Genomic DNA, 116,219 nt, shown 5'->3' on the forward strand with positions numbered 1-116,219 from the left:
CCGCGCCGTCGTTGACGCAGTGGTTCTCAGAGTACGCGATAGGTCGCCGCTGCCGCAAGAATGTGCATACCGGTTACAACTGGTTAACACTGGTCATACGTTTTACTATTGCATCGGCGGCGATGCACTCTTCGCCGCCACGGTCAATCGAGAGATTATGCAAACTCGATTCGTCCGCCATAATATCAACATAATAACATAATAAAGTGATAACGATTAACAGTGTGTAACATTATACACGTGTGTGTACCAATGTGTGCATACTTTCTACCGCCACGCCGACATGTTATTAGCGCGGGCGCGAGTCAATGACAATTTTTTTTGTTATTCCTTTGTAGAATAGTATAATATACTATATAATATAGGACTCTATACGCGTTACGCCTACGTCAAACAAGGTGACAACGTTTGGAAATTATCCGATTGTCTTACGAAAACAACTCGTGTACACATCACATTATGTGCGCGAGTAAATAATTTATAAATTTCACTTTCACGATGATCGTCGAGAGAGATCACCACGTAAATTTTTTTTTACATCAAATACTCGTATCAGAACATATAATATCATGAGATATTATTTGATGGTTAAACATAATGTAATATTACTCTGTAAAGAAATCGTAACGAATATTGCTTTATGAGTATGACGCGTTAGGAAAACGAGAATTTTCCAATGTGATAATAATATTGTTATAGTTGGAGCTTAAAGGAATTTCACATAGTGTTGTGCGCACACACATGCGTACCACATAATAAAATATATTAGAGGTCCAAAGTTGATAACTCTTAATTGAATGTTCTTTTGAGCGTATAAAAATGTCACTGAAAATAATTCATCTCTTTTAGAGTATATAAGTAATATAATATAAATATATATTTATGCATCATTTTTAACATCAGATATTGTGTAATATATTTCCAATTTGATATAATTTTTTTTTTTTGTAATTAAGTTATTATTTATCATATAGGTATATTATTTTAAACTGTGAATGCATTTAGAATAGAAAAAACAGTTGTCTGTTATAATTTTGTATTATTGTACAGTGAAATTCAAGTTAATGAGTTAATGAAAAATATCACACATCGGCGTATGGCTAATTGATAATAACTTCAATTAATTGAACCATATGGACATAACTGCAGGCGATGATTGAATTTTCACCGTAATAAGTTCATTTAAAGAGACTTAAGTAGTTATTTTATGCAAATTTGATCAAATTCAAAGCTGTTTGTTATGGATAGTAGTAGATATAGTTAATGATTTAAAAAAAAAATATATTTATTTTTCAAATAATTTTAAACATTTATAAAGTAAAAGTTATAGCCTTATATATAGCACTAAATGTATACTAAAAAGTATCAAATAATTTTTTTATTTGTATTCTTTATGAAATGTTGAATCATTTAAATGTTGACGTATAAATACAATTAATTTTGAATTCTAAAACCATAATATTTTTTTGAAAATGTTGTACAATTAAGGTCAATTCACACTAACGGTCATGGTTCCTCGATGGGTAAAATATATCTATGTATGATATAAATATTAAATATAGATATATTTTACCCATTGAGGGATTATGACCGTACCGTTAGTGTGAATCGACCTTTTTTTTATTAAGAATTAAGGCTTCGACATCTATGGTTATTAGCCTATACAATGTTGGCTTCCTCGAATGCTTGCTCCATGGTAGTGGGATGATTTAAAATTTTTCGTTCTTCGTTGTACATAGGTCAGTGAAGTGTGATATGCTCGATTGACGGAATTTCATTGCATTGATGGCAGATTGGCTGTTGTTCTGTAGGTTGAATAGATAAGAATAGGTGAGCCGTGTATGGCCGATTCTAGCTATAGTGGTGACAATGTTTACTTAACTAACGAATCGACCTTTATAGTTATATTTCCATCATTCTATTTTTTAAATTTAAATAACATTTCATTGTTTCAATAACTTATAACTTTTTTACTGTGAATGTTTTTAGAGCGCACTATAATTTACAGATTATAATAAAATGTATTTTGCTAAATTGTTACACGGCGCAATGTATAGGCAATATAGGTATATAAAAATTTATTTCAGATTAATATATTTTAAAATATCCATGTTCTTTTCACTTCTGATTTTAGTGAAACGTTTGATTAAAGTGATGTTATATACGATATAGCAAATATGGATTATATTGCCGTTAAGCCGTTCAATACAAGTAAAGAGTCTAAAAGTATTCACATTTATTTTGCAAATCATGCATTTTGAATAATATCAAAACATCATAAAATTTAATTTTCTTCATTGAACATTTTTAATTTAAGTCATATAAAAAGTAGACTGCCAAAACTTTTTTTCGTGTAAAAACTACATGTTATATTTTTTTTGCAATAATCATTAAATCTTGAATATTTTTGATTTTACACGAAACAAACTATTGAATTAATATATAAGATTGTTATTGATGTTATTAACGCTCATCTCACTTAATTTTAACATAGATGTGCCAAAAATTAATTACCTACCTACTTAAAATATCTGATGTAATAAATGTCGAGAGTTTTTACTTTATTTTTTGTGTTGTTTGTTTTCAAGGTTTATAACACCTCATATTAGGGATATAATATGTCTGTCCGTTACTTTCTAATAGGTAGGTATATAGTTAAGAATGTTGATATTATTTGATACGGTTTGATGTCGATTACCCTAAATCTTGTGGAATAGACAGCCAAATTAACATACGCCAGTTAATATTGATGCTAGTTTTATGCAGATAGGCAACCCAATACGCACCATTCAATCATGATGACCAGGAGTAGAAACAATTTATATTAATACATGAGATAGAGTTGAGGTTATTCATCCAGGAGGGGGGGGGGGTACTCTGTTGACCAATTCAATAAGGTGTTATACATAGTTCACAAAAAAAAAAAAACGAACAAATCCATAAAACTGAACTTAAATCTGCGATGACGACCCGTATCAAAAATGGTATACTATAAAAACTTTTGTCTAACTTCTGGTAACGAATAGTATCTATTTGTATAAAAATAATAATTATAGTTGTGTTACATTAACGGCACGATTTCTGGTCACAATGAAAATGTTGCCATAATGGTAGGGGCGATTATAAACTCTCATGATGGTAAACTCTCCCGGGTCTACTCCAGTACTACCTAACGGAAACGTGTAAACTCTCCCGGGTTTATTCCTGTACTACCTAACGGAAACATGTAAACTCTCCCAGGTCTAGTAAAAATCATAAAATAAATTTAATATACATTTAAGTTGCGTTTAAAAATAGTCGATCATATATAATAACAATATAAATTAATGTCTTTAGATGCTATGAGCTATAATATTATAGTCAAAATTGAAAATACAATGAAAAATAAAAATTTCAAAAAATCTAATATACATTTAAGTTTCTTTTAAAAATAGTCAATAATAATAATAATGATATAAGTTACAAATACAAAATATACGTACAAATGTTAAAATTATTGTTTTTGATAATAAGAACATACAAATTTTAAAAAAGTTAGGAAATCTATTTTTTCTCCTAAAAAAATGTTTTAACATTTAAAACAACTCGGGAGAGTTAACATACTTCCTATAGGTAACTATAAAGTTAACCCGGGAGAGTTTACACATTTACTTTAGGTAAACATAATTTTGACCTGGGAGAGTTTACACATTTACTTCAGGTAAACATTAACCCGGGAGAGTTAACCATCGGGAGAGTTTACTATTTTTAAAAATCGGGAGAGTTTACCACCGCCCAATGGTAGTTTTTGTTCCAATGACAATTCATTGAACAAAAACAATAAAATTATAGTATGACCTAACCTAACCTAACACGAGTTTGATGGGTGTATTGTTAATAAGTACAGTGTTCTTGAGGAATTTCACTTATTTTTCGTCAAAAATAATATTAGTGTTTAGAAGTGTTTTTGAATCATAAGTTTTATCGATAATGTTCAGTATCTTTACAAATAACAAAAAATATAAAGCTCTTGGGGTTCCAGACCGTCAAAAAAATATTTTTAAATTGCACATAATATATCAGATCCACTTGAACAGTGTTCATTGTATTCGTGTTTTAAATTGGTTTCATCCTGTTTGAATAATACTATTAAATTAGCTTTATAACGTAACTCATGTTTAAGTACTTTTGAATAACTCTGAGCCCGATAAAATATATCTATTTTATCATGATGACCTTGAGAACAATATTTCCTTTTTACGTTTTGATGTTCTCTGATAACATCGTCCAAAATAAAAATTTAACTTGGTAAAAGTTTCTCAAGTGAAATAACTTTATAATTTTTAGAAAAAGTAAAAACGATAATACCTGCAATACCATAGGTAATAAGTGTTAATACTTTATATTTTGGTTGTTCCAAAGTTCTATAGTCCTATAGAAATATAGAATATACATCATATACGTTTTCAAATAGAAGATTGTTTTCATCGACTAGTTGAAGATATATTAGATTGGTTTTCCCACAACTCGAACTCCTAAGTACTAACGATCTTATATCATATTTGGGAATAGCTCTCCGTGTCTAAGCTGTTGTGTATTGGGACTCGGGAGTGTCAACGTTATACATTTGAAGATTTTTCTCCAGCTCCATAAAGCTTATTTTTAAAGACAATTAATCGCTATAAATACAGATGTTTTGTTAATGAAAGCGTCAAATGATGTCTCACGTTCATAAGTGGAACAACAACCTAAATTATACATTTTTATGTATGTATGTATGTATGTATGTATGTATGTATGTATGTATGTATGTATGTATGTATGTATGTATGTATGTATGTATGTATGTATGTATGTATGTATGTATGTATGGTTTTAAATTTATCAGACTTGTAACCAAATTACAAGAAAGATTACCTCGTGGAAAACGTGCTTTAAACAACAGTCTTGATAAGTTGGCGAGAGCTCAAGATAATGTATTGGATATAAATCGGAAAACAAGTTATGGGAATTTAATGCCACCGCTAAAATCAAAGAAATGTTTCAACGTTTGTTATATCAAATATAATTATGAGAAATATATTACAACAAACTTCGGACACTTGTGTTTACGATTTGTATTGTGTATACGGTAACGTTAACAGGTTACTCGATTGAATCGTCTTGCGTCTTTTTCCCATCGTTAGAAGACAGTAAAAAAATTTGAAAATCTGTCTTTTGGGTTTTCGAACAAATATTTTAATTCCTAATGTAAACGATAAGTGTAATAAAATAGACTTCAATTGTAATAATGGAGTAACGCATGCAAGCGGTAACAATACAATCCCATATAGACTCTTATAATATAAAGGAAATTGAAGCTCTGATAAAAAGCATATTACATAATTTGGATACTTTAATCGAAAGTTGAAAGCGGATAATAATACACTAAAATCCACAAGGTTTTGTAGTGGAACTGTAGATTTTTATATGTCTTATAATATAAGAAATAGACAGTAGTTGGGATTTAAAAATCGTAAACATCATGATGCTAATATTAACCGTGAATCGAATACGTAGGTCAATAGTAGGTAAAAATTACCAAAATAAACTGTGTATGTATCGAATCAAACCTGGTTATTGATTCATTCAACAACGGAAAGCAGTGCCGTACAATACATGAATTTAATGCAAATGTACTTCAAGGTTATAAAATAATAGAGGTTCCGATAAATTTGGCATATACTCTCTTCATTCTAAATTTATAACCGGCTAAAGTATATTTTTTATATCAAAACGATGAATTGATCGATCTACGAGGTGATCCAGTAATATAAGATAATTAATTCCAGACTTATGATAAAAAAAATGGGGCTGCATTTTTATAATATAAGTAGGACTGCATATGAAAAACCCGTTAGTCGTGTTAATAACACCAACATGGTGACAACTTCACAGAAAAAAAAAATATTTGAAACGTGAAACAAGTTTAAAACAGTCTAACAGCTGATAATTTTGATTTTTTACGCTCGCTAAACGCGATTTAATATGGACGATATGTCACATTTAGATGTCATACCTGGATACACCATTGATTGTTCAATAACTCAAATTGAATATCATTATGTTTATCTTATTCGACGTTCACTATTTATAATAACGATAAGCTGCGTATTGATTTACATTAAACGAAATTTTAAACTTAACTATTTGAGAGTAATATTCACATCGAAGGAACGATTATCCAAACCTGAAAATATAACTGACGATTTTAGATTTATAAACAACAGACTGTCATTTATTTTCTCCAAAATGAAATACAAAATAAACGGCAATTGAATTCAAAACTCGTTAATCAAGTTATATGGATCTCATAAAAGGATATTGTTCGTATAATACATCACTCCACAACTCTGCTTGGGATTATGATATTAAAAAATGTTAGTAATGATTTTATTGATGCTTACTACTTTAATGGATGTATTAATATTTAAGATTTGTTTAGTTTTTCCCAATATTATAAATCTGTTTTAATAAACTGTAACTTACAACTTATATTTAACAGACCCACGATCGATATAAATGTAGTATATGTATAATATTAATGAAGTTGTTTTAAAACGCTCCTAAACTAAAAAAACGTTATAATAAACATAACTAAAATATTGTGGAGAATGTCTATTGTTATAAAATCAGTGATGAAAAAATTAAAAGTAATTAACAATCAGTAACCCCTAACATGCGCGTTTAGATCATTAGAATTGTTTGAATATCTATTTTTACTTCAAAACATGGAGTGTAAAGACGTCCAACAGATTAGAAAAGCTTCGATATGTTAATGTCAAGTTTCCAACTGTTAGGAAAAATTTCTCGAGAAAAGTAATGCTATATTTCGATCATTGTAAAATTAATAATTTGAAGGTCTATATTTTAAGCTTCAAAGCATTTATCTGTGAAGATTTTCAAGGCGACTTCATCAATAATACGATGGCTATTATATTATAATATCAAACATTATTATACTGAGCTCCAAAAATCTCACTATGGCCATAAGCTCATAACGACGTGACATTCCTATTGAATTGATCAGATTTCAAAATATTTTTCCTATATTATAGTTGTTGATATAAGCACACAGAACGCTGAAGTGAAAATGTCGACATTGGACCTGACTACCTGAGAATCGAACTTGAAGCCGAAGGAGCGTTTTTAGCTTCCTCTTCTGTCGATGTAGTTTAAAAGTAGTTCTAGCAGCGTCATCAATAATACGAAAAAAGAGCTTCTACTTTGGCATATTATTAAATATTGCATGATCAAATTATAACGTAGGTATAATCAATTTAGTGGTGAAGTGAAAGCCTTATAAATATTTAACTAAAACTAACTATAAAACTTGACATCCATATATGAAAATACTTTTATATAAATATATCATGTCTTTTTATCTCACATTAATATTGTTGTTTCCTATTAATATTAAAATATTTAATGCTATAAATCACAAAATAGTTCGGAGAGTTTGGCGAAATATGATTGAGATGATGGTAAACATTTTCTTCACTATATATATATCATACTAGATATTTTGGAAAAATCAGGTATAATAGAAATTATATTCACTTGTACTTCCGCGATTGATATAATGTGAAATATAATATATTGCCCACTATCAAGAATATAATCATAGAAAATCCATTGATATTTTTACGTATGTCACAATAAAGTTAATAAATTAATGATGAATTGCAATTTTCTGCAGGATTATAATTATTTTAGATCTCAAGAGAGATAAATTGAATTAGCGAATAATTTCCCCGGTCCAATATTCACTATTCACTATTCACTACTTCGGAACACAAACGACAATGGCTGAATCTCCCATCAACCTCAATTACGGTACAAGGCCATAGCGGACAGTGGATCGAGTATGGTTGGTGGTATATAAAGACATACTCTCAATCTACTTTCCGATCCGTTAACGTCAACACCGTTTTTGTACCGTCGTACGATCATTGCCGTTTTTTGAGCTATCACCGAGTTTACACCGTTCTACTGCATATCACCCACAGCGGTACCTAATCAGGTTTATTCACAATGTACCTAACGTTTTTCTATATAACGTGCCTATATTATTACAAATAGTAATACATCATCAGTTAAGTGAAAATAATTAGTACTTATTTTTTGTTTACAAAAATCAAGCGGTGTTTTTTCTGTCGATTTGATAACATGGACCCTGCACAATTACCAGCCAAGTCTTCGACAACCATCATTAGATTATTATTTGGGTTATTAATTATTATGCTGACTGTCCATCTAAGCATTCAAGAAGATGATTATCCAACGAGGAAACAGTGCAATGAAACTTGTATTGCAAACTGCCGAAGTGACCCCAATTATGAAGGCCGTTGGATGTGGTGTCTCAGAGAAGCAGGTAGTGAAATGATTGGTCTTTGGTATTGTCAATGCGTCGATTTCTAGTACATGCTTCATGTGCACTCCGAGCATAAATGATTTAAAAGAAATGTTTCTTTCTTATTATCAAATAGTATGCAATAATCGAAAAATTAATTTTTCTAGGGCTGTGAATTTTTAGGAAAATGCAATATTTTTAGCTAATGGTAAAACACAGCTTTCTTATCAACATGATTGAATTAAGTACCACGAATTCAATATTAAAATTTTTTCTTTGCATTTACAATTTCTATTGTTTCTTTTTGCTTTTGGTCATTTTTTTTTATTTTTTAGGAGTATTACTTTTTTTGATATATTTTTTAAAATTTTCATCTTACATACCTATTTTTATAAACTACTAAAAAATATTTTGTTTTTCAATAAAAATGTATAGATTATAAATTATTCCTACAATGAATTTTTTAAGGTTTTTATTGCATTAATTCACAGCCCTTTTCCAACCAATTCAATTTAACATGATTTAACTGATTATTTTCAAGAAGCATGAAACATGCAGATTTTATTTTTTATTCAAACACAAAATTTCAATTCCAAAAGTACATCAAAATGCTAACTCTAATCTTTGTTAAAAAAAAATATATTTGATTTCTTCTTAATATTTACAAAGGAAACTACCAAAATTACCTAATCTTTTAAACTATTTGTAGTTGGTTTAGTATAATAATGCTATAAAATTCTTGAAATATTTAATTTTAAAATCAGCAATTAAAGATGTGACCCTTTAATTTCTCCTACATGTAACTATGTTATATTGTTATGGATAGTAACGATAGCTATATGATCCGTTGGAAAAAGATTTAGTTGTGTTTGATGAAAAATATATGATTGTCACGAAGCACCTTTTAACATTTTTTATTTAAAATTTAGCTATATTAGTAAATATGTTTATTAAATAGATACCATAAAATATGTTATATTCATTATATTATCATTTATCACTCTTATTATCACAAGTATATCAATATTTATTATATTTATTATATTATATTCTCAATTATTTAATTTGTAAAGCTGTACTACAAAAACAGTACACCTACTATACATACCACCATACTGCAAATGTATTTATACCTCATTAACTAATAATTACCAAATATTTTTATTTATTATTTACGATACTGTTATATTTTGTGTCTTTGATCTGTATTATTCAAAGCACTAATTTATTAATATATTCTATATTTCAATATTTTGATTGTATAATTATTTTGTTGGTATAACATATATACTATAATTGTTGAGCTCTAATAGTTAAGTACTCGAAACTGATAAAAAAAAATCAATGTATCTACGTAAACATATTACTGAAACCTGTAATTACAAAAATGGATTAATACAAAAAATCATTGTATAACTATGCAAAACAATAATTCATGTATTATGAAGTTATGACAAATTTACTAATACGTAATATTTTTATAAAGAACTTGAACAAATTTTATCTTACTACAAAAACTCAAGCTTGGGAATGAACAAGTTAATAATTAATTGCTAAGTTTATTTTAAATTTTTCAATTTAATTTTCATTAATTTAATTTTTAACTTAATTGATTTTTATTGATATAAAATTAATAAATTATCAGTTACTCTTAATCAAATCCTAGTTACGTTAATTATAATTTATTTAAGAGTCAATTTAAAAAAAATGATTATTAATGATTATTGCATAAACATTTAATTTTTATTATCTAAAGCCGTATTTCTTGCTATTTATTAATTAAAAAAAAATTAATTAAAATAATTTAATTTTAGTTAATACATTTATTGTAAGTTTCCAAATAACTTTGAAACTGAGTTTAAAAAAAAAATAGAATACCTAACTTTTAACTTCAAATTTTTTAAATGTATTCAACAACTTAATTCAATTAAAACGTGTAATTAATTTACCAGGCTTTCGTATAAATATTAAATTGATGCACTTATTCGTGGATTGGATTGTTCATCTCCAACTAATACAAAACTCCAACATATCGGGTATTATATTTTCAGTACCTACCAGCGATAAACATCACAATTTACAATTCCATTTTAAATAATGTTTGTATTTTTTGTTATTTGTCCATACCTAAGAATAAACGAACAAGAAAATAATTAAGCAAATAATTATTAATAAGATTTGTATTCAAGTAATATTCTGTACGTTCCAGAAATACTCATCCCAAGTCATGAATTTTTTTAAATGATAAAGTATTTCACTTTACAATGTTATAGGTATTTATCAAATCGTAAGAATAGAATATACCATAAGGTTGATGTTGTATAAAGAACAACACTTAATCCAGCGATGCCACATGGTCAAAACCATAGGTGACTATGGTTAGCTTAAATAGGTCTACATGAAGTTCGTGTATTTAATGAACACGTCTAATTTGATTATTATAATAAAATTAATGTTTCACGAATTAAAATTATATTTATAAGACAATATTACATTTAATAATATTATATTAATTGTATAATAATAACTTCACACATTATTATTTTTTTTTAAATTTAATATTTACAATACTAGTAACAAGAGCAACAGCATTAATACGTATTTATTAACAAATGATTGTAACAATAAATAAGTATGAAAATAATTAATGAGTAATTTTATTACATTTTTTACTAAATAATTTAAAAATTAAATTTAACAATACAAGTAAATTTACATTTTCGGGTGTCTATTCAGCAGCAGTTGTTATTATAATAATTATTCTAGACGGTACACACACACGTGTACGGTTATACATATAGAATATAGTTTACAACGGTGTACCTAAATTGCCTAAATACGTTGTGCCGCGTAACACAATATTATTATTAGATTATCGAATATAATATAAATTTTATAATAACTTTTTATTGTTAACTTAATAATTACGTTACTGTATACACATTAAATGAGAAAATTGTCATACTTTTTGATCAAAAAATTGATCATTGATATAATTATAGAAAAAAATTTAAGATATTCTATACAATTTTCTTAAAATCTCTATAAATAGCTCTAATAGAGTCAGCATTCCATGAAAATTATATTATTGTTAGAAACTTATGGTAAAAGCTTCATTTATCTGCTGTTATTTGTTTAAATTACAAATTATAAAATTAACTATGTCGAAAACTGGTTTTTACCGCGAAAATCCCAGTTTTCCCTAATTTTTGTTTTCGTTTTTCCATTGAATAATCATAATTTATGTTTATGTTCATTTTTCTACTAGAAAAGATGTTGAAATTTAATTTTGAATCATTTTGTTTACTATAAAGTGTGTTTTCTGAGACACACAAAAAAGATATTATTGTGAAATTAATACTTACATTCATCGCTGATTTGCTCAGAATCTTAAATTTGGTTCTAAAAATTACTTTGGTGTCGACAAAATTGAAATAATTTTTGTGTAAATAGAATTATTTGGAGTAGTTTTTTGTTTAGGTACATTTGTAAATCATTACGTTCATATTAAAAAAGGTCGGTAAGTCGTGGATGTCGCTCTGCTGTACAGTAGGTTACAAGTGGGTTATTGTAATGGGTGGAATTAAATTTGAATCCAATGATATTATATCATTGTATACGAAAAACGATTCTGAGCGAAGACGGTTTATCTGTCTAGAATATATTATAGTTTATTAAAAATTTTCAAATCTTAGATTTAAAAAGAAAATTTTTTATGGATTTCTAGTTTAAAATAATGTGCGAATTTTTGTGCTTTTCATGATTTTTACGTATTTTGTCAAAATTCAAACTTTGAATGCTTATAAAAAAAAATTGTGACTATGTATTTCTTTTATTTTTCAACTGCTATTGTTTTTTTTTTTTTGTGTCTGTGTACAGCATAACTAGTCCAAATAATGCTTCAATTTTAAATTTTGGGGGTGGTTTCCGATGTAAAAGTGAATATCCTTGGTGCATTATAGAGGTCAAACGTAAACATTTTCCAAAAGTTTTCAAAAAATCGATAAAAACAAAAAAAAAATGACAGAAAAACGGGAATTTTTACACACAAACACGCAAAGTTTTCGACAAAATCGATTTTTTTATATGGTTGTAATTCAAAAACTAATCACTGTAAATACCTGAAATTTTCACCAAATGTTTATGTTAGTGTTATCTATATACAGTTTAATTTTCGACTTTTTTTGAGTTATTTATAGACCACTGAAATTTTCAATTTTTTTGAGAATTTTTTTTTTGAAGTGTCGGTAAAAAAATTTTGGACGATCAAAAAAACTTGAAAATTTAATACAAGGTTCCTTATGAGTTGTTCTTATTGTAGCTAAAAATAATTAAAAATCGTAAGTCACAGTTTTTTTTTATAATCGTTTATAGTTCAAATTTTTACGAAATCTGTCAAAAACGCGAAAATTTGCAAGTAATCTTGAAGTTGAAAAATCATAAAATTGTTTGTGTTTATAACTAAGGATTAATAATACAACACTAAGTTTTCCATAAGTTTTCCTTCTAGTAGCTATAGAGAAAACTTGAAGCATCATTATAGGAAATATTTTAAGTGCGTTTGAATTTTAAATTTTTATGAATTAGCGTAACGATTTATCCTGAAACGATTTTAAATATTTGTTATTGTTCAAAAAGTATAAGTCGTAGATACTTAAAAATTTTATCAGTTATTTAGATTGGCATTTTCTTTACATGATTTAATTTTCAAAATATTTTGACTTTTTTTGAGATATTTATAGACAACTGAAATTTTCAATTTGTCTGAAAATTTTCTTTTGAAGTGTCGATAAATTTTTAATTGTAATTTAATATTGTATTTTTAAATTTTAACTCTATCATTACTATGAACTATTCAAGACCAAGTAAACTCGAAACCTATTTCACAAAAATGTGACTTTTTCATAAGTTACTTTCTCAACACAAAGTCAGTATCATTTCAGTCTGGAAAAATTATAAAAATTTTTTATTGTAATAATTTTTGTTTGTACTGATTATAAATGTTCATAAATAAAGAAGACAAATTAAAAAAACCTATCCAACTTTAAATGGTTTACGATTGTTGGATGGCTGATCAGAAATCTTGAACGATATGTTCAATTGCTTGCTTGGCATCAGTAATTTCTAATGTTTGATATAAATTAGTAATTGCCAAAACATCAAAACATGAGCCTAAAAAAAATATTGATGTTTGATAATAATATTATACTTGTTTTACAATGTAGAAGTGTTAACAGTGGTGTACCTAAATTGCCTATATGTTATGCCGCGTAACACAATATTATAATATTATATTATTCTCACAAAAACTGTCGGTATCCATAACCAACTGAAGAACACGCTCACAAAACATATTATTATAATATGCGTGGAAAAAGTTTTAGAAATAAGTTTTTTTTTGGGCTGAATACATAATTTATGTTTCAGGGTGATTTTTTTAGGTTTTCGTTGTTGTAGTTACTGGTAACTGTTCTTAACAAAAACATATTTTTGATTAATATATTTTCCTCGCCGACTAGCGAGCGTACTACGGTTTTTTTACTTATTTCAATAAATATCATGGATTTTGTTCGAAAAAAGTTATTGATATAAAGGCAAATTTACACCATTAGATATTATGTACTAGTTTGTGCATTGTGTACTACTATTTATGTCCTAGGTACATAAACGACATTGTTGCATCACTTCTGCTATAAGGCTGTTAAGAAAGATTACGCGTAATTAGATTATGCGAATACTATCAACACAATATGATACGATGTTAATAAACTTTATGATTATACTGTCATCGAAATCATGGCATAATATTATTCTTTAATAATAGATAATGAAACAATAAAAATTATGATTTATATAATTCGTCATAATATATTGTATTATAATATTTGCTCATAAACATTTTAAGACGTACAATGATACAGATGGTGGGGTTACGTGGGTATTCCCATTTAAATAAATTTTAAAAATAATCGAACAATTAGTAAACAAAATCAATGCTTATTTTAATAGGTACTTTAACATTTTTAGATTTTTATATATTTTTTAAACACTTTTTATCGTCAATATACGCATGTTTGTACATTCTGTACATTATCGGTGAACCTTTTGAGCTGAACTATATCGTTCAAATCTGGAGTCCGTTATTTAGGTACCAGCCTGGTACTACAGCCAGGCGGCGTACGTCGTTTGCATATTTAATTCATAAAAACGTAAATTCATTACATCCACAGCATGAATAGAACAAATAAATAATCTAACGTTTTGGCAGAATACCATAAAATATGTTTAATTTTAATTAAATTTGGGTAAACATGCAGTGGTTAATCAAACAAAATACTATTAATCTTAACTCTTATCAAAAGTCAATAACATTCTTAAAAAACAGTGCTTCTAATACTAATAGCTGTTGAGCAATACAATATTTTCTAAAACTGTATTTTTCAAGAAAAATTATTTGTGTTCATTTAAAATAAAAATGACTTTGATCGTAACACTACGCATTGGTGGTTTGATCTTTGGCCTAAAATTGATATTATACTATATCATAAATAAAGCCACTTACTATTTATTATTGTTGTTGTGCAGTATGTAAGATTTGTTTCAGAGCATTATTATCTTAACATTATATGTGGTGCACATAATTAACCTACATTTTTACTCTCTATATTAATTATACTGTACGCGTCATTTTTGATTTTAATTCTGGGCGTGGTAAAGAGAAATAAAATAATACGACGTGACTTATCTTTCCTTAAACGCACCATTATTTGGTTGAAATCATGGATTGAAAACGTTTTTAATTTTTAACATAAACATATTTTTGTCGGAATATATATTTTTTGTTTCCAACCGATTTTTGTAAGGTTTTGGTCATCATGATTACTTAAGACATATTTATGATTATGATTCATACATTTCCGTATAGAGGAAAAATATGGAGTAGCTTGTTATGTTTTTGGTTGTTGTTATTATTTATTGATTTAAATAATATAGTTACGTTTTTAAAAAGTTTTTTTAAAAATTGATTTCAAATAAAATGTTCGTTAATTTTATTTTAAAACTCTTTTGATAGTAAATGCGCAATTTACAGTTAGGTACTTATTTAAAAGCTGAAATGAATTATTATTAATATTTAAATTTAAATCATTTAAACTTAATATAATTTATTTTGTGAAAATTAAAAATTAAAATGTCTCTAAATCCAGAAAAGTGCATTTATAAAGTGAAACACTAGTTCTATAGAAAAAATCCTGAACTCAGAAGTTTAACAATTTAACATACAATTATATGAAATATACTGTAACGTTAAAAGCGTTTTCCACCAACGATAAAAAAAAAAATGGAAATGTTTTTTAAAAAATAATTAAAAATGGAACTTCTCGCCACCGTCAACCGTCACGAAATTCGATTAGAATAATATTAATGTTGTTCGAATAATATTTTAATCACGAAAATTCGATAACTATACGAGTAGGTATTATATTATATCATCATAATATTTTAGAATCAATACCAAACTCGAAGGCTTACATAGTAAACTGTCACTAATAACTGTTGTTTAACGCATAATTATTGTAATCAAAACGCACATAATGATTTAATAAATTTTAATTATTGGCCGTGTGCGATGCATTTGGTTTTAGCATTTAACTAACACAATTCAATTTATTATTACTATGACCAACCCAAACGTGGCATTATTCAATCCACACAATATGATCGATGAAATATATTTTTATAATTATAAATAACTTCAATAATGTAATATATAAAGTTATATGATCACATTAAGTATTATATACTTTATTGTACTTTTTACATAATTTGAGAACTTTGTTAGCATATTGCATCATAAATGCCGCCGACAATGCAGGAAATTTGCTCGTGTTTCTATATCATTGTAAAATGTATTATATCATTTGAATTATCAATTCACAACATGTTGCACGTAAATTACGACCCAGTGTTTATTTCTAGATTGTTTGGTTGAACAATTTTCGTTGGCATGTGTTCAGGCATAACTATAATTTTGTCGAAACTATAAACATTTTTTACATCAATAATTTAATTATGTTTACATTTTATCTGCCAACAATTTTATTTTATCTTCAGCTAAAATATATGCATTATTTTTTAAACCCTGTTTTTAAAGTGTAACATGAAACATCACGCTTATATTATATCACGATAATGAAACATTTTTACCCTTGAAGCAGTATTATAATTTTACCATTATACTATATATTTATGATTGTTCATTTTCCAATAAGCAGTCGACAATAGCAAAAATCTTCATCGAATATATTAATTTTAAAAAAAGTCAACCATTTCCGGTCGTATAATACTTGAAGTTTCACATTTACAACAATTATGTAACGTGTAGATATTTAGTTTTTTGATTCTAAGTCAAATAAAAAAAAGTAATGGTTTGTCTATGGTGTAGTACATGATGCGAATATCACATGCCACTATTGATAGTGTTCAGAATGCTGTGGCGCTGTATATCGGTTATCGGATATTAAATCTAATAAAAAAAAACGGATAAGTGGGTATCGCTCTGCTGTACATTGTGGGGTGGGGTGGACCTCTGACTAGGGTAGGTTAAATTTGAATGCAATAATAGCTAGGTATCATTGTATACGAAAAACGATTCTGAACGGAGACGGTTTATCTATCTAGGATATATTATAGATTATTAAAAATTTTCAAATCTTAGATTTAAAAAGAAATTTTTTTATGAATTTCTAGCTTAAAATAATTTGCGAATTTTCGTGATTTTACGTATGTTGTCAAAATTAAAATTTGAATGCATGTAAAAAAAAATTGTGGCTATATATTTTTTTTTTCAACTGCTATTGTAAAAATATATTATGAGCCTTGTATTAAATTCTCAAATCTTAGAATTAAAAAGAAAAACTTTTATGAATTTCTATCTAAGATAATTTGACAATGCCGTAATTTTTACGTATTTAGTCAAAATTTGAACTGTAAATGCTTATAAAAAAAATTTGTATTAAAAATTTTGTATTAAATTTTCAAGTATTTTGATAGGGCCAAAAAAAATTTTATCGACACTTCAAAAGAAAATTTTCAGAAAAATTGAAAATTTCAGTTGTCTATAAATATCTCAAAAAAAGTCAAAATATTTTGAAAATTAAGTCATGTAAAGAAAATGTCAATCTAAATAACTGATAAAATTTTCAAGTATCTACGACTTATACTTTTTGAATAATTACAAATATTTAAAATCGTTTCAGGATAAATCGTTATTGTTACGCTTTTTCGTAAAAATTTAAAATTCAAACGCACTAAAATTTTTTCCTATAATGATGTTTCGAGATTTCTCTATAGCTGCTTGAAGAAAAACTAATAGAAAACTTAGTGTTGTATTTTTAATCCTTAGTTATAAACACAAACAATTTTATGATTTTTCAACTTCAAAATTACTTGCAAATTTTCGCGTTTTCGACAGATTTCGTAAAAATTTGAACAAAAAAAATTGTGACTTACGATTTTTAATTTTTTTTAGCTACAATAAGAACAACTCATAAGGAACCTTGTATTAAATTTTCAAGTTTTTTTGGTCATCCAACATTTTTTTACCGGCACTTCAAAAAAAAATTCTCAAAAAAATTGAAGTGGCCTATAAATAACTCAAAAAAGTCAAAAATTTGTGAAAATTAAACTGTATATAGATAACATTAACATAAACATTTGGTCAAAAATTTCAAGTATTTACAGTGATTAGTTTTTGAATTACAACCATATAAAAAAATTGATTTGGTCGAAAACTGGTTTTGCGTAAAAATTCCCGTTTTTCTGTCATTTTTTTTTTGTTTTTCTCGATTTTTTTGAAAATTATTGGAAATTGTTTACTTTTGACCTCTATAATGCTCCAAGGATATTCACTTTTACATCGGAAACCACCCCCAAAGTTTGAAGTTGAAGCATTATTTTGACTAGTTAATAGTTATTCTGTACACAGACACACACACAAAAAAAAACGCACATCATTGTAAAATCAATACATTCATCACTTCGTTCAGAATCTAAAATTTACCGAGCAATGATTTGACCTAGTTATTCTACTTTAAATTACCTATATATATATATATATATATATGTATAATGTATAAGTATAATTTTTTTTATTGATAAAAAATCTCGGCCGCCATGGCCATTAGTTAAAATTTAAGTAGGTGGGTATTAACAGTTATAATAAATATATATTTTTAGAAGAAAAGGTTACATTTTATAGTTAAAATATTTTTATATTGAATTGTAGTGGTCTAATTATAATATTATATTACAATTATGTGCGATGTGCACACGTAGTATTTTTTTCATGAAACCAGAACAATGATGATTATAATGTTTTGATAAGTTATGCAGTGTATAGTTGTACGTATACACATCGATACGCAGTTACGACGTCCAATTAATGCATCCTCTCTACACGCTAATTCGAACGGGACTTAAATGTTTTTCAATTGAGAACAATATTATACTCAGTATCATCGGTATTGCATTCAATAAGTTTTCGATCATTTTAAGACACTTGCACTCGGACGCATCATTTGTGAGTTAATTTGAGGCGAGTCATCCTGAATCGTACGCATATTGCATGGTTAAGATTCTATTTTATAATTCAAGCATGAATTGTACGCATTTTGCGTGATTAAGATTCTATTTTATAATTCAAGCATAGCATACCTACTCGTATCAAAAGTTATAAGTCAGGACTAGGGCTCAGAACTTTGTGCCTTCGTATATTTTTTAGAAAATCTGTTTAGATACAAATTCGATGCATGATACATGCAATCGAAATGAAAAAAATGCTGTTGCATATTTTACTTAATTTGTATGATGATGCATATTATTTATACTATTATATTTAATAATATAAATATTTTCTAATATTTTAAATAACTGATGATCATTATAACTTCGAAATCAATAATTAAATGTCGTTTGCCCTTTCTCACATACTCATTATATCTAATTAATATTTCTATACATATTTTTAATCTATGGACATATTGACATTTGACTTGTATACTATAAACGGACATGAATAAAAATATTCATTTTTGGACACATGCCATAATTAATGTAATACATTATGGTAAAATAATTTATTTTTTTGCAGTATGTACTAATACATTTTATAACGATACCTTATTCAAAAATAATTAATATATTTTTAGTTAGAATAAATTACAGAAATAACTTATTCATAGTCTATAGATAAGCATTTTATTTATTTATTAAACTTTTTCAATTTATTTTGATGAAATATATATTTATTGATTTCTGAATAGGCTGATACGCGCATATCAATAACGAAGTTAAGCTCGTACCAGCAGATTTACGAAGTTTCTATATATTCTTTACCAGTGCAGTGTTATTTTGAAATTTTTGAAACTGTTGCATAATTTACAAAAGATATTATAGGTCTACCTACTTACCTATTTTAAATTATACTGTTAATAATAAATGCGATCACGCAATTAAATTTTTTTTTAATAATACTGGTCGCATTATGATTTTATTATAAAGAATGTCATGGACATTATAATTTATTATTTATAGACAGCATTTCAGGGGTACTATGTATACTATATCATTTCGTTATTTTAATATTATAATTTATAATATATCCATACTGCGGAAATCGAATTAATTAGTCTATAATATTAATTTTACTTTGTAATAAACAAAACACCAAAATAAATGAAATGAAATTGGATCACAAAAAAGACACTATATTAAATGTAATACCTAAAAGTCACGCCAGATTTACTCACGGTTTCTTGGTGGCCAGAGAGGATGTGCTGAACCCGCCGAGTCGAACTTTCTGTCAAACACATTATCACAGATTGTATCGATACCGGATTGATTATAATATATCACATGACCTTGACATCACACTTAGGCCCAACCATGCATGAACATAACCTAGACTAATAAATTGCATTATTTGAGGAGTAGCAGTGTTCATACAGATCCTTCTCTGCTGTCAGTTTAAACGGAAAAAAAAATTGTATTATTTAAACTATTTTATATAATTATATTTGAAAAAAAATGTTATAATATATTTATATTCACAATATCACTGGGTAAAAATCATTATGTAAATAGTAGTGTCGATTGTTTATTTTTGATCATTACAAAATACAATAATAAAACAAAAAAGCAGATAAGTGGATGTTACTCTGCTGTACAGTTTAGTAGATTACAAGGGTTACGAAAAACGATTCTGAGCGGAGATGGTTTGTCAATTTAGGGTATGTTATTCTATATTAATTATATTGTTATTATTTTAATTAAAAAAAAAAGAAATAACCTATAAAATAAATTCCAAATTAATAAAATCGGATTCATTATGTACTTGCCTCTCTCAGTCATTCATATATTATATACAATATGCTATGAAGTATTAATTTAAGTCATTAACGACATTCACTGTTGCAATAATTGCATTAGAATATAAAATATTCTCTAGAAATTTCAAAAAACCACGAATAATATTTTTAAATTACAACAATATAACTAAAATCGTTATTCTTGGTTATTTAATATACAATATCATCCAAATATAAATTTAAAATAACTAAATAAAAATAAATACACATTAGTGTAAAATCAATACATTCATCACTCCGCTCAGAATCTATAAAAAAAATAATATTCCAATAGAGAATGGTTCTGAATTTGGCTCGTATCATGTACGATGTAAATAGATTAATAATGCACTCACATATACACGTGTTGTTTGAACATAAATATGTATTATAATATATTATGTATAAAATCATCAATAAAACAATTTATCAGTAATAATGGTAAGTAATAAATTGTTGGCAAATAATATAATGTCCGCTTGTCTAAGCACTAACAAGACGTAATAATGGACAGCTTAATGTAAGTTGATTATTTGTCAAAGTGGTCCGTTATTTTTATTTTTTTTTTTGAAAATGGCTTAGTAGTTTTTGAGTCATTAGCTAACAAACAGACAAACAACTATTTATATATATTATATATTCAACAAGGCAAATGAAAAATGACTTTGTGTATGTTGGCAAATATAGAAAAAAAATATTTAATACATTTATTTATAATTTACGACTATGATGTAAGTTTTCAGATGAATAGCTAGATAGCTTCATACGAAGGAGAGGATTTAAAACTATATTTTGTAAACAATAAAATATCGTTACAGTTTAAAATAAAGTCTCCGTAAACATGTAGTCGTATCAGAAGTGGGGAGAATGTCCTTTAATTAAACCCATATTAAAGTTTCAAGTCACATATATAAAACGAATAAGCACATGCATACATTAATAGACCATATTATTGTATATTATAATGTGTGGATGAGGATAATCTGATCGAAAATTTTAAAAACGAATGTCAAACGATCGCAAAATGTCATGCAATATTGAAAATGTGTTATTTTTTGCTGGGACCTAATGAAGTTAGATATTTTATAGGAAAAAAATTAATGATTACAATTATATGATTGTTAACAAATAAAAGTAACAATGATTAAAAACGGAAAATATATTAAATATATATTTGAGATAAAACAATGTGATCGAAAACTGCAGTCTTGTACAAGACGTTTTCAAAATCATTCAAGTACAGATGCAAATACTTATTTTGATTATACACAAAATTATTTGAGTACAAAAACTTTTAAAAAATATTCATAGTTATTAAATACTTTCTAATACCTACTTTCAAATTTTTTATTAATACATTTGTTTACCTTAAAAACAGTAAAAACGATTTCAATGTTTACGTCAAATGTATAAAGCATTTTACACTTATTCATTAAACTCATCTGGTTTATATGTTGAAGTATTAGAATGTTCAGTTTAGTATTACTCACTGTAAAAAAATAAAAATCTTAGTATTTTTTCTTTACGTTATTAAAATAAAAATAAAAATAGAAAATCTATGAATTAAAATGAATAAGTTATTATTTTTAAATTAGTATTATTATTTACTAACGATGACACTTATTAATACTAATTAGTAATTATACACATTATCACATTAAAAATAAATAATAAAACAATTATTATTATTATTCAATAAGTAATTACGTTTTAAGATCACACGGGCATTTACGGTAATCAATATTAGGAAACTTTAACCTTAAATTTATAATATAAATTTAGGTCATTCAGTAATCATAATGATTTGATTATGATTGTAATGTGGGGTTTGCAAATTGAACAACAAGTAATTAGTTCATGCCATTGATAGTGAAATTGGTTCATCTCATATATGTTGCTTATAACGAATATTATTAATTGGCTCGACTAATGTATAGATTTAAATGAGGTTATTTTGTGGTATGTACTCGATTTATAGTAGAAAAATGCTTAGACATTAAATTTTGTGAGTGGTTTTTACTCTGATACAGATAACATCTGGAGTTTTACCTGATACTATTAAGAAGTCAAAATTAAAAATTCCAAGTATTTTTCAACATAATTGTGAAAAAAATAAAATACTAATTATGATGAAATTGGAGTTTTTACAAAAATAAAGTTTTTGATGAGTTGATTTTTTTTTTTTTGTGTAACTCAAAAACGAATATCTGTAAATATTTGAAATTCCCCTCAAAATTAATATAATATTTATACTAAAAATATTTGTTACGTGCCATATTGTATTTGTATAAATATATATTAAATTTTCAATTATTTGTAAAAAGTTTTTAGATATTAAAGATAAACAGAGTGTCCCGTGAGGATTTACCCATTACGATATCTCCCAAAATAATGGTGATAAAGAAATTCTGTTTTTGTAATAAGTCACAGGGATAAGAACTATAATTATTTCATATTTTAATTTATTTTAATGTTTTTGTAAAAATTTATCATTAAGTTAAAATATAAAAAAGCGGGAAAATGGATGTCACTCTGCTGTACAGTAGGTTACAAGTGGGTTACTGTAATTAAATTACAGTAAACAATTAAATTTGAATCCAATGATATTATATCATTGTATACGAAAAACGATACTAAGCGGAGACGGTTTATCTGTCAAGTATAGCAAATGCTTATAATATAAACATTCAGTGAAAATTTCAAGTACCCTCGGTCATTTTTTTTTAGAATTACACTAAAATAAGAAAATCGCTAAATGAGACATTTAGTGATATCCAATGTTGTAAAAAATTAAATTTCAAACACTCATAAAAAAGTTTAATTTGACTTTCTGGTATACATTACTTTTTTGATAAAGGTAGACAAACTTATAAGAAATCTTGTATTATATTTTCAAACCTTAGATTTAAAAACAAAATTTTTTATGAATTTCTAGCTAAAAATAATTTATGAATTTTCGTGATTTTTACGTATTTTGTCAAAATTCAAACTTTGAATGCTTATTAAAAAAAAGAAATGGTGAGTATAAATTTATTTTATTTTTCAACTGCTTTTGTAACAATATGTTAGGAGCCTTGTATTAAATTTTTAAGCTTTTCTACCCAACAAATAAATTTTTATTTATATTAATTTAAATAAAAACTAATAATAATCGAAAATTGCATATGACTATAAATAATTTTTGAAAATTTTATGGTGGATATAAAATACTTTTATAAACATTCGATAAAAATTGCATGTATCTATTTATATTATCTATCTATCTATCATTTGTTTTAAAGTTACATCAAAAACCAAAATAGATTTTGTAAAAGATTCCCGTTTGTTCCTTAATTTTTAGTTTGTTTATCCCAATTATTAAGAAAAATGTTGGGATTATTTTACTTTTTACCCCCCCCCCCCCTAAAGTACCAATTAGATTCTCTTTCTGATCGAAGCACTTTTACTGACCCAAAACGTAATGACAGACACACAAAAGAAAAAATACACACATCATTGTAAAATTAATACATTCCTCGCTCCGCTCAGAATCTAAAATCCATTACAGCGATATGCATATTCAATGATGAGTTATCTTCAATTCCTACTGTATAGCAAAATGGTTACGATAACATATTTTATGGTAATATTACTTTTACTTAAGCGCTAATGATTCTACGGAATAGCTTTATTTTAACTATCGTAAATCAAGTAAAAATAATATTGAAGCATTATTCTAGAATATTAAATTAATGTCCCGACGATGTTGTCGATCAACGTTCAATTCAAAATGACATAGAAAATAGCTGCATGATTGTTTCGTTTGTACATATCCAGTCAATGTATAACTTATATTCGTACATATTTTATTTATTTATATTTGTATTAATTTTATTTATTTTTATTCATATATTCATATTAATTGTTATTAATTATTTACTTCCCCCCTTTTTTAAATTTAACAAATAATTGCAATGAGATACAAATTTAAGTATAACATACTATAATATTTTTATACGATAAACAAAAATAAATTGAGTCTAGATCATTATAATTTTAGGTTTTGTTTGACCAAACAACAAATATGAATGGTTTCAAAACATTAAATAAGTAATAATCCTTTTTACAAAAAGTATACATGATTTCAAATCTTATGATTCGACTGTAGCCAAACTAATTATTAATAAAAAAAAATACAACCTTGTTGAATACATTCATCAGTATAACTGTATAAGGCAATGGTTCTCGACTTTTTTCGGTTCAGCGCCCCTTTACTGAGATAACTGAAGGCTTACGCCCCCTTTCCAACAAAACATCTCATACCTTTATGTATCAGTTTTTTAAATTAAAGTAAAAACGCTTAATGTTTAGTTAAATAGTAAATGCGTATTTTAATTGGCTCTAATTTAAACTTTTTTATACTAAATGAAGGCATAATACGATAATGCGAATTACTTGACACTGGTGTTTTTGATTTTTTCCATTAATCTGCATTTGAAAGCTCACCACCCCCTTTAATAAATCAAAATACTCCTTAGGGGGCGGTACCACCCACGTTAAGAAACACTGGTATTAGGTATACTGTTGGGTACTAAATGGTACTCTGCAGTAAAATAATAATGTTGTTCTATCGTGATTGATACAACTGTTCACAATTAATAATACACAATAATCATTATAATAATCTAATCAAAATAACGGCTGTTCTTATAAACATTTCTTATTTATTTTTTATCTCAAACATATTATACCATATTTATCAAGAACGACATTATTATCGGATTTACTCTTTCTGAGTACTATACAAATTGCGATTCACGAAGAAAATTACGTTGTTTAAAAATAAGACTGAAAAAAATTGTTAAAATATTCGTATTAAATATAAATTATAAAACTATATTTTAGCATTGAAAACATAAGTATATGTACTTAAATGTTGTATTGAGACAAAAAATATTGATCATTTCAATTATAAATTGTATTAAAAGAATATTTTCATGAAATATAATATTATAACGTAAAATCAATCTACGCGACATAATTGTAATATAGACACTATATAAACGTCAAGGCTGAGTGAGTCAATAAATTGTTTAAAAACGGTTATAAACGAATGTTAATGACTTTCAATAGTTAAGTTATAGTTATACTCTTATACAACACCATAATATAAATTATAATATTCTTAAATATTTCAGTTTTAAATATATTTAAAATCATAATAAATTTTTTCCTAGTAAGGTATGACTTCCGGACGACAAATTTACTTGCCAGGTCGCCCAGGTATAATAATTTACGTGTATATTAGTAAAAGTTAAAAATTCAATAATTTAATTACCTACTGGGTTTTGGTTTAAAATTAACTAATTTTCTGGTATTATTATGCAGCCATATAGGAAGCTAGGAGGAATTATGAATGGTCCTCACGAATTTGAAAATAAAAATTAAGATCATTTCCAATTATTTAGGTACCAGCTACTTATTTCATTATTTGTTAATATAATAATTATTATAATAGTTTGAGTTTGCAATTATTATGAAATGCATAAATAATACTTACATATTATGATAATATTTTGTGATAAACCAATCCAACAAATCGATGGTATCAGGCTGAATTTTTATAGACAAATAAAATCACTGTAAATCTTGTATGATAATGTGTTCATTGGACTAATATACATAATAATATTATTCAAATATTCCCAAGGCCTTAGTGCGTAGTTTTGCGTTTTACTGCATAATGCATGTAATAAAATATAATGATGGCAAACGATGGCATTATACCACCGTTGCGAAAACAAAACATTTTACATACATTAATTAATACGGCATTTTTACAATAAATTACATAAAGGTGTATATCGGAATTGCATATATCTTAGTACGACGTATTATTATATCATCGATTTTGATAGCGTCAGTCCACTCAGTCCTATACCTCAAATTTAAAAATAAAAAACCAAATTTTTTTAATGAAAAAACAAAATCTGTTATTGCCTAAACTAATGATAGAAACTAAAAAAATCGTAAAAATACAATTGTAAGAAACCAAAACATATTTGAAAATAATCTAAAAAGAAAAATGTTTGTAAAAAATTGTCTTAAGAAAAAATCGTACCATTGATAAATACCAATTGAATCATAAAAAAATAAATAAACGTTTTAAAATGTAGTAAATAATAATTGTTATAAGCTTGTAGGTGAACTTGTACACAAGCGAGTTTATTTTTAAAATCGTTTAAATCAAATGTATTGACTTTGGAGAAATTATTGTTATCTTAAGCTAGTGTTAACTAGTTCATAAAATTGGCTAATACATAATAAATATGCAGAATTTACATAGTATTAACAATATATAAAACATTGTATTGTCTGTCTCAGTTCCGAGTAATACACTTATTAAAAAATAATTATAATAATAAAGGGTTTAAGGCTGAGTGGCGTAATATTATAGGCAGAGAGGATATATCCCTCTATAGAGACTGCTTTTTTTTAAATAACTGTAATTACATTTTTTAAAAATATTTATATACATGTATAATAGTTTTTAGCATAGTCCCTACTATTACAGTGATAAGAGTTTACTTTAGAACCAATTCCTAATTACACTACCTATACTCTGTAAAGCGTATGATTTATTTTGATAGTTTAATTATTTTTCTCTTAACAATTATGTACAGGTTTCATTGGTCTTAAACATATGGATACCACAATATATAAATAAAGTCCTGAAACAGTATCAGCAAAATACAGGTAATACCGTGGCAAATAATCACAACATCATCACATACCTTTCCTTTGAATCATATGTGATATTTTAAATGTTAAATACTTGTTAAACCTTTTCCCCTTTCCCCCCTTTTTTTATTCCTATAGTAGTTATAAATTAAACGATATTTAAGAAATGGTGATGCAAGTCATTTGACACTTGCATCTGCAAATGAAAAATTAATTTTGGGTGGTTACTGGTTATACTTGTGTTATAAATTCCAATTTTTGGATAACGAATTATTACTTATTGGTTAATAATTTTCTAGTATGGTTTGATTTCGATATTTTGAACTTGGGTCACCGTGTCGACGTAAAGCCACCACCAAAAAAAGGAAACACAAATTTGGAGGTTAAGACTTAGGTTAAAAATTATTACGAGTTGATTACTATAATGTTGTTAATATTTTTATTAATATTTATGTAGGTATAAAACCATAAAAACGAACAATTTAAAAAAAATGTTACATGATAAATTATTTTTAAATTAACAGATAACAGTTAAGTATTTCTGTTGACAATTAAACTATTTAAGTTCATAAGTTGATTAGAAAATTAAGTAACTAGTTAGCTCACCTTACCTACCTACAACCTAAAACTCAATGTAAACAATATATATATATATATAACTATTGAGTATTGATTAAAATATTATTTTACATATTAAAAATACTGTACCATAAGTAATAATACACAATAAACTGATAAAAAACTGATTTGTATACATTTTTATAATTATACCTTAAGTGTTATATGGTGTCTCTTGAGGATAAACTCATTAGTCGTAGATAGAGGGACTTGACATCCAGATAAAAACTAGTTTTTTCCGTTTTATCTGTAAACTAAAAGATATATTAAAAATCATATGGTTAATGAAAATAAAATTTTGAGAGGTCAACATTTTTAGCAAAATAAACTCTACAAAATAAGTATCTTTGATTTTTTTCAAAAATGACAAAAAAAATAATGTTTTAACTTTTACATCAGATAGGTTAATCATATTAAAAATAAAATACATATACCTAGTCCTTTTATATGTATGTCTAATAAAAAAAAACAAAAACAGATTTATGATATATTAATTATCTCAGGAGATAATGGGTAAATTCTCGCAAGACATCCTGTATAATATAGCTATACAAATTTTATTCTGAATGTAATTATAAATTTATTAGAATTATAATGATTTATGTATGTTTATTTTTCATTAGTTTTTAATAAACACAATGCTTCGTTTTTCAACTTAGTGGGTGGCTTATTGTTTAATGTGGGATGTATTTCGTTCTGTTAATATGGATTCAAAAGTAAACGATTTACAGTTCGCAACGACGTAGTTTTTAAGTTTCTCCGGAATTGCACTATCTATCATAATGCGCTTGATATACTCAATTATAAATTAATTATCATTATTTTTTTAATTTATTAAATTTTGATTGTTTCAACATAATATTTGCTTTTACAATTTTTTTTTTTTAAATTTATTATTAAATACTACAAACACAAAACAATTATTAGGAATATTATGAAAATTACATTACAAACGCATGTTGCAACAATACGGATTAATCGTTTAATCAATATTATCTTAGGACACGATGGTTAATAAAATTATATTCTTGATGTTATTTTCTCCATATGAGAGTTTGATAAGGTTGTAGGATTTACGAGGAGAAAGACTTTCATCCACTGTAAAATAAATTTTTATTGTAATTTATAGCGTTTCTATTCTCATAGTTATCGAGAAACTTGCATGTGTTCAATGAATTTTTTTTTAACTAGGTTTTTTTTTTATTTTATCATTATTCATTATAATTTATAATCATTGTTATACCCGTTAACATTGCATGGGAAGTCAAATAATTCACAAACAGTTTATATAACTCAAGTAAAGAATCTTTTATTTGTTCGTAAATTTTGTTGTTGTTGTTTTATCATATTCACAAACACAGTAATATTGTACCATACGGTAAAACCAATCTGAACGCTTATTTACAAAAAGCGTGTAAAACAATAGTACAAAAAAAAAACATATGATATCGAAAGTTTTCTGATATAATATATGACATATCGGGAAAGAGGATAAATTAGGAGGGGCCCTTACCATGTCTCTGGAGTTGTCCCTGTACGTAGTTGAAGACTTAATTCAACAAGTGGCAGATCACGACGTGAGCAAGAGTTTTTGACGTAATTGAGTAATTTTAATATTTTATGAATGTTGTAAAATTAAGCTGAACATGTTCACTTCCATTACAACTTCACACAGTATAAATCCTATATGAATATAATAATATATATCACTTATTAAGTTAATAAATTATTTTTTGTTGAAATTCCCCTTCCTCCTGGTTTTATACTACTTATCAATAGCTATGTAACCGTATTGTATCATAATCATACATGTATACCTACCGACCGAAATTTGCATGTCCGCAGCGTTCTCGATTGATCGATATATCGGTTTCCCATATTTATAATATGTATAAGTACATTGCCAGGTCAATGCGGTATCCACCACGCAACGACCATTTGGTACACAAGGCTTTTTACGGTTTTTGCGTCAGTATCCACCTGGGTTAATTATATTCCAAAAGTGCGGTATGGTATTAAACAAGCGGTTCGATCTAATTACACTGCAAGTACCTACAAAAGAGCCGTATAATTTTTAGATAAGATAATTTCATGAAAATGTATAGGTAGGTACATACAGTTTTACGATCTATAGAAATAATTAACCATCTGTTTTCATAAACATTATTACTAATATGATTAGTATTTGTATAATTTAAATGTACAACTTCAACAGCAAAAGTAATTAATTACAAAACTACAAAAGGTTTATATTTAAATTTGTGAGTATTTTTTTTCATCATATTTTTATAATAATTGTATGTTAGATATTAAAACTTGTATTATATGCTAATGGCCCCAGATGTCGAAGCCTTAAATTTAAAAAAAAAAACTCTTATTTTTTTATAATACTAAATTTTCATTTATATTTAGGTTCCAGGTTTTGTTGGTGATTATGTCCAAATGTGTCATCAAGGTATAGTAGATTGGTCCAATCTTGATCAGTTTATAGTATAAACTTTATACGCAGGTTTGGCATATTATAGGGCAGGGGTCACCAACTAGCGGACCGCGGTCCGGATACGGACCTCAAGCACTTTTTTTACGAACCTCGAGTTTGTTTTCATTTTACATTGATTAAGTTCATACGCGCCAAACCGGCGAGGGAAACGCGCCGTCGTCGGAGTGACGCGTATGAATTTGACCAATTTTTGAATTTTTCACATTAAAAATGAAATATTTCAAGCATAATCTTTTTTTTTTGCAAATTCAATTTAAATAAATAAATAAATATAAATACAAATTTAAAAATGTATATACCTATTTATTAACGTGTGTAAAATACAATATTAATAGATAAATAAATATAATCACAAATTTATAAATTATGTCATTGAAACTGTTTGGACCGCGTAAAGTTTGGTAAGTTTCAAAACGGACCCCCATAGAAATTAGTTGGTGACTCCTTTTATAGGGTGTCCTCTCTATAGCCAATACACGAGGCCTTTGCGTATAGCCTGTTTAATCAAATATTATTAATGTATAATATAATAATAAAATAATTATAATTATAATCAAGTTTTAAACATTTAATACGATTAGATCAATTAACTTATAATTTATAAAAAAAAAAAATCATAAGATTGATCGCAGTATCATTTCTAAAATGAAATATAATAATAATATTAACCATCTTCCACACACTTTTCATAACATTTTTGTTTTCACCACTGTTGCGTCTAACAAAAATTGTTTGTAAATGTTAGTAAAATTTATATTTTAAACTAGTATAGTTTTAAATATTATTCACATATTAATATATTAAAGTGTTTAAGAAGTTACGGCAAAACAAAATGATTTCATAATTTTCATAAATATAATGTAATAATTTTAACAATTATTATTACAATGAGTGAGACATTAATATCATAACTAACTACATCAGTTTAGCTGTTAATATATTATATTCTACAGCGCATAAAGTCAAACACCGATATACAATTATAATACGCTTACATATTACATAACATATATAACACTTGGGTATCTAGTTAAGTCTAAGCGAATAGGCGCTAAATCACATTTTGATGTGTAAATGAAAATAAACCATATTCCTTTTATCATGCTAGGTAAATCAAAATATACGTTACCGTCACTAAGTCTTACCGCAATAACTACTATTACTATAATGTTCTTAAATAACTCATAACTACACTATATCATTTCAAAATAGGACCAACCATTTACAGTGGCATATATAGGATTTGATTTTGTGGTGGTTGTGATGGTGGTGGGGGTGTTTTAATTCCTAAATTCCTTCCTATATATGCCACTGACCTATCACAAGCATTAAAAGTATAACCATTTGTAATCGATTCTCTTTTTCACGTAAGATACTTGTAAGTTGTAATATTATAAATTGCGTCGTAATTTACATGAAAATAAATACAATCATATTGGACTCGACATATGCAGTCGTATACTCGTATTCCAATATTATATTTATTTCCATAAAGATTACGAATTTACGGACCAAGAAATTTATAAAATAATAATTTTACGTAGATACCTACCTACAGCAACAATGATAATAATATGCATCGCTTATTAGTTATTATAGTATGCAATTATTACATATTACGATACCATTAATGCTAATGATATGATTGGTCAAGACTTTTGACAAATAGCCATATACGATTAAATTAGTCTTGTTAAGTTATTCAAATACTATTATTATTTATTAATTCAAAATTCAAATACTTTTTTGTATTTTAAATACTTTCAAAATACTATTTTTCCTTTTTACCACCACATTTCAATGAAAAATATTTTTGTTTCGTATAACACAATTTTAGAAATTGGTCTTAAAATGCATTTTTTAATGCTTCTATGAATTTTAAGATTTAATTAAATACGTAGATGACATAATGCGTAAAATCAATATCTAACTTGCTGAACTTTAACTTGATAATATGGTAGGTATATGAGACATCGGCAATGATTGAACCAACTAAAGAATATATTTATTAATTATTTAATTTAAATATTCATTAACTATTTTAAGTATACATCTCAACATCTGTGATTAACGTACAAACATTTTAATATATCACAAAAAAGTACCGTAAAAATGTATTAAATACATTTGTGTTTATACTCAAAAACTTTTGAAAGGCTGTAGTATTCGAATACATATTTCAAATAGGTATAAATGAAACCAAGTATTAAAGGAATTTTAATATTATTCTTACCAAAACTGAATTCTATGTTATTTAAGAGCACTATAGGAAGACTCAATATTAAATATTAACAACATATTTTGTTTGTTTAGCATTGTAGAAGAAATTTTAGATATCATTACGTTTAAAATTTATGTTTTCACAAAATGGAAGTGGGACAAGATTTTTGTTGCTGATTTGATGTCTTTGCGTAGGATTATAATATTATTTATTGTTACATAAACTTATAGAAACGTAATTACAGCACATTTGAAAATAAAAACACAATCCTAAGTTGGAAAAATCAATATCTCAGCAGAAGAGAAAAAATTATTATAAATCGTCTCCGAATAGGCCACACAAGGATGACACATAAACACCTCATGGCCAAAGAAGAACCCCCTCAATGTGCAGCCTGCGGGGTTACACTGACTGTGAAACATATAATAACAGAGTGTCATCAATATTTAGAAGTTATGGAGAAATACAACATTCCACCCAACTTGTATGGAGCTCTGGGACCGAACAACGAGACCACATCGAACATGATAGCCTTTCTCAAAGGATCGGATTTATACAACAAAATTTAAACGTATTGATTAAAAAAAAAAAAAAAATTGTAACATTAACTTAAATAGTAACCATATGTAGTTAGCATCATATAAACATTGTAATACCCTTAACATTGAATCTTAACAAAAACTAATAACCTTTGTTGTTGATGTTTTTTTAGTTTATTAAAAAATAAAAACAATCCCTGAGCTGAGGTTTTAAAATCAAACGCCTTAAGTTATTCGTAAAAACAATTTAGATATTTATAACTTATAATCATACCATATTAATCTTTTACCTAATATTATTAGCACTGCTATACTGTAAAGGGTTGCCATCGGTTAGAGAAGATAAAATAATTATTATTACTATACTGATTACATTTCATTATTTACTCTTCTATTAAGTATATTATGTTTGGTCAAAAACTCAAAACCAACCAAGTAGGTATATGTTACGTCTAAAATATGTAGATTGAAAATATCTCACATTTTAGATTCTGAACGAAGTGATGATTGTAATGATTTTACAATGATGTGTTTTTTTTTTTTTTTTGTGTCTGCGTACAGCATAACTAGTCGAAATAATGCTTCGATTTCAAACTTTGGGGGTGGTTTCCGATGTAAAATTGAAGACCCTTGGTGCATTATAGAGGTCAAAAGTAAACATTTTCCAACATTTTTCAAAAAAATCGAGAAAAACAAAAAAATAGTGACAGAAAAACGGGAATTTTTATGCAAAACCAGTTTTCGACCAATTTTATATGGCTGTAATTCAAAAACTAATCACTGTAAATACTTGAAAATTTCACCAAATGTTTATGTTAGTGTTATATATATACAGTTTAATTTTCAAAAATTTCTGATTTTTTTTGAGTTATTTATAGAACACTGAAATTTTCGATTTTTTTGAGAATTTTTTTTTAAGTGTCGGTAAAAAAAATGTTGGACGACCAAAAAAACTTGAAAATTTAATACAAGGTTCCTTATGAGTTGTTCTTATTGTAGCTAAAAAAAAATTAAAAATCGTTAGTCACAATTTTTTTTATAAGCGTTTATACTTAAAATTTGTACGAAATCTGTGGAAAACGTGAAAATTTGCAGATAATTTTGAAGTTGAAAAATCATAAAATTTTGTGTGTTTATATCTAAGGATTAAAAATACAACACTAAGTTTTCCATAAGTTTTCCTCCAAGTAGCTATAGAGAAAACTTGAATCATCATTATTGGAAAAATTTTAAGTGCGTTTGAATTTTAAATTTTTTCGAAATAGCGTAACGATAACGATATATCCTCAAACGATTTTAAACATTTGTTATTATTCAAAAAGTATAAGTCGTAGATACTTGAAAATTTTACCAGTTATTTAGATTGGCATTTTCTTTACATGATTTAATTTTCAAAATATTTTGACTTTTTTTGAGGTATTTATAAACAACTGAAATTTTCAATTTTTCTGAAAATTTTTTTTTGAAGTGTTGATAAAATTTTTTTGGCCCTATCAAAATACGTGAAATTTTAATACAAAGTTCCTCATAAGCTATTCATATAGTGATTAAAAAATTACAAAAATACATAGGCATGATTTTTTTTTATTAGCATTTTAAGTTCAAATTTTGATTAAATACATAAAAATTACGGCAATGTTCAAATTATCTTAGATCGAAATTCATAAAAATTTTTCTTTTTATACCTAAGATTTGAAAAATTTTAATTATCTATAATATATCCTAGACTGACAAATCATCTCCGTTCAGAATCGTTTTCCGTATACAATGATACCTATCATTGCATTCACCCCACCATCTAATGTACAGCAGAGCGACATCCACTTACCCGCTTTTTTTTTTTAAATTTGTATTTTATTAAAAAATAATTTCAGCAAAGCAATTATAAAATAATTATGTATCAAAACAAATAACAGACAATGTAATTAAATATTAGCGTTAAATGAGGAAGCCAGCGGTATGAATGAATTGGATAAGAGAACGGAAACGATAACTATTTATTAGTACTTGATTTGATAATACAAATATATTAATTATTAACCAAAATGTCAAGTATCCATAAAGGGTAGCTATTTTTTTGAAATAACCAAAACCGATCATATATTATAAAATGTAGTCAAATTATAATTTGTCCTTAACTTTTCCTTTTATGCTTAACGAAAATATAACAATACAGATAAATAGAAAAATAATATTATTTTAAGGCAACAGTAGACAATATTACAACTGATTAAAATAAAATAAAATATGATGATATTTACGTTGTATACAGTACAAATATAAACGAGACAGAAAAATTGTTTGGGCCCGATTTTGCACTGGAAATATTCAAGGTTTTCTGATGACATTCTTACAAAGTTTTTAAATTTTCCATTAATTTCGAAAATGACAATAGGTCAGTAATAATACGAGATACTGCTTCGTGTTGCTTGAACAAGTGAATGCACCACTATCTTTACGTTTTGTTGTTGTTGTTTTTTTTTTTAATTGACTATAAAATCGTGAATGCATTAATTTTAATTTATGATTCATGTACAGTCATAATATTAAAGTATTTTCCTCGGAAAACATAGTTCATCGATTAAACTAGAATGATTAAAATGACTGACGAGTGACGAATTGTGGTTGATCAGAACGTTGAACAATAGATAAATATCGGAAACGTGAATTTGATGCATACACTAATGGTTTTGTGGGTAGAAACTTCCAATCGAAGCTCACAATTCCACCTCTAGAACAGGGGTCGACAACCTTTTTGATGCATAGGACAAAAAATAGATACAATATTTTTCACGGGCCATAATTTGAATATACTTTATTGTATTTTAAATAAAAATGTATAGTCATATCAAATGTGGTTTATTTGAGGTCATCACCTGTTAGGTTTATTAATTTAACAAGGTATATATAAGCAAACAACTTTTTGATCTGCGATTTCGCGCATGCAAATTGTAAATTTTACTTGCGGTTGGATAATGGGCGTATATCGATTCCGCCGATTTTATATCAACTCCGCCGGCTATTGATCCCGCCGGCTACTGTTTATAATATCTACACATCGATTCCGTCGGACACTTTTCATCCCCCCCCCCTTCCCCATTGTATATGTATTTTAAAACGTATAGTCTAATTAGAAAGTTTCTAAGTTCACTTATTTAAAATACGTGTCCAAATATTATCAAAAGTAGTTACTTATATACATTTTAATTTTATACCTACATACAATTATTACTATCAGTTTATTCAATTTAGACATGTGACCAAATTTGATCAAAAGTAGTAACATTTATTTATTTTTATTTTGAACTACATAATTATTTTAATTTTATAAAATTTAGATTATACATTTTATAATATATTCACATATTAATTAGATTATGCATTTTCATTTTGAATTATATAATTATTATAGTTTTATTCAATTTAGACATGTGATCAAATTTTATGAAAATATTATAAAATTTGATCAAAATTAGTTACATTTATACATTTTAAAATAGACATACAATTGGTGGTAGGGGGGATGAACAGTGTCCGGCGGAATCAATGTGTAGATATTATAAACAGTAGATGGCGGAATCAATATGTAGATTTTATAAACAGTAGCCGGCGGAATTAATAGCCGGCGGAATTAATAGCCGGTGGAATCAATATAAACCTTTTTCCTAAGCAGGTAATTTCGGCGGAATCAATAAATCCCTGGTATAATAGTATCATGAGAGCCTCATGGGACCTGTCGAACCCTGCTCAAAAACAATACTCCCATTTTTCCTCCCATACCTCAACACTTATAGTTTTAATAAAAAAAAATAAAAAACTTAAATACTTGCAAACATGTATTACTATCAGTTTTTCAAATATAATGAAATTCTCTAAACCATTTACCACTTTTTAAAGTAAATACAAGACTGTCATATTTTGAGAAGTACTAGTAAAACATTACTATTTATAAATAGTAGTTGTAATTCGTATTGAAGGCGCAATATCACCACAATACAAAATATGGCTGTTTTACGTTCAAAGTAATCACTCGATAATTTGTTTTGCACTAGATCAATATTATGTTGAATTCGGCAGTCCCGTATTATACAAAGCTATTTTTATTTACTATTTGAAAGTAGGCATAAAATAAAAATTGATGAATTTTTGTATTGTGACAATCTTGTTCTAGAGGTGCGAGCAATGTTCAGCTTGTGCGTGGCTATTATGTGGATGCAACTCAAATGCATTTGGTTGTCTAGACGAAATATTATTTCCATCTGCATTGACTTGACCATACCTAATATTATGTTGCAGTATGGTCATTTATAAAAATAGATCCTAAAACAATGGATTGATTTACTGTGACAGATGCGTGGGTTTAAAAGGTCTAAATAATTTATAGTTGCCAAGTTATGGTGTGAAAACATGTACACTAGTATATGCTTAAGTTTTAAAGATAATCGTTGGAAATGTTTGTAATATCTTAGTACTTTTTATTATAACTTAATTTAATATTTTACCACAAAATACAGCCATTTTTAATATCACAAATAACATAATATTAAATAGTAAAATGCTATTCGACCGATACACAAAGGAATGTATGAACTTTTGTGTCTTGCCGTGAACAACTGAAATGTTCTTATATTTAATAGACTTAAGCTAACATAAGCAAAACATAAGCATTATTCATTATTTGATACTGAATAAAATTATGATTATGTTATAATATAAGGTTTGAGGTTATCTAAGAGTTCATCCAAACTTAATTTTAAGTTACAACAATTACTTTTTAATTTTTAAATTGGTTATTCCTCTTTCACATTGAAAATATGTTTTAACTTATTTCCAATAATTTGTGTTAACAAGTTTTGACTGCGATTTCAGACCGAATCTATTTCAGTTATCAACAGAAAATAAATTTAAAATGTATAATAATTCAATAATCAAAATTAATTATTCGTTTTTATAAAATCGATTTGCTGTATATGTATGAAAAATTCCACATGCAACCAACTAAATAGTTCTATAGTAGATACAGTAACAGTAGGATAAGTTTAAGGCCGTAACAGTCTAAGATTAAAAATAAGTTGTATAGATTATCAACCATTGCTCAACATTGAAGACTCGCTCATTGATATATACAATATACATATTATATTTATTTATATAATACTTTTTTCATTAAATTTCTTACCAAATGTATATTAGATAGATAGTTTTTGTTTGTTTTATGAATAAATATGAATAATAGTTAGAACTTTATTTATAAATTATGATGTTTGATATACAATAAACTTAAACATTTTTCACCAGTTTTTGATGCCATACTGTATAACCTCTTCGTAAGGCTACTGAATTGATCGATCTCGGAAATTTTCTTCAGTAAACTATAGTACACATAAACACATATAAGTTTATTAAAAACACAAAATGTATGCAGGAGATTTCATTAGATAAGATTTTACGACCGCAATGAAAACGCTTGTGACCCATATGCAACGCGTTATTGGAATAAATAAGTATAGATAATAGATATTAATAAATAATAATAATATTGATATGATTGGAATAAAAATATTAGGTACTATCCCAACGACCGTTCACATAATATTATTATTTATTTCTATCATAAGTCCGAAGTCCTGAATAAAATGTTCAACTAGGTATGTTTACTCGCCTATACTGAACGATGTTCACTGGTACGATTTCCCGAGAAACAAGTCCCGGGCGTGACTTATAGCCTCCAAAAAGAGTAGGGCCTCGTACAAATTACCTGCTTTATTATAAGTAAAATCGTAAAAAAACGTTTTATTAGTAAGTATACTGCATTGGTATATTATTATGTTTTATGAAAGACAATATAAGTTTCTATCGAGTCGTTTATTATACAGGATGATAAACCAAGAATGCTCACCGCCTCTTTTCGTCGATAATTCAGCTATTCAAGATTGATATTTATATATTTAAAATACAGGTAGGTATGTACTTTAAGATCATATTTCAAAATGGTAGACCTTTTTATATTTATTATAAGGGGTGTCATGTGCAGATACAAATTTCTGTATTTCAAATACGACCCCCTCCCCTTCTTTAACAGCAAAATTATTAAGCAGACGATTTTCTTAAAAATGCTGAAGTATCTAAATATTCAAAGTATATTTCAGTAGTTGTTATTAAATTTTAAGTACTTAAAATAAAGAGGCTCTTGGTCTATCAACATTTTAATTTGTAAAAATGGTTTAAGTATAATGAATGATAGAATCAAAATTATATACATTTTATAAAAATAAATAATTTTTATTATCCTTAAAATAATCATTTGAAACTGAAAAACTAGTATTTGATCTTTGAGTACATTTGAAAACCTCTAAAAATTAGAACTCGAGTGAATGTATCATTAAAATATGGAAAATGAGGATGAACGTGGTTGGTGAATCACACTGTACATTATAATAATATAAAACATGTATTATAAATGTGTGGGACGTATAGGTATATAAGAAAACATATTTTTCTGGTATAGTGGTATGTGGTGGCCCGCGTGGTTCAAGGGACAAGTTTTCCGTTTATTAATTTAATGTTACAAAACGCGAGGCTATTTATAACATATCATCACTGTAACTTGGCATTCAATTTGGGAAGATTTTTACAAAAAAAAAAAACCATAAATTCGTCTTTTATATAGTTAAATTTATTTTAATAACATTAAACGGTTTAATATATGGTATATGGTATATAGCAGGGGGGTATAGACCAGTAGTCTCCATTAAGCCAACCCTACCCACTAACTTCCTCGCCACATAACTAATATGACATACTATATATCGCAGAGTACATTTTTCAGTGTCGTTCCAAATTGGTATGTTATACTATGTATTTGAAAAAAGTTTAAAAATACAAAAAAAAATATTTTTTTTACATCAAAAGATTTGTAATGATTCCCGTTACGCCATGGCGTTTTTTCTTTTGTGCATTATTATAGCACCAGGGGCAAGTTAATAATATAAAACCATATTCAGCTTATCAGTATGCATGCCGTGGTCATGTGGCGTGGAAGTAATGATCAACTTGCGGTCGCAAAAGTATAAAATTTGAAAATTACAAATAACCGCAAGCGGCCGCCGGCCAATGTGATAATATTATTATTATACTTCATATAAACATTAAAAACTTGTACGTATGTTTAGCATCATATCACTAGGAGTTATATATGTTTAGGATATTGATATAAGGAAATAGTATTTTATTCAACAGTATAATATCATTGTAATATAATATTATAGTATCGTCGAGAAACTGAACGTATATACTTGAATTTGGTATAGTTTATAACACACAAGCGGCTTTGTAGTTAGAATATATGAGTAGTAAGACTTCAGAGCACTAATGCGCAAGTATATACGTCGTGAACACTGAACATCTTTTTCGTGTAGTTTGACTCACATAATAATATAATATATTATTACAATGTTTTATTATTTCGTTGGTATTATTATACTAGGAACATTATTATTTCACATATCGCAAGACCGTGACGAATATCCGCATATTATTATGTTGATATAGACACTCACAGAAACATTATATTACATTAATATGTGATTTCTATCGTAAGTACTAATAAATAATAATAGGTTACTATAATATTACTCACGGCGATCTCTATAAATAAATATATTTAAAAAAAACCATTATTTAGTTGATCTCTGAGCAATGATGTAAATTTTCATGACAATGTTCAAAAAGTCGAAAAGTATGAAAATTGTATAGTTATTTTTTCTCATATTGTTTATTTTTTATCAAAAAAAAAAATAAAAAAATAATGATAATAATAATAATTGCATCATAAAATAATATTTACAATAAGTAATGTACCTACTTGATAAAAAATAATCGATACTGTTCCAATAAGCATAGTTTGTGTTTGGGGAAGGCAAATTCAAATACAGAAGTTTTACAGATAATGTGTATATTAAATTAGATCATTGGTTAATTTAATTATAGTTTATATTAAACCTACATAATAATAATTTTTTTATTGGAATTAAGGCTTCAACTACTAAGGTCATTAGCCTGGCATACTGTGTGAGGAGAACGATTGGTTGGAACACATTTTGCATATGTTTGGCAAGAATTTGTTACTAAAAACTCAAGTGGTCACCCATCCGGGAGGGGAGATAGAAACAACCGTCCGGTTCGTACACTCGGAACGTTTTCGTAGTTGTGCCACACTAAACTACTACAATGTAGTAATAAAAATTATTATTTTGTTTAAAACTGTGCACTTGTATCGCCATTTACTCATTTTACTATTAAATTACTAAACAAACACATAATATAGAAAATCCAAAATATAAATACATTTTTTTTGGTATAAATGTGGATTTTTATCCATTCTTAAAAAAGCTTTAATACATTTATTGTTTTTTCCATTTTTTTATTTATTATTTGAGTTATTTCCACTATTTTTCACTAATTACTTTTTATGAGTAGTTATTAAAAACGAAATTACATTGTACCTAGTTTTAACACAATAACATAAGTCCACAGAACTATTTTTAATTGATAAATATATTTTATATTTTTATTTGTAACCACGTTTATTTATTTTAATTGATTGTAGTTTACAATCACTGTCATGTAATTTCTTTTTAAATAATCAACGTTTAACGTACCAACCGTAGAAATTCAAGAATTAATTATGTTAAGAACAATGACACTAAAAATCAAATTTTCAAAGAATGTTGAAAATATTAATGGCCAAACTGTGTATAGCGGTGGTATTTTTCAGTGATATCAAAAAAATAATAAATTTATAACATTGATTATATATTATTATGATTTTTGTCATTTACTTTTCAAGTACAGACACTTCGTCTCTTTCATCCGTGTTCTTCCTCCCCTAAATTATACGTATCATCTATAGGTATATGGTACATGGTACATATTTAATAATAATAACGGAGAGTTCACACACAAGTTTGAAGTATGTCTCAAAGACTCGATCATTTGACGCTTCCAAATCGAGTTCTCGTGAAAGGCGTTATAATATAATAATACACTTTCTCGTATCGAAATCACATATTTTATGAAATTACGAGCGTATTAAAGGTATGTGTGGTCGTTAAAATCGCATTATTTACTGGCTTGTCCAAAATGGTAGTACAAAATTTTCACTCGTGTATGTGTATACTTACAATCTATACATATATTACTATAAATACTCAACCGTCGTGGTCGTATAACATGTACAAAACATACATGACACATATTAAACCTACACTTAAATATATACATATACATACATATGTACTTGACAACTGGTCGACCTCTCTTGTTTATAATATTATATGTGGAATGATTCAACCTGCTAGCATGCTCACCATAATACTATTTTCTTCCTTTATTAATAATTAAATTATTCATATTTTTACAACAAGAATTCGTAAGTACCTATATTTACCTACTTAAACACTTATTTTAAAATACTTGAAGATTATTTCGTTGAACCTGCAGTGATCCACAGTTTTCTGATTCCGAGCTGAACGATTAATGCACTATTGGTGTTACTGTAGTGATGTGTGAAGTGAGTTGAACGTTCGTGAGTGTGTGTGAGTGCATGTACACATTTATATTCGAAAATCCAGTAGATCTTCAACTCTGACGCTATGTCCTAAGTGAATTCAGCGAATGCGGCGAGTGCGGACGAAATCTTTTCTAACCATGCTGTTCGTCCGACGCGGCGAAATACATGTTGTTTTGTTTTTCGCCGTCCTCGCCGGATAAAAAAATTATAGAAAAAGTTTTACTCAAAACCATTGTTTGAGAAAAAAGATTTTCTTTGTTTAATGTTGTCTAAAAATAAATAATTGCAGAGAATTTACTTTTCATTAGAAATTAATTTTTATTAAGAAATTATATAATTATCGACATATTTTGAGTTTTTTATGATTATTACAGATAATTGAAATTTTTGACTTTTGAATTTTTTGTTGATTTAAGTTTGATCATATACTTGGTTTGTGTGTAAAAAGCCTTGTTAATTTTTAGTACAAGATTCCTTAAGAGCTTTTCTTTCAATAAATATAAACACATTTAAAACATTATATTTCAATATATTATAGGTACCTAGGCATTATTTTTTTTCAATCATTCAAACTAAAACTGTTTACAACCTTTATCAAAATTACCAAAACTTGATAATACATTGGTCATAAGCTTATTTTATAGATGTTTAAAAAAATGTATGTTTAAAATTACAATAGATAAATAATTTAAAATTCGATGTTGAAATTTTTATAACATTAAATATTCAAACGTAGGTTGGTATACAGCATAATGATTTAAGATTTATCCTCAACCGATTTTTGTTATTTTATTATATTCAAAAAATATTGTTCATAGAAACTCTAAACATTCCGCTGTTAATTTAATAATTTTTTCAATAAAAGCCTTTTTTAAAAATATTTAGACTAGCTAACTGTAAGCCGTATATGGGCAAAATAATTTTTTTAAATATTTTGGTTTATTTATTGAAAATGTTGAAACAAATGTTTAGGCTCGACAAAATAGCTTGAAAATATAATACAAGGTTTCCATGGTGAATAAATAGCAATTAAAAAATATTTAAAATACATATAGCTACGATTTTTCTATAAAAAATAAAAACGTTTGCATTTTAAACATTGAAGAAATTCGTTAAAATCACAATGATAGTTAGGTTATTTTGTAATTATTATAAAGTAATAAAATGTTCAGTTTATATACTTAAGGCCTAAAAATATAATAGATACATTCAAAGTCCCTCATAAATAGGTATTAGTGGTATTACTGTAACCCAAAATACTTAAAATATTCTCTTAATACTTTATTATAGATATTCTAAAGTTATTGATGAAATCGGATATTCAAACGAAGAATAACGATTTTATTTTTTTTTTCGTAATAAAAATACATTATTCATGCAAAGGTACTTTAAAATCGAAAGTTGTACTTATATTATTTATATTTTTCAATACACAATAACTTTATAAAATTATTTAGATTAATTTATTTTAGGCTACTATCTATTATTATATCACGGAACTACTCGAATTTCGATTTAGTTGTAAAAATATTTATAAAAAAATTAGCCAACTTTACAATTCACAGTACAAAACAGTGGTTTTCATTTGAAAATACGTTTATATCAGCGCTGCAGGTACTCATCAATTAGGTAATGATATACTCGATTATATAATCGAAGTGTTTCAAAAATAAATATGAACTTTAAAACATGTACCTACTTGCAAATTCTTGAAATCAGAATATGAATAAATTAATTCACTAGTACAGATGGCCAGGAAAGAGCTATTATACACTTGGTATATCATAAAAAAAATTAGTTTATTAATAGGTAGTTGTTTTTAGATTTATAATATAATATTATTAATATTAATATATCTACATTAATATGACTTCATATTATGTATATTAATTTATATAATTTTTATTATTTATTTAAATTGTCTTGTCTTTTATATTTTTCATACCTACTATGTAACTATACACGTCCGTTTTCTTGAAATGTAAACTTAAGCTGTTAACTTATTACATTAGTATATAATATTTATTTCTGAAGTACTACTCTCTACTTCATTACAAGCTATAGCTTAAATTAGAAAATTTATTTTATTTTATTATGTATATAAATATAAATTTCATAAGTGTGATATTAAATAAAATATTTAAAATTGAAAAATTAAAATTCCGAGTATATAAATATAGTTGCATAATATTATATGAGTATGGTAAATCGGTGCCCTTATAAACACACTGCACATGATATACCACGGTATATGTGCTATGTTTTTATTATTTTAACACAATTGACTGCCCTGGATTATTAGATCAAATTTTAATTTTAAAATAAATACAATATGATTACGTAATAAATAATATTTTTTATATTTGGAAAACATTACAAAAAATAACTTATTTAAGTCTAAATGTTATATCTTAATGTCCTTATTGGTGACAGTAGAAAATATCTCGATTTTTTCAATTTATCTCTCAACAAACTTTAATTTTAATGATTTATAACTATTTAAAACTATTATCTTTGTGTTATTCATTAGAATATTGTATTTCTTCATATAGCTTAATATTATGTTTTTACACACTTGAATATTTTTTTTTCACTATCCATTATCATAATGTGTTACGTATATTTTATATTAATATTATATTTGATTATGTTTTAATTTGAAATAAATTAAATATATATATTTGTTAAATTGTTAAATATTATAACTATGTTTATGACACTGGCTTGGCACAGTTGGATTTAGAATCTTATTTTGTAAAGTAAAGATTATTATTATTTATAAATTATAATTATAATACATTTTGAGCTCGAAATTTAGAACAAAAAAAAGTGAAATATGCAATGTGAGAAGACCTAAACAATATTGAAATAAGTGTAATAATATGCTATAAAAACATGAAAAATAGCAAAACAGAAGTTTTTTCTCAGTACAATTAAAAAAAAAAAAACCTTAAATTAATTAAAATAATAAACATTTGTACGGAGAACTAATTTTTGCTGAAATATGGGTGACAGAATATTTTAGACGAAAACAAAAAAATATTTAAATTCAATCGATAAGAAGGGATAACTGTATATATTGTTCAATGGGCCATCTAAAAATATATAATAATATGAAATGTAATAAAGTGGTTATGTTTCTCGTGGATTCACATAAACGACAAATTGTTTCTATTATTTTTCATTAAATATAAACAAGATTTTGATCCAAAATAACTCATTATATCACTCATATTAGCAAAAACTAGCGCCAAAACACAAAAACTAGCACTAAAAGTCTAAAACGCTTTAAATAAGCAATGCGTATATAAAATATGCTGTTTCTAGGGAATAAAACTAATTTTATAACCCACACCATTATTTATATTTGAATTTTGTTAAAATTATAAAATTTATAAAATCTGATCCTTGAGAAACTCTAAGTATTATAAGTTTAATAATAATAAATTATTACAACAATATTTTTTTGCCATGCCGAGTGGATAGACAAAAATTATAAACATTATTTCGTAGAATATCTCATTTTATAATGTATATAGGTATATGTTTAATATTTCATTGCATAAAATGCAATAATTTATTGTATTCAGGTATATTGGTATTTGGTAAACACATGAACGTATTATGTAATAAATTATGTGCATAATAATAAAATATATATTATATACAGAGTAATTTTTTAAGCATGCTCGCCCTATTTGTATGATGCTATCAAATATGCATATATTCAAATTTTGATTTTTTGAATTTTTAAACATACATCTGAAGACCATATTTTCTAATCTTTGTCATTTTTTGTACCACTTAAGGAAGATATTGTGTTAATATACGCTTCTGTTTATCAAATAGAAACCATCAACTTTAATTTTTAATTAACAAGCTATTAAGCCATTTTTTTGTATCTAAACAAAATTCGAGCTATTAGCTTTTAAGTTATTTAGCTTTGTGTATTAATGATAATAACATGTCTATGGTATTAGATCAGTAGATAGGGTGCTTAATGCTCATACAATTTGAAAAAGTCAATAATAGTTATTAATACAATATATATATATACATAGGCGTGCGGCCTATACGGCCTATGCCGTACCTGAGGGTGATTTCTTAACTTTCTCTAAAAAATTATGTTTTATTTTTTAATTTTTTTTTATAAAATTTTTTGTATTACCTATATCTGAGAATTGAGAATGTTAGAAAACATGTTCTATAAAATATTCTGTAAAATCACGGTTCTATCTTTTTATTTATTATCTATGTTGGTAACACAATTCTGATAAGGTGATTCGCGCCAAAATGTAACGCAATAGATAAGATTCGGATTTTGAATTATTATCAATTAAATTTACATTTTAATTAAGAAACTTTAAATTTAATTTCTGCAGTTGGAAACTTAATCAATCGGACAAGCATTGAAAATGATTATACTTATTTGTTTAAAACATTTAATATTAGTATTGATGAATTAAAATGTGAAATCAGAGTAATCAGACTATTAAAAAATATTCCAAATAAAGAAATGCCCAAAGGTTCATCAACGGTGACTATTACTCAGTGGCTTCGATGGCTAGGTCAATCTGATAGAGAAAATATTTTTAATAATTTCTATAAAACAATTCAATTATTTAGTATAATACCTGTAAAAAGTTGTTCCTGTGAGAGAGTTTTTTCTAAGCTAAATATTGTTAAGTCTAAACTTCGGGTAAGTATATGAACCAAGAGCGTCTTGACAGCTTATGAGTATTGTACGAAACTGGATTATGGAGAAATAATTGAAGAAATCAAAGTATTAGTTCCAGGGAATCGCTGATTAACCTTATAAAGTTATAACTATAATGTGTTTTTGCGTGACAGATTTTTTTATTTGAAAATAGTTTTTTTTTTAAATTGTTTATTTTAACTTAGTATTGCTACAAAATAACCACTACCTAAACTAACTACTGAGCACCTATTAAGAAAAAATCGTGCCATACCTGTATTAAAGTTCTGCGCACGCCTATGTATATATATAAGTTTGTATTGCTACAACAGGACCTTCATTAAGTAGTACAAAAATATCAGACATTTTAAAATATGTCTTTAAGTTGTTTTTTTTTTTCATATTTTTTTCACAATAACATAAAATCAGTAAAATTGGTGCACAATAAGCATATTATGCTAAGAGCTATAAATGACACGAGTACAGACGAGATAAGAAGCCACCCACTAGTGTCAATTGATCGGGAGTTGTTTGATTATCTAACTAAATATAAATATATTATTAATATGGTCTTTAAGTATACTTAAAAACTCTAAAAATCAGAAATTAAATGAACGTACCTAATATTAAAGTAAAACACGCGGGTGATAATACTTTAAAAAAATCACCCTGTATGAACGTATGTTTGTATGTAGATACACAGCAGTATAATGTGATACTTGGCGTAACCGCACTACATATACCACGCGTTCGTAATAATCCATAACGGTAGCGCGGGTAATTCCTCGGGATTCGTGGGTACAGTTTTGATGACCCTCTTCAAGGACTTCCGGTTGCTAAACTCGTACTTCATTAATTATGAGCGTGTGTTTAAAAGTTTTCTATGCGATTTTTCTCTTCAGCCGGCGTTGTGTTTTTGAAAAAGTCCCTATTGCCATATATCTACCACAGTTATTATATTTACAACGACGATGTACCTGTACCTTAAGGTAATACTAATTAATAGCATCTGTATTGTTATCTAGATTAATTGTGTTTCGTTCGATTTCACAACGCGGTCATGATACTATCGCGGTTTGTAGTATATAACTGTGGATTTAAATCGGAACTATTTATGTTCGATACAGTCGCAATTATATAGATTCGAATGCAACACTATAAATAGCCGATCGTAAATGTATACAGTAAAACTTCCATTCAAAAAATTTTCTGTTTAACGAATGATTTTTGAGAACCATGACCTTCATTGTGAATCATGCGGAAGTTATATTTAATGAATTTCTCTATATTACGAATTATTTTTGTTCCCCAAGTGACTGTTGTATGGTATGGAAGTTTCACTTTATAATATTAATAATTTATTATTCTTCGATAGATCAAAAACTTATAACTTATAGCAGTCGATATTTTGAGCACACCCAGCTATATTATACATAAAGGGACCTTGAAGCCACGATCTCCACGGATAAACACGCTAGTGGGCATATACGCGTGGACCTAAGCTTGTGAGTTATGATGTAAAATAATCGAATTTCTTGAATACAATTTTATGCGATCGTTCCGTATTAAATGATTAACCGAAAGCATTTTCCCCAGTTTTGAAAGAGAGTATATAGCGTATACTTATATCGAAATCATAATATTATGTATGTCATCAATAAACGACATACTATGTCGACCGATGGACAGCAGCATTATTTAGAATTTGATGATTTGATCAAAGTCTGGATATGTCAATGAGTTAAGTTAATTGAATTTTTTTTTAATTTTAAGTTTCATTAGTTATGTAAGATACTTTAATTGTTGAGTAAAATTTTTATAAAGGCTAATAAAAAAAAAGTTTCATTAATTAAATGTTTAATATAACTGATTTTTATTGATATAAAGAATAAATGATCAATTATTTTAATCAAATCCTAGTTACAACAATTTATAAAAGATTAAGTAACGATTCTAATAAAATAATTGTCGATGATGCAAATTACATTAAAATTTACTTATTAGTATTTTAAACCATATTACTGTCTTAATATATACTAAAAAAACATTAGTAACTTAACTTATGCTAAGTTTACATATGAATTTTTAAAATGTTTTCTACTCAACTCTATTAATAATTATCACAACTTGGCCAGGCTTGCATGCAGTTACGTAGTCATACTCTTACCCTACTATATGATATTATTATGAACATTTCGTTTGAATGTTGATGTTTACAACATCACGGCGTTCATCGGTTGCATTATATTTTTATATCAATGTGTTTTCATCACGTCAAAATAATTGCCGACTACGGAAGTAACCGTCGGTGATTATATATATATATATACACCAAAACCTTCAATCTACGATCACGGTTGCAGGTCATACTTGTACATACGATGTTGTTTCCTGGTGCAATATTCCCATGATATTTATATACACTTTAGGATCGGCCACCGCCCCTGCAGGGGGGAGGGGGAAGCGTTTTGACTGAACGATACCGTTGCAGGTAATACACATCACATGAGTACATGACTGTCTCAAGAACGGGTTTCCATCGCGTACCGTGTTATGTGGAGCTTGATATATATGTAACTTGTGAGTGACTTTGTACCGACATTTTATTACTGCATTTAAAATACGCGTAACACGACACGACAAGGTTTTACAGTGGAAAACCATGGTATTATACTTAGGCATATAAAATATCCAGATGAAATGACCAAACATAGCGTCAACATTATTATATTAAGACGATTGAAAGATTCGAATGTTTTGGTTTATGTGACCGTGATATTTTTTAAATTGTATTAGTTATAGGTATTAATGTAAAATTAGTTTTTTTCTCTTTTGAATCGCTCACAATCAAGCGAGAGAAAACATGAAAGGAGAAATTGATTATATACGTTTTAAGATATGAAAGAATTATTTTATAATTGATAAAACATGTCAAGCATATTTATAATTAAAAGTTTGATGATAGTTGTGTACCTACTAGTCTTTTGCCATACATAAACAAGTACCACTCGAAAATATTTAAAATTTTCACAAATTATTATGTATATAATATGTATAGACCCTATAATATATTATATTGTAAAAATTAGTTCAATTTAGAAATTCATAAGTTAAAAATTATCGGTTTGATTACTTCTATAAAATTCAAATTTCTGCCAAATCTAAATTAATTAATACAGAATTAAATAAAAAGATAATTTATTTATTGTTTAAAGTTTGTCTTTTTAACTTAAATGTATTAAAAATCTTTTGTCCGGGATTCATACATTTTGGCATGATATAATAATAGCTTTATATTAGAGATAAGTTTTAGTTTTTTAAATGTTGATATTTACATTAGAGAAATATTAAAATGAATTGACTTTCAACTTTTTCAACTTTTGAACACGATAAATAGGTAATGTCATTATTTTTTTTTTCTCTAAAAAAAACATTGAGATATTATAGCAATCCATTGGACATTATTAGTTCACAGACACTATACTGTTTATACAATGTAAATTATAATATTATAGTGTATTGTATCTTGTATTAAAGTCATGTTCAAACAATTTCCAATTACAGTAAACATAAATTATAAAACCACAACTTTTATAATAATATACTGTAGGTCCTACAATATAGTACCTTTTTTTCTTTTAATAATGAAAATAATATTCAAGTTCTGATTTCTGGAATTTTAAATATACCTTCTAAAAGACCATTTTTTGAAATTCTTGAATTAGTAGTAGGTACTAAAGAGTAATCTGTGATAAAATTCAGTTATACATTTCTTTTAAAATGAAAATCTCTCATTTCGAATGTAATTTAGTTACTAAATCATTTTTTTGGAAACTGTTGACGTATATAAATTAATATTCAAATTTCAAATAAGTAGTTGTTTAGTTTGTTATCATTGCGTTCTTATAAAAGGTTCATATTAAATGAGCAATGTGATTATAAGATATTAGGGTGGTTATGATGGATTAAATTTGTTGGTGATTAATATTAATTTTAATTTATCAACATAAACAGTTTGTAAAAATGAGCCAATTATAATGAATGTTAGATCCAATATACTATAGCGGCTTTATATTTTCGTAAAACCATTTTTAAAGACTATCTTTAGTATAAGCATTTTAATGGCTGAGAAACTACTCGTCTGAATTTTAAATTGGATACATCAATATTTTCAGAAATAAAAAAATACCCTCTAAATAATTTAAGTTAAAAAAGGAGGATCTCATTTGAAAAATAGAAGTTTAAATCACCACTGGACACTCTTTGATATGTACAAAAAAAAAAATCAATATCGTATTTTAATATTTTCATTAATAAAGGAAAAATTAAAGAGGATGCACGCTTGGTGAATCACCCTTTATAACACTATTAATTATGAAATATTAAAACACATAAAATAAATTATTAGACTTTTAGTACAACTACTGAGATAAGTATAATGTATATTTTTTTTACTATTTTTGTGCCGCTCGTTTGTTTTCCACAACTGCAGTGTTAGTTTTGCTGTCTTGACCTAGAATCTCCTAAAATAGCTACCGTGTTGAAAGTGTTATGTTGTATTGAGTTTTAACGCTTTGTCTATTTGTTCTAAAAAACTGGTTGTACATAAAATGCATATATTAAGTACATTCAATGTAGAATATAGGTAGGTATACATCAGTATACTCATCATAGTTAAAACAAAGTGAATTTCCATTTATTAAAATAATACAATCAAAGATTTTAACATTAAAGTAAGAAATAAGAAAATATGCAATAATTTCAGTGGGATTACAGTGAGTTACTATACAGTCTTGTAAAAAATTCTAAACAGATAATTATTTAAAATAGATACGTATTTGAATACTCAGCGAAAAAAATTATTTGAGTGCAAATACAAATACTTTAAAAGAGTAATATTTAAAGATACTAGCAAACACTAGATACTTTCAAATTGTTCATAAAATATTTGTTTCTTTATAAACCCTGATTTTATTGTTGTATATCAACTGGATAAAGTAAAAATGTATACCGTATCACTTGATGGAAGGGTGGAACTTAAAAATATTCAAAAGTTTTCTTTGTCGAAGTATTTGATTTTTGGTTGAGTATGTATAATTAAAAGATAAAAAATATATTTTTAAATAATATATTCTTAACCATCGTGTGATAAAAATAATAAGATTCATTAAAATGTTTTAAAACTATAATTTTATTTTAAATACTGATACTTCAAGAACGTATTTGAGTATGTAGGCATCTAACGAAAAATTATTTTATTACTTTATATTATGTACTTAAGTACATTAAAATATTGACGGTATGGTCGGTATGTTAACTATTGTAACCTGTAATACATTCATTCATTAAAAAGTATTAGTCTCTTTTAGTTCAATTCATTTCAAATTATTTTCAAAAGAAAAATCTAATATACCTACAAGTTTCATTTTTTTGTTACATTTTTATTTCAATTTGACCTTGATCAACTTCAACTTTAAATCCTAATATTATTTTATTTTAATCTACGGTTAAATTTTATTATAGTGATAATATTATTTGAACAACTATTAAATCGAATAAATAATTTTTTTATTTTAATATTTTTTAATATACTATTAATTACGAACTAATTAATAATACTACATTTCAATGTTAAGCCATCAATTCATCGTTCCCATTCAACCGCATTTTATAGTTTGTATAATTATTAGTATATATTATGGCCGCAGACTTAATCGGTGCAAATATACCTACTGTACTATCCAACAAATTAATGATAAATATGTTTCTACACATCGTTAAAAATATATGATATCGCAGGTACATAATAAGATGAATGATGTTTACAATATCTACCTATACAGTTATCAATCATAAATGTGTTAACACCGATGCTGCGATAACTTGATCACATAAATTAATTCTTCATTTTTTTATCGAGGAAAATGATTTCCATAATTTCTAGTTTTTTTGAAATCGTATAGATAAGTTATATTATTTTTAGTTGTCTTTCAAAACGTTCAAAAAACGTTAAGTGCAAATACTAAAAAAAAAAAAAAAACAGAAAAATAATCAGATAAGCATGCAGTTAAAATAAATCAAAAAATTATACAAATTATTCTATTATTATTCAAATTATATATATATATATATATATATATATATATTATTGATTGTACGTACGGTGACATCGGCTATTGGATGAAAACTATAGAAATTTACAAATCGTTATAAACTAGAATATTGGTGGTGGTGATGAATTTTATTGAGTTGGGGTCCTTGTTGAATGCTGTCGATAGTGAATCTGGAAGCATAGTATTTTCTATGATCTGCTTGTACATTAAACGGCATTCAGTGAAAATGTTCTTGACATCGATCTGTACCCCGCATGTGGAGAATGTTGGGTGATCTTATTTGGCCATTAAAAAAGACTAAATTACATTGTAATTCATAAAATAAAAAATATATTATATAATATTTCAACCAATACCTTAAGAGATTATTACAATACAGAATTATTATATTAATCATTTTTCATTAATATTATCTAAAACGTTTCTGTAACAATACAAATATATAATTATATTATATGTAAATGTATACATTATGCAGCACTAATAGCCAAGTCTTCGAAACGAAATAAAGATTGATTGAAAAAATTAGTGGAGATAATACACATACCACATATATAATATATTATATGAAATATACAATAATAATAATTATTTATTTTATTAACTGGAATCGATCGATGAAAAATGTATTACGTAAAACGTTAATTTTTATCAAAGTTCCATTGTAAAATTGTAAATAATTTCGTCAGACTTAAATTGATAATTTGTCGTTGTGGAATTGATTTCCGTCTATTAAGATAATTATCACAATAATAATACTATATGTTATTTCATAAACATCAAGTTTTATCGACCTATAAAGCAGTATATCGTACAACAATAAACATTTAAATAGGACAGTTTGTACATCAAATATATATCTATACCTACTGACCTAAATAATATATTAAATATTAATTGTAAACTAAACTTTGACTAACAGTAATAAATTAATCAATAATTACAATAATTAATGCTAAGAAGTTCGATAAAAAAAAGGTAAATAATGTTATATCTGTACCTATTTCAAAATATTTAGATAAATATAATTCTGAGAACTAACAGTTCAACAATTATCTATTTGAAACAAAAAACATTAAAGATTGTACTTAACACGTGAAGACCATGGGTTAGAAGTCAACTTCATTTAAGACATCGAAAGTAGGTACTAAACTTTGGTCCAGGTTGTAATCATTTACTATAAAAGTAAGCAAATTATATATTAGTTTTTGTCATCAATCATCCTGGATTTTAAAAATTAAACTAAAATGTCTATCTACAATCTACAATTTAAAATTATTGAAACTTGTTTATATTAACATAAATAATTTTGTTTATTTTTTTTTAATAAATAATATGACTAAAATTAATGTATCATTATTATGTGTTTAATACTACATGTAATGATTTATATAGTTTTATTATAAATCATGTTTGAAGTTTCGACCAAAAATATATTTATGTATATATTAATTTTCGATCATCCAATGGCCCACAAATAGAAAATAAACATTGTACAGTTATACTTAATATGCAATAACAATTGTTTAATCTGTAAAATAGTTTATAACTGTTTTAATAACATGATTTATTTTATAATATAATAGTATTTTTTTATTTCTTTAAAATTATATACTATTTTAAACACTCAACATCTCACCGCTGTAAAAAAATGGGTTTCACGAAAACGGGAGATAAGCAAAAAGTTAATAATTCAACAGATAAAACACGATTTTTTAACCATCCGACGTTTCCTTCCTGAAGTTAGTCTTTTCTAACATAAAACGATATATATTTTTTTAACACTGTTATTACTAATAATTTGTTTCATAACTAAAATGGGTTAAAACTTTAGCTAAAACAAATTATATTTTGGAAAAGTGAAATAATAAATTTACAATACTAGTAGTGAACACCGAGCATGGTGCTCAGTAAAGATTGCCATACGTTATGACTATGAATTGATCTATCGTCGTATAGCAATAAATTGTTTCATGACGAAAAAATAATTAAACTCCTATATAGGCTATAATTTATGTTGTCTCTCAATTCAGTAGACGGGCATCAACATTTAATTATTATATATATCATAAGTCATAGAGATTCAAATACACAACATTATAATAAATGTATAATATAAATGTTAACATCAATATATTTATAGGCTGAATTCACAATAAAATATGTGCGTTTTCTTCCAAAATAGTTAAAAAGTAAAAAAATTATAAGGATCAAAATTTGTAAAAAAAACTCACTAATCATAAAATACCCATGTGTTTTTGGGGTGATGGATACACGTTTTTTGTTTCTAACCAAATTTTTTATAAGGTTTTTGTTGTTATGGTTACTTATTAACAACTAGATTTAAAATATTGAGTATTTTTTTCTTCAAATATGTGATTTTATAATATTTTAAATTAAGAGAAAAAAATATTTTTTAATTCGGAAAAGTTTTTCAGATGTTTAAATGAGTGTTTAAAATAATCATTGTGTAGCGATGGAATACTCGCGTTACATTGGGAAACTTTTTATACAATTTTCCATGAAATCTTGTGACTGAGTCGTACCCAATATTATACGTAGATAATGATATTATAAAGTAACCCATAGATATTATATTAGAGTATAATATCTATGAAGTAACCTCATAAACGTTCGGTTCTATCAGTTATTGAAAAATAGTCACCTTATCACAATTTTAAATAAACTATATTCCGTTACGTATATTAATTTAATGTTTCCTGCCTGATATGTTTGAGCGTTACTGATTCCAGACATTTACTTACTATTAATTCATTAATAGTATTCTCTGAAAGTATATGCAACGCGCGACTGCTTGAGTCCGCTGTTATAATTACTATCTCGGCCCGACCACGATAACCTTCGGACTTTACTTAATCTTTTGTAATGATCTGTGTGTGTATGTGTGCGCGTGAGTCGTATAAAATATGATCGATGTATTATTATATTAAATTGAGAGTGTACAGGGTGATTTTTTTATCATGAACCACTCATTATTTCAAAAAGTATCAATGTTTTTTAAAATATTTTTTTACAAAGTTTCATATTGTTAAAAAAACAACGTTTTTATGAAAAAATTATATTTTTTAATATTTTTTATCCTTATAATTTTTTAAGTTTTTTACTTTTTTGAATGGCAACATAGAGTTTTAATTTCATATTCCAAAGCAGAATATTTTTCTAAGTATTTTGATACGTAAAAATCGAATTTTGGACGAGTAGTTCATGAGTTATAAGTATTTAAAGTTTAGACAAGCGGAGTAGTGGACAAACATTTTGCGGGGTAACCCCGTACCACTCCACTCCGCCAATCTATACTTTAAATACTTATAACTCATAAACTACTAGTCCAAAATTCGACTTTTACGTATCAAAATACTTAGAAAAATATTCTGCTTTGGGATATGAAATTAAAACTCTAGGTTGCCATTCAAAAAAGTAAAAAACTTAAAAAATTATAAGGATAAAAAATATTAAAAAATATAATTTTTTCATAAAAACGTTGTTTTTTTAACAACATGAAACTTTGTAAAAAAATATTTTCAAAAACATTGATACTTTTTGAAATAATGAGTGGTTCATGATAAAAAAATCGCCCTGTATATTGAATTAATGATATTTTATTATTATGATTATGTTTACGAGAAACGAAGATTTAAATACCATTTTTCTTATTTCCAATTGGCCATCATCTTTATTTCGTCAAGTCGCCGCAACAACGATCTAAATTATAATTATTTATGAAAAAAAATTGTATTGAGTTTCAAATTTGTAACCATTCAAAAACCAAAACATTCATGTACAGGACTACAATATGCGTATGATAAGTTTGCAGTAGTTTGTAAAGAAAAACGAAATTTCAATGAATACATGACTATAAATAATATAAATGTATTACACAATATGTATTTATGCCAGTCAAGCACTACTTTTAATAACAAATATAAAGAAGACAACACAAAACACCCTTACAGTACCTACTACCTTCATCCAGGAAATTCGAAAAAGAATTTCCAAAAAAGAATTATTAATCATCCCCAATGTGTTTTGTTTCCAGAAAGTATTTAGATAAACGAAATTATCCTTCTCAGTCAATACACAACCTTATAATATATTGATATTTGATCTTATAATATGCTAAGTTCCTATGTACCGAGTAATTAATTTAACGTAATAAAACACTCATTATTAAAAAAATTTTAAATGTCTTTGATAAATAATTTTTCAAACGGTTCTAATAGTTGAAAAATAGCATGATTATTTATTTTTATTTTTTTATCTTTATAGTTTTGCAAGTTTCTTACAAATTTTATTTTTATTGATCTTTAAATTATTTATAATTTCTAATCCGATATTTGAGGTCATTAGCATTAGGTGCATTTAATATTATATGAAAAAATAAAAATTGTAATCACTTACAGATTGTTAAATTAATATGATATAAAAATAGTATAAAATATCTGGTACCTATAATGTTTCACAGTATATTGTTGATTTTTCCGAGGGTATCGATTTTTCATAAGACACTCAATTTACTCATTTGCAACATAAATTCAATACATAGTAGATTACTGTGAATTTCATAATACTGTGAGAAAATTAATTGTAATTATTTCTATAATTTATTAGCAATAATAGATTCTTAAATTTTCAAGAGTATGTAGTTATTATTTAAATATGTATTTAGATCAATACGAGTGTATATATGTTAAATGATGCAAATTAAAATAAATATTTTACCTTGTTAGTTAAATATACAGACGATCACGTGCTATAATATTATGCTTTAGCCGAAGTCGATCAATAGAAAAGTAATTTAAGAGTCTAAACTCTATAGTATAAAATAGTTATGTAGATATTAAAATATGTCAACAATAACCATGATTAAAATAGCAGGCGCGAATGTGTGTTTCATTATCGATAGTGCCAATTATTGATAATTAATACATCACATTTATATAAATCAGTAGATTTAAAATAATTCAAAATATTAATTTTAAAACGAAATTTAAAGATAATACAATCACTTGTTAAAAATTTAGGTTGAGAGTTAATTTTATCTTTGAGTAAAATAGTAAAATATAGTAAAAATAGTAAATTATAGTAAAATATTATGAGAATTCATTAAAATAATTTTCCCCCTTATATTTTATAAAAAATTGTTATGACACTTCTTTTTTTATGATAGGTGTGTGTATTTTAGACACCACGGAGTGCAGACAATGGACAGAACACACCATCACAAGTGAATAGCGAGTATTTGACAGTTTTCTATACACAAACTATAGGTTTGATAAATATGTCAAATATTTGCGGTACTATCCTGCTTATACAGTAGGGTTAATACAACATGTAGTGTAAAAACGTAAAAAAAATCTAATAAATTATTTATCGAGGTGTACCGATTTTCGAACAAATAACGAAAATAGGACACGATAAACGCTCCTATATCATAATAATAACAATAAATTTACCATACGCTTATGCGTTGTATTGTATAAGAACAAAAAAAAAACATTTTTTTTTTTTTTTAAATAAATATAATTTATTTTATATAAAAATAGAAAAAACGATAAATTCATACAAATAAAATAAAATAAAATAAAATTACACGTAAAAATAAAAATAACATTACGAGCACATACGTCGAAAATAATTTAAATAAAAGTTTCTTTATACATTTCCAAGTAGTATTCGTAATTCCGATTGATTTTCTGACTTAACTGTATGACCAAATACAATTTTAATCTGGAAACAAACAACAAATAATTAATATGAATATTAACATATTAGACATTATAATACGGAGGTTTAAATAATATCTATTAATTATATACGAGTTGGCGAATTATTATTTATTGCATGCCAACATAAAGATCTATATGTCAAAAACGATACACAAATTATTAATTGATGGATAGTTAGGTACCTAATCTAGCTAGTATTATTTCAATTGACACGAAAAAATAAAATTTTATATTTATAGGGTCTAAATAACATTATGTTGTTTTAATATATTTTTAAAGACACAGGTCAATTCGTTCGTTGACTCGTCGTCTGTTTTTAATTAGCGTAGATTGGTCCGAAATGTCAGTGCCACAGATAATATGTTTTATAATTTATTAAAATATTATTATAAATCGTGAGCAGATGTCGAGGATAACAGCAGGTGCATTATTCCCGGATATCCTCCTAGGAATTTCGGTTTCGAATCAAGGACTTGGTATATAAGCCATTTTTGTGCTGGAATTTAATCGTAATATATATATTTTAATAACTCGACGTCATGCGATATCTTCGAAAATCGACGTGGATAAATCCAAAATGGTAGTAGCAGGTACATATAGAAATTCAAGATATCGTAATAATATATCATAATAAACCTGTCAAACTCTCATTTCTACTATTTTGCCTATTTTCAGTCTCAAGCGAGTCACTCCCAATCCTCCTGATGCAAATTATCTAATCATTTAAATAATCATAAAAAAATGTGATTTGTTTTATAAAAATACCGATTCGAGTATTTCAAAAATAAATTTTAATTTTTTTATTTAATCGCCGACAGTCGTATGATTTTATTGTAGAAATGGTCATTGCAGACCGACATTTCGTTAATGGCATATTGGCATCCTATTATAATAATAATGCGTCTCGCTATGACGTATAAATATAATTATGGAAGGACTTAATAATATATAGGAACTTTCATCGATCGTTATAAATATATATTTTTTCATACTATTTTCAAAGATTGATAATAATTTATATTTATATTTTATGTATAATATTAATATTATAATCAAAATCAGTCCTCACCTGCTTTTACGTAAATTTGACTTGGCTGCAGACGATGCGTCGTCGTCCATTGTCTCGCAAGAATGCGAATCCGTCTCCGTGATCGGCAATATAATAATAATATTATGATGATGATGATGATGATGAAGATGGTGATTATGATGATATTCTACTTAGGTGAAATCCAAATCCATTTTGACTAAATTGACGGTAATGTGGACCAGTTGCAGAATACGTCACGTGGCCACGTGGGTACATCGTACAACACTGTGGCCACATTATGTTTCGAATGTTGTGTTGCTTAAATGATTATATCCGTTCGATCCCGAAAGACAGCTGCGAAAAATAAAAAGTACATTATAATATTATAGTAACACAACAAAAGACGCGCTGTTTGTGTATCGGCGAGTAGGTGATAATTAATTGTGTTCCGGAAAAAAATGTCCCACTCTATGTAAATCTCGTCCAGGGAAACTTAATAAAAAAAATGCTAGGATGCAAGGTGGTTATACATATTATTCTAAATACATAGGTATAGTATTAACTTGAGTTGTCAAAGAACAAAAAGTAGACACATTTTGGAAAAGAAATATAATATATAGATGTAATGAAAAAATGAAAGAATTTTAACACTTGTTTTACTAATAGTCTATAATATTGTGGTTTAGAATATCATCGAAAATTCTGGTGCCTCCGATATTGACTTTTTATAATATTCGTATTTTTGTAATATGCAGCCCGTCGGCTACATTCTCCACCAGAGGTCAACGAAACGGAAGACGCGTTTTTTAAGACATTAATCGGTAACTTCAAAACAATAAACATTGAAACCGCTAGCTAACGAGAAACAAAACCGGCTACGGCCTACAAGAAATGCGACCCACGATTGCATCTTTTAGCGGTTTTCGTCCCGTAGCTTGGAGTCCTTGACCATCACGACTTGTCATCGTCGCGGATTCATGGACGACGGGACCACATTCTATATCATTATTATAAATTCTTCGTATAAAATAATAATACGGTAAATATAATATTATTAAATATTCCCGATCGCACGACGAGACTACACGTGCGGGTATAATAGTAGTTTCTACCTAATAAGGATTATAATAATATAAACGTCTTGATATCCTACATAAAACCGTCCTTATCAATAGTGCACACTTTAAATGGGTTCCGTGATAAAATTTCAAATATGCGGTACGCGCATACCATGGACGCCGTACGTTATGTGCGTATATCATGATTAATGATTATAATATTATCGACGTTATTATTATACGTAATAAACCGTCTTGTCGATCTAACGTATGTTTTTCACGAAAATCCAGAATATCTACACTACATAGGACTGATTGGTTTTTGATTGCACGCACGTACTTATAATATTGAACGACATCATATTGAAATGTTACTAATAGACAAATGAAAGCAAAAACGTTGTCTGCAATAATTATATCATACGAATCCGCATACACGCGAGTATAGTGTTGTATTCAAAAAATGTACTTAAAATCGTCGTCGTCGATTAAAATTCTATCTGGTAAAACTATATAGCCTCATCGCATACTATATGTGCAGTAGAGTCGCGATAACTCGAACCTCGATAATTCGAAAAACTTGACAGCTTGAATATTTTTTATTCTCCTGGAAAATTCCTCCCCTATTAATTTATTAGATATCTCGAATAATACAAATCTCGAAGCGAATTTTTATCTCCCTTCAACTTCGAGTTGTCCGAATCGAATATGTTTAATGAGTGTACCTAATACTATTTACATTGTGCGTATGATGTATACATGCCACAGATTATGCGATATGTACCTACATAATAGTAATAATAAACAAAAAGAATTTATAAAAAATGATCGATTTTAATCAGTTATGCATCGACTCGCAAGTCCATACGTGCTTCGAACGTACACACTACACGACTACACGTATATATTCGTGACTACGACCTTTTCGTTTGGGATCAATTACTACGTGTTGGTTTTAAACGTATGATAGATATCACCTATAAATATATATGTTATATGTAGACTATTACGATTATTATTATCATTACTACGAATTTACGACTACTTCGGTTGTGTTAGCGCCAAAACCATGGACATGATTGAAAAGGTCTAATTATATGAAAAATTGAGAGGATCGACGTCTCTGGCGTATAAGTTCGATAAATTTGTCCATCGATATAACACCACTTAATACAAATGCGCATATATAGTTGCGAGTAGGCGATTATTATTAAAAATTACATACTACAGCAGCAGATTACACATTACAGCTTGACACACATGTATATACCTAGTCTTGGGGCCTGGGGATATAAATCGTGAAACGCGCGTATAAAAAAAAGCGAAAAAAAATGAAATGACTTACCTCGCGTACTCGATGTTTGAGACGTGGCATAGACTTGTACGGCACATTATATATATTTAAATATATTTACAACCGGTGTACATAATATCATATTATAATATCGTTCATCAAAATATTGGATACGGTGGACGTCTTTGTTTGTGGTCTTGATTATTATATATTATATTATTATACAGCTATAATATTATAGTATGGGTTATACTACGATACGTGGGTACGAAACGTATAGTAAACGTATATAATATATTTGACATAGGTGCATTATATTATATTATATGCTTAGGCGGTGGCGTTGGGGGAAACTGCAGCGTCTCTCTCTCTGGCGTATAGGTTTATCATAAACGTCGTGATTACCACGGTATACTACAAATATCGTAATATTTGCTGTATGGACGGTGATAATATAATATATATATTTTTATATAGATATAGGAACATTTTTGGACGGACATATTTTCTTGTAGCGTTACTCTACTCGACCGTGCGCGAAAAAATCAAAACCGCTGCACGACTTTCGTCTCACGCCTGGCTGATGCTAACATTTTCGTCGTTTGTCCGTCGCCACCGCCGCCGCCGCCGCCGCCGTCGTCGTAGTCCTGTTACTTCTGGTGTGCTTTTTTTTGTTCAGCATAGCGTCGAACTTCTTCGTCTTGTTGGTGTTGATCGACAGCAGCTTGTCGATCACTTGTCTGATGGTCGAGTGTTTCCTGATCCACGGGTTCACGTACATGTTGAACGATACGGATGACGAGAATTAACGCGTTTAAAGGTACCTCGTAGGTATACTACGAATTGGCGACAAACGCCGAAACTCGCGTAATATATAAATACGAATGTAAAACGTTTGCGAACTCGTTGTGGATGCGAAACGGATGTATAGGTACGTTGAGACGGAAATCGAGTTGAAAAACAAACAAAATATCGTCGCACACGGAAGTCTATGTATGGTATATACCGCCAAATATCCAAGAACTGTGATTGCGAAATGCGATGATGGCACTATTGCAGCGGCAATAATTGCAGTTCCTCTGATATTGACATTGAACTCGGTACTGACCACGAGCGACCGTGCTGCCGACCGTTTTATAAAAAAAATTATATCGCATTGACCGTGTGCTCGCGCCTGCGCCAATCGCCGGCGTCGGCGGTCGTGGAAGTGGTTGACGGATGGCGGCCGCGGTGGTGGCGGCTGGCGGTTGCGGAGGAGATTCGTAGTTAATCGTTAAAAGTTATACACAAATTATTATTACTATTATTTATTCCCTACGAATCATTTTAAAATTTTACATATTATGTAATATGTAGGTATATACATACACGCTATATCGTATTCATTTCATTATCATAAGATGTAGGAGGTAGCTAGACTTGCCATCCCCGATTTAAAAAAAAAAATATTAAAACAAAAAGATTTTTATGGGAATCGTAGAATTTCAGTGTTTTATTATATTTTTTTACTTATTCAGGTGATTCGATGGTAATCAAACTTACACTTATTAGGTACCTACATTATATAATTATGCCATAAATGCATAATTAATAAACATTTATTTTAAATTATAAAAGAATAATAAAAATGTCTGTTACATTACTTATAGAAATAATACGTTTTCTGCAGTTTGAAACACTAAATATAACCCAACCCACCTAATATATAACAGAATACCTGCTGGTAAAATATAATTAAAAAAAAAAAGTATACCGTAAAGTTTATAGACAGCTGATGTATTATAAGTTATAACGTACTCGTTTAATACACAAGATCCCTCGAGACTATATCCACTCTGTAGTATAACTTGTTCGTTTTGCTCTAATGATACATAATATTATTGAGTCGTTTGATTCAATTCGAAATGAGAACGCGAGAAAGACGTTTTCACGGGATTTCCGGTCGGCAGAGAATCCGGGAGTGTTGGCGGGGTTTTTCCCGTTTTCTAACACGTGCGAGACACTCGAATGTACAACATTGTAAACCGGTTTCCGGAAAACCCGATTTTATTGTTATTATTTTTTTTTTTAGTCACTCGCCATAACATGAATACATATAATGAGAGGTAGTGCATAATTTTGTATGATTATAAATTACATATTATGACGTATAACTGCATACCTAATCTCTTTGAAGAAAGCGCACAGCGGGAATACAAAGATACTTATAACTGTATACCTACAGGCTACAACACAACAAAATAAACAGTTTTTTTTTACAAATCCGAAATCGCATAAAATTAGACAACTATAAGTATGTACGTATAGCTGTACAATATACAAGTATATAAGGGTTCAAATCGATTTCTCTTTCCGTTTTTGAAACAAAAAATTGGCAAGGTCAACCAATATTTATTAGAAAAAAATATTTTTACAAATTAATGTCGTCCCCAGTATAATATAATATCTGACGAATCAAATTGAGTTTATTTTATTCGCTTAAAAGCTAGACAAAATGTTTCTTACGTTTTAATCAAAAGTAAAAAATTTTGACCACTTATTAGGAGAAAAAAATAGTTTAAAATAGCCTAAAAAATGTACATTTGATCACATACTTTTATGGCAAATTAAAATAACTACCTCTTTCAAATTACATGACTTAATTAATTTGGAAAGAAAATAAAATCTTATATAAATCAAAAATATAAGTTAATTTATCTGTATTTATTTTTTAGTTAGATTAAACAACCTATACAACATTTGTTTAATAAGCTTAAAGAATTATATTATTAGGAAAATTAGGCGTAACATAAAACATTAAAGCCTTACTGAAAAAACCACCCATTGACGACGCTCCTGGGTTGTGTGATAGGGTAAGGTTAGTGGAATAGGTCAGGACACTATTTTCTTTGCAGTTTTTTGGTTGGAGTTTTTTTTCTCGTTATGGTATCGCTAAATGAGGTTGAATTGTTCGCATAATATACTCAACACTAATGGATGGGTTACCGGGCATTGTTTTGGATAGATATTTTTCCAGGATGTTTGGGTGATCAATAAGTGAGTTGTAGTAAATGTGTGTAGGACTGCCGTTTGTATAGTGGTTTCTAGTCTTGTAACGAAAACCATCCATCGAGACATTATCTGTACATAGTAATCCATTTTCTATATTATACTATTTTAATATAATATAAGCACGTAACGTATTATAATATTATAATTAACTATATGTTATTGCTGTTCGATATTATGTGTAATTGCCTCTTCCACATGCAAAAATTATTAATATACGATAATCATATTATAATTTTAACATTTTGGTTGTTTATTTATAACCATCATATTTATTTTTATTTTTAGTTCTAAGCCGCATTAAAAACTAATAATTTATGCGTCACGGAAAGCGCTATCATATATGTTGTTTATCAGCTTAATATTGAGATTTCACAATAATAAACTCACGCTCACCTATAATACCTACTTTCATAAAAACAAAATATGCGATGCTTAAGACAATAATCATTGTACGTTTTTCAAGTTAATAAAGAGTATTTATAGTTTAAAACTTACTGATTTAAAACCTATAATAATAATTAATTATATTAATGTGTAATTAGGTATATTATAAATGTGACCATATAACTGCCGTCACTAATGTTATCGAATTGTTGTTTAAAAAAAATAAAATACATCCATCTACTGAAAAGATTTTCTTTTAATAGAGAAATAATTTGATCTAAATTTACATAAATGATCATAAACTAATTATTACTTCAGTAGTTTTATAATAATTTAACGGCGTGTACAAAGTAGTTCTTTTATCAGGTAAACGCTAGCTGTTTTTTTTTCATAGTTAAGGTAATTTTAATTTTTGAAAAAAAGTTTAATAATAAAACCAAAGATTTTTAAAGTTTTTGTTTTTTAATAACTTCAAATTATCAAAAGTAAAAATATTCAAGAAAAATTTCATAATTTCGACAAAATAAAAGTTTACCTTTAATCACTATCTACTTTAACAATATATATATATATCAGTGATATTATCGAATTGTGTAATTCAATTCATAAATCAAAACGTTGAAAGGTAGTATTAATTATAGGTACTTAAAAAAATAGTAATTAATAGATTAGTACAGTATTAGGTATGCTGATCGTGGATTATATCATAATATTTTAAGAATCGGTATATCCAACGTGAACTCACGTGAGACGTGACATTAGTAAAAAAATAAATTTACATAAATTTACATAAAAAAAGTATAGCTAGTATCCCTGTATTCTTGAATTACATAATACATCCAGTTTTTCGTATTTTATTACAGCAATATAATAAAACATCATGGTATTAAAGTGATAAAATGTTAATTATATTGAAACCGTAAATGGATGATGTCTCGTCGTGGTTGGCTATAGTACGTCATGATAAGCCACCACATCCACATAAAATATTATTAGGAATCGAAGTGGACATCAAAATTTTGACACAATCATTTCAATTCAGACGCTCTTCGTCGAATTCACGTAAAAAAACTGTGTATAATTACATCACTCGAACAAAGACTTTAACAATTGAGAATCGTCGTAATGATTGGTTACGTTTTAGAGTTTGATGAAATATTGAATAATTAAGTAAAGGATCATTGTTCGCATATGCTTACAACTAGGTAGGTATTGATGTAATTGATTCGCGATCGAGTTGTATAATAATGTTATACGCTGCGTATTACACTTACATTGCATTGTATTATAGTGGTTACTTGTTAAACATATATATTGTCAATGAAGCTATGAGTCGTGACCTTGAAATAAAGTCCTGAAATAAAATTTAATTTATTATGTATTGATCGTAATTTAGAAATCATACATTTTGCGCCATTTATTGGGTATAGGCGTGGCAGTATAAAATTAATTGAGTGCTACACTTTTTTAACATAATATACTATTATTAGGCAAATAACAATTTAATTCAAAGTATTATGGTTTTTGTACCTAGATTTTATTAAACTAGTAATTTTATCATAGTAAATAATTTACATTATTAAATAAACATTTTATTGTGCATACAGCTAACTGAATAATGAGTATGATAATTATTAATTATACCATTATAATATGTAACTCAAATATTTCAACCATTTTATATTTTATGTAAAATAAAATTATTATATGGACTAGTTTTCTAACTAAATACAGTTTTAAATGTTTTAATAGCTCAAAAACTAATCGTTTAGGTTCCGATTTAGGTGCACCAAAATTGTAAAAAAATCTTATGCTTAAGGCTTAAAGCTTGATCGATAATTGGGATGGATTATTGGGAAAAAATAATATTAACGCTATAGTTAACAAAAGTTATTTATAATGAGAAAAGTAAGATATAATTTATTGTAAGTAATTCAATTGTTGATAAAACGATTGAATATTGTGTCAACCGATGGGTGGTTTCTATAGTTGAGAGACATTTGGATTGGTATTCAGCTATAAACTAAACGTGTCGCGTATGAAGAGTATGAATTCAAGATCACGTGATGGAGATTTCAGGACGATGTTAAAATCATCTCTGAAAACAGACGTTACTTGTTTGAGTACTTTTTTGCAACTCGTTTGCGCACAACACTCAGAACCCGATTACGCAAACAAATTTTTATTACATGCCCTAAAATGACACAAACATCGTTTTGGAAATCGTTTTCGTACAAGTATAGCAAAGTCTAGCAAAACAAAAACAAATAATTGACACGTGTACAAATTCTTTGTAAGATTATTTTTAAAAGTTTTTCTTTTTACTTTTGCAAGCTTAGAGCTGCCTGTTATTAACTGGCATGATTTGATTTAAATTTTTTTTTGTTAATACCTACTTATGTTATTATTTATACTATTCATATTATTTATGTTTTTTTTTTACATGTTTAATTTAAAATTTAAATTAAATTTCTCATATGATTTTATTAATTTTACTATCTCTTTTTCGTGACCTATACTATTTGATTGAAATAGTATTTTGTGCCTGTCTGATTTAAATATTCATTTAGATTCATGATAAGATGTATGGTTATGTTACTTTAAAATACTTTCCAAGATTCGTCTAAATAATTTTACTTATCTATAGCGTTTTTTTTTTTTTGAAAATTAACTATATTTTTCTTTATAGAATTAAGGTCGAAGTCTGAATAGTCTGATTTTGGTTGAATTTGTATTATTGTTTTAATAACTAATAGTTACATGTTTAGATATGGCAATATAATGCAATCGGCTATTGTAACGATAACGAAAACTTTCTGCGCCATTTCTTGATTCGTTGTCTTCTTTGGGTTGTTACTTTGTAAACTTGCTCAAATACTTGAGAAAAATCAGAGTTATGCAAAACATAATTTTTCAGAATTTATACATAATTAATAACTTAATAGTTTTACGCAAAAGATTCGTTATTTACAGCTCAAAATTTATATTAACGGGTCATAACACATACATTCTAGTTATACACAAATCTCAGTTTTCAAGTAAAAAATTGGAAATTTAATTTGAACAAATGAATTTCACCCCGCCAACAATCGGTATTTTATCGAAATCACGTTTTTTATAAAATAATATTTTAGACTATATTGCATGAAATTCAATTTAAAGAAATCAAGTAGCTTGAGACCAGTGCTATATAGTACCTGGTGTTATGCCAAAATAAGTATAACTGTTTTTTTTTTATCTATTTGCATTTCTACAGAATCATCTAACCTACTAGGTTAAACTTACTACACCAAAAACCTTACGAAAAATCAGTCCAACAAAAAAAGATCTTGGGTCTAGCCCATTAATATATTTATGATAGAAAACCAAAAGGGGGGAAGAGCGCTATCTGCAGGTGAAATTGTTTTTTTGCATCTAGTCGACGCTTTTTAGCCAATAGTCTAGCGGATGCTGTATGGTGTAAAATTAAAACTTTCATTTAATTTCTAAAATATATTATTGTATCGGATACGTCAGACATGTTTTTGCTATCTCCGAAAAATACATTCTAATATAGCACTGACGTCAATGTCAAACTATACCTAATACCTTTACATGCATCGCTGTAGCTGTGTTCATATAGGCAATAGATTATATTATACTGACACGGTTATTATATCTTTAAATTTTTCCATTATTCCCAACGTAGATTTTAGCCTTAAATGTTATAGTAGATACTTATTGATGTTTATTGTATAATAATGTATCTACTCGACTGACGTTCGAAAACGGCCTATAGTAGGTAAGAAACTGCGATTTTTTATTTACTCTAGGATTAAATTTTAGAAAATGTAATTTCCAAATAATATAAAAAGAATACGATATAATATTATGAAAAAACATACCTATGATGACCGACATATGATAATATGAATATAATGGATACATATTAAATTATAATACTACGTTAGAAATTGCGAGAAATCTAATAGTTTATTTTTATTCATTGTACAGCTTCAACTGCTAATAATTTTTATAATTATTTTACCAAACAAATATAATCTGCACACGTACGTAGTATAGCCAAGCAAATGATAATGTTTTCATTAAGTTGAATTTAGTTAATAGGAAACATTTACAAAGTTATAAACTTTTAAAGTTAATAGTTATCCTAATTATTTATTTTTTTTTTTTTGTATAAATAACTAAGTAATAAATATAATAAAGTTAATATTGATGATGCATATTCAAAAATATTTACTGAAAACGGAAATAACAAACTTAATTTAATAAATTTAATTATTGTTCCATTAGCAAGAATTAGTCAATTCAAATAACTTAAATAAAGTAGTTATAAGTATCCATATAAGTTATATATGGATACCTATTTTATATAACTTTTGTCTCAACTGAGTTAACGCAACTTAGAATTTATTAGAAGTAAATCGTTATTTACAACATTTGTATGAATTAAGTTAAAAATGAATTTAATTTAAAAAATATAAGTTGTCAAGTTAAAATTAACTTAACATTAACTTTTTAATTCGTTTATAACCAGGCTTAATTAATTTCTCAAGCAGTCTTATATTATTATTACAATGTTGTACAATTATGGCAGTAAATATATTATAAATTATACATAATAATATATTAATATATAAAAACACGAATATAGTTTGTATATGTAAAATTTATATTAATAATTGATATCCATAACCAGTTACTGAAATAGATAAAATAAAAAGTCACTCGGAAATTTAATTAGCTTTAAAAATTCAATTGAATTTAGTATTACGTTATAATTTTAATACAGTTTACCGTATGGAATTCGTTATTACACGTTGTAATAAATTTATATATTTTACCATCTGTATTTGTACATAATGTACATATATATATATTTCATTGAAACTTCGATATTTGCAATGAAATAAGAAAAAAAGACCCTATTTTATATATTCAATATACGAGTATATTATTTCAAATAAAAATAACTTATACTATTAGAGGTAAACTACCAAAAAGTTCGAGGTAAAAAATTCCTGGGAAAAAATTTCGAGGTATAAAAATTGAAATGTCCAATATACATATAATTTGGTAAAAGGAAAAATACCATGTGATGCAAAATCAAACTTCCAATTAGTATTAATATAAATTGTATCTAAATTGTTTACATGACAAAATTAATAAATAATATTTTAGCTATGTACCAATAACTACTTTTGGACTTTGAACACTGCTTGACTTTTGGCTGCATCAAAAAATATTTCTTTTATCTTAATTATCTGGTTTGTCGAGTTTTATTCGTACCTATATAGTCCATATACATCTGATATACCTGGTTAATATAGATAGAGATATATATTATCTATGGGTAGTGGGTATGTCCACCGTGTATATATCGTTCATGGGTAACTGAACAGTTGTCATTTTTGTCAGTATAGTCCGAAATTTTGTTAGTGCCTGAAAAAATGTCAGAAACGATACAAAGCAACGAAAACATGTTAAAAATCAACGAAAAAGGCACCAAAATAGTTGTGGGTGGTTATGCATAATATATCCTTCAACATACGTTATCAAAACAAAAAAAATCGGTGGAAATGTAGCAATAAAACAAACTACAAAGTATAATTGTCCGGGAATACTATCTTCATCGTGGGTCTTAACGAATCCGGTACTTCAAATTGAACACAATCACGCAGGGAATAATTAAATTCAAATAATTGAAAACTTTAAAAACGACGTAAAATCACGATCATGAAAAAATTGTGACGAACCTAGTCAGATATTTGTGATAGCTGTAGGTCAATTATCTTTTTTAAATATACCTTTAATTTAAACATTAAAATCATTGGATTTTTTATTTAATAAGAGAAATATAAGAGAAAAATCATTAGTAAAATTAAAACGATATTGAGGATTTTTTTCAAATCACAATGAATTCGGCTTTATCTAACAACCAATGATTCACACATATTATGTCAAGCCATGTTTAGCGACGATACCGTCTGAAGTGAAATTTAAAATTCATCCTTTTTTTTGTCCCATGTGATTATACGTTTAAGTCCCGTTTTAAGATTGAAACAAACGCAAGTATTGCACTTCATAATGCTTTCGTGTGTATAAATTACTGCCATATGATAATATATTATATTTTTTACTTATAGGTAAGAACAAGGCGACCAACAAGCGATAAAAGATAATATAAGTTTCCCATAAATTTAAATTGAGTTTATAGCTCGCATAATTATTATAATATTATAACGTCGCCATAATGTACGTGTATTATAACATTTGCAATGTAAATAATTTTCCTACATATTAATCCAGTCTTTTTAAGAATACTTTGAAAATATATGCAGAATTGTTAATCAAACACTTGATGTCATTTGTATTTGAAATACAACGTATTAAACTTACTGTCGTTCAAAAACATTTAAATATAATTATAAATATTTTTTATAGTGTATTAAAATTGTTGAATGTGCATAAAAATGATGGAACTACTTAAATTAAATAATTATTAATAAGTACATGTTTTTAGTTGGATTAATAATTTGAGAACATAAATTACTGTTATATTGTCAAATTGAACTTCAGAAAAGTAGATATGAATTTTACGTTTTTTGTCATCACTTCATCAGCATATTAAATGAAATCTTAAAAATTCTTTGAAGCGTTATAAAATATTATTTTAAAACCAATTTTTAAAATTGGAATTTAAGAAATAAATATATCGTTCGTTAAAAACGGCGGTAGTGATAAAAGAAAGTTCAAAGTATTTAAAATTTGCTTGTCAAAAAATATGTATAAAGTATTTGAAATTGAAATAAAAAAAAATAGATACCTACTTAACAAGACTGCACTTTGTTACCTATTTACCTTTAAAATATGGTTGTAAAAGCACTTAAATATTTTTTTTCAAACGAGAATCGTCCTTTCTTACTAAAAATTGTCAAACAGATACATTTATTTAACTGTTGATGTATCTACATCAAATTTAAATTCAACTAAGTAGTTTTTGAGTTTTTAAAGTTGGTGGAATTGAGTACTAAAGATAATAATCCATTAGTCAATATAGTAATAGGCTTAGAAGATAAGAGGATCTGATGATTTAATACGTTAAATAATTATTTTATATCAATCAAAATTGTACATGGTTTGTAAACGTTGACTGAGTATACCTATACCTATATAATCAGTATTAGACCAATTAATGTTACATACATATACTTGATATTTTATGTAAGATCGTTATAAGGAATATTATGCTCAGAAGGTACCTACATAAACTATCAAGTTTAATAATTCATAAATGACTTGTCTAAATTGTTTCTTATACGAGTCTAATGTATTTAAAAAATCATCTGACTATACTATAAAACAAGATAGTTTTTATTTGAAAAAAAAATTGGATTCTCCTCAATACAACAAAGAATAAATATCAGTATATGAATATGTGGTGTAATTGTTATTAAAAATTATTCCAATAGTTATTAGAATTTGAATAAATTAATTATTAAAGGATAAGCAAGTGAGATGAGCCACATACTAGGTGATAATCCAATATCTTTGAATATAATACATATATTTTTATTAAACTTAAAAAAAAAAATCAGTCTGTGGTTACTGGTTACATATATAAAATGTTATTATACCACTCAATGGCGTTTGCATTAAAATTTTATGATGATATTGTTCCTAATGTAGGTGATATTTTGATTTATTAAGCCCAAACACGTTTATAATAATGATCGCTAAGTGAAGAAATCTATGATTTATTTCCACTATCAGTATAAATATACATGTTACTGTTCTATGTTATATATATATAATATAAATAGATTTCTGTCTGTTTGTCCTTTATGCATTCCTAAGCGGCTGGACCATTGCATTGAAATTTGGTACAGAGATGTATTAGACCTATATGGACAGAAGATAGGCAAAGTTAAAAAGTGATATGCCCAACCTCGGCAGATGCTCAGACATTTTGAGATTTACGATGGACATTTTTGTTTATAGATTGTTGGTTGTTATTGGTGCGAAAAAAGTTATAATTCCAGAATTTATTATTTTATTTTTTATTATTTGTTTCCATCGTGCTTGCGTCTACATGGAATTAAAATTTTTTATTAATATTTTGTGTGTATTTTTTGTGTATATATGGAATGGTATGTACCTAATTCTGACAATTTTACTTTTCCACCAGCACAGCACATAGGTATCTGGTGCCACATTCTTAAATTTGAATTCTCTACGGTTAATTTTTCCAATAACCACGCTTGGATGAATACTGTAATTATAATTATACCAAATTTCATCGCAATCGGTCCACCAATTGGAATGCGTAAAAGATAAACCCAGACATCCATTTTTATAAATATAACTATCTAGCTAGCTAGTTATTAGATAGATAGATAGATAAAGTTTAAGCCATAAAAGAGGTAGGACTTTTAATGGGCTACGAAGTGCACGGAATCAGCTAGTAATATTATAATGAAAAGTTAAATTCTAGTAAAACAATTATTATCGAATTAGTATTCTATTTTTGGAACTTATAATATCAAGGATAAAGACGTGTTATAACTTAAAATTGGTCGATAGTAAAAAATACCTGATAATTATGCATATTTTTATAAATGAGTTCATAATATAAAATCTTATGTAAATGTACGTACCTATATTACGTTTATTTACCCGAACAAACGATAATCAGTAATCACCTTAAAAGAAATAACTGTAAATCGGTAGTCGATACCGGCTGAACGAATTTTATTTAAAGCGGCATCGATGTCTCTACTTTTATTTCCACGTGACGATCAAATACCGCATTTCGGGTTATTGGAACATTACAATCTAATCTGTTTATAGTGTTGCATTTGTTAACATTGGTAAAACATACATAAAATATCATATTATGTTGCACAAGGGATAATAATTTTTACAACAATTAACAGCAGAATAATATTATATAGGATTATTCGACCAGTAATAAGCAGACGTGAAGTAAAAAATAATTCGTCGGGTTGACTGGTTTACGATGTCTCAAAAAAGAAATCTCATCTACCATGTTATTATACGAAATGGATACGAAGTCGTTCAGACGTGAAAATATATATAATAAATCAAAATCAATCAATAAAAGATATGATATACGTATCATATAGTAAAAATTAATAATTGAAATAGCTAAAATACCAAAAACAGATATTCATATTATTTATATTTACTATAATACAATTGTAATAAAAATGTTATAATAAATATTAATGAATTTGAATATTTAGGAGGGTTTCACAAAAAACTTATAAAATTCGGTGGTACGATATGATCGATATATCTAATGCCATTATAATTCATACCTAGTTGTATTATGAACATTATAATATATTTTAAAATCTATATGTAAATTATAGCTAAAACACAATGTTTACGTATAGAATCACCTAAAATATTTCATTTCATTTCAATTAACATTAAATTATTAAATTTTAACATTAAATTTTTTTTTAAATTATATTAACGCTGATCTATCGACTGTATTGTGTTTAATAATTGTATGTGTCTTAGTATTAATTTTTATTTTTACTAATATTTATTTCGATTTTTTTTCATGTCGTCCAATATTCATATCCCCAAGTCCATTTGTCTTCATTTGTGACTTGAAATTTATGCTTCCGGTACGTGTTGTGATACCTATATCGTTTTATGATTTTAAATCGCAATACAGCTGATTAGGCTTTATAATAGAAGAACATCAAAACATGTATTAAAATAAGGAATACAATAAAAATAATAATAATAAATTATAAATTACTGTTTTCACCTCATCTGATATCAGAAAATACAATGATGACAACCGATTTAGGTAATCTATACGACAAATGGATATTATTCTTAAAATTATTATTATAATAAACATTTTGACATTCTATAATTACTCGACGTTATTGCGTTTTAAAATCAAAAAACGATATAAAAAACACAATACGTACTGTCGTAGGGAGCACGAATTCCAGGTCGTATACCCAAAACCCATCATAAGTAATAACTACAAGTTAACACTAGAGTACAATAAATACCTATTACCACTATTTTGTAATTGTTACAGGCTAATAACCTCAGGAGTTGAAGCCTTATTTAAATAATAAAAAAAAAAGTACAATAAATGATACTGATTATATTGATAAAATTTTAAAACTAAAAGATGAATTATAATTGAGAATCAAATATTAAGCAATAAAAATAGCGTGAGTTCGTGTTTCATCGACATGGGCATAATCCGCACACGATTCGTTTGATAAACCTCGAATCGGAATTCGTTCGCATAGATCACGCTCATCGCAATATGCGTTTTTGGAACTTAAAACATAATAAACTTACTTGCTAAGGTGCATTGAACACCTTCTTATAATACAAATGGACCTGAAATATCAATTGGATGATATAAATACGATTTTCTAACAGTCTCATTTTTGTGATAGCAATAATGTACCAAAAAAAAAAATGTATTTTTAACATTCAGCTGTAATTTTTATTGTTATATAAAATATATTTTAAAAATAATATGCAAGTAGATAAATTATTGTCTTTTTAGTTTAATTAATAGGTTTAAATGGTAATTTACATTTTATATAATTTCAAACAGTTTATTATCTTCATCATTATAGATACTTCTATTACTGACGATGTATATTAAAAATGTATTGATAACATAATCATTATTAAGCTTCAGTCATATTTTTTGAAAATTATAATAATATATAATGTTATTTGATTAAATAAAAAAACTAAAAATTGATTTAGTAAAAAGACTAATTATTATAGGTAATTATTCTGCTTTCATATACAAATATTGGCTCAAAGAATGTTCACCATTCAAATGTAAATAATAATAATATATGACTGATTTTTAAATAAAGACAATATTTCCGGGGTTCATACAGTATTAGTAAGCGCCTATTCATATTTAATGTATATTAATAATAAAATTATATATATATGTTTTCATAAACGCGTAATATGCATAAATTGCCAAGTTAATATATTATTTCATTAATCACTAATAAATGTATTTTATAATCATCTACATATACATTGTAAATTCAAATTAAAATATAATCATCCAAAAGCGTGACTAATAAAATATTCACTTCGTAAGCACTTATTAATTGTTAAAATAATATTAAAATTTCGATTTGTTCAATTTAATACGACCCTGAATAATATATGAAAATCGATCTTACCGATCTAAACTGTGAATAATATTCTGTAGGTACAAATATGTGTAGTTTCCATATCTATTATTCGTATCATTATAGTCTATTATATAATATAAATGATTAATATTTACATTGAAATACGAATCAAAGTTCTAATTTGTTTTCTAACTGCGTTAAAAAAATGTAAACTGTGGTATGTATAAAAGTGCGTGACTGTCGATTATTTTCTTATATGTTGTAATTTCAAATTCGTAATAAATTTTAAAGTTTATAATTAGTAATTACTACATATTGCCACCAATATCATAGAAAACTTTAAAACAAAAAAAAAAAAAATGTACAATTCATATGGACGCCGAGTTATTGTAAAATAAATGGAAGCGAATTAGCAGACCAACGATTATTACAATATTATTATAATATATAAACATTCAAAGCCCCTAAAATACAGCACAATATTAGACACAAAAAAAAAAAAAAAAAATTAATTACGCAAAATATAGAGAAAAATCACTGATAATATCAAAATACCAAATTATAATGCAAATTAAACAATACATATTATAAACCCCTAGTCACAATTAAGAACCAAAAGAAAGACTGCAGAAACTATAATAAACCTATTGATAAGCCACACCCATCTTACACACGGACATCTAATGAACAATCGATTACCAACGATATAATATGTAATTTATGCAGAGTAACCCTTATAGTTACAGTCAAACACATATTATCTGAATGCAGATCAAATGAAGAAGAAAGAGAAAAACAACAATATGTAAACAAGTTTCTTCGAAATAATCGAGCCCGGCTGTCAGCCCAAAACCACCATATTGTTATCATTTGTCAAATGCACTGAAATGAAACAATTAATTTAGAAAACTTATGTTAAAATGGTGGTAATCGAATTGTTGTATAATATTTTAATATGTATAAAGCTAATGGCCCATGTCGCCAAACCTTAATATCAATAATAAAGAAATATATATATATATATCAACATTTACGAGTAGATTTACATAGATAGATTATAGTAGATTTACACTATCTTGTAAAATAAAGAAAGTTTACTTTTTAGATATCTGAATATGCGTATTTATAATGTATTAATGTATATAGTATGATGTGCAATATTTCCACTAAGTTCCGTTAATTGTCATCGATAAAGAAAGTATTAAGATGATGTCAGCTCACTATATTTTGTTTTCTCTCTCTGAACCACTCGTAGCAAAGAAAATTTACGTTTAGCAAAACCAACAAAACATCATTGTATTGATATTTGTATATCATTGTATTGAATAAAACCTTTTTATTTTAATGTTAATACTCAGAATAATAATTGCGGCTTTAAATAGAAATTTATAAAAAATAAAGAGTTTCTGTATATGTATTAACAAAAATATTATTTTCTATTCGGATTTGTTGTCTTCTTCCATTGAGTTTTACATTCGTTTGATAAACCGATAGATAAGTAACAATTCAAGGTCGTGATCGGCGAGAAATACAAACACTAATTTTAAAATATTTATTTTATATAAATAAGACCATCACACTAATATCTCAGGTCTAAGAAATCTATTTAAATTTAAGTTTTTTTTATAAAATTATAGAACTTACACCTTTGTATAAAAAAAAAACTCAAATATATACAACTACAAATTTTAAATATAAACTCGTATTGCTATGAAACAAACCTATTATAAAACTGTATGTCAAGAACATTACCCATGTCTCTACGTTGGTTAATTTATGATTCTTTAATTTTGATGTAATTTATGAGCATGTCAATTATTACAATTTAAAAATGCTTATAAACTGTATAAAAATTTAAATATCGTGAAAAAACGTTCTTAGCTTAAAGTTTGATAATAAGTGAATTCACTCTAATAAAAGTAATAGACCAAGTTTGGTTCTGCTGCAGAACATAAATTGTCTAACCTGCGAGTGGGTCGGAAGGAGAATTGTACGCTGAAATTCTCTTAAAAGTGGAATTTGAAGAAAACAGACACTATGTCGACTAAAGACATAGTACTTACGGATAAAATAATATACGTAAAAGGAAATTTGAAGTTTAGACATAAGAAATATGCGTGAATGATAGAGAAATAATTAATATTTGCAAAATCTCAACAATCGATTTGTGAAAAATATATATTAATTATTTCTTAGAGGCCCAACAACCACATAAAGACGTTTTGTTTCGTGATAACTTCGATCCTGTAATGGTGGTACAAGTCATAAAATTCTTAAATTTTGAGCGCATAGCTTTAGTTCGCATACAAAAATATACGGAAACGAATAGTACCTACGAAGGTTAGTTATATCGGTATTGTTTGATCCATTAAAATCATGTGTGTAAAATAGTAATTAATTTAAATTCACATTCCGTTACAAAGTTATATGGACTAATAGGTTAATAGAATGCGGAGGCGGCCAAAACTAATTCAATCCAGTTGCAGCCCAATAACGTTACTATTTTTATTTTTTTTTTTTGCCAATATCGAGAACGCCAAATTTCATACAAATTTCAGGACACACATCATGTTAAAAAAAAAAAAAACTATAACACGTTACTCGATATTTTCCCCCTACATTGAAAATCTAAGAATCAAAAATATTTTTTTGTTATTAAGTAAGTATGACAACGATGAACGATACCTTTCGGAAAATCTATCAGAAATAAAAAACATAAATCTAGCCCAAAAATATATTTTTGTTAATAAACTATACATATCATTCTAAAGTGATAATTTTTTTTGTATATTTGGTTGGATGGTTAGTCAAGAAATTAAAATAATTGTTTAATGTTGTTGGCACCTGGTTATTACATATTAGTATGCATTTATGCATAACGTCGCGATTTATTATATAGTAAATAAAACCCTCTAAAAACAGTACCTAGAAACTACAAATGTATTTTAAAACCGGTTAAGAGGAATGACTGCTGAATAATCGCGATTACGAAATTATCAATTAAAAAAAAATACCTCAGACGGTTATCATAATAGGTAGTGGGTAGTGTTATGATTTTATCCTAAAAACCCAGACGACGTTACAACTTTGACTAAAGCAGCTGTTTACGATAATAATAAAAACATCCTATGACGTTTCTTCTCGATTCATGTAAACATCGTGTTTTTTTCATATTTTTATCGTACACAGTCATTAGTAATATATCAGCATCATAGAAAAAACACCAAATCGCGGAAAGCCGTTCTTGCGGTGATGTGATGACGTGCCAACGATAGGTACACACATGGATAATTATGATTATAATAATAATTCGTTTCGTTTTTGACGTGTTTCTGTCGTGTGGTGGCAAAAATCCAGTATAATTAATATATAAATAGATGTTTACACAGTTATACCGTATACCAGTGATGGTATTGTGGTAATGATGATTTTCATTTCCCCTTCCCCTCAAGGTCGTTTGTACGACTTACATAATAAGTTTATTGTTAAAAATTATAGTAATAAATAATAACGTATAATAATCCGACAACAACAGCAACAATAACCGAGTTAACTGTATGTGAACGGGAAAATCCAGCTCGCTTTGTACTTATATATATTATACAGGTAAACGAACAACAATGATATTTTCTTAGTCTGGTCGTCTGGTGACGCAACTCGGTGACAAGTGGGCAAGGGACGTCCTTGGGGGTACACTCCCCAATAAACTTACACCTGCAATGGGTCAACCTCAACACTTTTGTCGGATCATTAACGGTAATATTAAAAATTTAATATCAAAAGCGCAAATGAACTTTCTGACAAAAAATGGGGCTTAGATCGGAATTACGCAAAAGGCCCGATTGGTCAATATTATGATTCGTATATTTAGATTGTCACATTAATTGTACTTGTTAAATATTATAATATAGCAATCGACGTGACTATTCGGCAGATTGTTATTTGTTCCGGTCAGTTTTAAATCATAGGCGCGTCAGTTTAGGTTGGCATACAGTATAAAATAAAAATTATATTATGTTAAATATTTATACTTAATACCTATTATACATAATACCTATAATAATAATAATTGCCGGTAAAATATTATGTTTCACGTCAACCCCACGTTTGCCCGTTGCAGACAAGGACCCGCGTGCAAATGTATGAGAAGTTTAAAAAAAATTACAATATAATACACCAGAGTAAAATTATATTATTATTTATATTATAATATTATTGTACGTTATAGAAACACGCAAAGTACGCAAAACAAACCGATGAATAATAACAATAATAATAATAATAATATTAAAACCATATTACCTTATATTCTTGTATATTATAACAATATGCTATATACATTAGGGATGAGAAGTTAAATAAATTGAAAATTTTTTTCCATGTCTTTTATCTATATGAGCTAAAAATCTATTTCATGACGTAGTAAGTTCATACATGTGTTTTTATTTGTTGCATATTTTGGTAATTCTTTTAAGCACGGATATGATTTTTGAGCATATTTATTCATTTTCAGTAAATTTTTAGTCTATCGTATAAAGCAATTAGCGAACAAAAAACATGTGGTTTCAATAATACAGCGTATAATATATTCAATGCAACAAATTCGTAGATGTGAAAAAAAGTTTAAATGCGAGAATAGTGTCACTATATTTTCGAAAATATATAATATTTATTTAGATTTGTTGAAGTTTAAGCCATTGTAAAAATATTTATTAGGACAATCGTTGTTGACGTTGTCATTAAGATTTTTAAAATACTTAAATGTTCAATGCAACAAATTTATATTATAATAGATTATACTATATTACTTTAGTATCTATCAGAATGTAAATTTCTATTGCATATAATAATTATAATCATATTTTACCTCTAACTACTCATAGGTATCTAGTTATAATCATTATTGCAGCAGCCAGCAAACAAAGAACAAGTTACGCATAGACAACATATTTTGTATTTTACAGTCAGTACACAAATATTGCGATCCTTTATTTTACCACCATCATAATAACTATAAATTCTATAATAATATTCGAGACTTTAAGAAAACATCATCATTCTGTCATTATATTAATGAACTGAAGAATTAATTTGAGTAATAGATGAAAACATATGTTATCATTAAGTATTGTTACTAAATTAGCCTAATTAGTACATTGCACGCAAACTATAGACAGGTTACATAAAAAATTCTAAAAATAAACAACTTGACTTAGATAAATGTTTTTACCGTCTAAATTAAAAATTGTTTATATAATCAGATTTACAAATTGGCTTTTTTTAAATTGTCCAATAGAAATTGATTCAAGTCTTACAGGTTTAATTTCAGTTTCAAAAAATAAAAATGAAAAAAATGTATACTGCAAGTATAATGTAAGTGTTTTATAAATTATACAAATTAAATATATATATATCGACAGAATATTGATTGAAATAAAAGTTATTGCATTAGTTAGTTATTTCTATTACACTCTGTATATAAGGTAATAAGATGATGATACCAGATACTTATATACCTACATACATATTATATTATTTACATTATAATATAATCGTGTATTTATAATTCACCCTATATACCTATTTAAAAAAAACTTAAATTAATTTGATTTAATTTTAAGATGTGGATACCAATGAAAACATAACTGGTTAGTGTATAAGTTTAAATTGGGACTTTTTTCTTAAAAAAAAAAAAATAATGTTAGTTTGAGAAATTGTCACAATGAAGCTCATTTTCCACAAGTTCTTATAATGAATATGTACCATCAACTATAAAATTGACCGAGCTTAATTCCATCGAAGTTATATTGAATATTTTTTTCCATCCATCCTAAAACCTTTTTGAGCCCAATTGTTGTAAAAAAAAGTCATTATATAAGCTTTGATTAGTGTACCGATTATTGCGCTTCTTAAAGTTTTTACGATCCGTATAAATCAATATTGTGCTTACTTTTAGTTTAGCTTCAGCACATGGAAAATATTAGGTTTTCGTTCAATTCAACTCCATCAACATTGATTGATCATCATACATATTATACATAAATATAAATTGTGTGTCTTCAATTATTTTAAAATCAAAAACTTATAAAGATCAATATTTATTGGTAACTGATTTAAATATTTATAGTAGTCAAAAACAAAAAAAAACTAGCTATATATATATTCTCATATTTTTCAATTACTTTTATCTGATTTGAGGGTCAATATTTATGGAGGACTTTTATGAAACGTCTTTATAACCAACATAGGTATACAAGTATGAATTTGAGTTAGCAAGTTTTCATTATCGCTATGGTTATTAATATTACGTATGTTATATTATGTCGACCTAATTGGTTCGTTGCACTGCACTAGGGCACTACTTGGGATAATACGGCGTAACACAATGATGCCAATATAATAAAATATTATAGATAATCATAACGTACAATTATCGCTCATGTTTTCCTCACATAAGACGTGTTCGTTATTGTATATTTTGATTTTATTTATAAGGGACGCTACACGGACATAATATTTTGTTTTCTCTGTCTTATATGTGCGTGACATGACAAATGTATACGCTCTGCAAATCACGTTAAGCTTCGTTAGTTTAAAAATTAGAGTGAATGAAACACCTACCATGAAACTCTATGGAAACAACAGATTATCTAGGTTCGTAGGTGGGTGGTTTTTTTACGATCGTTCGAATTGTTAGCATGTTTCGCGTATATAATATAGAGTAAGTTGAAAAATGCTCATAACTTACTCAAAAACCAAAGTATCGTAAAAAACACACACATGCGAACACAGATAATGTTTTTATAACATTATGTTTTATAATAGGTCGATTCGTTCTAAACTGCAAACTATAACAAAGCTAAACGTGATTTGCTGGTCGTAAATTTCCTACCTTAAGCACTTAGAGTTAGACGGAGACAACAGATTTCTAGCAATAGGTAGACGTTCTATTCAACTAAAATGTATTGAATATTATAATAAATATTATTGTACATAATAATTATTAGGTATTTCAGATGTAAATTAACAATGGCTATTATACACTTCTACATGTTTTAGCATAGTTTATTTGTCCATCAACCCTGAAAATTGTGACGTTTGTTATAATAAAATAGTTTGTTTCTACACAGGACATCTATGTATTACAAAAAAAAATCAAGAATTTAAAGGCATGGTCCAAAAAAATATTAAAAATTCTGAAAGTCAAAATTTGAATAGCTAAATCATTGACGAAAAATGGAGTGATCGAGCTCGGCGAATTACCTTGTTGTATAGTACCTGTAGAGTAATGGATATATATAGTAGTTCTCGGATATCAGCGAGAGTTGAGTTGTAAGTACGCTATAAAAACAGTCGTAACCCGTAATAATAGTATTGTATAATTAGTATTTGATTTAGTGTGATTTATTTTTAACATCCATATCTGAAGCACTATGACGGCCACAGCACACTAGCCGTTTTTTCTGGATACTTGTGAATTTCATAACACGCTGTAATGAGTATTATATTTAAGTCGTCGACGAATTAACGTTGGTGCGCTAGTGTATTATTATGGTAATAATAATGCTAGACGAGATGGAGATATCGCGTAAATAAGTAATAATAATAATAATATAGCCGACATAGCATTCAAGGGCGCCCGGTCTTGTTCAGTGCAAATGATCGAATAAAATTGCGGTCCGCTTGCGATCCGCCGCCCATTTTTATCGACGAAGGTATTTATATAGATTTTTTGTTGTTTATACCTAGGAATTATTATGCGCCAATCATTTTTTTCTCATTCTCGAACCCATTCGCTCGAGTTTTCTGGTCCGTCGAATATACGACGCAGTTGATGACCTATAGCGATACAATGATCAACACGGCACAATAGTACTGCGGACCAAAATATAATTTGAAGAAGAAAAATAAAATTACGATTCTAAAGTTTATAGTGTTTTAACATATTATTACGACTACGTTATCGCGATTCGTGGCCGCACTTACCCCGTCGTTTCATGTGTGCTCATCGTCACCAGACTGCGCGATGATTACGGAACGTGTACAAAAGACAAAACACAACAATTATATATATATTTGTATTTTGAATGATATTATATGTAATGTATAATATATTAATATTATATACTGTTTTAACCACGCAAGGGCGCGATTCTGCCAAAATAATTCACTGGTCGTATTGCAATACTTTGTCACAGATGACATATTATTATAGAGTATGTTCTACTTGGCGATTTTCCAATTCGAACAACAAATAACATTTTTATTTTTATTATTATTATTATTATTATTACATATATTGTAATATTATATAGTTATTGTTGATAAACCAAAAACCCACATACCGTCTGAGTATATACATATGCGTCTCGAATATTTATGTATGACCATATTGTGATGTTTATGTGGAGGTCTGTTGCGTAAATTTCGTATAGGTACTTAAATAATATTATAATAATGACCAGAGAAAAAACAATATGTTTGATACGCAGATTACAACCTATATATAACCACACCTATATTATAGGACAATAAGTTTTTTTAAATTTAATAAAAAAATAAAATTACTATAGTTATCTGGCATTAATTGTCAATCATATTTTAATCATTTAATTTAATTCAAACACATACACACGTATACATATATATATTAAGTATGTATAGGTATCTGCAATGAAATACGTAATATGTGTATTGTGTATACATTAAAAATAGATACAAATAAAGAAACATATAATTACGATGTACCTTTAATATTATAAAGATTATAATAAAATGGTTACGTCGATTGTTTACTTTTTTTGCTCCCAAAACTTCAATAAATTATAACCGCCTATAACGAACTACGGAAGTACGAATCGGAATAATTAAAAATACCTAATAATGCTCGATTTTTAACGACGCTAAGCAATAATAAAACATTTAATAACATATAAGAAGATTGCGTAATCTTTATATTTTAAAATATTTTTTTATTAAAATATTATATTGATAAACATCGTTATAAAAACTATCAGAATATAATAATATTGTATCCGTTAAAAAATCTCAGATATTTGATGTCCAATGTCGTTATTATGTGTTGTGTAAGACGAGACAAAAATTAATCTTTAGGATATCTGGTATTAAATTAGTATTCGACGTCAAACGCTGTTTATAGACATTATTCCAGTATGGATAGGATAAACATACACGTTGCAATGCATATGCGATGTGAAGAAATGCGTTTTTCCAATATTATTATACATTATCTATAATATAACAATAATAATAGCTAACCAGATACACTCTGAACTCGACGACCGACATAAAGTACACACACTTCTTGTGTACTATAAGTGTAAAATTATTTTATGCAAATCTTAAAATAATAATAATAATAATGAACGAACGTCGAGAAATCATTTGAAAAAATAATAATGTATACACAGTAAACAATAATTAATTTAAAAACGATAATTATAAATTATGTATGTATCGTTGATGGTCTACGTCGTATGTTTTCATATGTATAATATTGTTTACGACCCGAACGACGCTCGACGATTGTTCGCTCATCTGAGCCTATTGTCGTTTCTATAGTCCAATGGCACTGAATTGTTAGCAGTAAATAGGTACGGGCTGCGAATCGTCGGACAGACGAAGTCCTTCATAATGAAATCCATCGTGTTCTCCGATTTCGTGCCAACGGGTTGCAACATGTTGTTCCACAACAAATTAGCAGCTGGAATTTGAAATAGAAAAAACCGAAGATTAATATGGATTATAATATAATTACGAGATTTGTTTGACTTGCAGTTGTCATAATATGTATCATCCAATATCATATCATTATTATGGTTATCAGGGGAGAGGGTAGAATTTTAAATAAGGGTCCATAGATCAGTACTATTAAATTGGTGGGGCTAATGTGCGATTATTGAAAAAGTCAATTTTTATGTAAAAAAAAAAAAGAATAAAATCAACCAAGCCCACATTTTAAACGTCCTCGATATGAAATTTATTTATTTTTACTTTAATATTACCTAACCTATTGCATAAACACGTGCAGTGTACCTAATATAACTATACTAAGTCTATATCTATACTAATATTATTGAATTAATAAAAAATTAAAATTATATTATAATATATATATGGATTAATCTCTGTAATTACTGAACTGATTCAAAAAATTCTTCCATTAATAAAAAGTTAAAATGTCCCTACATATATGTATATATAATAATGTATATTATAATATAGTTAGTAGTATCATAATATGTAACAAATGTTTTTCATTATATGTAATATGTATATATATGAAATTTAAGTACGTTTGACCGGGACTTAACCAATTGGCGCTTTATATACCTTTAAAAATCCCATTTTGAAAATTACGAAAATTGAATATTTGTTTTATGTATATTTAGAGTTCCCATTGGTTACAGAAATAAAAGAGACTTTAATTTACCCAATAGCTTTATACATAACAGAATCAGTATATTGTGTTTTTAGCTTATATATACCCAAAAACTACAAAACCGAATTTTACAAAATGTGCAGAGATTGGTGTTAGAAATATCAGAAAAATGAAAAGAGTAGTTGAATCATCTTCAAAAGTATATGAAGTGCCATATGCCTATATAACTACATACAATCCGTCACAAGTATGGATTGTCCATTTCGTTCGATTTAATTCACAAAGTGAGGTAACGGTGACGTAGATTTGACGGTTAAGGTACACTAAAATTGAAATACCTACACCGATATAGCGTCGTATTTTTATATATTTTGTTCTTTTTTTTCGGGCGAAGTCTAGTTATAAGTACAGTTATTAATAAATTATAAACAAAAAAACTATCAAACAATTTCGCATATGAAATACGGTGCAGGGATTATCAAAATAATGCAGACTAGTTCCATAATTTAATAAAATAACTTTTTCTTGGGATTATTGAACCCAAATACCCAATTAAAAATTACACAGTATTTGAATTTCGTATTTTCAGTTTCAACCATTATATAAATTATTATTATACATCAGAGGCTCTGAATAGTACAAGAAGTGGCTATAAATCAGAAACTGTACACAAAAAACGAATGTCAACACCGAAATCATGCAACGGTGAAATATACGAATGTAACGTTTTTGCGACTTTAATGCACTAATTACAACGACTTGACTGTAAAAAATTACAAGGAAGATTATTAATTTTATATTTAAATAGCTCGTAAACCATGTGGTTATTGGACTATAGATAAAAATATTTTTTTATTTATACATTTTTTTTAAAGAAAAAAATATTAGGACTGTACAAGTGTATAAATAATAATCAAAAACAATAAATATACATAATATTATGTAGTTATTATATATTATAGTTAGTAGATAGGTATATACGTTCACTAAAAAATCTCAGAATACATCAAAATCATCAAAAGTTTGAAATTTAATATTTTGACTCAGAAATTATAGTAAAAGATTTAGTGTCAGACAAGCTGATAACCGACATCCAAGGGTATTAAATTTATGAGGTGGAAATTTTTATTAACATTTTATTTTGTATTACTGTTATTTATATTAGACATATCATTTGCCTGCTTTATTCAAGAACATCGTCGTTGATTATTTGTATCTAAACAGTAACTCTTATAATTGTAATATGTGGTAGGAACTAGGAACTTTTATTTATTTATTACATTAAATTACGGAAAATGCTCAAAGTACCTATACAGTTAAAAAATACTTAAACAGTAAAAACAGATATACATTAAATATTACAGTGTTGAAACATATAAGACTTAGAGACTAGTGAAGTTCTCCTTTGCTAGTCTATAAAGTCTTTATTCTTCAGTTTATTGTCTATTAATTTATACGAATAGGTATAATAACTAATAATGGAATGCGCCAATCTCGCAGTATACATATTTGGTTTTTAACCTTATCTAGCAATTAATTAAAGTTATTATTGAATTTTGGTGGTCCATTAAAATTTTTTTTTAACTTTAAATAATAGTTTTATTTTTGTAAAAAGAATAGAATAATATTCAATTATTATTATGATAATTTTTTTTTCTTTGAATAATCGAATATTTACTTAGGTCATAATACTATTGTGATTCAGTTCTTTGGGTAAATTGTAAGATTGTGACCCACCGATCACAGACTACATATCAGTAGAATATGTACATGATATACTGTAGTTTGAGTGAAAACATTGAACTTGTACATTTTCAACGGACACTTCGTTGTACCTACCTAAAGCATGTCCCTTTTGACTGAAATGGAAACAATCGTAGGTGACGTACGATATGTCTATGACCTCTTCGAATTGCCGCTTTTTATCCAGCGGCGCGTTGAACAGTTTGATAAACGGTTGGATGACCACGGTGAAGTCTTCTTTTTTGTTATATCGACCACTGTTGATCTACAGAAAATCACAAAAATAGACATAATAAATTTGAAAAAAAAAACATTTTTCCACTATAACTATACTATATTATCTGTGGATACGCTATTTTAAATTCAATATACATCTGACTATTGTACATACAAAAAATTTTATTCAATTTTATATTGTTTAAAAATTCAGTAGGAATATAGCATAATATTTTATGCATGAAACACGGCTTGAAACTGAAATATATTTTTTGTCACGCCTGCACCGAAAGTTTGGTTTTCGACCACGGTTGAAGCGTTCGAAAGCGTCTTTTTTCCGTCCAGCGGGCGGTAAAGTGGAAATCTCCATAGTGCCGGGCGGAAAAGAGGAAATCCCCAAAAGCGCCGGCCACCGGGCGCGTATCCCCTGCACAACCAGAAACTAATATGTATACCTACCACGGTTCTTACAAAATATAAACTTTTGGTTACATCTTAAATGTATAGTATGACCTCCTTGCATGACGCATAAACATATTTAATTTGCACTGTTCCTAGATAAGTGCGTCGAACGATGCGTTAGTAATAATATAGTATATTAGTATAATAATCTTATCAGTTACAATAATAAAATATACAAAGTGAAAATTGTAATTTTGAAATAAAATAAAATGTCTTCCATGAAATTGTTTTTGTAGAATAGTCTATAATTGTTACATAGATCCCTGCATAACCTTTTCCATGAACGCAGGGGCGTGACAAAAAATAGTTTGTGTGGCGAGGGCGGGAAGTGAGCCACACAATATACTATAACGATTTTAGTTTTGCGAACGTGTTTATAAAATTTTACAGTTTTGGGAATGGTTTTTCAATATTTTTTTGCTATCTGGCTTTTACTTAAACATTTAGAAAATTGGATTATTTTTAATAATATTTTAAGCATTTTGTCGGTATATTTTACCCAGTTTTACTAAATATACTTTGTTTTTTATGTTTGTATAGAAGATAATTTTTAGGATATAAATACAGGCACATTTAAAGTGTTTTTTATATGGATTCAAGTCTCTGTTATTATAGTCATATATAGTTATTTACAGACTATATTTACATAAAGCATAATTATTAAGACGTTTTAAAATATTAACTCATTTTCTACATAAATTATTATTGTTCATATATCAATTAGTAAACTTATCTAATAATAAATTAATTATAAGTTATACTTCAACGATCCCATAATGAATTCATTAACGGTGGCTATGAAACACTGATTTTCTTCGTTTTTAGAAGAATATAATAAAAATATTTACTCTAGAGCACAATAAAAATACATTATTTTATGATAAGTAAAAAGAAGAATAAACAGCGAAATATTACTGGAAGAAGCCACTTGTGCACAAGTCCTCCAGCGCAGGTGACATTATCTTTTACAAAGGTTTGTATATTGATAACGGTTTAATGGTTACAGGTCTTAATAGCTTTCGGTTTAGGTTACGGTATTATAAACCAGCAATATAAATAGTTTTCTAAGGATGGGTTTCAACCCTCGGATGAAACCTACCAAAATCTGTTCGGCAGTCTGATAATCTCTGACCATTTGCGTGATTTGATCCATTTCGTCTCCCTTCTGATGGAAACATGTACAGAAGAACCTGTGTAGCATATGGCACATGAACGACCTCTTCACGCGTACGCTGACCGATACGTCTTCACAGACAAAACAAGAAAATAAATTATTACTATTTATTAATTATTATTATTATTATTACAATAGAATATTATTTCGAAAACGATGATACTACCGTTATAGATGTTAAAGTATTATACAATATTTATATTATGTATCAAGGGTGGTCATGCGTTTGAACGCATAAAATGCATTAATTTATTGGTAAGTGGTAAGTAAGTATTGTATGATTTATAATTTATATACTTACATCCTAGAAAAACGCATAAATGTACGTCATACGACGGAGTCATAAAAGGAAGATGAGTAAAAGAATATTGTTGTAAAATAATATAAAATCAGTTGTAATTCACTATACTAATAATAATAATAATATGCGTGTTCACTATATGGTGCTTCAATTAGAAATTATTAAGCGCGATAATATAAATATAACATATAATTAAGTTATTTCTCGTAGATAATATAATAGTTTTTAGTTTTACACTATAAGAATTATGTAATAATACCATAATATATACCTCCATAAGAATGCTAGAATAGTCAGGTATAACTACGGTCTTACATATTATTCGGAGACAGCATATCTTAGATGAAATTAGTTAAAGATAAAATATACAGATACTGTAAAAAATAAAATACAAATAGTATTAGGTACTGAATATTATTAACTTTTTATCGGGAAAATTATTACGGTACTGCCAATATTAAAGTGGGGAAAATATTATTTTAGAAAACATACCTATAGCAGGTACCAACTTTTAGGTACCTATACTAGAAAAAAATATTGTAAATTGAAAAAACATTTCTAGGATGAAGAATATATTTAAAAATTCTAAACAGGTCTGGCCTTAAAATTAACGCAATAGTCAATGTAGGCACATTCTAATCATCGCATCGACATCAACTGCATTATTTTTGTTAATTTATTAATATTAATTACACGGGAGACAATATTGCGAAACACCATCATGTGTTAGCCGTTTGAATAATACAATTTGTGAGTTCCCATCAATCGTGTACAGACATTAATTAAGTGAGCACCTACAATAAACAACGGTAACATACTAAAATAATATTATGTTGTATTATATTATTATATACTATAAACGCGACACGTTTACGACGTTCGCATTGACAGTGCACGCCGCGAGATGGCTTTCACTTTCGTTTCCGATATAAGCTCTTTTCGAAGTTCATTTCGTATGCGTAACGCGTTTCGAGGTTACTTTATATATATATACACCACACAATATGTTATGATATATATGCCACCTCCGTTCACGGTAACGTCAACCGCGGTATCACGAGACGACGACAGCCCACTTTCCAGATGTGGTTGCAAAACGCCGACGCCGCGTCGGAAATAGACGGATGGAGGCAAAATAAATGATAATTTATTGTGAACGTCTGATAGCCACGACGACGTTTAAAAAAATGACGTGTTATAATGGGCGTTATCGTGTCGGACTGCGTCATCGCGAGTGATGCACGCAGATCACAGACGTCAACGAATAACAGTAGGTAATTTATCTGCTGCGGTAACGACGACGACGAATAATATAGTAATTGGAAATTCGAACTTGTCGAGATCGACTTGATGTGGTGATACTATTATATATGTTATATTATATATAAAACTATTATATTATTATACTTTTGGGTTTGGCCCCTATTGCGGCAGACATCGAGCTGAGATTTGGATTACATACGTACAATATTATTATATTTGCTGCTATTTAGGTTGCAATGTTTATATTACTTTAATTTAGAATATTATAGTAATTTGTCTATATATGGTTGTACGAAGATCGCATACAACGATACACGCTGTATGAGTATTGTATATATATGTACAAAATATACCAATTTCATATCGTAATTGTTTTTGTTACCGAAGAAACGTGAAAGAGATATTCGAACATGATTTTTGAAAACGGCAGAATTTTAACGTGTCATCATAACAATAAACTTAAAATGTATAATGCCTATGGCCACGATAGGAGTATATAATAATAATAATAATGTTATGACCGTCTTTAAGTTTCCGAAAGATCTACGAGAGTGTTTCCGATTGTGAAACCATCAATACATGGCGTATATTATATCTCCGTTATATATCTGCAGGTATGATGTCACAAAAATAAGACGTCGTAATGAAACACTGCGAAAATTGCAGATGTCCGACGACGGCTTACGACCATTACACCATTCGTGATATAAAAAAAAGATTGGTCATCTGTTTTGTGATGTGTATTATTTCATCAATTCTTGGAAAAAGGTATTATAAAATGATGATGGAAAGAGTAAACCACGGTCAACGTAAAAACCGACAGCCGCGTAGCCGCCACGTAGTCGCATTGATAATAATACATTATTAAATTAAATTATAATATACCCCGGGCCCGAAGCGTTATATAACTGTGCAACGACGCCGGCGGTTGAATGAACGAACCGCGATAACGATGATGGTGCATTTTATTCCTTCATATACATTCCGTGGGGTCTGAGTCGTGAAAGTGAATTGGCGCGGCTCTCATTCATAACAAGCGTATAGTAATACAATATGTATATATATATATATATGTATACACAATATATTATATTATATGTTATATATATGTACATACATATGTGTAAGTGGGTATACGATTGGCGATTCAACTTAACCGAGTTTACGGTATAATATATGTCGTGATCATGCGGTAACCCCTCCAGTCGGGGAACACATTTTATATATCCACTGTTACCCTATCGGCACTTTAACCTTGTCGCTAACTTGGGTATAGGTAGACGTATCTTACGTGCAGCTGAGTGTACCATATATGGTGTATATGTACGCCGTTTTCACTTCCGACCGCTGATCAATGGTAGGTTATAGACCTAACCGGAACCGAGTAACAACATTTTTAAACTCGGCCAAGTTGGAAAAAACGTTTCGATTCTTAAATTTGAGCCAATTTTATTCAATATTATAACTGCATTGTTTTTGTCCACACTATTTAGTGACTACAGTGGTGGACTTCCGGGCGAGGAAAGATTGGGCACAGGATGAAGATGATGTGCAACGGACTGTATATAGTCAAGACATTATAATTGACAGAATTATTGACCGATGAACACGGTGCAATAATGCAGTTATCGCGCACTCTACCACATATACTTACGAATACGATGTAATATTATATTATATCTAAGAGCCGCAATATTGGGTAGTATTTTAAATAAGGTTTCAAAATACTTTAAAAATAATTTTCGAAATATTTTTATAAATAAAAAGGTATTTAGAGTACTTTTTGTTAACAATAATTGTTTACCTTGTTTTTCTGTACATTTTAGCAATTTTACTATTGGTTTAATTTTTTAAACTATAACTAAAAGTATTTCAAATACTATTTTTATTCAGTATACTATTTAAAAGTATTTTACCCAAGTCTGCGTATATGAATATCGTGAATATAAAGTGTACACACCTAAGACAGGTACGAGGTTCACGAACGTCCTAGGAAGATTGGCTTGGAGGTAGTCTAACGCTTTTTGCAGTTTCTTGCTGTGCTGTAACGGAGTCGTGCCATCCTTGTCGTAACACTGTCCCGAACACAAGTCGTTGGCGCCGAAAAACATGGTTATCAACTGTACAGAAGTAAAACGTTTGGATGTTATTAATCATACACAACATAATAATAATAACAATAATACAATATCAGAAATAATTAATATATGTCTACATACAAAGATTCGTTAATCACAACGCTAGATATGGTTGATGTATAAATAACTTGATAATTATGATTTATGACGTTTAATATTGTCAAATCCGGCACTCCAAATATAAAAACACTGATTTAGATGAGGTGTGTCACAAGTCATTACACTAATTGACCGTTGAGCGGCATAGTTGTAATACTCGCCGATTTTTAAAATTAAATAGTTGTCGTAGTCGATTGTTTTGAGTTTAGAGTGCTGGTCCTATATTATAATTTATACTTAGGTATGAATATCATGACGTATAACCTTCCAGTCATTTTTGAAATCCACGTCCGGGTCTTTTTTCATCTTCTTTACCAAAAACTGTGCCTGCCTGTACGCGTCAAAGTCGGCTGACACGGGGAAAGCGACGTTCATGTGAGAGTTAGGAGCGAGAAATTCACCTTTTCCCACTGAATAGCCCTTCAGATCGGGATTGAATTCCTTGAGAATGTTGGGCAATGTCAGGTAGTTCCGCCACGTAGCTTCGCCACCTGTGGTTAAAATTATTAGTAATGCATTTTTACACACAAACTGCCGAGTAGGTGTTAAACACGAACATATTAGGTTGAACAACATAGATACCTGTATAATATATTATATTTAAAACGGATCTATCGTACCTGCCGCCCAAGACACTCCTCTGTACTCGATCAACGTTCCCATGGCGAACTCTTCGAGCGCGCCGTTTCCGGCTACCAGACTGTCACCCATGGCTCCCACCACGTCAATATCACCGGGCCGGAGCCTATGCACGCTGGTCGGCCGAACAATACTCCTGCCGAGTCCCGGAGACGTCATGTTCTTGCACGGAAACGGCATCGATCCTGGAAACGATGGCTGTCTCCTGATACCCGTAGGCCCAGGTGTCATGACAATGTCTTCGCTCACGGCCGGCGTCTGCAAAGGTAAACGGAAATCATAAATCAATCGAAAATGATACATTTAAGTCGTATAAGTGTCAGACGTTTATCTTCAACATACGACTCGATCAATGTGTTTGAAATATATAAATATTAACATTTTTATACAGTGCTGTATTATATAAGAACGAACTTTGATTTAGACTAAACCGTTTATTCACCGTTTTGTTTTTTGAGCATGTTCATTTTTTCTACTGATGTCGATTAAAAAAAGAAGTATTCCTGTCGAATATAAAACTAGCCAAAATCGAAAACAATCGTTACATAGCTCTCCTCTATTTTAAGTCTCATTATAGTTGGTAATCGTCAGATGGCAGTATTCGCAGCTTTGTTGATTCACGTCTTCAAAACCTAATAAATTCGTGAACATCTGATCTTCGCTTCGTAAATTTTATAATCGAATTGGCCAAGTGAAAAATATATTAACGAAACGAATCTTTCAGAACACTTTATGTGAGCCACAAAACCAAATAAATAGAATGCCCATTAAGTCTCAAAATATGAACGAACTTGGTATAAACTGCCATTTTGAGTCTAATCGTGGAACAAACAATAACATTTATCTGCACGGTTACGATATTGTTTGTTATCATAAAAAGTGAATATATCACATTTGGTTAAAAGATACCTATTGATAACCATCATGGATAGCACCAGCATATTATCACTGATTTTTGGTGGAAAATAAATTATAAAATAGTTCTATCCGTGAAAGATCATGAAAAAGAACATAGACAGACTCAAAATGTCGAACCGAAATAGTCGGATTTTTTAAGGGAAATCATTTTCGTATAAAATCTATATACATAATACGCGTTTCATGTATTCAGTTTAGTGTTGTGTGTTTAATGTTTATACTGTAAAAATTAATATAGTTAAATTTACATTGTTATATTATGATATAAACGTACCATTCGGACATTCCTGCCATTGTTTCTGTTGGGCAAAAGCTGCTCATAGGTCAGCCTTTGAGCGGTGCACCACGCGACCGCGCAGAAATATATCAAGAGGTTGCTATTGGTTAACATGGCTTTGCTTGATGGCGTCTTTCATCGTGTGTCACTTTTCTCGTAAGTCCATTTTCGCAGAAAACTGTAACGAAATAATAACTTTATAATAATAATATCACATAGTACATAATATAACATATTATTATAAACAAATTTGACTAATATCATAATATTGTAAGAATCACACCTTAAGTGTTTGTCCCGTTTATCATCGCATAATAACACATTTAATATAATGATCATTTTACCGAATATTATAATGATTCATATTATTTATAATAATATATAATAGCAGCTATTTACATTTTGGTACACAACTGTTTAACGAGCGCAATGGCGTATTTGTTATTATTATTAATTATACGTCGTGTAGGTACGTCACGCGTTTCGAAATACATATACTGCAAGAATAAAAGTTTTGTTTCGTCTTCTTTCATCGTCGTAGACAACAAACAACGGACGACTGCAGAGGAATAATATATAATATAGTGTGTTACGTCTTAAGTTTATGCTATTATCATATTATGTACATCACACACACATTATATTATTATCTCATGTGGGTGATTTTATGCGTGTGTTACCTATTCAGACAACCATATTATTATTATTTTGTCGTCGCACCGTGCTTCATCATGGCTGCCGGTGGTACTCGTTTATTATTATTATTAATTATATTATGAGTGTAGTATTTATTTTATATGTGAATGATGGGTGTACTCTCTACTTATTTTGTACGAGAAGCTGTCGACAAGTGTCACTCTGATATATTATACTAAAAATCTAAAAATAAATAAAACCACGTGGCAATAAATAATAATATTTTATATACCACACGCCAGGCAGGCAGCGTTGTTTAGGTCGTCGCCAAACAACAATATTATTATACGTTTAATATTGTGTTGTAGTCATCATGAAACATACAGTCCTGCGTTATTGCGACGTGAAAAAACATTTTATATTACATTATATTACTTATATGGACCAGACACGGGCCCGAGGCGAAAAGACAAAAGACCGCGTAATGTGCGTTCTACTAGGTTCATTCTAAATTGCAGTAATTCCAATCGTGCTGCGCCTATTCGTAATTCGTATACCATGGTAAAGTTTTTAAAATGTTCTACGAGCCGAGTGAAAAAAATCGTTGGAGACATGATCATAATATGTCAGAAGTCTTAGGTAGGGTCGACGATGTACGCGTTGCAACTTGTAATATGAACGAGCCCGTCACAGAAACAGGAACATCGGAAAAGTATTTTTTTATGGTAGGTTCCTTAGAAAATATTCATAAACAGTAACACAATAGTGTCCAAAAATGCGTATTTATTTTTAAGTTCCTCAGAGCATCAAAGTAATTTATTCTAAACTTTTTAAACTATATGGTTGTATCTATTCCGGAGAGAAAACCAACTGTTTAATTCCCCAAAATAATAAGAAAATTCGTCGTAAATTTTTTATGTTAACTTTTTTTTTGCCACAGATTACATATCGACTTTTAGAAAAAGTGTAGTTTTTCCGTAGTTAACAAACAGACACGATTCGTCGTTTCCCATGCATTTTCTCCACACATATATTGTCGTATTCCATCAAAATACTGGTCTGTACGCATATATATCCAACCTCGCGGTGTTATGTACCTATTACTTGTACCATGGTACAATGACGTTTTATAGGTAGTGCAAATAGGGTCGAGCGGTACATTCTTTGAGTGCCGTTAATTTTTGTCGAAGATTTATATGTAAAAAAATAAAACAAAACACGTTCACTTGTCAAACGTAGCGCACCGGCACAGCCACTGCCGTCGGGGTCGAGATTCGCACGCATGCAGAAAACCACAAGCTTTCTAATGAGTTTTCTAAGGAACTCCTATTTCCATTAACATACAGTCGGCCTGTCGGAGACGAAACCCGAGAGCCCGTCGGGCCCGGAGACGTCGACGAACGTATACAACAGTACACACGTCATTATACAGGGTGATAATTTGTTTTCTGTCGTCGATCGAGCACTGATAATACATTATAATTTTACGTATGTGTCATGATATTAGCTTAATTTTTTTGAATTTTAGGAGAATAATAATTGTACTAGACATATACAATATTATATCGTTAAGAAATAAAACCAAAAATGTTGTAAGGTTCGCGTGGTTTATGACACTAACAAAAAAAATATCATCCTATATCAATAGTGCCTACGCAGAAAACTACAATAGTGCACTGCAACAACAATGATAAATAATATAATATTATTATAACGGTCACCACTGTATCGCCTAATTGGATTTCGTCGTCTATACGATATAACAGCTATTACTATAACATGCGCTAGCCATAAAACGAAACTCGAAGACAAAAAAAATAAAATAAATATCAAAACGCCAAAGACGAATTACGCGCATTGTAAATAAAAATTGCACTTAACACGTGTGTGCGTGAGAACCTAATAAACGAATGTATTATATATAAGTGCAGTTCATATATTATACATATAATAAGTAATAACTAATGACCATTACCTCGGGCGTGTCGCGTGTGTCTAAGCGTACCTACATTACTACGTAACAACGACGGCTATATAGTCTTCTGTCTGGTGGCCGTCTGACAGTGCCAATCATTTTTAAGTACCTCCACAATCATCAGATCTATATACGTCAATAATTCTCAAACTTTTTCGTTCGAAGAGCCATAAAGTTGCTAAAAACCCAAAAACTACAAATATCGATTTTAAATTAAAAAAAAAAATATGAATCATGATAATGATATCATCATTAGTCATTAGTTCATTACATATAATATCACAATGGCTTAAAAGTAGGTACCTATAACTAATAATAGTGAATTGTATTTAATATTTGGATGTTTTCACGACCAACAAGTCGCTAGATCAGTGTAGTAGAACTTTAATGTTCAACGGAGCATTGCATCCTGCAATTTGAGAACCACTTTATTATAAGTAAGTCATTATATCTTCTCATATATATGCTCGACAAACAGGGCAAATTTCCAAGCGTATCCACCTCTAATCGAATTTCTAAGTAACTGTAATGTATATCTAAAGATCATATTTTCAAATTTTTATATTTTTTTTTTTTACTGCTTATAAGAAATGTCCTGTGACTTCTATTTTTCAACTGAACCCCCCCCCCCCTCTCAATATTTTTACTGCAAACTTTTAGCAGATGATTTTTTTACAAATTTTTATGTAATAAGTCATTGCAGTTTTATCACGTTTGGGCTTTAATATCGGATGGACTTTTCATCCACTTCAAAGACATTGCATTAGTAGCGACGGCGACGGCGATGGTGATAATAAATAATAATATAGAACACACATATAGGTACATGATATTATAATGAATATATAATGGATTTATTTATTCACGTTTTCGCATTCCGCTAGCTGTAGCCGACGTCCGCGTCCGACCGGTTCCTGACGTAAATTCAAAAGTCAAAAAAAAAATCCGAGCACAGCGATTTTTACGGTGACATTAACCATATATATTGAATTTGCAAATTTCCGTCGTATCCATTAGTATACTGCATAATAATGGTATGTATTATAGGTATACCAATGCATAATAGCTGGTCATTTAATATGTATACCTATAAGCACCGCTTGCATATGTCACAGCTTACCACGGTCTAAACATATTATAATATGTATACACATATATATTATATACGTATGTACTATGTGCATGTATATATAACTTACCAAATCATAAACAGGATTTTCGTTGCCTCGCTGTTGAGTTTGCCGGAAGTGGAATCGGTATATACACGAGATATACAAACGGGCCATAAATATTACCGGATCGATACTTTCCAAACGTGAACATTTTTTTAGTACGACCAAATATAATACATAAATGCGCAAAAATATTCTCGAGGCGGGCGCGTATAATATAATATACATTATAATATCATATCATATGCGCTCGTACACGTCGAATATAAAAATTATGATTACGCGTTTGATGAATATTATTAAACGACCTATGGCCCACACTATCATACAGGGTGTAACAGGAAGGCTCGACCATCTGACTAACTTTTAAATCTGATTCAAAAAATGTAAAATACCCAAACAGTAAATCTGCATCAGCATGATTTAGACAAATTTTAATTAAAAAAATCAATTATTTAAATCACAAAATTAATTTTTTTAATTTACTGAAATATCATTATATTTGTGAAATAAAGTTGTTCTAGTTGCAAAAAAACATTTCAAATTCCAAAAGTACAAAAAGTTTTTAAATGCTTTATGAAATTTAAAAAAAAATTATAACTATATTCTAATGAGTGTAACTGCAAATATCGAAATTTTCAAAAAAGATTAAATTAGATTTAAAATCAAGAGGGCGTGTAACATACATAATATTATTGTTGTCTCCGACTTATACGTAAATGCGAAACATAGCAAATTTATGCTTATAGCAGATCACCTTTAGCTCCGTTAGTTTAAAAATTAGAATTAATTGACCTATTATGAATCTTGATGGTTAGGTTAGGTTGTGTTTTTGTGTGGGGTTTTTACGATTGTTCAAATTTTAGCAAGTTATATATATGGATACATAAAAAAGCGTTGATTAAAAATTTTCATAACTCACTTAAAAACTAACTTATCGTAAAAAATACATATTATATAGATAATGTTCTTGCCATAAAGTTTCATAATAGGTAAATTTACTCTAATTTTTAAACTAATGGAGATAAACGTGATCTGCTAAGTGTAAATTTGGTATGTTACACACTTGTAAGACGAAGACAACAAGTATGTGTGTTAATTTAAAATAAAAAAATGTTCTGAATAATATACACGTCACGTGTTTATAATACATCCATTCGACCATATTGTTGCTGATTAGTGCACAACTCCAGTGACAGGTAGACGTTTTAAGCGTTAATAACACTATTACTACTTAAATAGAGTTCGATGATTACTTTAAAAACACGCACATAATATTTAACATAATATGCTATTATTCCACGTCGATGTCGAAAAAAAAACGTAGGTACCTATAGCTAGTATGCATATACCACTGGCAAATAATTTTAAATTATGTACCTACGTGAACTGTTTATTTTTATGTATCAGAAACAGAATATCTCCTCCGCGCGTATCTTTAGACTTATACAATAGGTTTGAACTATACATTTTGTTTGCAACGATTCAGCTGCGTGATTCATTGTAACGACGTATAGTTTTCGGTTAAATAAAATGTAGTATACTTTCTGCCACGACTTTTCCATCGTATAATTGCAGCTCATTCATTAGCTGCATATAACACCTCGAGCCGACGCAGTAATTGAGTTTATTTTTTATACTCAATTTACATGCAATCCCTATAAATCATAATATATATGTTTTTTTCCCTCAGTATCGCCTGAATGTCTGCAGATTTGATGATTTGAACATCTTGATTGCCACTCGCATGAGGCTCCAGGGCAACCCCACGAACGATTTCAACTATAGGTTGTGATATTATATAACCGAACTATTCCAACGAAACGATGTTCTACGAAATAACTAGGTTGGAATATGAGTCCAATCAACAAAATTACCTCAGTATCTACACGTGATTTTTACCAATTATATCGAGAGGTGTTGTTGACGTGTATTTGTAAAACAAACCAAATCAAAAGTGGCTATTTATTTTAATCAAGTTAAAATATCTGTTTATTGACTTGTAACTTTAACCATTTAAATTATACATAAATATTAAAATAAATGAATAATGATTATGATTTACTCATCATTCTTCAATGCCCAGAAACTGTTTACTGTTTTTGTAACTATTATTATCTGCCTTTTTAAACAAACATTTTGACGTAGTAATTAAAAATACTATTAATATCATGTTAAAATCTAAACAATAACAGAAAAAAAAGATCTTTATCTAGCCCAAAACAAATGTTGGTTATGATCGCTAGCATGCTAATACAATACTTGATATTTTTCCTCTTTGAGGAAACCCTATGAATCATAAATGTATTTTTGTTAATAAGTTAACATGAAAATGAAAGCCTTAAGAGAAGTCGTCCAGAAACAAAAATCTTGTGCTCAGTCCGAAAACATATTTGTGTTAGGCGCTTTAAATTAATAATTTATAAATAATTATAAACAATATATCGCGTCGATATGCGATGTTTAATCACTTCGAGTTCTAATTTTGATCTAAGCGAAAGATACCATCTGCAGTTATATTATATCATGTACGTACATGCATCTTATATAGGTATATTCACAAATGAAACTCGTTGAAAATCAATATGCGTTTATAATAATATATGTATATATAGTATATATCATATACCTAGACATGTATAATACACACGAATTCGGTGGTCCAGTATAATATATAACATCGTATCGGAATGTGTATAATGTAATTATCATGGAGTGTTAATTTATACAAATGTGACGTATACGTTTGGAAAGTTTTTCGCCTCGAATTCCCGAAAATATCCTAACGTGAAGTGTGGACCGCGAGGTGGGAACTGTGGAAGGCATAAAGTCGTTTGCGCGCTGGAACGATTTGTCGCTAAAATATTGTAATTATTATTGTATAAAAATATTATTATATTCATCACACTATGTACGTATTTCTATTATTTGCAGATTCTATACTATTGTATATAATACTAGTTTTCGTTGCCCGGGCCAACCATTTGTATGAATATTTTTGTAATATAGTAATAATATAAATTATAATGTTTTATCAATGGCTACAAACATACTAATTTCTCTTATTACTACTATAATCTGTAAGTTGTAGCAAAAAACGACTATTTATAAATAAAAATGTTCATCGTAAATATCGGAATCCTTTCTTAAGTGTGCAATAAAAAAAATTAAGAGTCGCTTATCGTGATAATAATTATCCTATCCTTTAAGTTGGATCAAGCAAGAGACATTTACAAAATGTCATTAAAATCGGTTAAGTGGTTTCAAAGATATTAGCGTGATCGAACGTCATGACATGATATTTTAGATGATTTTAAGATGGTCCAGGACTAGGTACTATTTGGCTGCTATGTCGCACATGTGGCATGCATATAAGCATTAAACATTAATTAATTCTTTCTATCATACACTCTTGTTAAGTATTTGAATTTTTAGTCTTCAAAAAATCTTTTTCTTTTTATTGTCGTGTTTCAACGAACGATTATTGTTTAATATATTACGGACATCTGAAATACTAATGACACCAAGTATTTAAATACGTATTCTGAATAGACATTTGAAAAGTATTCTTAACAAGACTGCTTTATATGTATATATATATATGTATGCTCGATGCGTTATATTTTACATACCTACGGGCTACGACTATATCCGACCGGTTGGTCTATTTAGAAAAATAAATAAATAGATACTAATATTATAATAGCGATAATTTGTTAGGTCGTGGTTATGTAAACGATGATCCGGCAAAACCAGATCACACCACGTCGTCGACATATATAATACACACATTACATTATTATAGTTATAATACATAAGTGCCTATATTATATTATATTATTATATGCATGCCGCCATCGAACTGCATTTAATATTATGTATATATCAGTGTAAGAAAATCAGTTATACATTATTGTATAATTGAACGCGTGTAACGATAAATTCGTGTATGAAATCGTATATATATATGTGTGTGTGTGTATTTTTTTTAATCTCCAGCCGTTGAGCAATATATATATATATATATATATATATATATATAGGTAATGCGTCGTTATCGAACGCAAATGGTCGCAAACTCGATTTGGACGGTAATTGATGCGGGTGATTACCTATGTATATATGCATAAAGGTACGATTAACAATATAATATATTATGAGTCGGTCGAGTCGAGGTGGAGGGTATTATCAGCAAATACGAAAACGAAAAGCGACATACCGCCACTGATAGTCCATATAGTAATATATCACCGTATCCATAGTGCGCCAAAACGTATTTTATAATATATTATACTCATTTTATATGCATAAAAATTTGATAATGATGTGTTCGGCCGGTTCGGGGAATACAGTATGCGCAGATTGAAAACAATAATAATAATATGGAAAAAACCGGAATACGATAAATATAATATGTGCTTTTCATTTTTTCACTTTCTATCCGGTTGGCCGACGAATTATATTATATAGGTATTATGTTATATGTCAGCTGTATGTACATACCATGGCAGATGGCCACGGAAATTATCCTATAGGGTTCTTATATTCGCCGCCAAACGATGATCATTGATCAATATACAGGGTGTAACAGTACTATTTGACAAATATAGTAATATTTGTAATGGAAATTTGTTAAATAGTCCCGTTACACTTCATATATTCCCCTTTACACCAATCGGGGAGGTCGTGAGGAACTGGAAGAAAAACGGGTTTTGACTGGCTGCATCATAGGTACAGTGTTATGGTAAGTCCATAGTATGCTCCGTCCACTGCTTTAGCTCTCTATATATGTATATGTTATGTTATGGTGGTGCGCATACATATATCATGCATGTTATAAGTTGTATTATTTTTCGTTTCAACATTTTATCCACCAAAACCGGTTCGTGTGAGTGATTAAAAATCGAGAGTAGATATCTGTGTATGCATAGTATAAAGTTATAAGGTAGTGAAAAAATATCGGAACTGAAGGGAAACTAAAAAAAAAAAAAGTCATCAATATCGATGCCCACGCCTAAACTTTATAATAACTAATAAGGTCGCGGGCGCAGCGACAAGGAAACGGCGGTACAATCAATGCACATGTAACGAGTTCGAAGACTTATCCAGAGTTGTAACGATCGTCGCTGACTCGTCGACTTATCTCTATCCCGTGATATCGTGTTTATCAATTTATTCGTGATTTGTATTAGTGAGGTAATGGAATTTTTAGATTCCTAATCGTGGAAGACGTTTAATTGATTTTTACGTTTTCGCGTACACATAAAAAAAAAAATAGCAATATTTTTACAGAAAAACTGCATCGTACACGGGGCTAGGCCAATCGATTTAATAATCATTGCATTATTATTATGCGTTGCGGTGTGCAGATTAACACTATCGATGATCGTTGACATATTACAATCAATTGAATACGCGACGCAATGCGTATAATAACACATTTTTTATGTAATAATTAAATTAAAATTCAATTTTACATTAGAAAGGTTATGCGCACTACGTGTGTTGTACTACCGGCGATTCTCGATTCCGATTCGCACTTGCGATTTCTATTACGGCAGATCTTGATAACTGTATTATTATATATTGTATATTATAGTTGCAGCGTGATTTCCCATGGACGTGATTTGGCACGGCTAAACGTCGATGAACATTCGATAGTATAATATGATATTGTAATGGTAAAAACTCTATGCATCGTCGAAGGATGAGTTGCATATTGCATATAGGTACCTACTACAGTTGCAGCACCTGCGTGGATGATATACATGATGGCATGGACGAAAGAACAATAATTTAATTTTTTTAACAGCTGGCTATCGTGTAAATATAATATAATTTACATTATAAAACAAACGATTTACGAAAAACATTTAATGCACGATCGAGAGGGTTATTATGAAGACATGAGCTTTCAAAATCTACCACATATAAAGTTACAAAATGCCTCTAGTACGTAGACGATCACATCCCATCCTCAACAACATCTTAAATTATGTAGCACTCTAATCTGACGCGGACACAAACATAACATATATATATATATGATTTGATTTAGTACAAAAAACAATTAACTTATGTTCCTGGCATTAATTAGTATGAAGAAAAAATTAGACGTAGGTACACCGTACACCGTTTAGTCACGTCGCGCGGCGAGTCAAAAACCTAATTAGACATTGCAGCGGAACTTCCTTGATTTGCATATTGTTGTTTGAAATCCGCACTAGGTAAGTATACAAATAGAAAATTCACAACACCGGCGACGACGATTATGCGTTCATATTATTATAATAAAATATCGTGTAACGCGCAAGACAGACGATTATAAAACGTCATAATATTATTTCATCGACAAATTATAGGTAAAAATAAATATAAATATAATAAAAGGTCTCCGAAATATCGTGATCAAACCTATGTGCGAGAGTACTTACCAGATCGAGATCGACGCCGGCCATGGTGCGTGGTCCCCGCGATGAGAGTCAAACTGTAAATAACAACGGTGAAGCGATCGCGGCGCACAGGTAACAGACACTATACACACTCTCGTGCTCACACACACGCACATACACATTCACACGCAGATTCCGGTCGGGGGGGCTGGTGAAGGGGTTTCGGCGGCGGCGTTAGCGGGCTTTTACGGTGCACAGAGGGGCAGGGAGTGTGTGCGCGCAAGCCAGTCACCCGAAGTCGGTCGGTTAGGTTCGGGGCGATTAATAAGTGAAAAAACATAATCATAATAAAATTAATTATTATTGCAGAGACGTATGACGATAAAATATTTATATTTATATTACGGTGATAAAAAATAATATTCGCTGCTGTTGAACCGGGTCGTCTGCGGCGGTGGTGTACCCGCGGGTGCGGTTCGACCGGTGTCGCCGGTACGCGCCAGACTTCCGGTAATCCGGTGAAGGATAAGGATATCGTGTTTGACCGTCGATAGAAGAGTTATAGATACACACGGGTTTCACGCTTTATTCTGGTTCGTGCCGATATCCGCTGTTCGAAATTCAGTACGGCGAGTACCACATACCTAAAACGTCACGGAAATATGCGAACGCTATGGAGACAAATATCATATTATAATGACTTAACCCAATTTCATTTGAAATTCTCGTAAGCACATTGTGCAAACACATATTAACAAATTAAAAATAGTGATAATCGTGAATGGGTCGCAGATTATATATATTTCAGTAATTATATCATAATATGATGTAGGTATAAGCAGTTGACGGCAATCAATATTCTTGCGTCGGCGACATCGCGTGGCAACAATATTAAAATACGTTACTTAACTGTCCACCGAATGTTTATTAAGTATTATATATCAACCGAAAGGATTGAGGTGACGCAATGACTATGGTTTAAACTATAGTCAAGTATTTACTATAACCAATAGCATTCGACGTGTTTAAAAGATCTAAGACGAATTAATAGATTTGTTTTTACCCAATCCTAGATTTTTCTCCTTTATAGTATTTCTTGTGCAGTTGCAGTATAATGTGGGACACGAAACTTTTACTTTGAATATTAACAATGTCATAGGTATTTATCTCGCCAATGAGTCAATATTTACTATATCGTATTATAAAAAACGCGCGTGTGTGTGACAGCTTATCGCCAATCATTGCACACTTGCATGTTGATATATTATATTAATTATTGTGCACCATTATAGTTGCATATCTCATGATAAAACAGATATTGGAATAAAAGTGATATTATAATATAGTATTATACAAAACGCCCTTTGCTCTTTTCGATCAAAAGTACAAAACCCAGTTCAAGAAACCTTTGAATAATAGGTACCTATATGAGTATTCATAAGACTTTGAGGGTCTTTTTCTGTTTAGTATAGGACGCACGCACGTAAGATAATAGTTAAATGAATACAAAAAAGATCTGGATACGTCTGCGTCAGAAAGTCAAAAAAAGTTTTAAAAGTTTTGCTAAACAATTCACGTATGTGATCTGGCGTAGTATTTTCGCAGTACGAGGATTGAATGCTGTCACTGAAATGGCTTTATGAGAATTAGGGTCATAGAAAATAAAGGAATTATAGTGTAAGACATGGCCAAAATGAGAGTGAGATTCTGTGGTCGGAAAGGCAGATATAATATATAGTAAATAAGTATATTATTATGTAATTTTCGAATAAAATCCTTTTAAATTTTTTTCCTAAATATTTGGCTTGAAGTCTTGAACACACGAAATAATTAGTTCAAATATCGGATACTTCTACATCTAATTTTATAACAGTTTGTTCTTCAGTCGACATGATCACAATTGACACAAATTCAAAGTGTAAATGGAAATTGCTTTCAAGTGAACAAATATTATACCTACTCTAATATTACACAGATACTGTCGTCTGGCTTGTCTGCACATAACAAAATATTAGTTCAATACAATTAGTGCTACTTGTAAAATGCAAATGTTATCGATGAGCGCCAACACAACATGTTACATTTTTATTAGTTGGTCAAATAATATTTTTAAATATAATTTCCTGAGGTGATAGAAAGGAAAATCTCAAACATAAAGTAAAACTGTTATTATTATATCTGTTCGGTGAAAAATCCGTAATTCACAGTTTTTGATTCATGATGCATATGAGAGCATTATGTCATTTCGACATTTTATTAGGGTGAGTAAATAAATTGTTTTTACATTTATAATGTATCGTATTTATTTTAGTTTAGAATAAAATAAAAACGTTTTACCGGATATAATATAATGCGTAAGTTCCAATGATATACAAATTTTTTAATTTTTTAATTTTTGTTTTTTCTTATCGATTTATAAAATATGGTTTGTGTTTAATATGTTTAGAAAATGTTATTTTTTCTTTACTGTTTCTATTATTGTTGTTGTTGTGTTTTTTTTTATTAATGTAATTATTTTAAATTCTTTTTATCGTTAATAGTTAATTTTTGTTTTAATATTTGTTCGGTTTTTTTTAATCGTATTACTATCATTTTACAGTAGTTTTTTGATTTGTTTTTCATTTAATAACGTTTTTTAAAAACTTTTCCACCCCTTGATTAAATTATGTTTTGAAAATAAAAACTGCAATAGGTAATTCTCATAGAATCAATGTTTATAAAGACCATATAATTATTACCGTAGTGTAACTTTTTCTAAGCAATTCTGATGGAAAATGAATAGTGCGCTAGTAGTTGTGTGGTGTACCAAATAATAAAAACTTGCGATCTAATAACTTTAAATATTCAAATTATATAATATCTATTACACCACTACAAATCTACAACAGTATTATAATATTATATGGAATTGTGTAAGTGCTTACCGGTTAGCTTTTGACTGGTCACTGCACCTTTGCGAATAGTCACTATTAATATTGTTGCAGTTTTTTTGTAGATCAAAAAACAGAGATTGAAACCGAATGAAAACGAGATAACGGTGATAATTTCAAAACAAACACATTTTTAACACTATAATATAATGATATGAGTTATGGCTATGTTATAATAATAATAATGAAATGTCGTACTCGCTGTCCGTATATATAGGAGACACAGCTGATCTGTGGCGTGCGCTCTTTGATGTTTCGAAACAATATTATAACGACATATCTATTAATTATCATACGAATGTATTATGTGCGGGGCGACAGCGCAACTATATATATGCAACAACAGACGCTGCAACTGGTAAAGTTTCTCCATATTATTATGTTTTAGACGTTCACGGGCAAAGTAGCCTATGATAATACAACTGTGGTCCGGCGAACGTGGTTGGGAAATTGAAGTAAAAGTCTCGTTTCGTGAAGCCAGTACGCATATTATTATCATTAAGAATTATTATAAAAGTCGCATTATTTTTACTGCAGTTCTTGGTGCAACATGCAGTCGCAATCGATAGATCCTGCGCCGAAACTGCAGTAACGCGTGTAATACGCGGCGGTGCAATCGTGCCGCACAGTTTCGCTTGACCAAGGACCGAAGTCATCAGTCATTCAGTGGGGGGAAAGGGGTATTGTGCAAATATAAATAATATAAACATAGTCTTACTCACACGTCTAAGTGGGTAATCTACGAGACATATCTCGTATAATATTCAAATGTTTGGCGGCTGATGATTAGTATAATCATCGCATTGCGGTCTGTTTACATAATATTATTTTAATGATGTTTAAGTAGAAAAAAAATGATACTGCGAATCAGTATAAGCTACTATATTGCGTGTATTACTTATTACTGTTGAGACGACTATGGTGGTCACAATAATTAGATTATCATGTCATTATATTATTATTATTGTAATACTTACTATTACGATAAAAAAAAATAAACCAGTCAAGAATAATATTAGTATATTACATTACATTATATTATCATATTTTTTATTTTTTATCGCGCAATGATTAGGCGAGAATGTGTTTCGTTATCACAATAAGAATGAAAAAAAAATAATAATTATGGTTGTACACGCGATATAGCAGGAGGCGTGTGCGTTTAAATTCGAATTGTCGGAGAGTATATTACAGACATAGCGTTTACTATAATTGTGTGAAGTAGCATGACCAGGATGGAGGTTAGGAGTTAAATTCTCCCATAATCATCTTATTTGGACCTTTAACACCTACTATCACCACCTTTCATTTGATTGTATTATTAGTAATAAAATCTCTCACCTATTGACAATTTATGAGCTCGTCACTACGATATGCCGTCCTTAAGTATCGGGTTAACAATTTCTACAAATTCTAAAAAATTTGGTTAGGTATAAAAAGTTACGATTTGAATTTCATAAATAACAAACTGTTTGTGGACAATTTCGTTGAGATATAGAAGGGAGTTACGTTAAGTTGGCCCTTTTTGGAGAAGTTACCCGTTATTTGAAGAATATATGAGGATAAAAATTCTAAAAATTGATTAAAAATGGTTTCGTCATATTGAAAAAATTTGATAATACTTATGCCTGTACATATATCCCATGTGGAGGGGTGTGCGTTTAAATCGAATCTTCGACGAGTAGACACACCGTCCACTGTTATAATGTGTACAGTAGGTATATCTACATCAAAATCAGACTCGTTTTTTGAATTGCGTACCGCCTATACTGGCTGCAAGATATGTAGCCCACTATTGACAGCTTTGGAGCCGAAAATCTAATTTTATGTGTTGCATATGTCAAAAATTCAAAATAGATATGTAGTAGATTGGGGGGGGGGGCTCACTGTAGGACAGCTTTCTCAAGATAGACCCTCTAAGCAACCCCCATACACACACACGCCGTCTATGTTGTTGCTCATGTTCAATTTACTACAGAATTACTTACCTGATACACTACTTGGACATATTGTCAGGGTTTCCGGATTCGTCGTACTCGGAATTTTTACCCAAGTCTATTTTCACTTGAAATATCTAAAATTGTAAGGATTGGTAAACTCACCAAATATTTAATACCTTTTTTTTACTGAATTTACAGTATTCAAAATATTGACAAATTATCGCGAACCCAATTTACCTAACCTAACCTAACCCAATTTACCCTGTCCTGTCTGGCTTGCTAAACACTCAAACATGGTTTTCGTCTTTTTACACTTTTTACATAGGTACCAATAAAGCACGAGATGGCATCTAAAACATCCTGTCAGAACTTTAGAAGCCCTCCACCCAGACAACATAAGACAAATAATAACCTTTATTACTAAGTCCAACCTTATCAATAGTATTTAATGTAATGTAACTTATAAAACATGTAAATAATTTAAATAATTTAGAGTTAAACTCATTGTTGCCCATGGCCATAGTTGCCGAGGCTTAATTCAAATAAAAAAAAAGCACTAGGTGCCAATACGACATCACAAAGTAATCAATCCACCATAAAAATATGGAATATTCATTTTTTACAAATATGTATGTATATATATAATTATATATATATATATATATATATATTTTAAACTAATCTTTGACATGATCGTGACACTTATCGAGCAGCTCTGAGTAAGCGGGAAAGTAATTATTATAATATAATGATAATACTAATATGTGATTACTGATTAGTAATTACATAGACACTACACCGTCACCGTCGTTTTTTCAGTATGTTTACTTTCCGGTTTTTAAATAATGACACTCGATGGAGATGGCTAAAATATTATACATATATTATACTCCGTTAACGTCTCGATTACTATTAGTGCTTACGAGGTTATTTTATTATTGGCCAAAGAATATGGGTGTGAATAACGATTTTTCAAAGTCGACAATTGTCTAATGAATTTCATCTTAAAGACGAGAGGATATTATAATATCGTTACGCGGCATTATGTATTTTTCTGACGGCTGCGCCGCCGTGGTTATCGATCATGGATGAATTGTTTCGCATAACTTTGAGTTTTAGTTGGCTTTTTGTTTATTAATTTATCATATAGTAAGGTCAATATAACAGTATAATATTATATATATTTATATAATATTATGTACAGATTACGGAGTTAAACAGGAATAGATTTGACAAACTAAATAACTTTTTATTGATCAATATTTGTCTTTATATATATATACAGGGTGATTCACCAAGTATGCTCATCCCCTTTTTCCTTAAATAATGAAGTTATTCAAAATCTGATTTTTGGAATCTCTAATATATATATTCAAAGACCATATTTTCAAATTCTTGGGATTTTTGTACCACTTAAGGAGTGTCCTGTGGCGATACAAACTTTTGTTTTGCAAATGAGATCCCCAATTTTTTACTATAAATTATTTAGCGGATAAAGTTTTTTTTTTTTTTTGAGAATTTTGATGTATTGAAATCAAAACTCTAACGAGTAGTTTTTGAGTTATTCAACTTTGTGTTCTGAGGATAAATGGTTCATCCATACCTTCTTCAAATCCATCGGCATTGACACAAAAATTTAATGTTGAGATAGAACTACACTGCTAAAAATACAATGTAAATATACAATATCACTGTAAAATCCACATATACCACAACTGTAATGTAATCTTAATTTAGAACTTAATTATTTACTTGTTTAATTTACTTATTAATGATAATGTAACCACAACCACAGGCTAATGGTCTACCTGTTGAAGCCTTTAATATCAATAAAAACAAAAAAATAAATAAATAAATGATTGGATCATTATGGTTTAGGTTTATAAGATATCGCGGTCTATGATGGATTTGAAAATATTAATACTTATTATTATTAATCTTTCAGCATGAAAATTTGTAGAAGCAACCTAAGTGTCATTAATACTAGTTACAATAGTACGTGTATTTTATACTTTCGCAAAACGATTTTTAAGGACTACTATCCTTATCATAAACATTTAAATAGCCTATATTCTATAGGTAGTTAATCAATCTTTAAAAAAAGGTCATGGGGGGGGGGGATACGACACCCAAATCAAATTACGCCACTGTTATCAAGTCGTTTGCAACAGTTATATTAGAAATTCATTTTTATTTTGTAATACTGAAAAGAAATTTTTAAATCTTCTTTAAATTTCAAAGTATATCCTATTAATAAATCTGATTATTAGAATACTTTTGATCGTATAAACATTTATCTAAGACAAGTGGTTTATTTTTTGTATGATTTTTTAAAATAACTATTTTAGAATTTTCATGAAATATTAAAAAAAAAGTTTAAATATATTGAATATAACATTTTTTTTTGTACGATTTGATAAACTTATTGCACCAAAAATAATAAGATTTCATAAAATTATAAAAAAAAGACTACAAGATTTATTATAATGTTTTTACTGCAATCAAAATTTTTCCAGTAACAATGTTTAAAAATGGGCTATTTTGAATTTTCAAAAATAATTTATATAACACTAGGAATTTTTTATTTTTAGTACCTATTAAATAATTAAATGTTATAGTAAAAGTTTAGCTCTATCTTCTGTAATTTGTATATAAATTATCAAAATAAAAATTGTTAATTGGGACATAATTTATTTCATTTATCAGGTCTTGTGTTACACACTGTATATACATTGACATTATAATATATCAAGTTCATTACGTAGATAGATGTAACCGCGATGCTGTAATAACGATAAACGCATACCTAATTTAACCTACTCAGGTTGACTGAAACCAGTCTGCGTCAAATAGAATAATATGATGGGAAAACGCTAGGCAATAAGAGCCTGACCAATTAGCCCAAAACAGTGGGCACAATATTTTTAAATGAATCATTATACATAGCAATTTGAAACTCGTATACAAGTACTACCAATAAAGTCATTTCGGAAAAATTTACATTTTTCCAATATTTTTAATAATTTGTTTTCATAAACAAATTCAATAACACAACTACTTTTCAAGATGACATACGTGTATAAACAAATGTAACTTGTAATAGTATTAATTATTGGTAGTGTTGTACTATTTTACAAAATTTCATTTTAAATAAGCCACTTGATGAAAAAATTAGTGTTATACCTAATTATTTAAATTTTAAAACATTATTTTTCCATTTATACAAAATTGTACTGTAACCAACAGAATTGATAAAATAAATTTGTGATACAATTAGATAATCATTATCATAAAAAAATAAATGAATTTCGAATATTTATTATGACGAGTGTTTTATAAAACTAGAAAAAAATGTTCTCCCCAAATGTCTATCACTATTCACTAATCACGTGCATATTTTACCTATGCGTTAATCTAAGCCTGTAAAAATGAATAATGGATACACTCGATGGTATTATCTCTATCATGTTTGTAATTGTAACCCACCGTGGAAATCACCGTTACGCAATACGTTATATTACGCGTTGATTCAACGTGTGTAGAATTTTTGTTTTGGTTGGTGTATGTTGGGGGGGAGGGTTTCAATAATTTAACTGGCACGTATTTCAAATGCATATTTTATTTCGCTAGGTAGTAGTGGTAGTACCTACTAACTTCTATAGTATTATATTAAAAATTATAGTAAATATTTATACAGACATTTTTTGTCATCTCTGTATCTCTGACAATAAAAATAATTTGAAAACCTTACATTGTATATTAAAAAAATGTTGCTTCAAGTGCATCAATCTATTAAATATACAAGATGATGTAAAATGATGAGTGTTTCTATCGGTCTTGCCATAATATTACGTACATACCTACAAGTTGTACAGGTTTGCGCAGTGATAATATGTGTTTTTGTTTGTTTTATTATACGCATTACGTTGGTAAATTAGCACCTACTTCACTTATTCCTACCGAAAACTTATTACAAAGTTAATAATCGTAACCACCCGAATCGATCGTGGCTTTATATTAATGTATACGTTATCATTACACGATAATG

The 116,219-nt window shown here is 28.2% G+C and overlaps 1 protein-coding gene and 2 long non-coding RNA genes across 3 annotated transcripts; all 3 read right to left on the reverse strand.

The window, feature by feature from the left end:
* Positions 1 to 53,186: 53,186 nt before the first annotated feature.
* LOC149055897 (uncharacterized) lies at positions 53,187 to 54,184 on the reverse strand. The gene is made up of 3 exons (XR_016191740.1): positions 54,110 to 54,184; positions 53,803 to 54,028; positions 53,187 to 53,662 (listed from the first exon to the last, which is right to left on the reverse strand). It is a non-coding gene; the product is annotated as an uncharacterized LOC149055897 (long non-coding RNA).
* Positions 54,185 to 59,325: 5,141 nt separating this feature from the next.
* On the reverse strand, positions 59,326 to 64,005 carry LOC107166443 (uncharacterized). The gene is made up of 3 exons (XR_001506133.2): positions 62,934 to 64,005; positions 60,570 to 60,884; positions 59,326 to 59,501 (listed from the first exon to the last, which is right to left on the reverse strand). It is a non-coding gene; the product is annotated as an uncharacterized LOC107166443 (long non-coding RNA).
* A 22,715-nt stretch (positions 64,006 to 86,720) lies between these two features.
* LOC107166444 (phospholipase B1, membrane-associated-like) lies at positions 86,721 to 107,494 on the reverse strand. The gene is made up of 8 exons (XM_015515111.2): positions 107,344 to 107,494; positions 97,124 to 97,304; positions 95,913 to 96,189; positions 95,557 to 95,783; positions 95,016 to 95,175; positions 91,417 to 91,562; positions 89,736 to 89,904; positions 86,721 to 87,218 (listed from the first exon to the last, which is right to left on the reverse strand). Exons 2-8 carry the CDS (start codon positions 97,238 to 97,240, stop codon positions 87,049 to 87,051), a joined length of 1,266 nt encoding a protein of 421 aa, XP_015370597.1. The 5' UTR covers positions 97,241 to 97,304; positions 107,344 to 107,494; the 3' UTR covers positions 86,721 to 87,048.
* Between the last annotated feature and the right edge of the window lie 8,725 nt (positions 107,495 to 116,219).

The sequence above is a fragment of the Diuraphis noxia genome, unplaced genomic scaffold (genome assembly GCF_037042655.1).
Source record: "Diuraphis noxia isolate RWA-SAM2 unplaced genomic scaffold, SU_Dnox_SAM2 contig0004, whole genome shotgun sequence".
NCBI lineage: Eukaryota > Metazoa > Arthropoda > Insecta > Hemiptera > Aphididae > Diuraphis > Diuraphis noxia.

Excerpts from the sequence above, each read along its gene's own strand:
- LOC107166444 (XM_015515111.2), bottom strand. The coding sequence starts at position 97,240 with ATGTTAACCAATAGCAACCTCTTGATATATTTCTGCGCGGTCGCGTGG. Across the intron at positions 96,190-97,123 it reads ATGGCAGGAATGTCCGAATG|ACGCCGGCCGTGAGCGAAGA; the intron begins GTACGTTTATAT and ends TTACCTTTGCAG. Across the intron at positions 91,563-95,015 it reads GAACCTCGTACCTGTCTTAG|ACGTATCGGTCAGCGTACGC; the intron begins GTGTGTACACTT and ends TTGTCTGTGAAG.